Raw genomic sequence first — 144,179 nt, forward strand, 5'->3', positions numbered from 1 at the left:
AGTCTGTTTCTATTTCAATTTCTTTGCTGCAATTATGGTTATATTTGTACGAGGGATGATTGATATGTTGTGAGCCTCGTATTGAAGGAGGTACTCAAGGATGTTCTTTTCAAGTCCTACTATTTTCTGAATATAAAGGGCTGTGGGTCCAAGGACTGGTCTCATCTGGTTAGTTTATATAGACGAGGCAGCACTCGAAAGTAAACAAGACAAGCGTCTTTTGCAAAATGGACAAAGTCGGCGAAATGCAGTGATCCAATATTTGCATAAAAAGGTTAACACATAAGGGTATCCATGATGATATGGTAACAACACTAGGGAAAGTATGCCCCTTCATATGCTACAGTGAAAAGGTGGGTGGCGGAATTTAGGCGCGGCCGACAGAGCCTTGAGGAATTACGTTAAAAAATAATACAATATATCCGGCAAAATTCAAATCCTTCAATATGAGGCTCACAACAAATTAATCAGCCCTTCATATATTCATTACGATTTTATAGTGATAGTAATAGACATAAACCTGAAATAATTGGTTATATCATCGATATACATCTACACGTATATGTAGCTACGAAACACGCTAAAATTTGAGTGCGTCAAAAAAGTATGTTTGCAATATGTTATTTGCTTAAATGTTGCTTTTGCTTATATGACAGTGTGTATGTTATATGACAGTGTGATGGTATATGACAGTATGTATGTTATATGACAGTGTGTGCATGTATGTTATATGACAGTGTGTATGTTATATGACTAATATTTAAGCAATGAACAGTGGTTTTAATGTTGTTATAGTCTATATGGCAGCAAGATGTATGGTGGGCAAATGGCATGAGAACCCCGTTAGGGTTCTATGCTACATTTGTCCACCATACATCTTGCTGCCATATCGACTATAACAGCATTAAAACCACTGTTCAATACTTATATTTACATTGTTTTACCAGTTTCGTCAACATTGAAAAAAACTAAACCAACACAAAAAAATCCCGCCATTTTTAAGGTCACATGACCCACTGGGTGTTATAGCCTGAGGCACTGGGTGTCATAGGCGTATGGTGGCAACTGCTTCTAAGCATTGTGTCAATGGGGAAATGCGGAGCAAATGTAAAGGGAAATGCGGAGCAAATAAATGTAAAGGGAAATGCGGAGCAAATGTAAATATAAGTGTATGTTATATTAGAGTTTGTATGTTATATGACAGTGTGTATGTTATAGGAAAGTGTGTATGTTATATGAGAGTTTGTAAGTTATATGAAAATGTGTATTGTATATAAATTGCTCCGTATACATTACACATGTAAGTTATATAAATTGTTCCGTATACATTACGTATGTAAGTTATATAAATTGTTCCGTATACAATACATAAGTAAGTTATATAAATTGTTCCGTATACATTACATATGTAAGTTATATAAATTGTTCCGTATACATTACATATGTAAGTTATATAAATTGTTCCGTATATACATTACATATGTAAGTTATATAAATTGTTCCGTATACAATACATATGTAAGTTATATAAATTGTTCCGTATACATTACATATGTAAGTTATATAAATTGCTCCGTATACATTACATATGTAAGTTATTTAAATTGTTCCGTATACATTACATATGTAAGTTATTTAAATTGTTCCGTATACATTACATATGTAAGTTATATAAATTGTTCCGTATACAATACATATGTAAGTTATATAAATTGTTCTGTATACAATACATATGTAAGTTATATAAATTGTTCCGTATACATTACATATGTAAGTTATATATGATCTATCCACGAAACAGCCAAGGACCAAACTATATATAGGACATTATAATCAAAGCGCTGATATCAACGGAACGAAGTTATTTGGTGCAAAACAATCGATTTTACGTCTTACACTTTCGCAATCATAAACGGACTGTATCCATAGATATCCATATTATAATCGATAAGAAGTGTAAAAAGAGAAGATCGAAAACCTTTATATATTACGGGTATAGTCCTCTTAAAACAGTATTCATGAACATGTAACGAAAATCACGTTGAATGTTTGAAGTAGTGAATGATTAAAACATGTGCTATTATTTGTTTGAATTAATTAATCTTTTACGAAGGTGTGTATACAAAAAAGTATTGTGGAATGACACAATGTATAAAGTGTATTAAACTAGACAGCGAAAATGTGTTAACGCGACATGAAATTCCAGACACAGGAGTACATGTAAATATCTCCTGTTATGTTAAAAGTTTTGTTTTCTGCTTTCAAATTAAAAGAACTGTCCTTCTTATGTTCCTGTTTGGAGCCTAGATTAATTAATCGATTGTCTTTGCTTATTTACGATAACTTAGCGATCGATTAGCATTAATGCTGCTCATTGTTTACTGTGTCAGAACACAAAGTATAATATTTACATATTCTTCGGTAATTTACCTAATTAAGCTTTATGGGAACATTGATCAAATACAACAAAAAACGCAGTAAAATCCCGCTAACTTGAACTCCTAGGGACATGCCAGTAGTTCGAGGAATGCTGGGTGTTCGAGTCATGCATTTGTAGGTATCGATCGTACACTCATCGAATGATATAAAGTAACGTCGCCGATTACGAAAAAATATATCATTACGTTTTGTCAAAACTGAGCCAATCGGAAAATTGACCCCCACTTTACCGCCTCATAACTCGAAATGGCCTATGACCTGACCTGAATATCTTGTCATATCATGTCCACCCTACCTCAAGGCATCTATATACAAAATAATAAAACTTATCGGTGGTAGCCACCAGAGGTCTCAAATTGACACCCCTCCTTTCAAATGTACTGGCGATCATGCGTCTTGGTGATAGTCAGAAATTGACATAATTACAGTAAGTTGGTACTTTAGGCGCACCCGAAGTGGAGAGTTTGTTTTTCTTTTGTCACAGATAATGGATTTTGAATATTTAATGGGGTATAAGGTAAAGGCGCACAATTTAACCTTACTTTTATATGACTAGTATAAAGAAGGTGCGTTTCTTTATCTTTACAGTATAAATCGACCCAGGATTCATGCAGTACATCTACAGAAATAGCGATTACAAGAATTGGAGGATTTACGACGGATTTTTCGTTTTTCGTTTGTTTCCTTTGAACGGCCCATCGACGGCTGTGAGCATTAAGGGCCATGGTGATTCATTTACTATCTTATTATAAACAAATAATTTAAGTTGGTAGCGAAGACAAAATCAGATAAAAAGGTTCATTGTTAAAATCATTTGTATTGTGAAATTAGACCATAAAATATAAAGGGGTAAAATAATGAAGGAGATAACGAATAGATGATTTGGACTGTAATATATAACGTCAAAGGTATGATAGATCGATGACTTTCAAACAGCAAAATAGTGCCTATGAATAAACGGAACTGAGTTTTCATATACGGGGACTCGAAAGTATGCAGTGCTTGTCGATATGGTCGATGGCTAAATCATGTGTTTGTAAGTTCCAGGGAGGAGAACATCAGATATATTCAATTCAGCAACGTTGGTCAATTTTATTGAAAGGACTAAGAATTCCAAATGTTGGGAGAAGTTTTCGGTTTTGCGTAAATAAGTGCTTGTATTTTGGGTTGAGTACTTGCCAAGATCAGAATTTTTAGGGTTTGATTTTAGTTTATTTGCAAACTGTAATGCAAGTTTTCTCCTTCTGTCATAAAGATATGGTTAATTTGCTTTCACTTACAAGCTTTTTACAGGTGTTGTTCGAAAAGATCCAAGAGCTAGACGAATCACCTAGTTATGGATAGGGTCTAGCACCTGCAGATCAGAACTACGCCTGCCCTGCAGGTAGGGCGTAAGAATTGTACCTGCTGCCCCCATTGCATGGAAGGCTTTTGGTTCTGTCCCCTGGCCGAGACATACAAGAGTCTTTAAAAATGGTAGTTGCTACTCCTGTTTAGCGCTCAGCATATTTGGAGTGGAACGACTGGTTGGCCCGTTGTCAGTATAATGTGACCGGCTGGGGTGTGCTGCTGGGTGTCTTCGGCAGTATGCTTCAGTGAGGTAGCACTATAAATCGGCAAAAGTTCCGGCCTATCACAAGGAGACTTAACACAAACATACCACAGCCTCCCAAAACACACATACGCACTCACCTAACGCATGCATGTAGCACGCACGGAGGCCGTCCTTAAATGACCTTAGCTGTTAATAGGACGTTAAACAAAATAAACCAAACCAAACCAAATCAGAACTACGCACTGATCAGTAAACCATGCAACCATAATACAGTTTTATTCGAATAAGTGTTCTATAAAAGCGCAAAAGCATTTCACGGCCCGCTCACCAATCAGTATGATATTTGGTTTGGTTTGGTTTTATTTGTTTAACGTCCTATCAAATGTAAGGTCATTTATGCATGCGTGTGGTACATTGTGTAAGAGCGTATGTGTATTTTGGGAGGCTGCGGTATGATTGTGTGATGTCTCCTTGTGATAGGCCGGAACATTTGCCGATTTATAGTGCTACCTCACTGAAGCATACTGTCGAAGAAAACCAGCAGGACACCCCAAACTGTCACAATATACTGACAACGGGCGAACCAGTCGTCCAACTCCAGATATGCTGAGCGCTAAGCAGGAGTAGCAATTACCATTTTTAAAGACTCTGGTATGTCTCGGACAGGGGACAGAACCCAAAGCCTTCCTCACAGGGGCAAACTAAAGACCAAATGTGAAAGTTGTTCAGAAAGAACAGCCGTTTTCGTTTGTCCAATTTTGTAGTTTGTCTAAACTCTGTTGTAGTTGTCGTTCTAGATTTGTAGCAGTTCTAGGAACCATCCATGAAAAGCAAACCCCTCTGTTTAGACTTAACATGGTAAATGTCGAAATCCAGATTCATGTTTGGTCGTTTAAAAAAAGTTGAGCTGACACGTACTTTGAAGTGTCTATCTGATAGTTAATCATATATAAAATTGTGGGCGTTTTCACGTACGCCAAGGTCATGAAGATCTCGCATGATCTCATACTGCCGTGTTGTATTATAGGCCTTCTCAAGATCAAAGAACACGGCTGCAAGGTGTTCCTTTTTGGCGAAAGCCTCTCCAATAAACATCTAGAGTCTCATGAGATGGTCATTTGTCCATATTCTGTTTCTGAAACGTTCTTGAAGAGGGGATATCATATCGCCTCAAGAAAGCAAACTAGTCTTTTGTTTATCATTAATTCTAAAGTTTTATATATACATACATGTGTATAACAGTATGTGCTTGCAAAATTGATATTAAGTATCATATGGGCCTGGGCCTGAAGCAGAGTCCTATGCTTTTAGAAGAATCTATATGTTCTGGTAGGGTGAACGGTGTATAGTATTTTTCCTGTTTTATTGTATTGAAATTTAGCCGTTTCTTTCCTATGTTTGTTTTCTTCAAAGACTGACATTTTCGGTAGATGTTTGCAATTTCAGATTTCGACGAATGAATTGTGTTTTTGTTAATAATGTTAGAGTGTTGACTTTTTTCCTACACTTATTTTCCTAATCATATCCCATACTTTCATATTGGACATGTTTAATAATATCTTTGAAACATACACCACTTTAGTGGGACGATTGGTTTGCCCGTTGTCGGTGTAATGTGACCGGATAGGGTGTCCTGCCTCAGACGGTAACTATAGGTTACCAGATGTACAGTCTCTCCGCCTACATCATCAACCCTTTGTGATGCAGTAACAGCCAGAAGTATGGACATCAAGCGGACAAATGTGGACGGAACACCGCGGGTGCTATGGTCATACCGACCATTGCAACACTGTTGGCAAACGCTGCATAAACTGCCAGGGTAACCATGAGGCCTCATCTCGAGACTGTCCTGGTTGGAAGATTGAAAGGGAAGTACGTCGGGTGAAATATACCCAGAGCCTTTCCTTTCCATTAACCATGAGGACAGTTGAGAGTAATGACACGACAAACCCTTCATTTGCCACAATTGTAACAGCGCATCAACAACAACTACCATCCACAGGTGCCTGACTCGTTTTTTAAAATAATAACATATAGAGTACATATAAATGAGAAAGGTTCTGAACTCCCCCAGGCTTGAAATCTGATGTATTTATTTCTAAGTATCGTAGCTTCCGTTGTATTGGGTGGATATTTTCGAAGTAGGACTTAAATTGAAGAGAAATGGTCAATCTTTAAAATAAGCCATAACATGTTGTCGATTTCTCGATATTAGTTTACGAAATCGGGCGTGAAACTTCAAAATCCCCTCGATTTTGTTTAGTCGGACAAGTTGACGTATCAGGGTCACCACACTTTGACTCTATTGGACATAGCTTTAAATACGAAGTCCACGGGTTAATCAAGAGGTACGCTTCATCAGATCACCGAATACAACTATTACATACACTTACTTTATGTATACGAGCACCCTATCGACGGCCCCGGGACTTTTTATGCATACTGATAGTAGATTTTCCCCTTGAGTAGCCATGTTGTGTCAGTCGCGGTAAATTTGAACAAGCATTCTGATTGGTTAAACAATATTTCTATAACCAATCAGAATGCTTGTTCAAATTGATCGCGACTGACACAACATGGCTTCGGAAGCTACGGTACTTAGAAATAAATACATCAGATTTCAAGCCCGGGGGAGTTCAGAACCTTTCTCATTTATATGTACTCTATATGTTATTATTTTATAAAACGAGTCAGGCACCTGTGTACCATCTCAGTGAAACCTGTCTGTTTGAGGCCCGGGAGCTCCCGAGAGAGCAAACCAACCAAGACGACTGACGGACCACGGACACAGGGCGATTTGAACAGCCACCCATCTGGTAATGGAAAGAAAGTATGTAGGATCTAAATGAATTTGTAGTGCATACGAAATTTTATTAAGTGTCTTTAAAAATCAAATATTCCAGACGGGGGTTTATAAAAATTCATCTGAAATGAAAAAAAGAGTTAAGATAATTTTATCACATAACTCGGAAATCTTACACTTTGACAGGTTTCAAAATAAAATGGACTAAATCAAACGGAGGCAGCCACTTTTTTTGCGCCAAACTTTATTCACAACGTAATTCGTAACGTTATTTTCTGTAATGTAACATCCAGATAATCTTTCATTCGTGCCGCAAATGAATAACACTCCGGGGTAAGTGATATTGATATATATGCAGAAATATTACATGGCCGAATTAACTGGATTATGTGGTAAACGAGCATTTGATTTAAACATATTAAAATTTGTATCCATTATTTACCGAATAATCGGCCACGGGGTTTGGAACTTTAATATAATATACATGTATTTTCCCGTAATATGGATAATATAACACGAAACACTATTCTAAAACTCCGTGCTTGTACAACTGTTCATCACCTCGAGAAAACAAATAATTGAATAGAATAAATGGAGTTGTGTTCTGTTATGTCATTTTTAGTTTTGATATGCGAATTTAAAGACGTTTGTTTGGCAATTTTGGCTGTTTGTGCTAAACTTACTATCTAATCCATGGCGCTAATAATGAAGTTAAAAAAACTTTGTACCAGTCCAATAGTGGTTATTTGCTGGGTTTATCGTCCCGTGAACCGCAAAGGTCATTTTGAGATGGTGTATCCTTGTAGTAGCTGGTGGCTACCTCTCTGAAAAACTAACGGGATCCCGTCGCATGTCATACAAAGCAAATAGGATAAATAATCTTGTCCAAAGACACAACAACGACAGCACAGACCTGCCCATTTCTCAGTTTTATCTTACAGTATTAGAGCATTGGTCCAATTTACGAGTCGTCATTGTATTAAAATTTATTTTTCGGTTTCTTTTTACCATAAATCTGTATGTTTGTCAGTATAATGTGACCAGGTGGGGTGTCATCCTGGGTATCCTTGGCAGTATAATTCAATGAAGAAGCACAATAAAGTAGGCATCAGTTCGGCGCAATCACCAGGGGACGAGAACGAACATACACTACACACATGCATCTCGGCGCAATTACCAGGGGACGAGAACGAACATACACTACACACATGCATCTCGAACACGGGAGAGGCCATCCTTAAATGACCAAAGCTGTTGATAGAACGTTAAACAATACAAAACAGAACAAATATACTAGTATATCCAGGTTATTATTTGTATGGGCACTGGATCTGAAAAAAACTGGTGTTCCCGCTATGTTCATTTATGCAAGGACAATTTAATAAATTTCTAGAATGAATAACGAAAGGAAGACTATTTGTCGAAAGGTAACCCATACGACTGTAAACACATATAGTTAGTATAATGTCAGACGACGTAGTTGCAGAAGAAAGTAGTTTGATTATTTCCTATTCCTGTCAGACGCCAAAAACTAAAAATCATACACGGAAATGATACATATACCAGCTTTTACATACAGGTATATCATCTAAAGATGGACCATTAGCCCGAGTTTCCTCTGACCTGAAACCATGTCTGGTGTAGGGCCAGAGCGCAGTACAATATGAAAACGTAGAACTTCAGGCAAAGTTTGGTGTCACTAAGATTTTGGTGTCGATAAAATAAATCGTCCCATATCGATGGTTTATTCCGTCCGTATAGACCCTTGTTCGGTTCATGCCTATGTATCAAACGTATATACCGTGGGTTGGGAGTTCCTGGCAAGTTCTTGTGGTATAAGATGTAAACTTACCAGATACAACGCAAACAACCTGAAGTGACCGTAGTACTATACAAGTGGAGTGGTCTGGACACGTATGGTCAGCGCACGATCTCATCAACTGGACATCCTGTATATAAACAAGAGGACAACTTAACGGAATGCAATATTTTTTACATCTTTTGTGTTTTTTTTTTTTTCATTTTTTTTCTGTTACGTTTGTTACAAATGTTACACTTCTGAGATAATTTATCACAATGAAAATGATACAGATTAGGGTTAGATACAGTACAAACAAAAATGCATTAAACGACATACAACATTTTAGTTCTAAAAAGGACTGGTCTCTGATGCTAAGCAACTAGAGTTCTGATATCCTAGAGGCACATAAGAAAACAAGAAAAGGTCGAACAAATGTCAAAATTTGAATGCATTGAGTTTGCACTATTTAAATTTCGATCAAACAAAGGTCATGAAATGCCATGTTGTCATTTAGGTTTTTCACAAAACAAACAACGCATTTATGTTCGTAGTGCCAAACTATAGTTACATAGCAACACTGTTTTCAATTCGACGAATCAGAAGCCAGGAAATGGCGGCCATTTTGTATTCGTAGATGTACCATCAAATAGTTGTGTGTAAGGGAGGTGTCTCGAATTCAAATCAGTTTTGACATTGACCGCATCGGGAGACCAACTTTTCCCTATTTTATTATATGCACTAAAACACACTAAAATACTTTCCCTAAAAAGTGATCCTTTGATGCTCTGGTGTCAAAAAATTTAAAACAAAATTGTTGATGCTATATTTTTTATTTTTAACTACATGTAAACTTAAATCATAATGAACTGATTCACTTCACATGGACAAATTTCATTTCCAATCAAGCCTGATTAGCTCAAATGGTAGAGCTACAAAACCACTTAGGAGGTTGAAGGTTAGAATCACCAATGCTTCTTTTTATATTTATATACCATTTATTTTTTCCTGATCATATTTAAAAGATATTTTCTACATTAAAATGATATCTAATATAAGAGTGTATAGTATAAACATGAAATGTTGAGAAAGAAATTTTCACTTGGATAAAAAAGTAATAAAATAAACGATTTATTCAGTATCCGTCAAAGTGAAATGTAAACAAACTGCAGCGTCGACAAGAGACATACATTGATAGAACCATGTTGTGTAATAGCCTATTCAAACTTTAAATTTACTTTATATATATGGTAATGATTGATTACATAAACGTAATTTTCCTTTATCCGACCACAGCGCACCAACGCACCAAGGCGATCTATGTTGGTACTGTGGGATCCATATTAGGTCATGCGATAGTTAATCTCTAGTTTTAGCACAGACTATTGCTTTAAATTCGATCCTTATTATTTCATATAAATCGGACAATATTTCATTTTCGACCAATCAGAAGACAGGATTTGGAAATCATTTGGTATAAACAAGTGCTGACATGTTTTCATCCCTCCACCAATTATGCTGAAATGTCCCATCAAATAGAACAAAAGTTAAAAGTATATTATTAAACTTTAGCCAAATCAGAGGCTATGGCAGCCATCTTGGAATATATGAATGCATACAAATTTTGTTGATGGAGACACTGGTAGTTTAGGGAGATTAGCCGTGGACTAACAACAGCGAATGGAAAGATAACTTGAAAATCAATAAATAAACAAACAAATAAATAGATAGAATAAATGAATAATTAAATAAAAAAAGGAATAACTAATCTTCTATGAATTTTCAAAAATAGGAATTGCAGTTGCGATCAATACTGGAAATCATCCGACCTTCCGACAAGTCTCCAAGCCACATCAACCACATGAAGTTGCTCATGTTGTCACATCACACATGCATAGCAAATTTCATAAAAATCATACATTTATTTTCAACCAGTCAGTGGTATTGTGATGGCATTATTTTTGTTTGAAATTTTACGAAACTTACCGATGTCTCATGATATTTCAACGCATTAGACAATGTTTATATGTTTTATCAATTAGATGCTAGGAAATTGCGGCCATTTTTTGACATCAGGAAAATTGGCGATGATTGGAATTTCCAATGGGACGATGTGTGGATTTATATGTTTTACACGAGCTTCGCTTATATTGCGACATGTATGAACTTGACCATTCACACACTTCCATTTCATTACCATGCAACCAAAGGCTTTGAAAAATCAGACACCATCTATGTTCGGCCATCCAGAAGACCCTGATTAGCTATAATGATAATCAAATAGTGTTAAGGCTTTATCTTCCTTTAAATACCTCTTCTGTGTCTTTAAAATAAAAAAATGATCACAATTGCTTCACCAGAACAGGCGTTATAGTCTTAATTATCCAAAATCGTTGGGGAGGCTATAGCGGTCATACTGTCTCCGACGGAGATTTTAAAAAAGGTGTATTTGACACCTAGACAATCTAATGAGTATGTGTTATTTCATGATGATTCGTCCGGAAGCTTATAACGACCATTTTGTTTAAATGTGAAACCGAGGTTACGAATGTGACCGGTGTACCTTAATACGCGGACAATGTTTAAATTTTGACCAATAAGAGGGAAGGAATGGGCAGTCATTCTGCTTCGTCGCAAAAAGAACATCAAAGTTGTCGTTTTGCCAAGCCACACCTTCCATACCAACTTTCGTTGAAATCGAACGACCATTTTCGTCCAATGGAAAGCCAGCCTGTTGTGGCCATTTTGAATCGAATATATCCTCTACCTTCGAAAACTAGAACTGTAGCATGTACTTATAATCTCTTAAACCATGTTTTATTACTTGTATTCAATCAAATGGAAAGAAAGATACATACCAAAAAAGATTTGCCAATTTGGGCCACGCTGCGGCATATGGTGTTATTCAAAACAGCAGATTTTGTCTGAGCTTATAGAGATTTTCTGGGGTACAAGGTCACAGCCAGTAAAAGTAAAATTTCAGTGTTCGAGCTGATACAAGTTCAATATTCGAGAAAAAATGATAAATTTAAAAGTTAAGTATTGGGTTTTGAAAACATCAGTGGACAAAAATATCAAACAGTAGTTCACAAGGACTAAAGTTTATGTCTTATCTGTTTTGGTAGCACATATTTTAGAAAAGAAAGTAATCAGGAAGTTTCCATGAATCGCCCACTAGTTTCTTTACAACAGTAAGCATGCCCTGCATTTGGATCATAATCTATATTTGGCAAGTTGCTGACCCTTCAGAGCCTTGGAGGCCTAATGCCTGGGCCCAAAATTAAGGCATTTTAAGATTTAAATAACTTCGTTCATGAACCACAACTCTGATTTAATCAAACAAGGTAGCATTAAGGATCACTGCGTAATGATGCTCCGAGCATATACTTGGCGAGCTGGGAAAACTCAACCCCAGGGACGGCCAGAGGTGTTACCATACATTTTCAGCATGACTTCAGCTTATCTCTTAAGTCCAATTATGACGAAAATTGGTAGCAATAATCAACAATCGGTGGGATTATAATCAATACTCAGCAGATTGATAACCTCCCTGTTGGATAAGGTGATGAAGAGGCCACACAATGGTCTACAGCGCATCACTGAGTACATTTCCAACAATAAAGTTTCCAAGGCCACATCAACAACCTTAAATGTTGTTTTGGGATATGGTTATAAATCATACAATATTAACCTTTTACACTATGTGGTGACAAGCAATTTCCTATGGGACTATGCATAATATATATTGATGTGACATATTTTAATATAGGATAATTAAAAAGAAGGGTTCTTAAGACTTATATGTTACGCTCGAGCCTCTCCACAGTGAGTGACTTTATTATATTGCAACCCCCCTTGCTCTGTAATGGCGACAACTAGATCCGGTTTTAACGAATGAAAATATCAACAATCATAAATTCCTTCTCATGGCGTTATCAATTTGACGCTGATGTGATATGTCGTTTCAATCTTTAACAGCGTAATATGTGTCAGTGATAAAGTAACTGAAGTAAAAAATTGTAACTTTTGTTCTATCGATCTAGATATAATGAACTGTGTATAATGTACAGTTGAATCTTTACATTTTGACTTGAAATGTACTACGGTCAGAGTACAGGTTGACTACAAATAGTCAAAAGGTTTTTACTTGTAATGAACCCCGGTCAGACTACAGATGGACTATATATAGTCACAAGGTTTTGACTTGTAATGAACCCCGGTCAGACTACAGGTGGACTATATATAGTCACAAGGTTTTTACTTGTAATGAACCCCGGTCAGACTACAGATGGACTATATATATAGTCACACCACACCCACACCCACACAGACAAATAACGCACCGTCTCATTTGTGCCGCCATGCGGTATGCTGATAGAGCTCAAGATCTCATGAAGAGATTTTGAATAAAATTTTACATCTGTAGCTTTGACTTTTTTTTTAAGGTAACGATAAGGAACATATAACGGGAATTATCATCCTATAATTCACTCTTATTTACAAGATCTTCAATGTTAGTCTGAATTAAGGTCATATTGATCAAATGACGTCAGTGATATTTAACAAGCCTATGAATCACTACTAAGGTGCAATTTTATGAATTATTAGTATGCATTATGGCTAACCATAGGCCTTGCTGTTAACATGTAATTTGTTAAGCTGTTTGTAAATTTCACCAAAACATGCGAACAACAATAGACTTTTTAATTTTTGTCACAATTTTATTTTACAAGTTAATTACATTTCAAATCTTGACAGCTCTTTATGGAACCAAACGAGGTTTTTATTTTCATTTGGTTTACAAAACGTAACTGACACCAAAGACAACTCTTGCGAGAATCGGAGAGATTGTCGCCATTGGGACACGCGCTCCGTTTTATTCCTCGGTCACGTGATGCGTTTCGGCTAATAACAAGCACTGTTGTAAACTGAGATATAATAATACATACACACACATATAGAAAATATGATATACTACACATGATACAATAGCTTCAATTATTATCTCTGATTTGATAGGCTTAATATGAATCAAGCTGATTTCAATTTCCCAATTGATTTGATTTTACCATTTCTAGATAGCAACATCTCTGCATTCACTATCAAGCTGTTTTCATGTTTCCATTGATTCAATATTAGCATATTTGTTAAGGATGTTGCCGGATGGTAGTATTTCGATTATACGCGTCACACGAGATATTCACAACGGTTTAGAGGAATCGGAATGGAATTGTTGAAAGGGAAAATGCCTTAGAATTTTACCGGATCAGAAAAAAATGATATTATTTAGGTATCAGAAACAACATTGACCCATCATATTCTGATATTTACATTTACACTGCAGCCCCACTATATAACTTTACCAAGCTCACTTGGAAGTTATGAGTCCATAACTTCCAAGTCTTTATTACATGTATGACGTCATTATTATAGTGACGTCATAATTGTCAACGCTAGCGCGCTTCATTAAATTTGCCTTTGTCCAGTTGGCATTCATCAGCCCATAACTTCCAAATGAAATCAGTTCAATGCTTAAATATCGACTTCATCGCATGCAATACGTGCATACAATGTATCTAACCATATCTTACCTCCTCTTGCTTGTGTATTCACAGAGAATGTACCTTAATTCTCATCGACTTCGTTAACTTTGATATTTAGCCTAGATTTCAATTTTAATTGAATCATGAATGTTTTAGAAAACAAATTCAGTATATTAAGAGGTTCATGGACTTTAAAGTAGGCCTAATAGGATCTACGATATTCATGTGTAAAAATTATGCCCAGTTTTCAGGAAAGAGACTCTGAAGTTTGAATAAAAAGAAGTACCTTGAAGTAAATTATTCTCAAAGACATTATCGTAGTAGATGAGATATTGACGACAGTTTTCAGTCGAAATCAAACCTATTTACATTATGTAATTCAGGATCGATTATATCTTAAAGAAACCATTGTGCTGGACGTAACATTGATAACTAAGCATGTACACTTGAATGTGCTTTATACAGATATGACCAGTGCTTGCCGTGAAACGATGGATAGACATTTGTGATGCTAACAAATATGTTGATTTTAATATTATGGACAGTTTTAATCAGTTTAAATATCTTGTAGATAAATCTCCCCCAAATCTTCTCGCCAATCAACTTATGCTATGTGGAGGAGAAGAAGCAACTTTTCGTAGCTTTTTATTCATGTAACATAACGTGGCTACTTACTGTACCATTTTTAATAGCTTGGGATAACCTTACCTTATTAACTTTTAGCATGCAATATCTTATACTATTATTTTGTTTTATAGTGTCTAAATAAGTCATAAATGGCTGGACATAACTTACTTAGAAAGAGAAATATTTTATGATGTATTTTATATGTTGTAAGGTGTTTGACACTCTAATAAATAATTGAACTTGATTGAACATGACTTTATTGTTCAGAAACTAATAATTATACATATATACATGTGATCGTATGTAATTTATCTGTGTCTTGATAAAGGGGCAGATTGCCTCGAAAATTCGACAATTTACTTGTCTGTACTGTCATTATTACTACTTGACATATATCTATTTCTAGTAATACGCATCCAGCATTTGTTTGTTAGGATCCAGTACCTATATTGGATTATACCGTCGTTATTACTTACTAGACCCTATATACAGATATATAAAAAAAAAACAAAAAAAAACCAACAGACTTTGCCGCAAAGCCTTTCTGCCCTCTCAGGCTTCTTCAGGCGGACTGAACTTTTGTTTATTTGTACGTTGCTTAGATATGTATATATATATATATATATATATATGCTAAGTTCTTCAACTGCAAATAATACGATACGATGTTTACTCATTTCTGAATGAAATATACCGAGGTGTTCCGGATATAGAGATTTCTCTAATACTAGCAGTATACTGTTACTTAGAACAACTTTAAACCAGACCCCATTCTTATTTTCAAAATATCGGCCATATATAGCGACTATCCATGTTGGATTTCGAATAGACTGTAGAATTGTCAGCACCTGGTCAGATCGAGCGTCTCAGTTTTATTCATGACAAGTTTGGACTAAATCCTTCTTGTATAGGTTTGGAGAAGAATTTGTAAAAAAAAAATGGTGTCAAAATGACCCGAAACACTTCCAATTCAGGACGGTTTCAAATAAGATTCAACTGCTGGAACTAAATGCAATGTCTTTATCAAGATGGCGGCCATGTCGGCTATCTTGGATTTCGGCCCGAAAAATAGCAAAACTTTTTTTTTTTTTTTTTTTTTTTTTTTTTTTTTTTTTATTAGTTCCAGACAAACATTTACATCAATACTCTCTTAATTATGTACATGTAATCAATTTTTATGAATACTCCTACATTTTTGGTGTATTTTAAATCTATTATAATCTACTATTACATTCTTAATTATTGGGCAGTATAGTGTATGTAGAATTGAAAACAATCAACCAATGAATATATTGCCTGGAGCTAATTGAAAAATGGGATTGGGGGATAGTTTGGATAAAAAGTAGAAGCTGATTTTGAAAAGGAAATACAAAGATAAGAGAGAAAGGAAACATAAAAGGAAGAAGAGAAGAGGGAACGAGATTTCCGACGAAAGCAAAGGCAATTTCTGAAAGGGTGACAAAAAAATAACTGACTATTGCTAATAAAAACATTTAATGGAAAAGAAACGAGTCCAACAAAAACACAAGCAAATTGAAAAAATATAAAAATTAATTACGTTGGTAAATTGAAATCTATTTCATAATGAAAGACACTACCTTAATGTAATGGTTATATTTATTTTCTAAAAGCTGAATGGTAAGCGCTGAAATCCTCAATAAAAGTAGCTTCCTTGTCACATTTTTTTGCTAAGTATCTCTCGATGTTATATGAAGTTTTAAGGTTACTAATTAGAGTGGGTAAGTACAGAGCTTTACCTAAACACTTTTGACAATAAATATAGTGCTTCATATTTAGTATTATAATATTTTCTGCTCTGTTATTTTGGTGTGGGTTTTGTGCTATTTTACCAAAAATGAAATCTTTTTTACATACATTAAATGTCTCATTACAAGTAGCTTGCAACCAAATTTGGAAAGCCATAATTAAATTTTGGACTTTATTACATTCCCAAAGTACATGCTGTATTGTTTCTTTTTCTATGAAGCAGAAATTACACAAATCAGACTGAACAAAATGAATCTTTTTCAAATAAGTGTTTGTAGCTAAGACATGATGATTAATTCTAAATTGCATCCATTGTAGTTTTGAATTTTTATTTGTGTCAAAAGGCAATCTGTATATTTTTTTCCATTCTTCAATAGGTATATTTCCAAATATGGTGTTCCACTTTGCTTGGCCTGTAGGCAATACATTATTTTTATTCAATACATTATACATATCTCTTGTACCTTTTTTACTTTTAATAACAATATCAATATACAGTGGTATCAATGGTAATGTAAGTTTTTTTTCAAAATTCCATCCTAATCGTTTGACTGCCAATATAATACCATTATAATCAAGGAAGTTAGTATTTAAATTAAAAGCTTCATTAAATTCATTCTGTTGAAGATAGCTGCCATCTTCTTTAAGTAAATCATTTATAAAAATCACACCTTTATCAGACCATTGCTTATAATATACAGTATTATTACCTATTTTTATTAAATCATTATACCAAATTGGTAGAGATAATATTTGTTCTGGCATAACTATTTCAATTTTCCCTCTTAATATATTCCACGCATTAAAAACATCAATCCAAAATTTGTTATGAAGTACATTTTTGATATTATATTCAATATATCTATTTCCTAACGTTAAAAACTTATTTCTATTAATTTTTGTAAAAAGAAGTGTCTGCCAATTTGAACTTTTAAGACAAATATTTCTAATCCATGTTGATTTTAAGGCCATTTCAAAATGTTGGATATTAACCATTTTCAAGCCACCTTCTTCATAACATTTCACAATAATATCTCCTTTGACCTTTGCTATTGGACTTCCCCAAAGGTATTCATTGAACATATTTTGAATCTCTTTCATAGTAGATTGGTTAGGTGATGGTAATCCTATAAATAAGTGTGTAAGTATTGGTAGTAGCAGTGTTTTTATTACGGTTACTCTACCTATCGGAGTTATATATCGTCTAAAATAGCAAAACTTGGTGAGGACTATCTCAGGATTATTTATTATTTAAGGTACTAATCCATGTAGTTATGTACGCGTGCAAATGTACAAAATCAAACAAAACACTAGAAACAAATAAGGCCGAATTAATACAAACAATGAATAAGACCCAAACCTTGTAGGGACTGCTAAAATGTAAGTCCCCGAGTTGTTATTTTACGTTATTAACCCGGACTGATGAATGATTACGTCCATTTGGTCATAAACTTACAGTATAAGTCAATTCAATGTAAATATGCATAAATTGTTACTTTTTTTATATAAAATTTTCATTTCTAAATAGTTTGACTTTGCTTTGAATATGTAACAGGTATAACATGGATAGAGTTTACCTACCTTGCTAACGATTTCTCTGTCTCCGTAAATATATCCCGGGGTAGATTTGAACGCTGACAGCTCTTGGGAAGCATCCACCTCGAAGAGAAGGCATCTGAGAGTTGAGAAGTGGAAACAGAAGGATTTACAATCCTTAGTAGCCCCACAAGCTCGAGCGCATCCGTATAGGCCTATATCCTCCAACAAGGTATAAACAGACACGTTTAGGTACTTTCCATAGGATAGTGATGCTAAATCGAGACTTTTTGTTGTTATAATCAAGTTAGCAACAAGAAATATATCATAGACTTTCATAATTAACGGAATTTAAGTCTGTTGCACAGAATCCGCGGTGTTTGTGCAATAACTCTTAATCTGCAGTAGAGTGAAGTTTGTTGCATATAACAGTATAGATAATCAATATCTGGATTTTTTTCTGGAAAAATCCGTTTTGATTGGACATCAGCAGTCTTTAAAATGGTATGATGCTATACCTGATAAATACTGGTGAATATTGAGTTCCAGTCATCCCCGTACTTATATTTGTATGCGATGGGGGGTGATTTGTTCCACACGTCAATCAGGGAATATCTCTTATAGACGTTGCGTCACTTAACTTCTGTAAGCGGCGCTAAAAAAGATAATACCGACATGGATACGAAAACCTAATTCTACCGGAAAGTCTACAAAACAAGGACAAATCGTGGTATGTTATATATTAAACAGTATAACTACGACAGGAATCGATAACCTTCTGATCAACAACATATGGGGCATATAATCCCTTCGGTCGATACCACGGTAGCCATTCGTTAAAGGTCTATCGCTATTAATTAGAAAACATCTAAGGTGGTGTATAGATGGATGTAAGTAAAAAGTCCAATAAAAAGGTATGTCATCAAATTATTTCAACTTGCTCTGTTAGTTTTCAACCCTTTTTTATTAGTTTTTTTTATACAACGATCTATACACAACCTAGAATGTTTTCTAATTAATAAAAGTAGGTTGCAGGCGTATGATAAATCCATAACGATAATTTTCGTTATTTACCTGCTAAAATGTTACTCTTTTAAATGTTCTATGTCTGTATTTGCTCGTTTGTTATATATAGTTGTGTCTTAATAAAAGGATTGCCTCGGAAATTCGCCAATTTACTTGTCTGTACTGACTTTATAACTACATGACTAATAACCTTTTTTCTTTTTGATAGGATTCAGTACCTATATTGGACCATATTACTTACTAAATCCTATATATGCAATGTTTTATTCAGCAATAGACAGCAATGCCTTTGTGTATATATACATTATATATATATAAGAATACCTATAGAGGCAATGACGAGGAGCAGTGGATATAATACAAATTGATACATTCAAGTACGGCTACATAATCATGGACAGGATATGACGATAGATCAAATAAACAGGTAAAATAACGGTTTTATGCAGCGACAAGATTATGAAGATAACATTAATTCACTTTCTTTGTAAATGGACGAAAGATAGCGATACAAGTATTGGTATCAGTTTTTCAGGTAACACATTTGTACAAGAGGTCCATGGGGCCTGTCTAGCTCACTTGAATCTTAAGTTATAATACTTTTCTTTTCAACTTTGGGATCTGCCTGTCAGTACCATATATATCAGTCAACATGTTCCTATAATTTATTTTAGCGTTCTTGTTCCAAAGAAAATCAAAGCAAATAGGAACACAGACCACATATATTGATTTGTGGAGTCCACCAAGTATCATTCTTGTACTTTGGTGCCTGTACTTTGTCGCACGCTTGACCAAATGTCTTCATCTCAACACAGACGCGTGTAACGTCAATTACATATTTAACGTCACCTGTGGCATAAAAGGTTTTACAATCGGACCCGTCTATCAGTGTTTTTGTTAACGGTATCCCTCCTGTGTGGGGATATCACTAAGGACATTGTTATAGCTATAGCTATCTCAACCCGAAGCTGCATTAGATCACGGTTTTCCTTCTAACGGCAAAAAACTAACAGCACAAGGATTCGTGAGATTTTAGTTGATGGAGACCATGGGAAGGGTTTATGGCCCACATCATGATCTAATTTGGAAATATGGAGTCACGGTGGTCTAGTCGTAAGATGGAGGACTCGGCTGTAAATGTGTACGTGTCAGGGCAGTGCAAGAAATGTTTTGTGTAAGCTGTTGCGCCGAAAAGGCAGCTCCGGTTGTATGCTCCACAGTGAATTTGGAAAACATGAGCTGTTTGTTAAAGGCCATATAACTACGGATAATGATTTGTGAACCGCTTTGATACGGTTATGTTGCTTTGATATATAGCGGTATATAGAACTCCAAATTATTGATAATTACTTACATAGCTTTTTGGTTCCATTGTCACGGTCACCACAATAGTTCTCGTTTTCAGAGTGTGTCCGGATTTGACCTGGATTTGCATGGCGGGCGTCATCGAGGAGCAGAGTTAGAGGCTTACACTCCCGGAACACCTGGTTAGGACTACGCGGTTTCGTTTAGGACAAGCAGAGGAACCGATAAAGATGCAGCATCTCTTATGATAATATATATAGATCAAGGTGGCCTAATTTTGCAAAATTAAAATCAATATCTATTGGTCATTCCAGCCGTTAATTTTCATTCCCTATAACATCTTTTTTTTAGGAAAATAGGTCACACTGGGCTTATTTTGCAAAATTCAAGTTAAGCACGTAGAGTTAAGGACATAACCATACCTATTAATACAAAATTGTTAAAGAAAATAATCCTTAGTTCAGACATCGGAAACACGCTGTCCAAATTATGATTATATGAATATTTGTGCCTAAAAGTAATGAAATAAACACCGAAATGTACAGGGAAAATGCGTAATGTATACCAACAACGTGCGTCTTTGCGGTAATTATTGATACTTCGGGTTGAATTAAGAATTTTCTGGACTAACATCCAAAGAAATTTGGTTTATCTCGATAGTAAAACTGCCGTATTAATGTAAAGATTATAACTTTTACTACTTGAAAAAAATACGTATTTTAAAGTAAGTTTAATTTTGACGACCTAAACTTTATTCAAAAAGGAATGCCCCTTTAATTGATATTTTTTATCAACATAGCACTTACTTCATTAATATAGCGATGAAGTCTTTGATACATGTTTTGAATTATAACGTTTTGCAATATTCAAGTTAAGAATCAACTGCCCAACCCAGATATCAATTTTCACTGATCTAAGGCATATCATTTTAAGACAGGAATTCCACGGAATTGGATGTCGCCTGCACAGCAAGCTAGGGTTTGAATTTTTTAAAATCAAACTGATCTGCTTTGCAAATCAAAACAAGTTTCATGCAAAATTTAAATGTTTTTCATACAGAAAGCACTATATGAAGTTTTAGGTTGATTGACCCAAAGGGAACAGGACAGATTTTCTATTTATTTACAGTGACCGTGACTTTCGAACCTGAAAAGCAATCCCAAGCAAGCACTTTTTGATAAGGAAGTACATACTATACAAAGTTTGAGTTCAATTGGTTCAAGGGAACTCCAGTTATCAAATGGAAACCAAGTTTCTATTAATAGCAACAGTGACCTTGACCTTTGAACATCGAAACTTAAGCAATCTCAAGCAAGCACTTCCTATAAGAAAGCAATGCATAAAGTTTGAATTTGATTGGCCCAAGGGATCTCAAGTTATTGCATGGAAACTAATTTTCTATTAATACTAACAGTTACCTTGGCCTTTGACCTTTGAACCTGAAAAGCAATCCTTAACAAGAACTTTTGGTAAGGAAGCACTGTGTGAAGTTTGAGTTTGATTGGCCAAAGGGAACTCAAGTTATTGGATGGAAACCATTGTGCGGACGCTGCCGACATAGTAATACCTATGTCACCTTTTCAAGGCGACACAAAAAGTAGGTCACAGCAACCTAATTTTGAAAATCAAAATTCAGAATCTGTTTCTCTTCCCACGTCAATTTTCATTGATCTATGGGAACATTTTTTTGAAAAGTAGGTCTGTGACCTAATTTTGTAAAATTCAAGCTCAGCATCCATTGTTCATCCAAGAAATATAGGTTAATCATGAAGAAAACAGACAGCAATCCCTGTAAAAATCAAATTGTTAGTTGAACATTACCGGTTTAACTTAATTTCAATTGATACATATTTTGTATTCGAGCTTTTGAAATCTGTTCATATTTGCTTCCTTTGAAATGTGCTAAGCCTAATGATATCAGCAACATAAAGGTCTGGAATGTACCTCTATATTAGTTACATTAATTCAACCTATCGACAGTTAAAATAGCTCCCTTTCGACTCACACAATTGTAACACATATAATGTTGAATCTAGGGCATCTGATCAGTCTGAACAATTCACAAAGATACTGTCCATGGAATATAAAACATCAGATATACATTACACAAGTAAATAGCATTAAAATACATCATTCCTTTCATATACACATCATACTTTTCAGTTTGAAGTGGAGAAGACCATATATTTTCCCCAGAATGTATTGTTCGACAATCAGTTTTTACTATATAGACAAAGAAAAATGAAATTTATTTGTTATTCTCTAAAGCTGTCCCCAGATTTTATCAGTTCTGTCCTTATCTATTACTACATGTACATGTTCTCAACAAATTTGATTTCAGTAGATGATGTATAACTCGAGATATCCTGTCCACAAGTTGATTTTTTAAAACTAAGGTCACACTATCAGCTACGATCCATCATTCTAAAAAGGACTCATTGACAAAATCCCTTTTTAGTAGTTCTAATAAAATAGCGGTATTGAAATTCAACTTCACAAGTCAGTGTAGACAAAAGGTCCAAAGGCCCTGCATAGCTCACCCTTATTTACGGCTTTGATGATTCTCTACCTTTCAGTTTATAATTTATTATTGTTTTTAATAATGTTGACACCTGTAACTTTGAGTATGGGTCTAGATCATTACTATAGAAAAGTTTGCCCGGTGCTAATTCCCAGGAGTCAAATATTTTTTATTCTGGGACTTCTGGTTTATGAGAAGTCTTTTAATGGAAAAATATGACATTGTACGGATGACAAGAAAACAGACATACCACGGCATAAGTTTATGTGCCTTTCGTAGAAGGTAGGACTAATAAAAACAATCAACAAATTTCACGTTCAATTTTAATGGTTAAAACCAGTTTCCAGACAGGTAAAATATACATGAATTTGTAAATGAAATTTTATAACAAGTGAATATTTCAGGACTCACAAAATTAGTTTTAATGGTAACTTCATGGACCCCACAAAACAAGTCTGGATATTTTATCTCTTAATGAACACAAAGGAAAACCTATTTTCATCCATATTTCCCAGAAAGATCTGTAACCAAACCTGAATGCCCTGTCATATTTATAGACACAACATATTTTAAACTATTCAGATTGCAATATCAGTGATTCATATTCGATTCATGAAATTATTACATTTAGATTTTGTTCAGATCTAAATGTCCATGTTTATAATCTTACTGAACCAATGTACACTGGATGTCTTTGAGAAACAGATTAGGCCCAGTATAACTTCTAAAAGTATGGTGTCAGTTTTAGGTAAATATTTAGATGGAGAAACTTGTTGACTTTCCTGATGTAAAATCAACATAAAAATTGACTCACAAAAATGTTGGTCCCCGACAACAAATCCAGAAATATGCTTGTGTATCAGATGATGCAATATTTCTCCGCCATGTCAGATACTCTTTAACAATGACACCAATATTATCTTTTAACAATTATGGAGTATATATTTCAACCATAATAAATTCAACTGTGCTTACTATGTACATAAAGTATGAAGCATATAATTAATTTTTCATCAAGCTAACTAACTTTATGGTATTACTGTCTCCCACAGAAAAAGAATCCATGAACACATATCCTATTTTACAATCCATTATCTATTTCCCAAACACCTCCGCCACAGTAAATGTCATGTAGCCTCTAATCCTCATCCTTCTTCTTCTTCTTTTTCTTTTTCTTAGGTTTTTCTTCACCACCGGTATCTCCTGATTCGTCCATCTCCATGGCTATCTCTTGCTCCTCACCCTTGGACTTTTTCTTCTTTTTCTTTTTAGGAGGTGATGTTTCTTCATCCTCTAGATCAGCTGTGGTATCTGCCTCCATTGTCGTATCGGCTGCACTCTCATCAGCCTCAGATTTCCTCTTCTTATCCTTTTTCTTCTTTTTCTTTTCTTTCTTTGCTAGCTTTTTCTGTACCTCTGAAGCCTGTAAAAATAAATGTTCAAATTTAGCTTGATACGTTTTGTAGATTTGTATTACAAATACATACATCTTTATATTATGAAAGTAAACTTATGGTATTTAATGGTTTTTATCTGTCTTTATGTTTTCTTCATTTTACCATTAAATCAAGAATGCAGTCTGAAGTAAATAAATAAATGTAAAGGTAAATATAAACTTTGTTTATTTTACAACAATTACTAAAAAAATTATATCAACTTATATTAATCACTCTAATAGGTCCATATTGAAGCAAGGGAGGGGCCTTATTGTGAGAGGAAACTGGAGTACCAACCCATGTGGTCTCGTAGGTGAAAGGCAAGTGTGTTACCATCCGACCACCCAAGAATAAGTTTCCTCACAGATTTTGAAAGAAACATGCTCAAGACAATTTATTGTTATTGTACCTGTAGATATTATAATTTCAGTTACAAGTATTTACTTCAGCATTAAAGAACTAGAGCAGTGGAAGTTACATATCCAAACCAAAGATTGCTATACATTTCAGGTCATATCAATTTTCTGATTCACATGCGAGTGCTGAATACAAAAAAAAATATGTCTACAGAGCATGATGAAAATCCCAAATCAATGTGCCAACTGACCTCTTCCACAGCAAGCTTCATGACATCCACGGTTTTTGGATGGTGCATCTCCAGTCTCATAGAACTTCAGTCTGTCTTCGACCTGCTGTCTGAGATGGTCACCAAATACAGATGTAGGGTATTCTGTAAAATAAAACAGATCACCAAATACAGATATAGAATGGATTACTGATGCCTACTCCAGATTTTGTAAGCAAAACTTCACATTTCTTCTTCATAATTACAGCTTAAGTCACCATTTATCCAGTGCAATTTACAGCATTTGATAGGACTTCAACTGTTATAGTTTGTCTGTGGAGTTCATCACTTATAGAACAGACAGGGTAATTCTGAGGCATGGCCTCCATACAGTATTTGAAGGCTACTATTATACTGAACAACACATGGAAAGCCTGCACAATGTTAATTGGGGTAGCATGTCTTACCCAAGGATACAAACAACCATGATATAATAATATGATTCATGATTTCAGCATCCTGACTTACACAGAAATATACCTGAAGACTTGTCTTGATCCCTACTGAAATGAACAAATCATACTGAGGTTTCTTTACTTGTGTTACTGTTAAAAAAGTTTGTTCATTATAGAAATGAATACCAACAAATATGTTTCTTAAAGCAGAAAAGATGTCGATGAATGTACCCTGAACAAATCGATGTACAACAAATTCAGAACTGCCTATCAACATCAATCTTCAGAGACTCTAGTCCAAATAGGCAATGTCATCATAGTTGAGTTGATTTTTAATAGCTGTGAGCACTTTTACAAAGATTTACACATTCCAATTTTTTCTTTTGATCTCACCTGAGAAGCAGTCAATTCTGGAGGCAATGGAACATTTGTTAGCCAGATAACGTGAAATACGACCCTTGTTTTGTGTTCCAGCACGGCCAATAAATGTGGAGTGGAATATCAAACCATATTTGGGCGTGTTTCCTTTGCTCTTCAAAGCTCTGTAACACAAAGTGAAGTATCATTAGCACATCTTAAATGTAGCAAATACAGACTCCAATATTTAAATGAGTTTTCTTTTTTCTTCTTCATAATTACAGCTATATCCACCATTTATCTGGTGCAATTTACAGCATTCCCATTTGATAGGACTTGAACTGCTCTAGTTTGTCAGCTGGGTTCAGAGCATGTATATAGTGAACAGTAAGGGTGATTCTGAGGTGTGGTCTGCTAACAGTAGTTGAAGGCTACATTATTGAAAAACAAATGGAAGGTCTGTGGCATGCTATAGATCTAAGAGTGCTTGGGGTATTAAAGTGTTTTGCCGACGACTGTTTTTCTTAGTCTGCTGTCTTTTGTAAATCTATTATAGTAATCAGTGTATGTAATTTACATGGTCCCGTGGGGGACAGGGGCCAACTTAGTAAACATAGCATTATACCAATGAGAAGATTTGCTGGACAACTCCTGAATTATTATAAACTTCTTTTACAAATACATGACAATAACAAATATCATTTTACCTAAACAAAGCCTTCTCTGCCCCCAGGATTTGTACCGTAGATGCTGGATACTTTGCCAGGTTGGTCAATGATCCAGCATGGGCTATCAGGCGGGCTCCAACCTGTAACATATTTCCAATATTAAAGAAAACTTACTTTTATACACTGTTTTGAGCTTCACTTTTTTGGCCAAAATCTAGAGGCTAAGCCTTTGCCTAATTGAACCCAAAGCAGGAATGGGAACAAAAATATGATTTTTGAACGTTTTCAATTACATCCTTGCAGTCAAACATGGTACAACTATTGGGACATATATCATTCAGCAGAGATTTACAACATGTTCACAAAAACTGGTACAGAAGTATAGTATTTTACTTGTATAGTACTGTTTACAAGGCTCAGAAATGGCGATCATCACAAAATTGTTTACAAGGCTCAGAAATGGCTATCATCACAAAATTGTTTACAAGACTCAGAAATGGCTATCATCACAAAATTCAGAGACTCTAGTCCATGAAGCCAATTTCATCATTTCTTGTAAACATCCTGTTACCAATTATCATCTCCATTTTAATAATTTTAAATAAAAAAAAAGTTAAATAAATAAATATTACTATACTAAGCATCTGGGAAAGCTAATTAAATTTGCATTTATTGATCATTTAAACTTTATCAATTAATAACTTTTATGTATATACAACGTATTGTTAATGCAAGACAATTAAATTGGTTCAAAATTTTTAAATTTTTCCAAACCCTGTACAGGACAGACCACTCAGAATGGCTTTCATCACAAAATTCATCATTTCTTGTAAACATCCTGTTTCCAATTAAAATCTCCATTTAAAAAAATTCAAGTAAAAAAAAAGGTTATAAAATAAATAAATATTATACTAAGCATCTGAGAAAGCTAATTAAATTTGCATTTATTTATCATTCAAACTTTTATATCAATTAATAACTATTATGTATTTTATATTGTTAATACAAGATGATTTTATTGGTTCAAAATTTTTAAATAATACTGGGATCCTTCCAAACCCTGTACAAGACAGACCACTCAGAAATGGCTATCAACATAAAGTTCAGAGACTCTAGTCCATAAAGCCAATTTCATCATTTCTTCTAATCATCCTGTTACCGTTGGAATTAAAATCTCCATTTTAAAACAACATGAAGCCAGAAAAAACTTATAAAATAAATATTGTTATACTAAGCATCTGAGAAAAGCTAATTAAATTTCCATTTGTCTATTAATTAAACTTATAACAATTTATAAGAATTACATTGTTAATACCAGATGATTTTTTGGGGACAAAATTTTAAAATGATACTGGGATCCTGTTACTGACAGACCACTCAGAAATGGCTATCAACATAAAGTTCAGAGACTCTAGTCCATAAAGCCAATTTCATCATTGCTGCATTTGTCAGATACATTTCTTAACATCTTAATCACTACACATATCATAATCAAAGGGCCAAAGGCCCTGAGAAATGTCAGAGTCTGAGAGCATAAAATAAGAAATTTAAAATTGGATTTCATAGTTAGACAGCTACATTTGTATCAGATGAAATGTCTTAATCTGGTTTATATTCCTATTCTATATATATATATATATATATATATTTAAGAAAATATATCATATTTACCTGCTGAAAACTTTCCAATATCTGAGTATAGTTCTTTCCCTGACCTATTTCTTTAATGTTTGTGGAAGATTATTGATATACTTCAAATCGGTCTATTAACAGTTACATGATGTACACAGCCTAAGTTTTTTTTTAAATAAATTATATTATAAGATGTCAATTAGGCCTAACAAACATCTATTTTATGACCTCTAGAAACATCGAAAATGATTTTTTTTACCTCCAATAACAAACTGCGGTCGCGCTGTCCGACGAGACATTAGGTCTACAGTTTTGACAAACAAGACGCCAGTACGTATCGTTTGATTCTTTTCAAATAAACAAATAATAATCTTATTTAATTAAAATCCTCATGAAAACGGCAATGTAGTTTGTTACAACTTGCCTTCAATTCCTGTTGATATTTCTTGCGTATTCTAGCAACATACAAATAAATGTGAAACTGCGAATAGTCGCTTGTTTTAGTTACATTAGATATAACCGCCATTTTGGCCGATAAGTGATGATCATGTGATCAGTCACATGACAGCTGAAGTGTTTGGCTGCAAACCTATTTATAGAATTGTAAACATTTGACTACATAAACACGGTTGGTTTTAGGCTTATATGAAATGTTCCTACATGTGAACGCAGGATGAACATATGTATCTAAGAAATGTGGATAGTTTTTCTGTGGACGCATGCAAATTCCACGACGATCAAACTGATTTTTTTTCTTTCGTTTTCAAGGCAGGATTGAGACAAAACTACGTAATCCTACGCCAACAAAATTGCATATACTGATAAGGAAAATGTTTATATTTATTTTCTAAAATAGTCTAGAACACCTAACACTCATATTTCATTTTAAATATTTGCAGTAAACACGGGAAAACAATCGGTTAAATCGTGTCAATAATTGCTGTTAAAATAAGAACTATATCAGGCTGCGGATGTATATTGTTTGTATTACAGAAAAGAGAAGTTGTTAGCCGGAAACAAAAGTGTGACTAACAAAATTTACCCACCACGACTATCATGGCAGGTGCCAAAGGCATCCTGACATTAATTAAATGTACAGGTCATCAAATTTAGTATTATGGCGATAATCAAAATACTTGTTTTACTTTTGAAAGCAAGAACAAGACTCAGAAATGGCTATCAACATACAATTCAGAGACTCTAGTCCAAAGGCCAATTTCATCATTTCTTGTATAAGTCACTTAATATAATTATATTCTATAAATTTTTAACAAGCATGGATCCAACACAATTAACTCTTGCAACATACAGTATGCTTATCCCTCACTGCTGCTTTAGTAGAAAATTAATATCTTTCAGAACTTTGAAATATATAGACTTGTAAGACAGGTATGCTTAAATCTAAATTCAGTCCTCTACTAGGTAACATGTAACATATATCAAGGCATGTCTTTGCATAACAATAGACAATGTGTCCATATATTTTCCAAATAAAAGGTATTATAAAATGGCTACCTACAAAATCTTTTCTTAAAGTTATCCCTTATAGATATAATTCCATTATAATCATCAGCAAGAGTTTTAATAAGAACAAAAGGCGATTAGAATACGGTCACTTGAGACTTTGTCTCAGGTGACCTAAAAACAATATTCAATTCATATTGATTATACCAATATGTTTATATTTAATTCACTACATTTTCTATTATCATATTTTATTTACAGGGTTACTTGATATGAAATAATTCCAAATAAAATGCCATCTTCACTGTTTACAAGACTCAGAAATGGCTATCATCACAAAATTCAGAGACTCTAGTCCAAAAAGCCAATTTCATCATTTCTTGTTTTAACAAATCACCAGTAATCTGCATGGCAACACCAATCGTCTAATAATTACTAAATTACTTACAGGACATAATTTTGTTTGCAGTATATATTTTCTAAATTAATTTTGACTATGACAAGTATAACAGATTAAAAGCACGGGGAAAATAAAATGCAAGCACCTAGTAACTGTAAAACTGAACATTTTAAAATGAAATTTGTTCAATTTCTATGACATCCATACATCACATGAGTACTTCCTTCCATTGATATTACAATATATATTAGCCACAGAAAGCTTATGCAGATAGAACACTTGAAAAAATTCTCTGCTGCTTTTCAAGAAAAACAATTTTTTTTTTGTTATGCAAGGAAAAGAAATGTATATATACATGATCTTGTAAAATTTTGTTCTATAGATCTGCCAGAAATTTAATTCAAAACTTTGGATTCATAACATTTTTTTAAGAAACAAGATACATTTCAATATTAGCAAATCATAAATGTCAAAAATATCATTTTTGTCAAACATATTAAACTTCTTTGCACAAACAAGACTCAGAAATGGCTATCAACACTAAGTTCAGAGACTCTAGTCCATAAAGCCAAATTTCATCATTTCTTGCGACAAACAAATTTCATTGTGTTATATAAATTTGTTTACCAATTATATATTTTATAATATTTTTCTTCTCTAACATTTGTTTGAAATTAGAAAAGTGTTTAGCTTCTTAATTTTGTTGGAACTATAGTTGGGGCAATTTAATACCGTACAACATAACAGATTTTACACTATGACATTGCATTACCAATGACTATGTGAGCCAAAAAACCCTTAATATTATTAAAGCACAGGGTATTCGGTTCTATTACCTGTTCACCAATCAGTGTGGCAAGGTTTGGAGCGACCTGGGTCATCTTACTGTGAAGGTACTGAGCAAGGCTCATACGGTAGTCAGTAAGGGAGATAACTTTGGTGGCAAACGTCTCAATATTTAACAAGTCGATGGGTGAAATATCCATTCCTAGTGTAAAGAAAAAACACAAACTGTAAATTACTAAATACTGTATCAAGAAAATATCAACACCATATTTTAGACAAAACATTTATATCTAAAGGATGTAAATGAAAGAAATGAGAAATGCACTTGGAATTTGTCTGTCTGAATGATATTTTGCTAAGATTTTTTCAAATTCACATTTGCAGATCTAGATCTGCTCTCACCTCAACGCCTTACATCTCAGCAAAAGGAATTATATTTACAGTAAAAATTACTTGTGTCGAACACGCTTGAGTCGAATACATCGGATGGGTCGAATGTTTTGTTTGATCCCCGATTTTTCCCCTTCTTTATCTTAGTAAATTAAACACAGATGATTCGAACACTGTTGAATCGAACACTGCGGTTGTGTCGAATATATTTTTTGGTCCCTCCCTTCTAAACTATACGAAAATTTCCATTTTTGAGTCGAACATCGAGGCGTCATGCTGTCTCAGGTAAAATTTGCTGATATCGGCCTAATTGAACGAGTGTAACCAATCAGCCGTAATGGTGTTACCAGAGCCTATTGTTAGTTCCTGACTGTCAGTCGAACATCATCCTTTTGTTTAGACAGGTGAAGTAAACCGTAAAGGTGTAAATAACTTTGATGAAAATGTACACGTTCAAGTCTACAAGCCATAACATCATGTGCTCTGTTTACTGTACTGATACGCATGGCAGCCGAAAAATAGAAGGAAAAAGTAAACGATAAATTACGTATCATGCCGAAATATACACTTTTAAGATACTTGTCTGACATTGTTTTATTTATCCATAAATTCCAAATGCACCTATGCAATGATAACAATAAGATGCGGGATTATTTTATTCTGTGCAAAACCTTGTGGCAATTTCATGCAGTCGATAAAACACTAACCATTCTTCAGTGGCCGCGGCCTTTTATACAAAATCAGTGCTGTCAATCAGATTTTCCTAAACTGTTTATTGTTTCTTAATGTTTAATTATACAATAATATAGACGGATTTGAAGAGAAATAATGTGAGCACAATATATACATGTATATTCTTATATACGTATCGTTTTCATAGAGTATTATGCTGCAATGTGTACGGCTATCGGTGTGCAAATCACCTGTCTATGGAAAGATAATTCTATACTGTACAAGTATTTTGCTTTAATCTGTAACCTTGAATAATAATATTGTTTATTAAATTAACGAATAATTGTTATCATGTTAAGTTAATTTGCTTTTAATCATTTATTGCTTCTTTTAGACCACGTTATCAAGCATGTATTCGACTTACAACCGATGATTCTCAGGTCAGTAAAATGTCATTATGTCTCCGTATACACACGAACACGGATAAGTCAAACCATCGGATAAGTCAAATATTTTGCTTGGTCCCGTCGACTTCGACTTATCCGAGTTTTACTGTAATTTCACTTCACAGTCTGAAGATTTCATAAAATCTTGTATATCAATAAAAAGTTCCATTGGCCCTATTTGTGCACAAGTCACTCAATCATTGCTGATCATCAGTGACAAATCAATCACTACTTTTCACAAGTTTTGATACTGAATGATTGAAATTGGTTCAAATTTCCTTATCGATAGTTTGTTTATCCAACCAATGATCGATTAAAATCAATTAATTTTCAATTATCTTTCTTTGGTGTCTTGATGGTTTTTACCTTCCTTCATAGTGTTTACTGTGCCGTTCCAGTCATTAAGAAGTTTGTATTTTATTTGATATAAACGACAACCACAATCAAGCAATCTATTGGACAAGTTTTTCTCACGTTATACCAATCAGCTAATATTCTTATGTTTATCAAGATTTTGGGCATTTCTGACAAAACTCGATTACAGATTTCTTACTGAAACTGGTCAATCATCTCCAACAAGTGATACTCGACAAACTAGATTAATTAGAACACCACAATATATCAGAAACCTCAGAAAGGTGTTAAACGTCAGTTTGTTCTCTTTATAATGTACAGATATGTTTGATACCAACCCATTGATGACCTTGAAGCATCGAGGATGGCTGAAGCCTTGGCACTGTCCATGACTATCTCCTCTAGACCTTCCAGCTTGTCATCATCAAACTCCTTCCTGTTCCCTATGTATCGTGCCACCTTGGCAAACATGTAGTTATCGTTGACAATCTTAACCAATTCTGGAAAGTGGTAGGAGTACCATTCTCTGGAAATGAAAACGTGACTTTCATTTAATTGACAAATAACACAAAGTTCATTACAGGGTTCATACAGATTTTAATAAACCAAATTCAAGGCCTTTTCAAGGCTTTTTCAATGTCTTAATTAAATATCCAAGGCCCATTTTACCCGTCATCTAAGTCATCTTGAGAGGGAACATGAGAAAAAAGCAACTTATAACTATCCACTTCAACAGCACTTGATCAAAATATGACTTTATATGGTGATTATTCTTACAAACATTTATTAAAACAGTAACGTTTTTAGGAAAGGTGTCATAGACAAAGTTGAATCCAAATGATTATTGGCCAGGGTTTCACTTATCCTATTGAAACCTTAATATTCAAGGATTTTTCAAGGCTGTAAACCTATTTTCAAGGCTTTTCAAGGTCCACAATGAAATTCAAGGCTTTTCAAGTCCCAAAGTGAAATTCTAGGCTTTTCAAGTCCCAAAGTGAAATTCAAGGCTTTCTCAAGGCCGGTGCTAACCCTGCATTAGGTGCTTGGCATAAAGCTTGATGTCAGAACTCAGAAATGGCTATCAACATTACATGTTCAGAGACTCTAGTCCATAATGCCAATTTCATCATTGTTCCCGGCTGTTTTTATGTTTCTAGCATTTACTAATTAGTTATGTGCTAGCATACCAGCCAAGAATTCACATAACTTCTAGTCAGACTAATTGTTTAGATTTAATCGCTGTTAGTTTTCTATGGTAAAATCATTTTAGTAAATCTTTTAATGTCCAAAAATAGCAGCAAGTCAAATTTTAAACTTGGTGCGTGTGCAGTGTCATCATCATGCAATTACATAACACATTAAAATACATTGTTTCAATGTAGCCTATACCTGATTCTCATGGAGAATGTGTTGATGTTCTTGTCAAGCTGGTCCAGTAAGCTGATACTCTGAATAATCATGTTGTCCTGTCGGTTGACATTAAACTTGACCTTAGCCCTGGAGTAGCTGTGACCCAGACCCAGCTGGGCCTTACTCTCGGACTTCTCATTCAAACCCTTCACCATTCGACTGAAGTGTACTCGGATCCCTATAAATATTGTTAAAGTTAGCAATGTTTAGTTTTAAAAACAATTTTAATGTTCACCTTCAGAAATCATCTGTGTTGTTATGATGATAACTGTACAAATGTGATTAAGTTAAACACATATTTTTTTATTAATGGAACAGTTTTTAACATCCCTGAATAAAATTGGCAAGAAACTAATGTCTGTTCAACAGATCTTCCTACAACAGAAACAGCCTTTCCAAAAGTGGGGTCCAAATTCAATGAAGTGATTGATTTGTTGATTGTTAAAAAATAATGCAACAAAACCTGTAATAGAAATACCGTATTTGACCTAATAAGGGCGCAGGGCGCGGGTAATTGACAGTGGGGGCGCCCTTATTAAGATTAGTTATTCTGAAGTTTTATGAAACAGACTGTACCTTATAGCAGAATACCCAAGGCTGTGGAAACGGTAAAATATTCAGTCATAAAAATATTCCAGATGAAGATATCTATTCATTATCATATATTAAGCTTAAACATCACTTGAATATTCCTGTAAACATGTAAACAATGCAAGCTGATCTTTAGACCAGAGAACGTGTGTTCCACCATTTATGTTCAAATGGAACTCTTTTGTGTTCTATTTATAGACACAGGTGATTTCCCAGATCATATCAGACATCGTTTTGTTTGACCTATTAATTTATTTTCAATGTCATTTACTAGCTTTCTGTTCTGAACAAAAGTTATTTATAAACAAGAATGAAGTCTTTTACTTTATCTTCAAATAAAGAGGGTAACTTATTATTTGTATGTTTAGTTTCGGGTGCTCTTTGCACTGACATGTCACCTGTGTGTGTGTGTACGAATTGAGAAAATGTGGCGAAAACTTGTGTTCAAGTTACTTAATTTGCTTTTAAAGAAAATAGAACACATAAAGTAGCAAAATTTTCACATGAATTATTACTTTTGAACACCATTTTGACACTCAGTCAAAGATTTATTTTCTTGAAAAAAGGTAGGGGCGCCCTTATTAGGACAGGCGCCCTTATTGGGTCAAATACGGTATGAGTTATTTAAAATTTCTTTCTTTGTACCTCTCAACACTTCTGGTACTACACCAATGTGATTAGTCTTGATTCCTAGCTCTTCTGTTATGGATGCCCCAATCTTTGAATCTGCCACTCCCACAACAACTTTCTCTTTTTTCCCAGGCTTGGGGACATGTGTCTCGAGAAATAATTTAAGATCCTCATGTAGGAGGCCTACAAATGAATAAAGCCAGCCATTTAAAAAATGCAATGTAGTAATAGAAAATTCCTAATTTTATCCTACATGTGTAAGTTAATACATATGAATAAAACTACATTTTATGTAACTGATGGTTTTCAAAACTGGAGTCATAAAAATGACATTGTGCTGACAGTGTGTCATTACTATCCATTTAAAATGACTATTTTGAAGAAAAAATAATTGGCTAATTTTCAGTAAATTTTTAGTTGGAGCACACAAGAATATAAACTTCACTCTATACTTTACCTTCAGAAATGCTGTTAATGTTGTCAAGGGCATTTGTTCCACTTTTAAATGGAGAAAATGCTACTAGCTGGACAATGGACTGGAATTTACTTGGATCTGTGACACTTTGTTCAACTTGTGGAATTTGCATGCCCACCTCCTCAAACTCTTTAATCCTGAATAAGGCATACCCTGAGGCATGCTCATACAGAGTAAAGAGCACTTGTATTCCCTGCGGAAAAAGACAGAATGTATGAATAATAAAAAAAAAACTTAACGATTGCTCTAACTATTAATTAAGAAAATTGTCTTTTTCAGAATCCCGTCCCAGACTTTTTAGTGCTTGCATATAAAAACACTTTATAAAAAAGCACCAGTCCACAGCAACTGCTAACTAATAGCTATTCATCCCCTCTGGATGACACACAGACAATATTAATGAATTTCTGACAGCTGGTCATCTTCAGAGCTACGATTCCCTCCATTGATTAATAATAGTAGTGCTGCAAAACAATGAACCTTGAAAATGCTACAAAATAGCAGATGTCGTTTAACTTTGCTATGGGTATACGTATGATATTTGCCTATTATTTGGTATAATTAAACATTTCTAACACAATTTAGCAATTTATTAGCCTATCATCACTGAAAATCTTCAATTTCCACATTTCAATATTGTACTACTCGACAAGATATATGATTATTCAATAAAAGATTTTTTTACCTTGCTCACCTAGGTATACAACACCAAATCTGTATATCAGTTGAAATTTCGTGGGAAATCTTACTAGCATGAATTTATTTTGATTGCCTTACATTGGATTTAACCATTTCATGTAATTAATTAATGTTCAGGTTTGTGTATTATTGAATATTGGTAACAGGTACCAAAATTATCTGATTTACGTGGGTTTTTTTTAAAACTAAAATCATTGACTTAATATACCACTCGAAGCGAATCACATGGGGCTCGCTACACACTCGGTTCACCCCAGTGCATGCCAAACTACGTCGGACATATCCGGCAAAACTGTCGTCAGTCCGATTCAGTCTGATTCGCTGGATTGATTGTCTGGTCCAGAATTCATACGGGCCGTTTATTATATTTTCTATCATAACTTCCAGACGATGTTTCCGCCATTGAAATGTGTTCCCGGTGCAGTGCCGTGCAAGGCTTTAAAGCATAAAAGTTCTGATAGTTCCAGTTCCCAGGAGGAAATAAACATCTCAATTTCTGTGTTTCCTTTACAAAACTTTGGATACCATTTAAAACTTGGAAATTTCATTACATTGTTCATTGTTGAATAGAACATTATTCAATTAAATCCTTATAGAGGTGGAATTTGAATTATAATTGTATCTCTGGATATTTTTTGGTCAGGTAGAATTTTGTCCGGTCTGGTAAACATTTCTATTTCACCAGACGGAATGTCCTGTACAAGATTTGAACGTTTGGCACGCACTGTGTCACCCTGCCAGAGAGCTGTGTTTGAATATTAATTATACCTCCCCCCCCCCCCCCCCCCGCTTTACACACGCTCATTTGCAAAATTGTAAATATCAATAATAATGCATTAACATGAAAAACAACAGAAGCTTAATTGTTAATTTAAATATTCCATTAAAACAAATATTCCTGAAACTAGATATTATGATTTACAGTTAACTCCTTGCTGTATGTTCGAATTCTGATGTTAATATTATTGTGCTTGCGGCACGCATCTGCTCGACTCGGATCCAGCGATTGTGAATCCAAGTATAGAGCAAAATCGGCCTCACATTTACTATCTTTAGCTTGCTCTTATGGTGAAACAACATTAGACATTAGTATAATGCATGTCAACAAGCTGAAAATATTAGATTTTAACCAATCCAAAATAGTACGCTAAAAACCCACGTGCACCTACCATTTTCACTTTTCGGCCATTAGCTGAAGTTTATAAACACCTAATTTGATTGGTGAAGCGCTTTCTGATAGACCAATGAACAACCACGTTACAAAAGGGAGAAGGCGATCAGGAAGGGGGAGATAATTACCGGTAGATGAACAACGAACAGAGTATATTTTATCCTCTACATAATAGGCCTACCGTTCATTTGAACATCTTTAATTTCAAATAATTTGATTATACATGTAGTAAGTAATTCCAATCAAGACATTACGTTTAAATTATGATATGACGGATGAATTTTTGAATTTTATATAACGCTTTACCAGAGACTTGTCTCTGGCTTTACTAGAAGACTGTCATTGGTGAATGTTTGGTTTCTTTCACTTTCCATATTACTTACGGAAAGTACATGTATTTATGGTGTTGATGCAGATGTTACAATCCCTATTGTCTTTCAAACTACGGCCATATTTCTTATGAAATTAGATATATACCTAGACAATAGGCCGTGATCCTTAAAAAAATCATTAATTCCGGATAAGAGACATCCATGCATCCAGTGATGTGTGGGAGATTACAGTAATATGTTATATGTACATCACAGGGGCTTGTTATGTATGCTGATCACGGCTCTATTTTTGATTTTTATCATTTATTATCATAAACATTCATTACAAACCCCTGTCAGTGTGTATACATTTGGTATGTATGTATATAATTATATATACATGTATGAAGATACATTGAGTATTGTAACTGTTATCAACATTGGATATTATGGCAAGCTGTTTGTTTTATTTACCTTATTGATTTAGATACCTTTGTAAATGAACATAAAGATTTCTATTGGAATACCAGAGGTTAATCAAAAACCATTTTTACTACAGAAATAAGGGCGTACAGTATTCATCGTCCTTCAATATAAGAATTTTAAGGTTCATATAGTTATTTTTAGCTCACCTGGACCGAAGGTCCGGTGAGCTTATGCCATGGCGCAGCGTCCGTCGTCCGTCCGTCCGTCCGTCCGTCCGTCCGTCAACATTTGCTTCAAATCGCTACTAGTCATAAAGTTCTTATTGGATTTTGACCAAATTTGGCCAGAAACATCCTTGGCAGAATGGGAACAGATTTTGCATAAATGGTGACTCTGACCCCTGAGGGGCCAAAGGGGCGGGGCCCAATAGGGGAAATAGAGGTAATTCCTTTAAATCGCTACTAGTCATAAAGTTATGAATGGATTTGAACCCAATTTGGTCAGAAACATCCTTGGGGGAAGGGGAACAGATTTTGCATAAATGGTGATTCTGACCCCCGAGGGGCCAAAGGGGCGGGGCCAAATATGGGAAATAGAGGTAATTCCTCTAAATCTCGACTAGTCATAAAGTTATGAATGGATTTGAACCCAATTTATTCAGAAACATCCTTGGGGGAAGAGGAAGAGATTTTGCATAAATGGTGGCTCTGACCCCCAAGGGGCCAAAGGGGCGGGGCCCAATAGGGGAAATAGAGGTAATTCCTTTGAATCGCTACTAGCCATCAAGTTATGAATGGATTTGAACCCAATTTGGTCAGAAACAGGGGAACAGATTTTGCATAAATGGTGACTCTGACCCCCGAATGGCCAAAGGGGCGGGCCCAATAGGTGAAATAGAGGTAATTCCTTTAAATCGCTACTAGTCATAAAGTGATGAATGCATGTTCTATAAACAATTCTTGAGGTCTTTAAAGCAGTTGGGATTCCCACACTATAACCATATATAGCATTGTTAGAATTTTACAAATAAAACAATTTGAATATGAACATTATTTCAACATTTGGTCTAATCCAACCAGGTGAGCGATACAGGCCCCATGGGCCTCTTGTTTACGTTTATTATCAGATATTTACATTTTTATTATTTGCCGAACGGAACCTTGATAATAAACGTAAAAATAACGATATGAACCTTCGAAGTATATATATAATATATTATAGGACTAGGAGTATTCCCCACCAATGGTGTTTTCCCATTTGAAGAAAAACAAATTCCCCATCAAGAAAAATCCCATAAAATGGGAAAATTCTCCAAAACGGGAAATCCCCCAAATTTTGATGAAATATGTAAGACTTATAGCAAAGAATAGCTGTAAAATGTTAAATTAAAGTTTAATGAATAATTCAAGACAGGGCGGCCCTTCATTTCCCCTATATTTCATAATGGGTAGTATTCCCCACATCCTAGATTAACCCTTGTTTTACATGTACCTACATATTGATTTACCATTTAATTCAGACACAGGTCAGCCTTTTAAATAAAGATATCTATTCAAATATATTCACACGTTAACATTTAGTTTACAGTGGTGACTATTTTCATTTCATGTATAAAATACAAAAATTGCTAAAAACAAGGTAGATAATTGGTGGCATGGACATAGGTAAACTAGTACTGTGGTTGACTGGTTACATAGGTAAGCTAGGACTGTGGTTGACTGGTTACATAGGTAAACTAGGACTGTGGTTGACTGGTTACATAGGTAAACTAGGACTGTGGTTTGACTGGTTACATAGGTAAACTAGGACTGTGGTTGACTGGTGACATAGGTAAGCTAGGACTGTGGTTGACTGGTTACATAGGTAAACTAGGACTGTGGTTGACTGGTTACATAGGTAAGCTAGGACTGTGGTTGACTGGTTACATAGGTAAGCTAGGACTGTGGTTGACTGGTTACATAGGTAAACTAAGACTGTGGTTTGACTGGTTACATAGGTAAACTAGGACTGTGGTTTGACTGGTTGTGGTGTTATTGATTATTAAAGCTCCCGCCTGCATGTGCCTCAGTGAATTGGAAAGAAATAAAAATAATATCCTATCCAGTATCTACAAACACTTGTGGTCTCAAATTAAGTGACCTTGCTCTGTAAGCAGGTTGAAGGAAAATTTGAATCCGTCTTTAGCCAGTCAGAGCTAATATGAGTTGACCTTCACTCTTCACTTTACCTCCTTCAAAAATATTCACCTTTGAAGTAGTGAATTTGTAAATGAGTACATGCAGGTAATGAAAAATATCCTGTTCATGCTGGGTTTGAACTAGCAATATGTTGCTCTGTAAGCTGCCGCCCTTTAAGCATTATTTTAGTCAGGGCATCTAGTAGACCCTTGAGAGTTATATATATATGTATTTTGACTCCCCAAATCGAAGTCCATTTGACATACATGTATCTGTTTTGACCCTTCAGTTTTCTGAGAGGTAGTGATTTGACTTCTGAAATTGTTAAAAGTAGATGGTCAACTGGATGCCCTTGTAGTCATTTGGAACTAAAAAAATAATAATATGTACCGTTTAGATCTGTAGTACGTACATGTATTAGAACTGGTAAGGAACTAAAAATGTACATTACATGAAAAAAAACTAAGAAAACTTCTTAAGTCAATAAGTCCATGAAGGTCTCGATAAAAATGATTTTCTGTGATGTGATCATTTTGTAACACTGGTTTATGATATTTTTTTCCATTCAGATCTTACAAGTAGCTGGTCCATGATGTATAATTGACAAATTACATCGCCTGAAAGAATGGAAGTGGACAATCCTCCAGATGATTCCTCCTTACATGATTTGCCGAACACAGTCCCTACTGATGCTACAGAGGATCTAGACACTCAGTCTGAATCGTGTAGCAACAGTAAAGATATCACAGCTGATTCCAATGACTTTCTCATTCCCAAAGCAAAGGTACATTGTACAAATAAAATCAAACTTAACTATATAAGGAAAATTGATATGTATGGTTGGAAATCTTTAATTGATATTAAAGTATAAATCTAATGTTTGTGAAATTCTCCAATGATTAAAAAATATATATGAAGCTCACAACAAAGAAATCTCATCTTACTGTGTTTGTCTTATGAACATTTCAAAATATATGTTTACCAGACCACTTACATCTAACATATTAAACATGGTTTGGCATATATTGTATAATAATATACAATGTAAAGAAAGCATCTGAATAAAATAGAATTGTATACGAGAATGTGTTTATATTACAATTATTTATTTAATTTAAAATGTCTGTTATTGCCACGTGCTGTTAGTAAACCTTTCATGCCATCCCTTGATTGGTCTTTAAAAGAAGTATTGTAATATATGTGTGTCTTGTGTCGACAGACTGAGGAACAATCCACAAGTGACACCAGTTTACCATTACAAGATGATAATCCTGTGTCCACAGTTTCAAACTCACAGGAGCCATTACCAGTGGCAAAAGTCGCTTCTTTGCGGGACCAGGTACTCTGTTCTACCATAAAGACATACTGTCAAACGATTTTATAATTTGTTCAGATTGTTTTGCAGTCTGTTTGTTGGGTCTATTTTACATCCATGGTACTACATAAATAAAGAAAATTAAATTTACTGGAAATGACAGCTACAATATTGGCAAAATAAGATTTTCAATCCCTTTTGCATCTAAGAAATATAATGCATATACATTGTATCATATTATTGTACTGTGTTTCATGAATTTTTTCTGTTGTGTATGTAAACTTTCACTGATTTCTTGGTTGATAAGGAGCCAAGAAAATAAATACACCAACATATTTAGTGTGAAGCACATGTACTTGTCTATCAAGTTTTTACCACAGTCATATTACCTTGAAACCGTTAAGGAAGTACCCACAAATATTTCTTCTTACTCAGCATATACTTTGGTGGACAATAAAATACAATGAAAAGCAATAGAGAATACACACATTCAATCAAAACTGTAGTTCTGGGCCTTCTGGCTCAAAAATGATAAAATGATGGCAAAATATGAACAAAAAATATTGATCTGCATGGAGACATTTAAAAATGCAAGTCAAGGAGAACAGGACCAAGCAAGTACCGGTAAATGTCTTCTGCTTCATTGACAACTCCCACAAAACTTTGTTAAGTACAGGTAAAGTGAAAGTACATGCAAAGGGGTTGCCAGTCTACATGTTTGAACTTCTGCTAGGATTGTATATTCATTGTAAATGGTAGATAAACCCTGATACCAAGTCTGCTTCCTAGATATTGTACACCTCTGTGATTCAAAGTATTTTGATTTCCAGCTCTCACTATTACCTGAAAGTCCTAGCCGACGTAAAGAACCAATAAATGTCCGAATCCGTGATATAAATCCTTACATTACCTGTGGTCTGTGTGGCGGGTACCTGTACGAAGCATCAACTATAACAGAATGCATGCATTCGTGTAAGTTTTTGTCGAGTAACCACTATATACCTGAGTAGCTATAGAATCAGTGTGAGTGAAAACAGAAATTTTTGAAGAAAATTTGTAAAGTAAAACAATTACAGAGCTGTTTTAATCAAATTTTCATGGTACTTTTGACTTTTTAATAATTGTTATAAAATCAGATATTAAAATATTTTGTCTACTGTCAACATAGTTTGGGAATTTAAGTGAAAAAATATGTTATTTATAAATTAGTTAACCAAATGTAGTCATACATCTACATGTATCTGTCAACTTCTTGTATGGAAGCATATTGATGTACAAAATGTAGGTTTAACAACTATTTTCTTGATCCTTTTTTCATTGTTTCAAGCATCAAATACATTGTATTTGAATGTGTGTCTTTAGTGTGTGTGCAAAAATAGGGAAGAGATGTGAACATATACTTTATACTTTAATAATGTTTTTGATGTTACAAACAATGAAAAAGGAATCAGATTTTAAACCAATATCAAATATGCAAATATGCATTAAAAGAATTATGTCCCTTGTACCCAAGATTTGGAACAATATTCTTTTGTGAAGGGACTCAATTTTGTACAAATCACATTCTGATTAAACTAGCTAGTGGTAGAGGGCAATCCTCCCCAATAGGGGAAATGGAGTTTAAATCATTGAAATGTATTTGAGCATTTTCAATATACAGGGATTGCTCTAAATTGTAAAATGTATGATTCTGAAAGACAGCAGACTAGATGAGAAAATTCCAGGGGCTTGTTCATTTATGTGGAAAAAAACAGTTTGTCAATTTTCAACAGTTACTGTAACATTTCAGGTATACATCTTGACGGACCAGCAGATATTAATACAAGCCTTGAAAGTCGTTGTCTAGGCTAGTCTAAAAGGAACATAACAATCACTAGATCCATCATTATTTCATAAATGAACAACATGGTGCAGTTGTTTGTACTGTGATAGACAAAGCCCTGGTGATACTAGTATTGCTTTGAACAAAACATTTATGTCATGATTGCTGAAATAACCAGGTGAGCAAAGCAGGCTCTATGGGCCTCTTGTTTATGTTTCAAAGTAAGGACATACTGCTTGCAAGTAAGTCTAGGATTCTTGTCACGGGGAACTTGTTTCAGTGCACTGAATAAATGACATTTGTTTTCACAGTTTGTAAGACTTGTATCGTACGCCATACAGAGAGACACTTGAACTGCCCAACATGTGATGCTGCAATACACCCCACAGATCCTTTTGTCCATATAAGGCAAGTTACATGTACATGTATTACATTTGTGGATTAATAGAGTCTTTCTACTCACTTTGGGTGAGACAAGGGGATCTCTACCTCAGGAAGGAGATTGTTAGGTTGCCAAACAGGAGGCTTGCTGATTGTGAGTGTTTGTCAGCTTGAGTATCTTACTCTGAGGGTTGAAATTCCCATTTCACTCCCAAGATGTTGAATGTTTTTTTTTCCTTTACCTTAGCTGTCAACCCTCTTATGTAGATCTATCTAGTGTTACTAAGTAGTAATTGATAATTGGAAGGCTACAAATATGATGTCCTATATCATTCAGTAGTCATTTTGAACCACAGTTGTGAAAACTTTGCAAAATAGTCTTAACATTCACATAGACAGTGGTCTCAAAATTAATATGCAATTATCTCTGTCACCAATGAGTAGTAAGCCCCGAGATCATGTCAGATACCAGCTCAGTCGTTAAGTTATTTGACATATCAGTTTGTTTTAAAGTGGCTTTTAAACGGATATTCCGCACAATTTCATAAGGTTTTGTTTTTTTTAATAAAAATTATACAAAAGAATCTACACGTTCTTAACCAAAATCATACTCTACTTTTACCATGTAAACAACATGTGATCTTTATTAAATTTGTGGAAATTCTTTATAAATCTGGCTAGATCGATTAACAAATGTTCACGTGGTCCTGATTACGTCATATCATGTGTGCCAAACAGTATAAAATGCTGGTATACATTTAAAAATTGCTGTAAAATAAGCCAACAAGACAATGGAACTGTGTGATCACAGCAGCAATTATAAGTGTACATTTATACAGTACTTTTCATAAAATACATGATGCATGCAGTGAACATTCATTTCCCGGATTTCCTGATGCACTATATATTTAGGCAGTCTAATTTTATATTTACTGCAGATACTAATCCCACTAATTTCCCTTGTCCAAAGTTATATGTAAATTACTGGAATATTTGATATATTAAGATATGTTTTATAAATGTAAATATATGTACATGTATATATATATCAGTCATGTTTGTTTGATTTTCAGAAATGACAGCACAATTCAAGATATTGTGTATAGACTATTGCCCGATATTGCTGAAGGTAAACAATTATGATTGAACTTTATTTCAATAACATTGACCTAATTCTTGATTAACCCAAACATGTAGGTATATGTCTTGTGTAAAATTGAAATAACTTAAGCATTTAAATTCGACTGATTATTTCTGACACATTGTGGGACATTGTGAATGATATGAGTGTGTTGGTAAAGCCTGTGTTGTCAATGACTGTGGAACATGTCATCATCCTCATGAATATGGTCAGATAATACAGGATGTCATTAAAGTCAGTGGTCAGTAAAGTCAGGTTTCACTGTATATACAAAATAATGTGAAACTAATCATGACTTTAAGTGTAAGTAATCCATAGTCTTTGTAATAGAAGATATAATTAACCAGATTTGTTTATAATCAGCAAAGAACTCCATATACATGTAGGTTTCTGAAATCATGATAATTATTTCTTACTTCGCTGATATTATTGTAATCTTTAAGTGATTATCTGACTTTGTTAAGTGAGATCTTAGATTGCATTGAAGGCATTTCATACACTGATTCAAGATGAAATGGCATTTCTACTTATTCAGAAGAGGGTTTTTTTTTTAAATTTTATGATAAGTGTATCAATTTTGAAAATTGTGTTTATCATAACCTGTTTATTTGTTTTAGAGGAACAGCGAAGAGAAAAATTGTTCTACGAGGAGCATGAAAGAGTAACAGGAGGTAATCTGATTGTATAATACATAATTTATATAGTTTTTGTGAAATTCTGAGGGTAGTTTTTGTACATGGTTTATAATTATAAGTGACTATTGCAAACAGTACCATATAATGTACTTATTTATAATAGTAGATATTTTGAAGGAATACATTCAAGGTGGGATGTGATTAAAGAAGATGAGTTTGAATCAGAGTCAAATGACATACAATTTGTGTTCCCAATGATAGTTCTTATGTGTATCAACTAATGATAAATATGAAATCATTTGTAATTTTAAGATCTGTGATCAGGTTTTTGAAATATTTGAGAAGTTCTGTGAAGCTTAAAAGTTTCAACTGTTTTGAATGTGAATATATATATATATGTTCAATGATTTAAGCAATGAGATTGATTTAAGCAATGAGATCAGTTTAAATTGTTTTTATTTCTAGTGCAAATTACACCCAAACTAACCTTGCCCCCACCCCCTCCACGGACGCCGCCCCCAAATTCCATTCCACCAATGCCAGTAAAACCACCAGCAAGGAAGTCAGAATCTCAGAAACAGCGAAACCTAGGGAACTTCAAGTCACATTGTGTGTCGCTGTTCCTCGAATACATTGGGTAATTATCTTTTTTTCTATTCTGGTATACAATCCTGTTTTCATTACATCTTTCGATATAGGCCTTTAAAGGAATGGTTGTCTAACATTAGAATCTACATGTATTTTTTAGTCCCCTATCTGTGAAACTCCAGGGACTATATGTTTCCTCTCCCTCTGTATGTGTATGTACATTTGTGTACGTATATACATACACGACAGATTGTTAAAATTGTCCTATAATCTTATAGGATTATAATAAAACTCCACACAACTAAAAAGTACCACAATATCTAGGGCAACTTTGAGTTTCAGGGTTGTTTGGTCAAGGTCAAGGTCATCATTACTATTTTTAGAAAAATCCTTGGTAGTACTTTTGCGGGAACTGGATGTGGACATGTAATTATGCTTTAGTGATACTCGGTATGCTTATTAAATATAAGATCTACTAAATGTATATAATTACCCTGTAGGTAGGTACAGCAGCTGTAGATTTATTTGTAGTTTGAATGGGCTTTTGTGACCTCTTTATCCTTTGTACCTCGTAACATAACAAAAAGTTATACAACTACTACTATAGAGGAATCAGTTTTTGATATCTCTTTTTATAGGCAGGTATTTTGTCTCAACTACACCCTTACTTCAGAATTTTGGTATACGAAGAAATGTGTAAGGTGTTTTATCATTGTCATCTTTCTATGTTGACAGGGATTTAGATGAGTTTGGTGACCAGGTAAGATAAATTCTTATTTTCATAATTTTTCAGAATTTAAAATTTAACTGCTTCATATCCTAAAAAAATTAGACGCATTTATTTTTCACATGGAAATAAAGTCTAAAACATTTCAGCAGAAGCTATACATTAAATGAGATAGAAATACATGTACACAATGTATATATTTCCAATGTATAGTAAGAGTATTGAATTACAAAGGCTTCAGTTTTTACCTCAATTTTTCACTTTGAAAATGAAATAAAGAAAATTAAAGTGACTGTCCATTTCATGATTTTCATGCAAATGCTTCTCTAACATTGTTAGAGATTCAATACAGCTAGAAATTTTGCCAGGTTACGTGTACTAACCTTGTTGTAGACCCAATGCAGCAATGCAATTGGGCAGATTAAGATCTGTTATATGTGTATAGGTGTAGCAAAAAAATGTTCTGATTGCCAGAAACATTTTGTAAAATGACAAAATTGAATTAATATCAAAATAAACAACAATGCTGTCATAAATATGTTGCCACCATTTTGAATGTTTTTTGTCTTACCGAACATATCTATATTAACTAAAGGTAAAACCGTTCTGTATTTGATTTCTTCTTGTTTTCAGCTTACTTTAGCAAAAAATTTTCTTCGTGTGACGGGCAAAGCAACCATAGGAAATCTGATTAGCTTTATAAGGAAGAAACTTTATCTGACAACCCACTGCAATGTAAGTCCATCAACTTAAATAGTCTTTTGAGTTTAGAGTTTGTTACTCAATGTTATAGCACATACATTGTCTTATATCGTCTTATATGATATTACACAAAGTTGGGTAACAAAGTTGGGTAACAAAGTTGGGTAACAAAGATGGGGACAGGGGAGGGAGTTACTGGAATTAACATATCCTTCTGTTTGTAGACACAATTTTGTACAGATTATTTTTCCCAGGATCATGAATGGTTTCCCAAGAAAATATTTACACATTATTCATGACATGGTCTTTGTGTCCCTGAACGTCTTCAAGTTCCATAAATTTTTACTTTAATGTAATAATGACAATTGTCATCCTTAGTTTGATGCCACCAACTGAAACTGTCTTTGTGGTAATGGCTAATCGTCTTGGAAACAGTATTGTTAGGTCATCTGACCCTAAGGGTCAGGATGACCTATAGTCATTGTGCTTTGTCCGTCGTCGTGCGCCGTGCGTAAACTTTTCACATTTCAAACTTAAGTTCCACTGGTGGGATTTAGCTGAAACTTGCCAGGAATGATCATGAGATGGTCCTGACCAAATGTTGTTATTTTTCGGGTCAGTCCGATATCCAAGATGGCCGCCATGGCAGCCATCTTGAAAACATATTTTAAACTTCTTCTCCAGTTTGACTGGTGCCATTGAGCTCAAGTTCCCCCACTGGGATTCAGCACTAACTAATACCTGAAAAGACCCTGAGATGCATGGTCCTCACCAAGTGTTGTTATTTTTCGGATCGGTTTGAAATCCAAGATGACCACCATGGCAGCCATCTTGAAAAATACATTTTAAACTTCTTCTCCAGTTCCACTGGTGACATTGAACTGGAAATTGGCGAGGATGTTAAGGAAGGGGAGCCAACAACAGGTTTTCCTGAACAACACCTATTTCAAACTTCTTCTCAAGTTCCACCTCTGGGATTCAGCTCTAACTTACCTGAAATGATCCTGAGATGGTCCTAACCAAGTGTTGTTATTTTTCTGGTCGGTCCAAAATTCAAATGGCCTCCATGGCCAACAATGCCACTATACTTGATACTGAGTATGTACACTACAATAGTACGAGGATCTTTAGGGTCGGAGGACCGTTAAGGCCCTTGGGCCTAGCCTGTGTATACATAAAGTACCAACACAGATGTAAGCCACACTTCTGTCAAACTTCAGAGGCAATTGGGTCAAAGGTCACAGATGCATTAGAGTACTAGCCACTAAGTGAAACAGACTTTGCTGAAAATTGGTCAAGTGGTGAAGTTTATTGATGCCTATAATTTGGGACATCAGGTGTTTCCAGGTCCGTTACTATGGAAACTTAATGGAGGCTTTCTGATAGGGCAAAATTGAGATATTGATTGTTGAATCAAACTGAAAATTGGTATAAAGGTTAGGAGGGATAGCAGCAGTAGATGTCATTTTGTTGCCTCCTCCAAACATGTTCAACGAATTATGTGAAACGACATAGGAATATCAGGCATCATGTATAAATATGCATGCATTTTTTTCCCCAAAATGTTTGGTTGCCATGGTAACCAGATCACTATACACACACAGATTTTCTGCAATGGCCATAATTAATATAAGCTCATCACTCTTTAGATCTATTTTATTTAAACTTGGTCAAGTGATGTAACTTATTAATGTCCGTTATTTAAGAAAAGAGGTGTTTCCACTGTTAGAGTATGCAAGTGTAATGGATTCTTCTGATTGGTCAAAATTGAGAATCATCTGACTAAGATTAAGATGTGAGGATTTAGAGGGATAGCAAATACCATGGTGCTATTTTCCAAAACAATGTTAGATGTCATTTGTTGGCCATGGTTGTAGATGATGGCTAGCAGGGGTGTTAGTTAGCCATTTATTTTTAGCTTACATGTCTAGCTTATAATTGCTGCCTGTAAATGATGATAAATTTCATTGCATTGTAAATGAACTTGCAACATACTTTTTCTTGTTTTCAATCAATCATAATTTCTCTCCGTCAGAGATGTAGCATTTTCTAAATTTATTTGAATATTTTTCTTTGATAGGTTGACATTTTCTTAACCCATGATTCAGACACAACATTGATGACAACAGATAACAAACTACAAAATATCAGAGAGGAATTTTACCAGGGACAGGTATGTTTTAAAGTAGTCCACTGTCTGCCAAATGATTATTTTCTATTCAATTTAAATGGAAAATTGGTTTTATTTCATGTGATGGGTTGATATATAAAATGCTCTCAGTTTACCAGTTTTCTTTTATGAAGATTTGAAATATTAATTCATTAAAAAAATATTTGATATATTCTTGTAATGATATACTAATTAACAGTGTTGTGTTTCTTACAACACAATCTGATTTATACATTTCATTATGATGATATGATGTCTCCTCATTATTGAACCTATAATATCTGACTGCCCCAAGTATCATCGAAATGAAGATGGTTGCTCCTAGTGCAATTCACTTCACTCCCAAAACAAATAGAGGATGAAGTTTATTTTGTTTGTGGATTTTCCTTTATTGGAAACTGCCAATATTAGAAAGAGATGGAATAGAAAATCAGACTGATCAGAGACTAATTAACGTCTTCAACATTGTTTCTATTGTCCAATCAATTATCATACACTGCCAAGCAGGCATATAAGAGATTCACTTTGATTGACTGAGAAAAATCCTGTTGTATGGTAAGTATTCGTGTCAACTGAACACATACAAGCCATGTCAGATCTTCATAACCTAGTGTATAATGATCTATGTTTTAATCAGATTGTTCAGCACATTTCTACTGTGTAAGGCCTTCTCAAATTGCTTTCATATTAAAGTTATATTGTCCTTTATATTCACACGAAAGAAAATTGTATGTGATAGACAATTTTTGGGAATAAGATTTATAATTATGCACTTGGCTAAATAAAATTAACTACTTGGTTCTCAGGTCAATTTATTCTACAAAGAGATGAGGGAAGCAGTTAATTTTTTTTATCATTTTATTGGTGAAAATATAGATGAATTTTTCAAACTAATCATTATCCATTTTCATATAAACTGCTTCAAAATTTGGGACAATGATTTATCATAGTTCTTGTCTCTCAACAATGGGCATGACTGTACAAGATTTATGGCTAAGTTGTATAATGCTTATTGCAGGAGAAAGGTTTGTTGTTGATCCATTTTCCGTAGTAATATTATACCAGGGAAAGTATGAGATGAAGTCCTTTGTTAGGTCCCCTGAGACGAAGTCTCAAGTGACCTATTCTAATTGGCTTTTGTCCGGCGTCGTCTGTAAGTCCGTTCGTCCATAAACAATTTACATTTTCAACTTCTTCTCCAAAACCGCTGAACCAAATTCAATGAAATTTGGCAGGGAGTTTCTATGGCTAATGGTCAATTAAAATTGTGAATTATATGGTCCCCACCCCACAGGTGCCTGAGGGGCAGGGCAAAAAAGGGTCCAATTGACTAAAACTTCAAAAATCTTCTTCTCTACTCTCAGATATGGTGGAATCAAACGTTCTTCATAGATGGAAGGGTCTTAAGGTGCTTTACATAAAATTGTGAATTTCATGACCCTTGGGTCTCACGTTTGCCCCTGGGGAGGGGGGTAAACTTTACTATAGTTTATATAGGGAAATCACATTTTTGACAACTATTTGTTGGATTTCTATTGGAATTCATTCTTACTTGGTTAACATTATCAGCATAGGATGACTGTTTGTTGGTATGTACATGTTGGCCCTGACTGACCCCCAGGGGCTGATGGGCGGGGCTAAAATGGGTCAAATTGACTGAAAGTTCAAAAATCTTCTTCTCTACTCTCAGATATTGTGGAATCAAACGTTCTTCATAGATGGAAGGGTCAGTGCTTTACAAAAAATTGTGAATTTCATGATGCTGGGGTCTCATGTTTGCCCCTGGGGAGGGGGTAAACTTTACTATAGTTTATATAAGGAAATCACAATTTTGACTCTGATTTGTTGGATTCGTATTAGAACTCATTCTTACTTGGTTAACATTATCAGCATAGGATGACTGTTTTATGGTATGCACATGTTGGCCCTGACTGACCCCTTAAATTGATGGGATGGGCCAAAAAGGGTCAATTAAATTAACTGTAATATTTCAAATCTCAGGTGACCGTTAAGGCCCATGGGCCTCTTGTTTTTTCAAAGAAGATGAGGGAGGGTTTTCTTTTTTTGGCCATAGATAAAGGTTAATAAGTCTTTAACACAATTCTGTCTTCTTTGCAATCAATATATTGCATTTTTGTTGGATCTTGAATCCACTTTACTGTTGTGATATCTAATAGAAGACTAACAGACAAACAAAATCTGTTATAGATTCCAGGCATGCAGAGTGCAATATAATAATGAATGAATGATGTAGAAAAATCTGTTTAAAATTTGTTTTAACCAATGGTGGTTAGGACATGCAAGGTTTTACTGAAAAATGATTTAGAATAAAACTTTATTGATGTAATTTTTGTATTATTTATAGGACTGCATTGTAGAGCTACAGTACAGAGTGAGCACCAACCTGGATGATTAGGACAGTAAGAAGGCGGAAATATCTTAAAAGACTTGAAGGTTCTTTTCTCTCTATATTGTTTTGTTGTAAAAGGGAGATCTTGTCCATTATATTGTACACTTACACTGCCTTCCCCAAAAAAGTCCCTTTCACATTGTCTGACATATGTCGGCAGGATCATTTTCAAACCCGGACTCTGGAGTTGCTGCTCTTCTTTCATACCTTGATTTGTCTGACATATTGTTTATAAAAAAAGAAGCTGTTGCATATTTTATACTTGAAGTTGATTGATTTGTCATCCATCCTCCCTGAAGTTACAGGGAAGTTAAAGGGAGGGAACTATTTTCAAAATTCTTCAGAAATGTTAGGTTTTGGGAAAGCAGTGTGCATTGCATTGTAAGCATTTTTTTTCCATACACAAGCATGACCTTGTCTTCGTAGACACATTTAAAAAATTATAGAATAAACCAGCTGTCATTATTTAATCTATAGAAGATGAGTGTTAACAGAATCAGCTATCTTGAAAAGATAAATTAATTAGTCATGTAACATATAAGTTCTTCAATACAGTATATAATGTTATACAATAAATTTTATTTAGAGTCCTTTAAATATAAAAAAAATTAAAGACTGACAAAAAACAAACATTAATATAAGATGATTGAGTAAGTTTCTACCAACCTGCTATTTGTCTAAGTAACAATAATTGGCACGGAAAAATATTAGAACAGATACAGTATAGGTTTCAGAATGTAAAGTACACAAACTATCACAGAGTAATGACGGTTCATATGGTAGGTGACTGGATACCATCCCATCCCAACAAGATCACATGCCACTTTATATTACGACAATAACTAGACAGGCCCCTAGAATTGCTTAGCCAAATTTTTACACTTATAGCTATATCTTATCCACCCCCACCATTGGTAACCGAGTTCAAAACTTATCGTAGAGAATTAAAGCTTGATTTTATTTATAATTTTTTTTCATATTATAGAGACTAGGGCAATGCTAGACAATGACCAGAAATTAAGATGTTGAAAAAATAAACTGGTAAACATACTAGAATGATTCAATCTGATTAAATTCTGTAGTTACATGGCTACGTTTACTATGTACTACACCTGACATAGTATGTAGTAAACAAGGCGATGTAACAGCTGATTTTAATCAGATTGAGATTGATTAAAATATTTTGTATGTTTGTAAAATTGATATGTAGAACCACTCAATACAAAGCATTATGTTAGCACATATTTTCAGAGCTGTTCAAGATGCTGTACATTATAATAGTAAGTAGTGTAAAAAGAAAATAAGTTATGTTTCTAAATGCATTTTATTATGCCTTAAAACTTATAATTACTAGAGATAGCCTGGTATTCAATATTGTTGTTCAGATTCTTACTTTGTCAGCCACTGACATGGACACAGGGAAATATGTAAAAGGTAGAGAAAATGTTTTCCTAAAATGTTGAATGGGTGCCTTGATGTATTGGTAATTGTTGTTGACAGTTTGATGTTATTGAGTAAGTTTTACCTGACATTGTGTTCACATATATTTACATTTGTCTGGCATTGTCACTATATAGTCTGTTTGAGAGCTCTGGCATTGATGTACGTTTAAATGCCATCCATCACGCGCTACACTTATCAGCGTATTAATACAACAAAAACCGGAACTACAATATCCAGGATGATTGAAGTTTAAAGACTAATTATTTTGTCTACATTATTTGTTATAAAAAATATGCCATTTGTGCATTACGTTGATAATAAAATGATTAACAAAATTGAGTTTTTTTTTTATAATTTTCCATGTACTATTTTGTTTGCCAAAACGCACGCGACCATGTTCCGGCTGTTCCAACGACTGACAAAAAAATCTGCTGACTGTCGGTAAGGCGGGAATTATGAATTTTAAATATGAATTATAGCATTTGAAAAATAAAAAAGTAAAAGGAATGTAAATATTAGCATTGAACTGTTTTTGTATGGTATTTATGATCTATTTGAATGCCAGAGATTTGCAAGCAAACAAATCGGTGCATTATGTTGTTTGCTTGCAAAGCTCTGGCTAATCCAATGACCATGTTTAGTACTGTCCTCGGCATGTTATCACACACGCACACGTCATTCTGCCTGGAATTATCACAGCACATGTCACCACATTTTTAGTCCCCAACCGGTGAAACTGGAGGGACTACATTTATACATGTATATATGTTTCTTCCTCATCCGTCCGACCGTCCACTCAGTTTTCTGTACTTTTCTCAGTCATGCTTCGAGGTATGTTGGTGAAAGTTGATATTTTACTGCAGTACGAGTTTCTGGGTTTCTGCGTCAAGGTCACTGTTACAATCCGGGGTCCGGTAGGGGGCATTCTTGTTTAAATAGTCAAATGCTATCCTGTGTTGATTCATCACATCATGAGCACCTCACCGCCTTTTGTACATCACCACACAAAACCATTGCAGCATAACTGACACCAAATTTTGTACATCGTCACACGCCGCCCTGTCTTTATCATCCCAACATCCGTTGCCACATTTTGTACAGTTTCCGACCAACAGCTAACATATCTGGCACTACAATCAGTAGTAACACTGTAATTATCATCAAAACTCCAACGATACCAATGCTCTGGGAACTTTTCCGGCCGTCATGTGCGCTGGTCTTTGTTCGCTTATATGCTGGAACAGAAAGTGGATTAGTTTATCCGTGTGTTATAGAAAATAGTACTAGGTCCTGCTGAAGTTAATTAATGTAGTATAAAACAGTCCCAAAACGCACATAATTACAACTATCGAGAGATAAGCATTATGGCAACTCATTTAGGTGACTATATTCCCATTTTCAGCAAGAACTATGAGCACATGAGTCAGTTTCTGATTAGTATTTATGAAAAAAATAGTTGATATAGTAGGAGTAGAAGCTAATGTTTTTTTTATAAATATATATATATTGTTCTATTATCAAACAGCAAACATGTAGTGTTTTGTAGGTTGTAAACCATGATTACAACAATAAGTCGAACATAAGCAACAACACAAAATACCGACATTAGAAAATATAATTTTATAAAAGGACTTTGAATAAACTTGTCAACTTTCATTGAACGTCAAAAAGGTTTATAAAAAGTCGGGACATTGCATGTTGTATTAATGTTGATATACATGCAATGTCCGGACCACGTGCTGATGCTATTCGCGGCTATATAATAATACATGTATATGTTAAATACGATAATTATCTTATAATTTTAGAGATATCCAATATATCTTATTACAAGATATCTCATCAACTTTAAATAACACATCTTCTTAACATCTAAGGTATTTTAAAAAAAAACCCAACATATCTATTAGACATATACAACTTCTTATTAAACAAATCAGATGTTTTATATAATAAAGGATAAGCCAACTTCGCGTATAACGAATTTCTGTGGTTCATGAAAATTACTAATTTATTTCTGGAGTTCGTTTTTCGCGAATCAAGAGTTTATATCAAAATAACAAGATAGTACTGGAAAAGCGTGTATTTCAAAATTTCTTCACGAATAAGTCGGGATCTGGTGTTGTTTTTTAAGTGACTCCATTTGTCAATACAAATTCTAGTTAAAGGAGCGTTCGCGAAGGAACCCGTTTTCCTGAAACAACTTCATTTTTTTCAATGTTTGATAACACCTTTCACTTTGTTGTCGAAGCCATAAGTTAATGATTAAAACAATAAAAAGTCTGCCAACGTTTACGTTAACACGGGTCGTAAATAATAGATCGTTGTTGCTCAGGCTACTTCTTTATTCTCGAAATTGACTGTGTTTCTTTTATGATTTGGTTAAATACTGAATCAACATTACTCCATATAAATATATGACGTCTCGGTTTGCTATATTTGGGCATTACTTTTATATACCCCTCTTTTACTTTCCATGGAATACTTTTTCTTTCACTGTTTTGGGTCGGGGAAAGCTGTTCCCCGATGTTCTCTAGATATGTTACAAAGTCATTGGGGAATACAAGAGTAAGGGACTTTGAAAATTATCCAACAATGATCTGTTGCTATGCTGCAATTTATTTAACATAATGCGTTACTGCGTCATATCCAGCCGACTTCGTTTTGAATGACTACGTAGGGCAGCTTTGAAAATCTTCAGAAAAGTTGAAAATTGTGACCATAACCTTTGCAATAGAATAAAATACATGTATTATATTTGAACCCGGGACATTGGGATTGGATCAAGTTAAATGGATTGAGCAAGTTATCACTTGACCTTTGAATAGTTGTATATTGTTAGATTTAACATTTTTTTCCGAGATACAGTTTAGGAAAGTTGACACCGGGCAGATTACTGACACCATGATCGACATGTTAGTTCACATGATCGAATGTTACTTGCCCTATCCTAAACCCCAGTGTCTTCGGAGATGTAGCGGTTATGTACTGTACCTTAAACGCTGACCCCGCTAGTTATTGGACTATGCAGCTGAAGTGCCTATATCCATGAACCATCACAGTACCGTGTAGGTCAGAATATAAATTTTAAGTTTGCAATTTGAAACACGAACATATATAACGTTTTCAGGCGTTAGTCTTAATTAACGAAATAGCTCTTTCAAATTAAGAACAGTGTTAAAGACTGTTAGCAAAATATGATTCTTTATTATTTTCTACGGTTGCATTTAATATTGAACGTTTCATAGAAGTGATGTCAACAGCAGATTAACTTACTAGAAGTTGTCTTCTTGACCACCGTAAGCTCCTGTTTAATTTCCTCGACCTTTTTAGCGAGTGTGTCCATATTAAGTAAAGGCGGTGCGGTTGTATAATCGGTGTTATGCGTATCTGAGACCTGGGAAGTTGTTTCCTCTTTGTCCTGACAGCAGTATGTCGATTCAGGTAAGATGCATTGCGCCAATGACGAATTTGACCCAACTGTAAATGAAAGATTTGTTACATATTCGCTCATTAGATGGTTATTGTGTGAAATAGCTTTTTACGAGAAACAACAAATATTACTACAATGTGGATTTGTCCAACTGCTGGCCAAACGTGTTCAATACAACATTATTTTTCTTCAATATAGTCGTGATAAATACCCTTGGCTAGCTATGTTGATTTGGTCGATCTCAATATAACTTCATAAATCTGCTGTGTGTACGTACTGCTGTGACTATATCAAAGATATGATTATTTCTCGACCAGTAAGGCAAATGGCCTGAAAATTCATAAGACATGCAGTGACGGTTCATTCTGGTTTTCAATTTCAATGTTCCACCTTTCATGTTAATTTCACTTTCTTCTCTATTTCTTAATAGCAGATTTCGGGAAGAGAAATCATGCTTCGTTGAGATCTTTAGCAAATCATGCTAAACTTCATTCCACCATGGCGCTTTGAGGTAACATTTCTCCGAAAAAAATCATATGTAGAGACATTGTGACTGATTTTATTTGGAACATGGAAACCACCAGCCGCAAAAAATCAACAAAATTCGATATACAGTCTCAAATGTAGAGAATAATATCAGACTGAGTTGAAAGAATGGAAATATGCCTGTTCATCTTGTTGACGGATTTATTGTCAAACTTACATTGGACTGATATTGTCATGAAATCTGCTTTCAGGTTTCCTCTCTCTGAAACATGATAAATGTCTTTATTCAAGATAATGACTTGTAATGCAACTTTACAGTACATTTACAATGATAATAACAAATAATTGAAATAATCGAGTTTTGTTTTAAACATCATAAACCCATCCGTCAATTATTTAATTCTAATCGTTACATTAAAACTAAATATATCTAAAAGGCGAATTAAGGTTTCCAATACCTAAGAACACAGCTTCCTCGAGAAATTCGAGTTCGAAGATGTGGTGTATCTACAATAGTGACTTCGTGACCTGTTGAAGTGTGCAGATTATTAACGTACCGTAGGGAGTTACATTTATATTGTAAACGTTATATTATTGATGAAGTACTATAGGGAGTGATATATATATATGTATATATGCATGCTTTTCACCAGCTACTACACGCAGATACTCTGCATTATAACGACCATGGCTGGGTTGTTATAGGGTTTTAAATCAAACAGATATACTAGTGTATATGTTCTGTTCTATAGTGATTGGATTGTTATTGTACCATTCATGTATTCTGTAGATCTTGAACCTGGGATGAAGAGAACTGCCGGTACTTCAGGAACATAATCTTGTTCCCAAATACACATGCCCAGACTTCCTACGTCATATACAAAAAACCAGCCTTTATCATGGTCACAAAGCGTCATAGACGGAGTTAACGAAAAATCTCCGAATATGATGATTCTGACCAGTTTGTCCCATGTGTCTGAAATGTAATATGATTCAAATGTACAGTTTCCCTGTTCAAAATTAACGTCCACAGTTTACGACGTGATGAAATATTAATAGTAATTTTAGCTTCTAAACACTAGTTTTGCCCGACGTTTCTGCATTAATTTGCATGAAATATTGATAGTAATACTTCGCCTGGTACTCCGATAAATGGAATCGCAAAACAGACATTAATAATTGATTAGGAAGTTTTTATTTATGCGAGCCTTGGCGATAATCATACATTATCTTATGAAATCAAAAAAAAGATATTTTAATCACATAACTCAGAAAACTGAGACAGTTTTTAAAATCAGCATGTGGAGGACTTATTCAAACAGAGGCAGTGGTTATGTTTCGCTATTCACATTTCCTGACGTCAGGGATTGTCCGCATTATGACGATTTATGACATAGTATATTACACTAGTGACATATTCAAAGATAGTACACGGTCGAATTCACTGGATAAAATGCCAATTATGTGATAAAATGTGATATTCAATAAAAAATAAACCCATTCAATATCCTATATTTACCCTTCCATTGAAAAGTAGTTGGTAGGTGTTGCAGGGTCCAATAGATCAATGTAAGAAGAGTTGACGAGTTTGGATCTTTGAAACCAATCTGATTTATTACATCCACTTGCGTTGAATTCAAAGAAAGCCCTCTGTTCTTGTCCAATGTAAACGCCAACTTTCACCTGAAATAAACAAGTCTTCTGCTTAATATAATACAATATATGTATAACTGAAATTAACATGATTTATGCGTTTGTTTCATTGGCAGTTTTCCCCGGGATAACTCGATTTTTCAAGGTAAGATACTAATAGTACATTATACATTAGTCATATGATTTGTATTCAGGGGTCTAGACACAAACAACAAAAACTCGAGGGAAACATATTCTCTTACACGAATGTCACCACCAGCTGTCAATTGTTCTTTAATCCTCAGACGTTTCACACCGAGAGCGATTGTATTTCCATTACATAACTGTATAACAATTAGTGTCACACTAATTGACAACTGCTTTGGAATAATATTTTGACGCTGTAATGAGAAACTTACTGGAATGCATCTTTTAGTCAATAGAAACATGTAGTGCACAAATTTGGGATGGGACTTTTTCTCTGAATTTAGTGAATTCGGGAAGATATTTTGAGACTTTTGTTAATGCCTATTTTGATTTCCCTAGATTGTTGCGAATTTTTGTCCTTTGAATAATGGAAGTTCCTTGTGCCTCTGTGTTAGGATAAACATATTTCCGGTATGACTATTCGTACAGCCAAACTATGAGCTTTCCATCTAATATGTTCAACTGTGTCTTCTTGATTTAACTGATATTACCAAATTAACAGATTCTCGCGATCATTTCCTCCCATGAAATACGATATAAACACATGGTTATCAGCTATGCTGGAGTATGCCCCGTGAAAACACTGCTAAGGCCAATATGAAACTTGTTACAATTGGTTGATTATTTTGGCCTTTAGTCATAACCCCGACAAAAACTCAACCTTTGATAAATCTTGAACGATACAACTATATTGTGTCAGAGGCCATGCCACACAACACACTACTTTTTGATTCTGGACACTTCACAGCTGTTTTTGAGTATAAGCAGAATCTTACGATGTTAGTATCGGTAGTTTGATACTCCCAATGCATTTAATTAAGGGTTATTCATAAATATTTGATTTCTTCATGCAAGTAGCTTTTCCTGTCCAAATAGAATATCGAAATACCAAAAACAAATCGAATGACCGTGTTCCATACTGGTTGTTCTTACCTTCCTGATGTCCATATCACTCCAGTAGTTGAGAATGTCAGACTTGTAATGGTCCCTGAAGGAATTGTTGAGGACCTGCGCTTCTTTCACAAAACTATTGAATGATGTATTTCCAAGGAATAAATCATAAATACTCGTTGACCCTGTTAGAATACAATAACATTTCAGCAATCAATACATCCCCATTTAACAAGAACTATTGCAGCGATTCAATAAGTTTCACTTAACATATGAACTAAACATTAACTTTAATCAGATTATAAAGTCAGTGCTATCAAGGTAAAACATTTCCAATATGGAGTGCAGATGCAAAATATAGTCAAATGTCTCATTGAAAACCGAATCACATTACCTTTATACACAGGATCTTGTTATGTAGAGATCCCCTTTATTGCAGAATTGAACTAATGTAACTTTCCTGAATACATCCGACCCTCAACATAGTTCGGTACCAAAGAACAGTAAAGGTCATAACTCTAATGGGAAAGGTGACCCATTTAAATGCGTGAAATAACTAGATGGTAACTATAGAGATAAATATGTTCCTGTCTTAATATTTAAAACAATCACTTTCAGATATGACGCTATAATATTCATTCACACGATGACTTCCAAAATTCCAAAACACATTCCATAAAAAGTGCATGGTATATAAATATAAATATAAAAACCCTTGCTTGAGGAAGATGCGCCAAGTCCATGTGATACCGGATCATCATTAACTTTTGTTCTTATCTCACTTTATCTAATTAGACAATACTACAGTCAAAAACAAGTATATTATTTAAGAATATATCGTAATATAGCAAAATATAATGATATATCATAATATAATGATAAAGCATCGATGATAATATACCATAACATTATGATATATCAGCATAATAATACATTATAGCATAATATAATATATCATACCATAATGATATAACATAACATGATGTAGTAGGATTATGTTACATAGCATAATTATGTTACATAGCGCAAGTATGCAGCATAGCATAACAAGATGTAGCTTGTAAGCGCTTACATGAACATTGAACCATTTTTATGAAAAGTCTGAATAAATTATGTGTCTGTAAAGATCCTACAAACTAAAATTGTAGTACATGGTTCACTTTAACTACCAAACTTTCAATATGCTTACCGCCAGTCACGCCTTTGAAGACAAGCACCCATTCATCACTGTCTGAAGACAATATCACTGTAATGGAATACATCATTAGAAATATCATTATAGAACTTGATATATGAAGAAATACCATACACCATAACAAAGTTCAAGCTATCAAGAATGCACTACATCCTTAACATGTATGGGCATATTATACACCACTGCGTAACAATGTACTGTTAAAAATAATAGGCTTTTTTAAAAACAACATCGCGAATTCACATTATGCTAAACCTGGTCATAGGTGAAAATACTAATATGTAACATCAACGATCCTGAGCTATCATATCGTATCCCTAAACATGTCCCGATCAAGGCCAAATTGTAATGCCCCTACCAAGAAGAGCCTGGATTTATCGGCCTTTTAAACTCCCCCGGATTCACTTGCAAATATATATTGCATGCTCTGTCTTTAATGACAAGTTTATATACACGGTCGATTATATATACCCTCTGATTTGGGAGTCGGGATCATTATAGACTTCTGTACACCAAACTTATATGCCTACCTTGATTTTTGTTTAAATAATTTCCAGAGTGACAGTTTATCAATAAACTACATAACAAGCGTTGTGTGGAAATAATTGAACAGAACACAACGTGCTCATTTGATCTTGTTTTCAATTCAGATATACCTACATATATTTTGAGAGTTTTTTTCTATTTCAAACATAAGTAAAAATAGAACAACTAGACAAGGATAACCAGTGAAAAATATTTCTTTACAATTCGCATGAATACATACTGCACGGATCAGGTTAATTATCAATTAATTATTTATATCGACTAGTTTTACCTGTTATATTTCCGTAGTCAGGGAAAACTTAACGATCAATATATTTCGGATATGATACATTTCCTGATGAAAATCGATCAAAGGTAAACATTGTTTAAAGAAATGTTTATGGACTGTCGTGGTTGTTTTGAATGTATAAATAAAGAATATGGCATTATGCCATATCAACTATGACTCTATTCAGGACGCATGTCCGTTATAACATTTGTAAGTTTTTTTAGATAGTAAATATGGACGAAGAATCTATGATAAATGTTGAAGAGTATATTGTCATTAATTTCTAGGATTTATCTGATCGAAAAGGCCAATAAAGTTTTTGTTGTTTAAAGATACATGTGGCACATCGTCAATACACCTATTGGTGAAAATAAAGGACTTCCCTGATAAGCTCTGCAATATGATGAGCTTCGTATGAAAAAAGTGAGCCAACAGGGAGCCACAGTTTGTTGTTATGGGTATACCAATAGTAGTTTCTTCATACTTAATATTGGGGACAGTCTTATTTTAAGGATTTTTTGTTGTTAAAAAACACAAATATAGAGCTTACATCTTTGTTTATTTTGAAATCAGAATGTGCCAGAATGTGAAACTGCATGGAGGGTTTTCTCTTTAGCTTCCTGATTTCAGTTCAAGTAAGGTTTTAACTTTAAAGCTAATGTTCGGGTTTTCATCCAGCAATCATATACAGGTATTGCCTTTCAGATATTGGGAAAGATCATTTGACGCAATATGTCGAAGAATTGCATGGGATTATAGTACAAAATCAACAAGGATGAGCCAAATTCGAGATTATCATTTACTCCATAAAAAGCAAAAATTCATGTCAAGCTTGTAGGCTTCCATGGACGACTGACACTTTCAAACATCGCTTAAAGCGTATATAATAGGCTTTTGTTTTATAGATACAATGTTTCACGGGAGGAAAATACACACAACATTTTCATATTAATACTTAGCTTTTTTGTTTCAAATAGCTTTTTGTCTGGTATTTACAACAATATTTTCAGCACCGTTTATAAACCTTAAGCTCAGCCACGATTAACACGCATTGCGCCTTCCGCTTTTTCGAAACCGCTTATTGCGAAATATGAATTGATTATATTTTCACAATTAATTTAGCTCGATGGAATTCAAAGTGATGAATGATGAGAAAAATATACTTTAACATTTTCTTCATCGTTGTCTTTATCGAGCTAATCTGTCTTTCATTAGATCTTTTTCATATTTGTTCACACTTCAAGTACACGCAAAATTAAATCGATGTAGGAAGGATTTGGTGATTCGATAATTTTCTTTTGCAAATTCCAAGTTTATTAATAAGTTGTGTTTAACTCGTATACTCAGTCTTCTTTCTGAACTGTTCGGCGACAAGATACACATTAAATGATGTTTGTTTTTGTGACGAAATGTCGCCATGATTTAATTCAGTCAATAAATGAAGCCTCGTCACGTTTGAATCAAAAACACTACACTCGGTATATGTATCCAATAAAAACCAAACCTGTGCCAGCTATTACATGTGTCAGAATCACACGAAAATGAAGATATCAAAATTATGAAGACTTTTAAAGAAATCTGAAATTAAATATTTGCATTTGTTACGTTTCTGATTATATATTTTGTAAAATAACCTACTTGGTATAAGAGGAAACAGGAACAGCACTGCCATTAGTCCTGCCATCGCTGCTGATAGACCGCTTTAGTTCTGTTGAACGATACAGCTGCGTTTGGACTATCTATGCGTATCGTGTTGTGTATATACTGTTATTATGATATAGATTGAACGAAGCCGGGTTAAAACATTCATTGTGATGAATGAGAATTTGAAAATTGTGAAAATTCTTCCCAGCAAAATATATTTTGGCGAATATATGAACCCTATAATGAATATATTGAGGATTTTTAGCACTCGGTGTTCTGGATACATAATGAGATGGTGAAGTGTCCGTCATCCGTCTTCCGCATGCAGTGGAAGACGGATGGCATCCTCTTGTGTCCGGTCCGAACAAACTCCGTTGTATTTTCAAGTACAGTTTATGCATTGAGTAAAGGTATAATAGGATGTAGTTTCTTATATCCACAGGGCTTGCCTTTAAGGTAACGGGGTCTATTATGTCCAAAACGTAAATCATTTATTATTTTGCTTAACCAGATGTTTGAATTATGGTGTCATTTCACAGTTTTGATATTATATCTAAACATCCATTAAGGTAATGGTCATTCTGAATTTCGCATCTTAACTACTCCTACCATTATTGGAGAATATCGGGCCATTTCACACGTTTATTATTATATTTATACATCAATTATGTGAATGGTCATTTTAGATTTCTAAATCTTCCTATCACCACGGAAGAATAATAGAAGAATGAAAGAGTTGTATGATGCAATTTGTTCATCGGATATTAGTGTTCAATTCTCTATGTTTAATTTAGAATACTATTTTTTTTTAAATAATGTGTTTATCGCACACATTTTTTCGTAGAGTCGGATCCACTTCCGGTTCAGTTTCTTTTGTATCAGCCTGTGTGTGTCAAGCGTTTCACGTTCGCAAAAGTGACCTTCATTAAAGCCATTTTAACCATTAAGAATACATCCGTCATTTATAGATCGGTCAATATACGAGTTTGAATACAGGACATTTGCCATTGTTAAGTTTGAATGGCCATATGTTAAAACCGCTGATTTGATGATTTGTACTATACGTGAGCGCAATCGATTTCCATCCATATAAGACAGATAAAAAGCAATGTTCAATATATATATATTATATATATATGCCAGATTTACAGCCGCTAGTGAATCAAAGGTAAAACTCTTCTCTGTTTCCTTTACCAGCTATATTAGAGTTTTTTCGTCGTTGAACCTTTTGAATATTGTTTGCCACCTGAGAACCGGATCTTGCCGGGCAATACTTTGTTTTCGACAGAAAGCAATGAAAGTTCATTATAAACATCATTGCGTGGTTATACTGATTTCATTCGATTGAATCACCTGCGGTAATATGTCTGTCCCTACGGGACAATACGACCTTTAAGGTATACAGGTCAATAACAGTCAAACCTTAATCGTTACCGTTTTCGTTCGATGTTTACTATCATCATGTTACACGACCGACAACAACTATTGTGGTATATATATTGATAAGCAAGAATTTGATTTATGTTGTGATCTTCCCAATTCGTAAAAAAAAACATTATATAGGTCGATGTGAAATACAATAAGTGATTAAGCATTTTAATCTTGATAGGGTAAGATACTATATCAAGGTTATTGTTTTTTTCAAACCAGAGTGTGTTTACCTTCGTTTGTTAGGAACTGTTCAATAGTGTAAAGCAACTAACCAATGCTATTTGAATGAAATTATATTCAGATTATTTCCATGCAAACACACAGAAAAACACTTGATTAGACACATTAAAAACTTAGAAACGTCCTTAAATGACCCTGGCTGTTAATAGGACGTTAAACAAAAACAAACCAAACCAAACCAGTAACTGGTTTTATATCGTCTGTTTATCGTCAGTGGTATTTCTACTATAATATCGCACCTGTTTCCTCACCGAAAAGGAAGGGGGTGCCTTTTCTGTGTCACGAACGTATCTTATTCCAAGGAAATGTCTTCACTTTGTCCAAAAGCCATAACTGAATTTGATGAAAACGTCCAAGTTCCGGTAAGTTTTCTTTCAATCCGGTAATTAATGCTTAAGTTGCAGACGCTAGCTGCACCGCCGATAACTTGAACACAGGTTGTCAAAAATTCATAAGAAGACATTCAGGCTTTATATGTAACCGACATCAATTAATGAAAAGCAAAATAGTGACAACATCATAAAATATTGCTCTTGAACAAAAAAGGAATATCGAACTGACAACAAATACCACACTAAATATATCAGAATTGATCTCGATGACTTTTCATTCCATTAGACTCCTTCCAAAGACGACTAGTTTGATATGTCATAAAGAGAAATACAACAAGCATACAAAAAAGAAAAATATCAAACGAAATGGTTGCATTAACATGAAATTGTATCTGCCGTTAAAGTTGTTAATCTTAACGGAAGATGACAAAAATGTAGATTTAATTTCATAAAGCTTTCCGTCAAGTATTTATTTCTGGTTTAGTATGCTGTAGACTTAGTTTAAGCATTAGACTACCGCTAGTTTCTTAGTCTACCCGCGGGCTATGGAATTTTTACATATGAATGGGTACACATGTCAACTACATGTTGTTTCCTAATGTGGACAAAAATATATCTTTTATTCATATTTACAAATATGTAGATGATTGACACCATATTGACGACAGTGTAAATAACACAGGACACCAAAAACTATTCGTAACACATAGATGCATTGTAGAGAAAAAAAAATCAATGGATTACCTGCGGGTGATATCCCGGTGTAGGCTATCTTGACATAGTTTTCCCTTTAACCATCTTGTGACCGGGTGACAGTATTTCAACATTTTATCACTAGATGACTGTATTGCTTTCCATTTTGTTGTCAGGTGGCATTATTTTTGATTTTTTTCATCTTAGCCAATTCCTACATCACAGATGATCCAAACTAGATATGTAACTGAAATTGAAATCCTTTTACACAAATGATACTCAGAATAATGACCAATATGAAATTATTCCAGAAATGCGCATTCAATACTTTAAATTGTTGACTGTTATTGAACAAAATATATTTTGTTTTAAGTCGTTTCGTAAAAATAGATGTTGTAATGAGATTACATGAGAATAGGTTCTGTTCTAATTTGTGTGTATATAACAAATTTTATAGGAAATTCATTGTGCCGTTAGAACAAAAACTGTATGCCTTGATGTGAAATCACTTTGCGTTTCTGTGCAGACGATACAAATATTAATATAAACATCTGAAGATAAAGTGGCTTGGTGACAAACATACCATCCTGCACGGCGTGGAGCGATATTCAAACTAATACATGAAATAAGATGCAGAATTGATATAATCTGATGTTTAAATGATTGATACATAAGGCATTTATACACATAGTATAAATATGTATTTATTATCACTTACCTATCAGCTTTTCGTTTTGATGAACTTAACACATTGAAATCTCATTCTTTTAACGGTTATAGAACAACTTGAAATTCAAATCTTTATAATAAAGTGAACAATGCTTTTGCATCCCTTGCGCTTGGTTCAGACGGAAGTGTGTAATCCCAACGGGATTACACGGTTGGGAAGGTATCATATCCTTTGTTCAAAGCGGAAATTGCTTCAGTAGCTTCATCAATATTAACCAGGCTGTGTCACAAAGTTTACTGAGTAAATACCAGCATTATTAGTTTATATTTATATATCTATAATAATACAATGAGAATATAAAACGTCCTCATAATTGTTATCAATCACGAAGTTTGTTATTATATATACCTGGTTTTAAAATAGAAATAGAATTTCGATACGATCCGCTTGTATGTACATTTCGAAATATTAGCCGCCAGCCAAATCTAATTATTGATTTTGACATTGATGGAGTTCTTCCAGTTTTTATCTCACCTGGATCGAAAAGTATTATACCGCGGTATATGGAGATAGAAGGAAACAAAAGGCATCAATGTATACTTCGCTTCGCCTACTTGCAATATGCATTTGAAGTCCCAATATCAAATTTCAAATAGAACCTCAATGATATGGGCAGATGCCTGTGTGATGATTGCGGGTGATACATTTGGAACGCTAGATTTTGTTAAAAGTTGATAGAAGAACATTGTTTCTGAGACCCAAATCAGAAAGTGCGAAAAGTTGTTGTAAAATGAATTAAGGATATAATTTCCTGTGGTTTCAATCACCTTCAAGTCTCGTTTTGATCGCATGTAAGGGTATTTTTGTAATATTTACCAAAATATGGTCGATCTTGTTATTTGAAAAATATGTCACAAATGTAGACTTCTGTTTTCATTATTTTTTTCCACAAGAATTTTAATAAATTATTAGTTCGGCAGCCATATTGAGATTAATGCATTTCTTGCCCTTCATGAAAAGCCCAATTTTCACCTTTTTAGATTGGTCACTCAAATTATCATTGTGTGGCCATTTTCAGTTGTAACAAGCTCTGGTGTAAGTTAAGCATTTTGGATTTCCGGAATGGTGAAAATAACACAGAACAACGGGACAAAAATGGAAGCACAATAACCTCCCATTTTTATGGCTGTTTTAGAAAGAAACACTTGTTTTCTTTAGATCTGCTAAATATTCCAAAATGTTTAATTGCAGAACTTCTATGCCATTAAGTTCAATTTCCTAAAGTGTATACGAGAAAAAACGTATGATACAGGAGGTGTATATTATTATGACTGCTTTGTAATAATTACTATTATATCCAGATGAGCGATGCAGGCCGCATGTGCCTCTTTAATTTAAATTATCTATGAATAGAATTTAACGATAGATATGTTTAGGTTGAGTTCTTCTATTTTGTTTTAACCGATCCCTATTTTTGAATGAAGGTCAGGCCTTGATTACAATATATGACATCGTTGGTGCTAAACAGAAAACTTTAGATGTACTAAAATGTGTCATATATGATACAATAATAATCTCGCAACCATCATGAATCAAGCTGATATTACATATTACACCTCGTTTTTTAACATGGAGTATGGCATTATATCTCCATCCACAATACTATGAGGCAATAGTTCCCCTCTTAAGAAATCAGGCATAGCTAGTTATTATGTTAATTGTAAGACATATATAATGTGAAAATAATCACTCGGTAAGCTCGATAAAAACTAATTATTCCCCTGTCAGTAAATACTCACAACATTTAATAGTAACCTAGTATATTTTCAAAAGAATGTTACATTTTGTACTTGGTTTGTAAATTCATCGAAAGATTTTGGTCTATTACCAGAAAGAAGACAACAGACGGCGATACAAAATAATGAGTCCATAACTATAATTTGTTTCTAATGATGTTTTTAATAATGGCAATACATAACAATAATGGAACAACACAGAATACATCGCGCAATATCACAGTTATGGTTGACAGTCTTGTGAAATCTGGAATCAAAAACAAAAAGATGTTTAGTATTTAATTTTTAAACTGTCAATATACATTTTGGAATCTTTAATTTACCATAAAGAAAGGAGTAATAGTATGTTAGGCTGTACGTTGGTTCATTTCTGACAGTAAACATGGAATATGTCATAAAATAGGATATAAAATGGTACCTTTCGAGAATAGATTTTCCAACTGAATGCCAGATTCACATTCGAGTAAATGGTAGCGCAGAGACCACTTGTGTCAATTTTCATGACGATCGGTTCACTATTCCCATTAAAAAATGTAACGCTCACCATAATTTGTATGAGAACTTTGCCGATCTCCACCTCTTTGGTTTACGTCTAACCAGTCAGAGTTCCGGTGATGTTGAAGGCGAACAGCAACAGGAGACCAGAGATCACTGTAATTAAAGCATAAAGCATTTACTAGGAAGTCATGTTTACTTCTAAAGGAAGTAATTGTGAATAGTCACGTGTTATCTACGAATGATAATGATAATGGTAATGTTCGCTAAAATGATATTGATGATTAGCCACGGGCTAGTTAGAGATGGTATTACATATAAATTAATAATTACATTCCAATTACAAATTACAATTGTAGATGACGTTATTTCAGATAGTCTTGTGTTAGTTAAAGCTGATGATGTTTCGGATAGTCGCCCTAACCTAGATATGATGATGTTTCGGATAATCATGTATTGATCTGGCGAGAACTCCTTGTCTGCAGGGGAAAAAACTTGGAATTTTTAACCGAGTTTCTCATAATCGTAACGTTAAACACAGACCGAATAACAAAAGTACACTTACGGAGAGCAAAGTTGGAGCTCTTCTTCTGCTGGAGGTTTCCGTAGTTGTAGTAGTAGTTACTCAGACCGTATCCGCTTCCGTATCCTCCTGTCATTCCGTATCCGGGGTAACTGGATCCGGTCGGGTACTGCATGGCCACAACGTAGGCCACCAGGCATGGGATAAGGATGAGGGCGAGACACTTGTTCATCTTGTAGCTGTAAATGAAGGCTTCCGTTGTTAAATCATCAGATCATCCAAACATTTTATCTTATTTTAACGTCTCGTTACACTAATCATTTTATTTACTTTTATACTTTTTTTTTACTGAAACATGTATCTAGCTCAGTTTTTTTGCATGATTTACCGTTATTCAGCAACGTACAATTACATATATACATGTATAACCACTAATTATCATGATTTAGCGCTTTACAATAAGTTTAAAGTTACTCAAATGTTATTTTCGCTGAAATATATATGATGATATTGATTAATGCGGAAGCAACTTAATCAGTTATCATTGTAATTTAACCCTAAAATCGCATTAATTAATGTATATATTAGAAAAGTTATTTCTGTATCACTGTTGTTTGAATGTGATCATATTAATTTTGGTGATGTATTTCAACGGACAAGAAGTGAATTGATGTTTTCCCATAACGTCACTTAAATCAGTATGACAGGATTTGATTTGCCGCATGATGTATTTTTTTCTGACGTTTTATCTTTAATAATAATCATAGAATAATTTTATATCTAAAAAATCTTGATTAAGATTTCGGCGAACATCAAAACCGGTTCACATGCGTGAATTATTATATATAAAAATATTTTTGGCTGAAATATTCTCATGATTACCCTTAATTCTTATGGAAGGATATTCCGTATATCCTACAGCATTATATACTATTGCGTAATGTCAGAAAAAAACTCCGATAAAAATCATAATAAAGAAATGTATTCGACGAACGTGTTATTGGAAACAATCCCTGTAAGTATGGATTCATAAGAATGTGTAATTAAAAGAAAGAAATGCAAAAAACCGGTACTAAAATTTGAACAGGAAATTTTACCCATGGTACAAATATTAAGATTCTACTCTTGTATATAACCATTTATAGAAATGTTTCATTCACAATGTATACGACTAAACTGTTTCAAAGCGTGGTTGTTATTAGGCACCAAAACACTACTATCCACATTAACATATCTTTTAACACAGACACTTCCTTACCTTTCAGTGTGGAGATCAGACCAGCTCTGATTAGTATTGACTACCATGCCCTTATATACCTGCATACGCTTACCGGAAGAAAGTGTCCGTATGTAATATTAGGGGCAGTTCGTTGGTAAGAGCCATGGTTCCCTAAGGGGTCGGTATTTCACTACCTTTCTGTATGCAATATATCGCTGTTATGACTTCCGTGTCTGATAAAAAAAGTATCTCACATAATATTGCCGTCTGCCTTAGTTTCTATATATAGGATCTTAATTGAGTTTTCATTTCATCAGATATTTTATCAAATACGTCTTTTTTTATTTTTGTGTGTCATTTTTATGTGTCTTAACGAGCAAAATTTTAAACTTTGAGACCAGTTTCATGAAATCATAAGTGAAAGGTAAAGGAATAGGAGATAACTAAAATATGTAAAATTCACTGATAATTATCATAACTCTAATCGCAAAAGCATCATCCTTTTAACCCCCTCATCTAAACCATGTACGATAAGACATGTATAACTACGCGCACGAGAACATTGTTCTCCTATAGCACTGTGTTTACCTTAGAAAGTATCATACTCATGTCAAGAAATAACACAAAATCTCAAATAAATAACAATGGCTTGACCATGCCGAGACTGAATCAACGGAATTGAGAAGGAATGGCCAACTTTTATTTATTTTATGCCTAAATTCTTAGATACCAACAATCCCTGTTCTATCGAATCTTTAACATATCTTATTGTGGCATTTTCGGAACTCCATTTGCTGTGCTATTTGAACATTATGTTCGCCGCACTTAGTGATCCACAAGATCTTAAACTATGTAGCCCATATCGTTTGATATAAGGAAAAAAACAATATCGTGTTAGATAAATGTTTCCTATCAGACCGAAAAACTGGAAATTTTTGATATTGTCTTCAAAATGAAATCGTCTGATTTGTATTAGCGATATTAACAAAACGCTCGATATTCATCATTTATTCCATTTAAACATATCTTATTAGTATTCTGTTATACAATGGGATTGGGTATCCAACTTATATGAATCCCTTTCCCATTAGAATTATACATTTTCCTATGGTTCGCTGTTCTACAAAACTATTACAGACGAAGAAGAAATGATAGGTATCTTCAATAGGATGTCCACTTTGACAGTGAAGTTAATCAATTAGATGAGATTGGAAAATGTAATTATATCGGGTGCTAGATTTATTTCTTAATCTTGCATGCAATATATCGCAATTTCTATTTCCAACAGAGTAATAATTAGGTACTTGTGTTCTGTTCTCCTAGAACGACGACTAGCAAGTGGTTCTATACCACTTTCAGAACATAATGAAAGTCTGCTAGCAAAATATGGTTATCACGTAAGTTATTCTTGCAATTTGTGAATAAAGTTTTTCCAATTTGTTCTCATCATCGAGAGAACATCCGTCCTAAACATCGCAACAGTATTTAAATAATGGCAGAATATATGACTTATAAATTTTAATCATAGTTTGTTTAAAATATGTTTTAGCTTATTACGGAGGATATTTATCTGTTTTGGTACATTTTTGCATATGTTATCAATATGACTGGACTATTTGCAGTCTGTATCTAGATTAACTCCTAGGTGTTTATGGTTATCAGCAATTTCTACATCTGCATTATCAAATCTTTAATTTCACTAACCATGTTTCTGCCCTATTTTGATTTTTACTGAGTTGTTATTTATTTTAGTTTCAATTTCCAAAGGCGATCGACCAGAACACTAAATAAAGAAATATCATTAGCAAACATTTGGAATGACTTAAAATATTACCAAATATGTCATTTACACAAAGAATATAAAAAAATGAAGACCCTCTACTGACCCTTGCGGAACGTCAGCATTAGTCTGACGGAAATTTTCCTATTTTTTTTTTACAATAACTTGTTGTTTCCAATTACTGACATCATTTTTTAACCATTTAAAAAGTTTCCTGTTTATCCCATAATTTACTAATTTAACAGCCAGTACCTTGTATCACACGGAATCGAACGCGTTGGTTTCATTTTTCAAAATTACATGATTTCAAAAGTATGATTAATTTAATCATTTGATGGACGGCGGAGTGGCCAGGTTGGAAATCAGACTATTTATACATAAGTGATTTTTCAAGTAAATAATTATATCTGTTATTTTTCTTGATTTTTTGCCACTTCTGATTGGCTGAAAAGAGGTCACGCGACCACATGTAAAAAGCTATATTGACCGCTGTCTCCGGGAAAAGTTTATAAAAAAACTATATTGCACGGTTATTTTTAGAAAGCATCTAGATCACACGAGCGCTTATCGTTTTGTACGTACATTATTGATAAAAGCGTTTGAGCGACCTGAATAGAGTGTAAGCAATCAAAGATAGCAGACGACAACCGTGCGCTGTCTGAAGACGATGTCATCAATATTCTTGAAATGCCGACGCTCTTAACACAAAGCGAGCTACCAATAGAGCTGTGAAGCTTTTTCGACAATACTTTGCAGCCAGGAACATGCAGAACAACTTCGAGGCATATTCTCACAGATACGTAATGTCAGTCTTTTTATCTTGAGATGCGTGACAGGAAAGGGGAACTTTACGAGAAATCAACAATGTTGGCCTATAGAAGCGGCAATTCATATTCATATTGAATATTGTTGTCTAATTCATATTGGTCTATTCAGGTATCTTTATGGAATTGATATCTAGAAACCAAATGGCAATTACTTTGAACTAACTTTTTAGTCTATATCGACCGATATAAAGTTTTTTCACAAAATCAAGAAAAATAATAAAGCAATTATAGCATTTAAAATTCGGTCGATACATAGTTATATCGACCAAAGAAAACATATTGACCTCGGACTACGTCCTCGGTTAATATTTTTTTTCTTAGGTTGATATAACAATGTATCGACCTCATTAAAATGCTATATTTGTATACACTATATATATAAATCACAACTAAGCACTCAAAAACTTTACCAATTGTACTGAGTAATGATATAGGTCTATAATTTGAAGAATCATGTTTATTCCCCTTTTGAAATTATGGTATATCTATTGCTAATTTAAAAAAAAAATAACACCAGTATCCAAAACGTATCTAAATATAAATGAGGATAGGCTATAGAGACTACAGTGTTTTTAACATATTGTAGCTAATTCCATCATGACCTGCGGCTTTGTATACGGATACAGATTTAAGTATGTGGGTTTGTCGTTGAGTTGAAATTGTATGTCTGATATAGTAGCGTCCGTTCTACGTTCGAACTCTGGCTCGTCGTTGTCTGTATCGTCAGTAGTAGAAATGGAGACAAAGTAATGATAATGTATATAGAGTGTCTTCAGTAATATCAAATACATTTCTCGAGTGGGGCTAATATTTTTTTTATTTGCGCACTCGTGAAAACTATCAAAATATTAGCCTCGCGAGCGAAATATAGTTGGTATTACTGAAGATGCTGTTAGATATTCTGTTTATTACATTTCTAGAGCAAAACATACCGGGTCAGTTTTTAAATTTCCTCATTGTCGTTTGTGAGCAGTATTTTGATTGGTCAAATAAGAAAAAATAGATATTTTTCACTAGTGAAAATAGTACTTTCATAAATAATAATAATATTAATTATCGATATTTCACTTGTAAAAATGTAATAAATTGGCTTTATCTACCTCAGTCATGACAAAATGTTCATCATTATTGGTGTCGAAGTATTGCTGGTAACATAATTTTATTAGCCCAACATCATCAGATGAAGGGCTTTTTAAATCGCCCTGCGTCCGTGGTCCGTCTGTCCGTCCCATCGTAAACAATTCTTGTAATCGCTATTTCTCAAAAAGTTCTAAATGGATCTTTCTAAAATTTCATATCTAAGTTTCCCCTGGTTTCTAGTTATGCATGTTGCATTTTGGGACCAATTGGAAAACAACGTGGCCGACAGTCAGCCATCTTTGATTTTGTCAATGGAAGTTTGTTATCGCTATTTCTCTAAAAGTACTGAATGGATCTTTCTCAAATTTTATTGAAAGTTCCCCATGGTCCATAGTTATGTATATTACATTTTGGGACGGATTGGAAAACAATATGGTTGACAGACGGCCATCTTGGATTTTCGCAATTGAAGTTTGTTATCGCTATTTCTCAAAACCGTTTTTAGGTGATCTTTCTCATATTTCATATACATGTATAAGTCCTAAAGATCTTTCTCATATTTAATATGTAAGTCCCCCTTTGTCGCTAGTTGTGTATATTGTAATTTAGGACAGATAAAAAAAAACAATATGGCTGACAGGCGGCCATCTTGGATTTTGAAAATTGCTGGTTGCTCCTGCAATATTGTGTTATATAGATTTATTAAATATTTTGAAAGAAGAGTGAAAGAAGGGAAAAGAAGAGAAAAAATCAGTCTTTCATTTGACTTAAATGTATCATTCAATGGTGGGCGCCAACATCCCTCTTTGATCTCTTGTTAGAATTTGTTGGACCTTGGTAATCTGCTGACAATTTTTCAAAACGTTTCTGGGATTGGAATAAAAATAACGGTATTAAATACAGTTTATGTTCGTATAGAGACGATCTTTGGTATGGTTTTAAGATTATTGACAGGATTAAGTTGTTTCCAATAATTTGGCACGTTTCTTATATCTAGCCATTTGATTTTAATATTTTTAAAAGTCTGTCTCTTTTCCCGATTTCTCATCGAAGGTCATAATTACACAAGGACTTGTCGTTAGCTTGTAACAGTTTTAGTAAGTATGCACTCCCAAGCTAGCTATGTTCAAACATTTTTCTGTAAACTTAACAAATATGTCGTCATTGTAGTGCGTCGTAAAAAGCAAATCTTCCCAGTCTGTATCGTCTACCTTATACGTCCTGGTAGTTTTAGTACCTACAGTCAGTTCTTTATGGTCAATGTCAATTAGTGCAGGTGTCGGAGAGTACGTGTGTTTGTCAGGTGAAAGGCATGGGTAATATCATAAACATCGTACATGTTTCTACAGTTACAAATAAACATTTATATATCCCCTGATGCAATATGTGGAGTTTCATAGCAGTGTCTATAGAATTTCGTAGATGATTCCAAAAGGAATATATATATATATCCGTCTTACTGTGGCGAATTTCGATCAGCATATATGCGTCTCAAAAATCTGAATATCGCCGCCCCCTTTTAACAACAATTGCTCAGACTCTCTGAAGAAACCTGCAAAACCTAGTAGACATGCGCACGCAGTATATTAGTTGTATAAGTTGACGTCACGGTTGAATTTAATTGAGATTTTCTGGAGAACTGGGATCTTTCGTCACCTTTGGTACTTTTTGATAAACGTCTCCTTCCAGTGTATTTTAACGAGATTTGAATCTGTGGAGGAGGGTGTCGATTTACCGCGCCACCATACCACAACCAAATATTCTATATAATTCATGTATTATCGCCCCGAAAAAATTCAGTCGTAAAGACAGTACTCTTAAAAGAAAGTCCATATTTCCGAATAAACATCAATTTCCTCTTCCGGGGCCATACGACTCCTTGTTAATAGGAAAATCAACCACATCCACAACAAGTGGAACGTACCTATCACCAGTAGGACATAGAAAGGGCCAAACACCTGCGAACTTCCACAAAGAGACGACCATGGCCCAATACGCACAAAACTGTTGCCTATATCACAACACTAGCTGTATAATACAAACTGGGGATACAAATCAACCATAAATCCAGAACCAGCCGGCATTTAACGCATCTACACTAGGATCCCTTATACTCCAGTAAAGAGAATTAAAAAAATAACAAATAAATGATCCAATAAACCTTCCAACCATTGAAAGATGTCATGAGAATCTGACCAATCAACATGCAGTGAAAATTTGCATTCAGACAGGCAAAGTAAGCTTCATACTGCCCCTAGGAACAATACGTACTAAAATAGATTAAATAATAAAAAAAAATATAACATTTCTACTGCATTCTTATTAGCTGCTAACAACTTCACTTTTCTGTCTCTAAACACATGTAACATCTGCAAAATCACACATTTTGTACTGCGGTAAGTTCCCGCCACGTGGAACTTTGACACTTTTTGCTATCTGACCACATCTCATGAGCGGTCTTATTAGACGTATCCACCACGTAAACTCCATACCCGGAGTTACTGACGTCGCTATATACAACAGTATGACAGGAACACTCTTCTCTGAACCTCTTCCATATTTCAACTCTTGGTCATAATGTATTCAACATACGAAATAGATGCTATCTGTCCTACAGTTTGTGCTACCTTACTTACAGTGTTTCCAAAAAAGTTGTCTCGACTTTTCGACTTAAAAAACAAAACATTTATGAGAGAAATATGACAAATATTAGATTAAAGTGAAGTATCTTATAATTTTATTAGTGTGTTATTTTGAATAAAACTTTAAAAAATCCAGAAGCATTGCCAAAATAATGCAAAATTCAATTCATGTGACATAATTTTACAAATCATGCAACATGTCACGCCATATTATGTGTTAAAGATGTCCTCACTTTTTGCCAATCAAAAGCTTCAACCTCCCTCTAGAATTGATGATAATATGTTTTGCTGGTGCCAATTGAAATACAGTAGACCGCTATCTTAGGTGCATGCACCTGTCCAGACCTACACACTCTCCCAAAATGTTCAGTATATATCTGGCCGGTTGGTATAATTTGGTCTGTGTAATACTCCAATCCTTTCTCGGTATTAATGAATTTGCCCTATAGCAGCAGCTTTATAACAGGTAGCCAGGTCGACTTCCCGTGCTTATGTACACACTCACTAACTATCAATTCACGATTGACCTTACTTGCTATACGTGGGCAAGCATGCTCGTTAAGTACTATCGTGAAATGTATTGTAACCGGGAAATGTTTTAGTTATTAGGTCATCTGACCCGAAGGGTCAAGATGACCTATAGTCATCATGCTTCGTCCGTCGTCGTGCGCCGTCTGCCGTCCGCCGTCCGCCGTGCGTAAATTTTTCACATTTCAAACTTCTTCTCAAGTTCCACTGGGATTGAGCTGAAACTTGCCTGAAATGATGCTGGGATGGTCCTGACCAAGTGTTGTTATTTTTCGGGTCGGTCTGAAATCCAAGATGGCCGCCACAGCCGCCATCTTTAAAACACATTTGAAACTTCTTCTCTAGTTTCACTGGTCAGATTGAGCTGAAACTTGCCTGAAATGATGCTGGGATGGTCCTGAGGAAGTGTTGTTATTTTTCTGGTCGGTCAGAAATCCAAGATGGTCGCCACGGTAACCATCTTGAAAAACACATTTTAAACTTCTTCTCCAGTTCCACTCATGCCATTGAGCTGGAAATTGGTGAGGATGTTAAGGAAGGAGAGCCAATAAAGTGTTGTTATTTTTCGGCTTCGTAAAAACCTTGACATGGCAGCCACGGCAGCCATTTTGTAACATGATTGCGCAATCATGGTTCTTCTGAACAACACCTATTTCAAACTTCTTCTCAATTACCATCAGTGGGATTCAGCTCTAACTTACCAGAAATGATTCTGAGATGGTCCTGACCAAGTGTTGTTATTTTTCAGGTCGGTCAGAAATCCAAGATGGCCGCCATGGCCAACGGTGCCACTTTACTCGCTACAGAGAATGCGTACTACAATAGTATAAGGGTCTTTAATTTTGAGTCAGATGACCGTTAAGGCCCATGGGCCTCTTGGTTTGTTTTTTTATTAATATGCAAATACCAAATTTTGTGTAAAAAAAAAAAAATGAGGTACCCGAAATGTTTATTGGTAATATCGGGGTAAAACAAGGAGAGAATTTATCACTATTTTTATTTGCCATTGATCTGAATATTCAAGAAGACTTTATTGGAAAATAAGGCGTTGTTTACAAAAATTGGAAAAAGGTTAAAATATTGGAGTTTATATTAAACTGTTTATAATTCTTAATGCAGATGATACAGTTATCATGTCTGAATCGACTGAAGAACTCATATTGTAATAGATGGAAGCTTGATTTAAATACAAACATAACTAAAATTGTTATATTTTCAAAAAGGAAATGTCGAACATATCCAGTTACATTATTTAATGATGTGATAGAGGATCTAGAATCATTTTCCTATTTAGGAGCTTTGATGAATTGATTTCCGTTTGTCTATTGGTTTAGTTTAAGTTTTCATGTCTTTTGGTTTGGTTTTCTTTTTCATGGTTTGGTTTTCTTGTCTATTGGTTTTGTTTTGAACATTGATTGTTCCATAACATATGTTGATTTGAAAAGGATGTCTATTGATATGATTTTTAGATCGGTTTTGTTTTAATGGATTTTTGCCCTTTCCGCCGCCCATGATATCCCTCTGTCGGTAGACCTCCAATTAAAGGTTTTGGACTCCATCGTATTACCAATACATTTGTATTCAGTAGAAATATGGGGTAATGAAAATGTAAGTGCCACCTACAAACAACATTTACTGTTCTGCAAGCATATACTAGGTTTCATGAAAAGTACGCCAAATTACATGATATATCTTGAAATCGAGAGATTTCCATTATATACAGAAGTTAAAACCAACCTAAGTATGCTTTGGATTGAACTGATAACTAGTAGTAATGTGTCTAGTGCTATGTATAACTTCATATTTAATTAACAGGCAAATGGAATCATGGAGTTCAAATGGTTAAAGAATGTTCAGAAGACATTTATAGAAACTAGTATGAACTTTATTTTGGGGTTTCAAACATATGTACATTTAAAAAAGATTTTGCTTTGAAACAAAGATTACAAGACTAATTTATTCAAAAATGGTTAAACGATATTGAGAACTCTTCAAGAATTATTCTATCGACAAAAGAAACGAAGTTGACGAATACAATTATTTATTTAAATGTGAATATGCAACTGTTAAGCAGATAAGACAATTCTGTTTTTCCAAATTACTACTGTAGTAAGCCTGTCCTTATCAAAATGCAAGGACTATTTATCATATTTGGGGCCGCGGTGGCCGAGTGGTTAAGGTGTCCCAACACGTTATCACTAGGCCTCCACCTCTGGGTTGCGAGTTCGAAATCCACGTGTGGTAGTTGCCAGGTACTGAACGTAGGCCGGTTGTTTTTCTCCGGGTACTCCGGCTTTCCTCCACTTCCAATTTATGTATTGGAGATAGTTCTTGCACTATCGAAAGGTAATCTGTCGAGGCCACTGTTAATGTATATAGTCGGGCCGAAACCCCCAGGAAAGCGGTCTTCTGATTGGTCTGAATCCCCGACGATTTTTTCGGAAACGACGAAAAAAGTGTGCCAATCGTCCTACGGTCTGTTAATGAGCTTCAGGACGTGTGTTACAGCCGATGGCCAAATGGGAGATCTCTTATCATCTTACGTCATTTATGGTTCAAGGTGATATTACATTTAACATTTAGTATACTTCGTGATTGAATATGGAGTACGGCATTCCATCTTTCAACAGTACTTTGAGACAGAAGAATCCTTTTAATAAGGCCATAATAGATAAATAATTATTATGTTATTGGTATGACAAAGGAAATCAATATAATCACTTGGTAAGCTCGATTAAAAAACTAAATAGTTTGGATGCATTTACTCCTTGCACTTGCATATCATTTGAGTAAATCCATACAAGTTCTTATAGCAAGCCAGTATATTTGATCTGTTTATTGACTTTGTGGGGAAAAAAGCGTTACACGTTATCACGGGATTTTAATGTCATCCAAATATTTCGGTTAATCACCAGAAAGAAATTAAAGCAAACTTATGGCGATACAAAATAATGAGCCGATAACTAGAATGTGTTTCAAACAGTTCCTTTTAATAATGATAATGCATAACAACAATGTAACAACATATATTTGATCACGCAATATCACAGTTATGGTTGGCAGTCTTGTGAAATCTGAAATCAAAAATGAAAATAAGATTTATAATATTTACACTATCGATAGGCTTCAAATACATTTTGGAAACTTGAATTAAGCATAACAAAAGGAGTTATATCATAGCAGTATACTGTATATTTGTTTTCGTTATTTTATTTTTTTACTGCAAACATGTGATATGAAACACTCATAAAATACTATCTTCCGAGAAAAAGAATTTCTAATTGAACGCTAGATTAACATTCCAGTGAACGGTGGCACAGGAGCACTAATGTCAATTTTCAATGACAATCGCGTCATTATTTCCTGACCGTGTCGTATCCCCTTAAGTAAAAACCTATATAATACTATATATAAAAATACGTTGAATAATTTGGAAACCTGACGTAATAATAATCATGCTTACCGTGATTTTTATGAGTGCTTCGCCGATCTCCACCTCCTTGGTTTACATCTAACCAGTCAGAGTTCCGGTGATGTTGAAGGCGAACAGCAACAGGAGACCAGAGATCACTGTAACAAAAGCATAAAACACTTTACTGGGCAGTCATCTTTTATTTCTATAGGAAGTCACATGTCAGCTAGAAATGATAGATATTCGGATGGTCACGTGTAAGAGGATATCATTTAGGAAAGTTAGGTGCTAGTTAAAAATGATGTTATTTCGGATAGTCATGTGTTCGACAATATGATGCTTTTTCGGAAAGTTACGTGTTAATTTTGACGAGAACTAGTTTTCTGTAGTAAAAACACACTTAAATGCCCTATAATTTTTACCTAAGTTCCTCATATTCAGAAACTTAACTTCATATCGCCTTCCTAACGTTAATTACAGACAAAATAACAAAAAAAAATACACATACGGAGAGCAAAGTTGGAGCTCTTCTTCTGTTGGAGGTTTCCGTAGTTGTAGTAGTAGTTACTCAGACCGTATCCGCTTCCGTATCCTCCTGTCATTCCGTATCCGGGGTAACCGGATCCGGTCGGGTACTGCATGGCCACAACGTAGGCCACCAGGCATGGGATAAGGATGAGGGCGAGACACTTGTTCATCTTGTAGCTGTAAATGAAGGCTTCCGTTGTTAAATCATCAGATCATCCAAGCATTTTATCTGATTTGAACGTCTCGTTAGTTGTACGTATCAATTAATTGATTAATTAATAACTTTATTTATTTATTTTCAAAACGGCCGATTCCCATCAGCCAAACCGTAAATATGTATCGGTATCAAGCTCAGTATTTAGGTATGATTCTATCTTTGATTATCCGTAATTCAGCAAAGTCCAGATACGTATGTATAAGCTCTATCATAGTCGCTTTATAATTGTAGGTTAAAAGACACTCGGATGTTATGATCGCTGAAATTACTATGTTAATGAATGTGGAAGCAACATAATCAATAATCAATTATTTACTCTGATATCTCTTTAATTAATGTGTAAAATATATTACATATCTCTGCAGTATTGCTAGTTGAATGTGATATTACGATTCGTTTTTTTCTTGGCGTTTTCTTAAACTTCATCTTGATGATAAGAAAAATCTTATATGTAATTAATCTCAACGAAGACTTATTTCGGCGAATATCAAAACCAGTTCATATGCATGAATTATTACATATGAACATATTTCTGATATATCTCCATGATTAAGCTTGATTCTAAGTGAATTTTGATTGAAAGATATTCTGTATATCCTATTATATACTGAAGTATCTATAATTGAATTATTTTACATTCAATGTAAGAATGGAACGATGACAAATAATAATAAAGAAATTTAAAAGTTATTTAAAAGTGTTATTAGAAACAATTCCTGTAAATATGAATGGATACAAAACGGTAATAAAAAAAAGCCATTACTAAAATTTGAACAGGAAATTTCTACCATACTAGAAATATTAAAATACATCTCTAATGTATACTCATGTATAGAAAGGCTTCAAAAAATCACAGTTCTAAACTGTATAGAAAGCGTTCTAGTGGTTAAGCGCTAGAATACTTCTATCCACATTAACATACATTTTAACACAGACACTTCCTTACCTTTCAGTGTGGAGATCAGACCAGCTCTGATAAGTATTGACTACCATGCCCTTATATACCTGCATACGCTTACCGGAAGAAAGTGTCCGTATGTAATATTAGGGGCAGTTCGTGGGTAAGAGCCATGGTTCCCTAAGGGGTTGACATTTCACTACCTTTCTGTATGCAATGGAAGTTTGTTATCGCTTTTTCTCTAAAAGTACTGAAGGGATCTTTCTCAAATTTCATTTGAAAGTTCCCCTTGGTTCATAGTTATGCATATTGCATTTTGGGACGGATTGGAAAACAACATGGTTGACAAACGGCCATCTTGGATTTTCGCAATTGAAGTTTGTTATCGCTATTTCTCAAAACCGTTTTTAAGAGATCTTTCTCATATTTCATATATAAGTCCTAAAGATCTTTCTCATATTTAACATGTAAGTCCCCCTTTGTCGCTAGTTGTGTATATTGTAATTTGGGACTGATCAAAAAACAATATGGCTGAAAGGCGGCCATCTTGGATTTTGAAAATTGCATGTTGCTCCTGCAATATTGTGTTATATAGATTTATTAAATATTTTGAAAGAAGAGTGAAATAAGGGAAAAGAAGAGAAAAAATCAGTCTTTCATTTTACTTAACTGTATCATTCAATGGTGGGCGCCAACATCCCTCTTTGATCTCTTGTTGGAATTTGTTGGACCTTGTTAATCTGCTGACAATTTTCCAAAAGTTTCTGGGATTGGAATAAAAATAACGGTATTAAATACAGTTTATGTTGGTATAGCGACGGTCTTTGGTATGGTTTTAAGATTATTGACAGGATTAAGTTGTTTCCGATAATTTGGCACGTTTCTTATATTTAGCCATTTGATTTGAATATTTTTAAAAGTCTGTCTCTTTTCCCGATTTCTCATCGAAGGTCATAATTACACAAGGACTTGTCGTTAGTTTGTAACAGTTTTAGTAAGTATGCACTCACAAGCTAGCTATGTTCAAACATTTTTCTGTAAACTTAACAAATATGTCGTCATTGGAGTGCGTCGTAAAAAGCAAATCTTCCCAGTCTGTATCGTCTACCTTATACGTCCTGGTAGTTTTAGTACCTACAGTCAGTTCTTTATGGTCAATGTCAATTAGTGCACGTGTCGGAGAGTACGTGTGTTTGTCAGGTGAAAGGCATAGGTTATATCATAAACATCGTACATGTTTCTACAGTTACAAATAAACATTTATATATCCCCTGACGCAATATGTGGAGTTTCATAGCAGTGTCTATAGAATTTCGTAGATGATTCCAAAAGGAATATATATATATGTCCGTCTTACTGTGGTGAATTTCGATCAGCATATATGCGTCTCAAAAATCTGAATATCGCCGCCCCTTTTTAACAACAATTGCTCAGACTCTCTGAGGAAACCTGCAAAACCTAGTAGACATGCGCACGCAGTATGTTGGTTGTATAAGTTGACGTCACGGTTGAATTTAATTGAGATTTAATGGAGAACTGGGTTCTTTCGTCACCTTTGGTACCTTTTGATAAACGTCTCCTTCCAGTGTATTTTAACCAGATTTGAATCTGTGGAGGAGGGTGTCGATTTACCGCGCCACCATACCGCAACCAAATATTCTATATAATTCATGTATTATCGCCCCGAAAAATTCAGTCGTAAAGACAGTACTCTTAAAAGAAAGTCCATATTTCCGAATAAACATCAATTTCCTCTTCCGGGGTCATACGACTCCTTGTTAATAGGAAAATCAACCACACCCACAACCAGTGGAACGTACCTATCACCAGTAGGACATACAAAGGGCCAAACACCTGCGAACTTCCACAAAGAGACGACCATGGTCCCCATACGCACAAAACTGTTGCCTATATCACAACACTAGCTGTATAATACAAACTGGGGATACAAATCAACCATAAATCCAGAACCAGCCGGCATTTAACGCATCTACACTAGGATCCCTTATACTCCAGTAAAGAGAATTAAAAAATAACAAATAAATGATCCAATAAACCTTCCAACCATTGAAAGATGTCATGAGAATCTGACCAATCAACATGCAGTGAAAAATTTGCATTCAGACAGGCAAAGTAAGCTTCATACTGCCTCTAGGAACAATACGTACTAAAATAGATTAAATAATAACAAAAATATAACATTTCTACTACATTCTTATTAACTGCTAACAACTTCACTTTTCTGTCTCTAAACACATGTAACATCTGCAAAATCACACTTTTTGTACTGCGGTAAGTTCCCGCCATGTAGAACCTTTACTGTTTTCGCTATCTGACCACATCTCATGAGCGGTCTTATAAGACGTATCCACCACGTAAACTCCATACCCGGAGCTACTGACGTCGCTATATACAACAGTATGACAGGAACACTCTTCTCTGAACCTCTTCCATATTTCAACTCTTGGTCATAATGTATTTTACGTTACCAACAACATACGACATAGATGCTATCTGTCCTACAGTTTGTGCTACCTTACGTACAGAGTGTTCCAAAAAACATTTCGACTTAAAAAAGCAATAAAATATTTATAAGAGAAATATGACAAATATTATATGAAAGTGAAGTATCTTATAATTATATCAGCTGTTATTTTGAATAAAACTTAGAAAATTCCAGAATCATTACCAAAATAATGCAAAATTCAATTCATTTGACATAATTTTTACAAATCATGCAACATGTCACGCCATATTATGATGTGTTAATTTTTGGCCAATCACAAGCTTCAACCTCTCTCTAGAATTGATGATAATTTGTTTTGCTGGTGCCAATTGAAATACAGTAGACCGCTATCTTAGGTGCATGCACCTGTCCAGACCTACACACTCTCCCAAAATGTCCAGTATATATCTGGCCAGTTGGTATAATTTGGGCTGTGTAATACTCAAATCCTTTCTCGGTATTAAGGAATTTGCCCTACAACAGCAGTTTTATAACAGGTAGCCAGGTCAACTTCTCGTGCTTATGTACACACTCACTAACTATCAATTCACGATTGACCTTACTTGCTATACGTGGGCAAGCATGCTCGTTAAGTACTATCGTGAAATGTATTGTAACCGGGAAATGTTTTAGTTATTTTTTTTTTTATCAATATGCAAATACCAAATTTTGTGTAAAAAAAGAAAATGAGGTACCCGAAATGTTTAGTTGTAATATCGGGGTAAAACAAGGAGAGAATTTATCACCATTTTTATTTGCCATTGATCTGAATATTCAAGAAGACTTTGTTGGAAAATAAGGCGTTGTTTACAAATAATGGAAATAGGTGAAAATATCGGAGTTGATATTAAACTGTTGATAATTCTTATGCAGATGTCTGAATCGACTGAAGAACTCATATTGTAATAGATGGAAGCTTGATATAAATACAAACATACATGTAACTATAATTGTTATATTTTCAAAAAGGAAGTGTCGAACATATCCAGTTACATTATTTAATGATGTGATAGAGAATGTAGAATCATTTTCCTATTTAGGAGCTTCGATGAATTGATTTCCGTTTGTCTATTGATTTAGTTGAAGTTTTCATGTCTTGGTTTGGTTTTCTTTTTCATGGTTTGGTTTTCTTGTCTATTGGTTTGGTTTTGAACATTGATTGTTCCATAACATATGTTGATTTGAAAAGGATGTCTATTGATATGATTTTTAGATCGGATTTTTGCCCTTTCCGCCGCCCATGATATCCCTCTGTCGGTTGACCTTCAACAAAAGGTTTTGGACTCCATCGTATTACCAATACATTTGTCTTCAGTAGAAATATGGGGTTATGAAAATGTAAGTGTAATCAACAAACAACATTTACTGTTCTGCAAGCATGTACTGGGTATCATGAAAAGTACGCCAAATTACTTGATATACCTTGAAATCGAGAGATTTCCATTATATACAGAAGTTAAAACCAACATAGGTATGAGTTGGCTTAAATTGATAAATGGTAGTAATCTGTCTAGTGCTATGTATAACTTAATATTTAATTAACATGCAAATGGAATCATGGAGTTTCAAATGGTTAAAGAATATTCAAAAGACATTTATAGAAACTAGTATGAACTTTATCTAGGGGTTTCAAACATGTGTACATTTAAAAAAGATTTTGCTTTGAAACAAAGATTACAAGACTAATTTATTCAAAAATGGTTAAACGATATTGAGAACTCTTCAAGAAGATCTAACTACATAATGTATTCTATCGACAAAAGAAACGAAGTTGACGAATATCATTATTTATTTAAATGTGAATATGCAACTGTTAAGCAGATAAGACAATTCTTTTTTTCTCCAAATTACTACTGTACTAAGCCTGTCCTTATCAAAATGCAAGGACTATTTATCATATTTGGGGCCGCGGTGGCCGAGTGGATAAGATGTCCCAACACTTTATCACTAGCCCTCCACCTCTGGGTTGCGAGTTCGAAATCCACGTGGGGCAGTTGCCAGGTACTAAACGTAGGCCGGTGGTTTTTCTCCGGGTACTCCGGCTTTCCTCCACTTCCAATTTATGTATTGGAGATAGTTCTTGCACTATCGAAAGGTAATCTGTCGAGGCCACCGTTAATGTATATAGTCGGGCCGAAACCCCCAGGAAAGCGGTCTTCTGATTGGTCTGAATCCCCACCGATTTTTTCGGAAACGACGAAAAAAGTGTGCCAATCGTCCTACGGTCTGTTAATGAGCTTCAGGACGTGTGTTACAGACGATGGCCAAATGGGAGATCTCTTATCATCTTACGTCATTTATGGTTCAAGGTGATATTACATTTAACATTTAGTATACCTCGTGATGGAATATGGAGTACGGCATTCCATCTTTCAACAGTACTTTGAGACAGAACGAATCCTTTTAATAAGGCCATAATAGATGAATAATTATTATGTTATTGTTATGACAAAGGAAATCAATATAATCACTTGGTAAGCTCGATAAAAAAACTAATTAGTTTGGATGCATTTACTCCTTGCACTTGCATATCATTTTTGAATTTAACTAATCCGAGGCCACATTTCAAATTACGCTGTCAGTAAATCCATACAAGTTTTTATAGCAAGCCAGTATATTTTATTTGTTTATTGACTTTGTGGGAAAAAAAGCGTTACACTTGATGCCGGGTTTTTAATGTCATCCAAATATTTCAGTTAATCACCAGAAAGAAATTAAAGCAAACTTATGGCGATACAAAATAATGAGCCGATAACTAGAATATGTTTCAAACAGTTCCTTTTAATAATGATAATGCATAACAACAATGTAACAACATATATTTGATCACGCAATATCACAGTTATGGTTGGCAGTCTTGTGAAATCTGAAATCGAAAATGAAAATAAGATTTATAATATTTACACTATCGATAGGCTTCAAATACATTTTGGAAACTTGAATTAATCATTACAAAAGGAGTTATATTATATCAGTATACTGTATATTTGTTTTTGTTATTTTATTTTTTTAACTGCAAAGATGGGATATGAAACACTCATAAAATACTATCTTCCGACAAAAAGAATTTCTAATTGAACGCTAGATTCCAGTGAACTGTGGCACAGGAGCACTAATGTCAATTTTCAATGACAATCGCGTCATTATTTCCTGACCGTGTCGTATCCCCTTAAGTAAAAACCTATATAATACTATATATAAAAATACGTTGAATAATTTGGAAACTTAACGTAATAATAATCATGCTTACCATGATTTTTATGAGTGCTTCGCCGATCTCCACCTCCTTGGTTTACGTCTAACCAGTCAGAGTTCCGGTGATGTTGAAGGCGAACAGCAACAGGAGACCAGAGATCACTGTAACAAAAGCATAAAACACTTAACTGGGCAGTCATCTTTTATTTCTATAGGAAGTCACATGTCAGCTAGAAGTGATAAATATTCGGATGGTCACGTGTAAGAGGATACTATTTAGGATAGTTAGGTGCTAGTTAAAAATGATGCTATTTCGGATAGTCATGTGTTCGACAATATGATGCTTTTTCGCAAAGTTACGTGTTAATTTTGGCGAGAACTAGTTTTCCGTAGTAAAAACACACTTAAATGCCCTGTAATTTTTACATGAGTTCCTCATAATCAGAAACTTAACTTCATATCAATATAATTACAGACAAAATAACAAAAAATTACACATACGGAGAGCAAAGTTGGAGCTCTTCTTCTGCTGGTTGTTTCCGTAGTTGTAGTAGTAGTTACTCAAACCGTATCCGCTTCCGTATCCTCCTGTCATTCCGTATCCGGGGTAACCGGATCCGGCCGGGTACTGCATGGCCACAACGTAGGCCACCAGGCATGGGATAAGGATGAGGGCGAGACACTTGTTCATTTTGTAGCTGTAAATGAAGACTTTCGTTTTTGAATTAACAATATCACTTCAGCGTTTTATCTGATTTGAACGTCTCGTTAGTTGTACGTATCAATTAATTGATTATTTAAAAACTTTATTTTCAAAACGGCCGATTCCCATCAGCAAAACCGTAAATATGTATCGGTATCAAGCTCAGTATTTAGGTATGATTCTATCTTTGATTAAGCTCTATCATAAGCGCTTTATCATAATTGTAGGTTTAAGAGACACTCAGATGTTATGATCGCTGAAATAACTATGTTGATGAATGTGGAAGCAACATAATCAATAATCAATTATTTACCCTCATATCTCTTTAATTAATGTTTAAAATATATTACATATCTCTGCAGTTTTGCTAGTTGAATGTGACGATATTACGATTCGTTTTTTTCTTGGCGTTTTCTTAAACTTCATCTTGATGATAAGAAAAATCTTATATGTAATTAATCTCAACGAAGACTTATTTCGGCGAATATCAAAACCAGTTCATATGCATACCAGTTCATATTCGACCATACTAGAAATATTAGAATACATCTCTAATGTACACTCATGTATAGAAAGGCTTCAAAAAATCACACTTCTAAACTGTATAGAAAGCGTTCTAGTGGTTAGGCGCTAGAACACTTCTATCCACATTAACATACATTTCAACACAGACACTTCCTTACCTTTCAGTGTGGAGATCAGACCAGCTCTGATAAGTATTGACTACCATGCCCTTATATACCTGCATACGCTTACCGGAAGAAGTGTCCGTATGTAATATTAGGGGCAGTTCGTGGGTAAGAGCCATGGTTCCCTAAGGGGTTGACATTTTACTACCTTTCTGTATGCAATACATCGGTGTTATGACTTCCGTGTCTGATAAAAAAGTATCTTACATGATATTGCCATCTGTCTAAGTTTGTATATTAAGGATCTTTAATGAATTTTCATTTCATGTGAGATTTTATCAAATAAGTCTTAAAAGTTTTTATTTTTGTGAGCCCTTTGCGAGAAAAAAAATTAAAACATCCAGGCCTGTTACAAGAAATCTGTCATTTATGAATATGAGATACTTTTTCACATAACTCTGAAAACTTTTTGATATGTTTTAAATTCAAAATTCAAAGGTATTAAAATACAATATGGGCCATTTCCCTGGATAACCGGCAGATTATGCGAGAGAAAAAAAATAGTTAAACTCGACATTTCGAATGCTGAAATAGGTTTATTGATTAAAAAAAGTTTACTTTCGACTTGACTTCGATTGTTTATCAATGTTCTTAATCAGCAAAAGTTTCACCGATAATAAATCTAACTCTTATCACAAAGAATTATTACTGCAATTCCATCAGCCTTATCATGTAGGATAATGTGTGTATTACTACGCTCAACAGAATGTTTGTTATCATTGAGAGAAAGTGGTAAAGTGGTTATCAAATGGTTTATAACAACAAATACCAATAACGTTTGACGTTTTTATACTTGATATTCCGGTATAGATGAGAGATTCTTCCCTTTAAAATGTACGTAAGCAATATTAGGTGAAAATCTCTTGTGAATTGAACTATTGCACTGTAAAGTGTAAATGAATCATACGATCGAAATACAATAAGTTTGGAATGGCAAGAAAGGATAGGGTATGCCTGAGCAGGAACAGTACATGCTTTGTATGAACTATAAGCATTTAACTGCAATTTTCACATTTTCCCGTAAAATAAAGTAAAGTCCCCACTTTTTGCGGATCGGGGTGATGGGGAAGGGGATGCTTTTTCCATCACACAACTAAAGGTTTCCTAGTTTGACAAAAACTTTTTTTAAATACACTAAATGATGCATCTTCGCAACGAATCGCGAGTCAATAGTCATATCTGTTCTTTCCTTCTTTCGTGATGCAACGAAAACTCATTGTATATTCATAAAGCCAAAGTTCACCCAGGTATTGAGAATAGGCGGATAAGTGAGGATAAGTGACTCGAAATGTAAAGAATAGTTTAAAACCTTATATCAAAGCAGGTGGCATAGAATGTGTCAGGATGGAAATTTAATACAAAGTTTACAACTAGAGCCCTCCAGATTCTTACATTAATAATAGATTTGCGATTTCCCATGATTTACCATTTGATATTGCTGTTGGCAATATAACCATGGAAAAATATATTGCGGTGTTCAAATTATTCTTTTATTGCATACAACTTTAGTTTTGGCTTTTTAACATAGGTATTTGTCATAATATTGTTTTAAATAATTATTCATTTCTTGACAAATGAAGATTTTTTTTTAACAAATCTTTTTCCATAAACTTATACCGTACAAGATAACAACGTACATTCGCGATTTTACTCTCTGTTTTCATAAGAATTTATAGGACATGGTACTATATTGAAAGAAGAGGTGTCCTCAAATTGATTCAATATAAATACTGTATGTGAATAAATACTAATGCAAAATTAATCATAGCATGACACATTTAAAGATTTCCATTATCAGACAAACAAAATAAAACCATTCTGTTTAGAAACATTGTAGTTATATTGCCTAATCACCAAACTACCTATAATTTACATCCTTGAATTTGCTTGGAACAGAACAGAACCAGGAAAAGGCTGCGATGATGAAAACATTCCGATGATGATTATTATAACCCAATCAGGTGAATTCTCACGCTATCTTGCATTATGTTTTTCTTATAATTGCTACCCATATTCTTCTTTAGTAAGTGACAAAGATATGAATCGTCACGACATCTTTCAGGGTTCAGAAAGCAAGAACTTCTGGATCATCCCATACAAAAAATCTCTTGCATTTTTTTCTGTATTTTGTCTAGATTTATTCCTGTGTAACTTGTATGAGCGTGTTATAAAAAAATGATAATAAAAGACTTTATCTAGGGTCGATGACACTTTGAGTCGCAACACTCTTAAATGACCTTAGCTGTTAATAGGACGTTAAACGAAATAAACCAAACCAAACTAAACTTCCAAGTAGTCGACATTATCAATGTACAATATTTACAACATGTAAAATTAAAACATCACATAAAAACATTGATATCACTGTAAAGTAAATAAAATAAGTGTATAGATAAAGAATGTCACGATAAAGGTTGGGCTATAATCTGTATAAAACACATGTGACATACCTTACAATATCATGCCATTTATCTCAAATAAATATCAAATTTAGGCATTGAATGGTACGTAAAAAAATAATAATTATGTACTACTAAAACTTTCAAACAGTGATTATCTCATGTAATAACATTTAACATGAACTTCTTGCATTCAAGCTTAATAAATTTGTAGGTTTTGGCACTGGTAACCCAAAGTGATGGGTCATTGAATAGAAATGAATTGCTAAACTTGAATGACATACACATGTATATCCGTTTAGTAGATGCCTTGGTCTGTCTATCATGGATACTAGAATTTTAGACATTAGATTCCAGGTAATTTGGACAAAGTTTGTTGATAACTTTATACATTAAAAACACATTCATTTTAATTGACTCTCATACTAAAAAGGTAACCATATTAGTTTTGTATAAATTTCTTCACTTGGTACAGAGTAAACTGCATCTAAGATTATACGTAACACTCTTTTTTGTAACCTTTCCTATTGTTTGATATAAATAAGAGGACATTGTCCCCAAATATTGGAAAAATAATCTAGGTAAGGTAAAATAAAACAGAATATGTTATTCTAGATGAGATAGGAAACTTACTTTTATTCTGCATAATTGATAAATTTTGAAAGTTACATTTTTATAACATCTTAGACATGTTTGGACCATGTAAGACTTTCTGTTTGTTCCCTATAAACATTAGTTTTGATTTCTCGGCATTAATAACCATTTTGTTGCCATTACACAATCTTTCTACATTAACAGAATCAGAGTGCAGACATGATTCAATATCATCAATACATTTAGCACTGCTTAGAATGGAGAGGCATGTCATTTTATACAGTAAAATCATCAGAGGCTCAATAATTGGACCCTGTGGTACACCAATTGTAATTAACACAAGGACTGCTTAAATGACTTTTGTTATTGCTGTTAAGGTGCGTCAGTGCATTTGTGCCTAGTAAGATTTTAGAAATGAACCCCTCCACAAATACTTTGATGTTATATATTTGTTAAGGGAGTGTTACAGAAATACAATATAAAATGTATTTGAAGTAGATTAAATGACATAGTTTATAATTAGTATACAATCAGAAATTAGAGAATTCACAAAAAAATAATTTGGATATTTTCTTAAGTTTTACATTACATACAAAAAGGCGTGTAAGTTAACCAGACATATAAGAGTGCGGCTAACCTGTATGGACTTATTCCAGGTTACCCGTGTACATGCATTGTCTACGGACCAAATGTTTGTCGGCTAGTCAACTTTTCACAAATTTTCATACAAAAGTTTTTTGCTAATTACTCATCCACACCAGTCATTTATTGATATCAACTAGTTGGCATAAATATAATCACCATATACTTTTTTAAGATTCCGTTATCATATTTGATGATATTGAATATTCATACTGGCATAAAATGGGCAGTACAAGTGTCATGATCCACCTTAACGCAGTCTGACAGGAGTGCATACTTCTAAACCCACACCGATTTTCCAATGAGTTAATTATGCTGGATCAGGAAGTTATAATATCAATACAATATCAGCTGTCTTTTTAAAATACTTTCCAGACATACCATCCACACCTGTGAGTTTGCTACAATGACTACCTAACAGAACTTTTTGACAAAAGATAGTTATTTCAGGAATGTCATCTAAGGTATGTCTTAGTAAATTATTGGATACAAGAGAATTAATAGTGTCCAAACACCCAGGTGATGTTCTTGTGTCATTCTCTGTAAGATACTCTTTCAAGTTATTCAAGTTATTGAAAGTGATTGAAATTTTCCCTGGTTCATCAACTTGTCTGTCATTATAAAAAATATGATCAGGCCGAGTATCACCTTGATTTGGTACTAATTGTTTAGAATATTTCCAGTATTTGTTTGGTTCTTTTTTTACATGTATCTTAGACATGTAATAGAAATTTCCCTTTGCTTTTCTTATTTATGAAGTAACATCTTATTACATGTATGCGTGTATTATGAGTGAACAGATTTACATGTAAGTTTATGTTGCACTTGCATAAAAATTCTAATAGTATTACAAGTATATATTAAATGTGCTGCATCTCCGACAAAGTGTAGTTTTTTTTTCCATTTGGTGTATTGTTAATAAGATATATTGCGAAACATTTTTGTGAATGTCAGTAACTTCGTTGGCGCTGTAGCATATCTAAATAAATGTAAGCCTCATATTTTATCTTCATTGGTTTAACTTGTTTCTATAGCTGAATTCAGTTGTCCGATGTCTTTGCACATGTTCCTATTTGGAAAGACTTACATTGATTAAAACTTGCCCAGCAAAACTAGCCAGAACAGTTCATTATCGCAAATGATCAAGTTCATCCTAAAACAACAAAGATTACTGAATAATAACTAAAACATCAGGGCAAAACATGTTGATTAGATTTCAGACTCCTGAACAAATTCTAGGCCAAATGCTGCGGAAGAGTAAGCGTCTTCCGACTCATCGACATCAGCCGCCACACAAATCTAGGTCACGACGACAGCCGCCACACAAATCTAGGTCACGTCTGGGAGAAGGTAATGACAACGGAACCACTGGCATAGCACCAATTCTCAAACACATCGCATAAGGAATTATTATTTCCAAGTGTGATCATGGTAATGATAATTAAACTATCCCCTGGTATTCATCAACATGCATCTCTCGAAATATTGTGATGTTAATTTCTCTGTCAGTAATCGATATCGATCACGGAAATCATGATAATGAAAACAAGCCTTTGATAGTTTAATCAGCTGGAGTAGGTAAGGGATGCGAGTATGAACTATTGTTCATAACACTAATAAATTATAAATATCTATTCATAGAAGCGAAGCGAAATGAAACGGATAGTCTTTGATATACGTATAAAACTCAGATATTATGTATGATATAAATGTCTGATCTTGCCCCGTCAGTCCGTCATACATGTAATCTAGCCTGTAAGTGTTCCACATCAATCACAAACGCTAAATTTCACCGCTAGAAGAAGCTTATGCTACATGTTGTATCATTTTGTAGGTGCTAGAGTAACATAGGCACTCTTTCACATTCTATTTTGAATATTATGTCTCCTTTATCTCGTTTAGGATTTATAGGGACTATAACTATACATTAATATTTGTACTGTATAGCCGGTTATTTTTGCGGTTAAGATATCGTCAAATTTAAGAACATATGTAACTTATAATCTGTTCTGAACAATAATAATTTTCGCAACAACCTTGGATGATTCTGGTTGCCGGAGACGGCAAATAATATTAAATATGACGGCAGTCGTGATATCAGCTTACTTCTTGAATAACCTTTACCGTGCCTTATTGAACGGATATCATTTTCGCCACCAAGTCAATGGCCCGCGAAATGGCTCGTAACAAGGCTTCTATTAGATATGAATTCCTCGATGGCACTGTATATACATGCAAATTGTATTTTACATAGTTTATTACATAGTTTTAACACAGTACAACTACAAGAGGATCCATCGGATCAACAACACATGGTGTATTTGTTGTATTGTGTTATTAAATAAATATATAACATAGTAACACAACTGATGAAGGATGACGATTTTATGACTCGTGGCCTGACCGGGCTTCGAACTCACGATCTACGGCCCTAATTGTATACACATGTATATTGATATTGTATATGTACCATGTTAATTTAGTTTTGGAATTCGTGCCAAATTGCATTGTGCATTGAATGAAACTGAAACAATGGCATACTTTAGATGATATTTTAATTATGACAATAAATACATATAATAACAGCAATACAGATACATCGCGCAATATCACATCTATGTTTGGCAGTCGTGTGTAATCTGAAATTGATTAAACAAATCCAATTAGTGTTTTATCTATTCATGCAAAACGAACATTGACAATTATGCAGTACAATGATTAAATGATCAGTTAAGAGCTTAATCTTTTAAATTAAGTCATTTATGACAAACCAACATAATTTTAACCAATGTAACTTGGGTTCAAATTACAAACTCACTGGAGTTATATAAGACTGATATCGGACACTCCTAAAATGGTCATTCACAAGGAAATAGTTACCATAAAAAAAACTATATTTATGTCTTTTAGAAATACAATTAAATATACAAGGTACATTTGTAAAATATACGTAAAACCTAATTCTTTTGAAATAGAATTTCAAATGCACGATTTTAATTAAAATTCATTATCTAACTCTTATATAGTAGACGATTGAGAATGCATATGATATAAATTGAGGACAAAATCCGATTTCAAAATTTAAGTAATTGAGGAGTGAAATGCTCACCATAATTTGTATGAGTGCTTCGCCGATCTCCACCTCCTTGGTTTACGTTTAACCAGTCAGAGTTCCGGTGATGTTGAAGGCGAACAGCAACAGGAGACCAGAGATCACTGTAGCAAAAGAAACAATTAAACGATGAAAATGTATCTACTTACTGATACAGATATACACATTATTTGCTAAAAACCATATATGAATGAATAAAAAGACCATTTCCTTTTGTAATATCCTCCCTTGATATCAATAGAAATGTAACAAAAACCATTTTGAATCTTTATATCCAATGCTGGATTCTTTTATTTTGTCTTAAACAGTCGAGCTTCTGCTATTTTATTTCCCAACGACAGGGGGTGGGGGTGTATATGTAAAATGATCTGACTGTGCATACTTATTATTACATATTTTCTCCTTTTGTACAAGTGTGTGCACTACCGATTGTGAGTACGTGATAGGCTTACTATTACTATAAATAAAATTATGTCATTCTCGCTCACTGGCTTCAATTCTAGCTTGATCTTACTGTCATGAAACTTGATCTTGTTACATTTATAATTAACACCAGATAATAGGGTATCCGTATCGTTTATGATTCCTTCTAAAAGCCCCTTGCTAACATTTGTGTGTGTGTTAAATTCCCTTACGAGTAGACGAGCAATTTTCATATTCAATGTGTTACGCGGATTACCGAGGAACGATTTCTCAACATGTGTAACTCTTATGCGATAGCAAAGAAAAACATAAATACGTTTTAATCACATCGCAATTTGTTACCCTTGATATGTTATTATCCTTCATTTCAAACAGGGTTTTTTCAGGAAGGCTTGCATTACCAACGTGGAGAAGGAGTTTTGTTCTCCAGTAATTTTTGTTAACATCTTCCTTCATAAACAAACTTAAAAGTATACTTTATACAAGATACACTTTTACATTTTATTGAAATCATTTGATACGTCTAACAACTTCAATTCGAAAGTTTTCCTAAGGTAACTACACTACGTGTGTACCACATTTTAGGCCAGATTTGGAAACAGTTCATTACAATCTAAATGTAAAGAATATGTTGTACTTACGGAGAGCGAAGTTGGAGCTCTTCTTCTGCTGGTTGTTTCCGTAGTTGTAGTAGTAGTTACTCAGACCGTATCCGCTTCCGTATCCTCCTGTCATTCCGTATCCGGGGTAACCGGATCCGGTCGGGTACTGCATGGCCACAACGTAGGCCACCAGACATGGGATAAGGATCAGGGCGAGACACTTGTTCATTTTGTAGCTATTAACATCAAATAAATGATACGTTAGTACTGCTTACATTCATAAAAGCTAGAAAATATATCGGACGAAGTCAAAAATTACAATAATAGCGAGAGAAAGAAAGAAAGTCAGTATGTTTTCATTGAATATCAGTAGAACGTGTCGATCGGTGCTTACCTTGTTGTGTGGAGATCAGACTAGCTCTGACCAGTTTCTATTTCTTGGTCCCTTATATATTCCCTTTCCGGAAGATGTTCGTTTGTAATATTAGGGTGGTTCGTGAATGGATCCAACGGTACCCTTCAGGGGTCGACGCATTTACCCGTAATTACGCTACTTTAAATTACTTCCTAGTCTGGAAATATACTTTGCTGGAGCCCTACGGCGGAATGTAATGTATTGATAGATTTTATTTAGTAGTTATTGAAATAAATCCGTTATGCATGTAACATATTTTATTCGTAGGTAATCGCTAGTAAAATGAATTATAATACCAAATCCTAATCTATAAACGTAAAAACATGCTTTGTGTAATTACTAGTGTTTTAAATAATTTTAGGTGAGTTTATTAATTTCATGGTCGTCTTCCTGCAGCAATCATTGTTTGAATGTAGAAGGGTACTGTTCAGTTTTTTATTCACATGTAAGCAGCATACTATGATATGCAGCCGAAATATGGGGACTGCATAAAGCACGATATATAGAAAGTGTCCACTTCGCTTTTTGCAAGAAAATACTGAAGGTTTAAAAATCTACAGGTAATGCCTTGATTTATTGTTAATTGCGTCGATTAACTTTTTGTTTTGATGTTTTGTTAAAAAACAAACCGTAGCGTGTTTTAGTATTGCTTAAAGTTAAAGCAAACAGATTATTGTGAAAACTTGAATTAACAACGTTTGGACTTGAATACATGTTTGACACTATCCTTCCGGTCAACTTTGCTTTAAAATAAAACAGAGATTTATTGACACTACCAAACAAAACATCCTAGCAAAGGTTACCTGTTCACCAAAGGGTTTATTATATTAACATTCAGTTGATGACAATTGTGTTCAATTCTATCTACGTAAACCTATTGAAAATATTTATAAGCATATGTTGACGAAGTTATATTGTCTTCTCAAAGCTTAAATATAGAAGATGATAGCCATAATAGTATTGTACACGGAAACAGACTTTGTAACAAATGAGCTCTAGAGACGTAGACGAGGATTTTTATTTTATGTGTTCCGTTCATAGTACATAATGTATTTGAAGTTAAAATCTATCGAAAAATACTATTATAGAAGAACATCTGTTTTCATATCCATTCATGTGCTAGGCGTACATAATGCTAGGATGTCATGCAATTTAGATAAATCATCACTGAGGCGTGATTGACGGCTTTATTTTTTGTATAGTACAGTTACTGTATTAATGTTGTACGTCCCTAATTAATTACGGTAATATGACAGTTTGTATACTGTTCAATGCTATGTAGCGCTATCTGCTAAAACATACTTCCGTATGTCACTCTCCTGTCCATCTAACTTTCGTATTATGCGTTCAGAATGTTACATTTTGTAATTGCGAACATATTTATGTCACATCTATAAGCATAAGGGGTTTCAGTTAATAAAGAATCTGATTCTAAATTCGCATTTTATGATTTGTTTGTTATCTGAATTCAATAATAACTCAATTAAATAGCCGAATAAACATTTTAACATTAGAAATGATATTCCATTTTTTTTAAGATATGTTGCACACGGAAGTATAATTAAAACAGTTGTTAATTGTGAAATCGTACTTTATCTTACGTGATTCTCTCTTTATATCAAGGGCTATGCATTATGAAGCATGCATTTATTTAAAAAAAAAATCTTTTAAAAAGCATAGTTCTCCTTTTAATATACATTGGATAGAATTAGTTAATCTGACAATTACAATGGCCCCAAGATCAAGAACTCGTAATCTAAAATCAGGGTGATTAGTTCTTTAAACACGTTCACTCGACAGAAAAAAATAGCAAAATCAGTACAGTTTACAATAGAAGGTCGATATACTATCATCATTCTTGTGGAAAACTACATTTAGTTTTGGTCAATGTCTTTTGTTTATTTAGTCATGTAGACGGCAAATATTTAGACATTTTAGTTTGGTTTATTTTGTTAGCGTCCTATTAACAACCAGGGTCATTTAAGGACGTGCTTGGTTTTGGATATTTAAGATCTTTTGGACAATGCATCAATCAATAGACCACGTAGAATTGATTTAGGCGGCTATTGTGTTGGCTTTATGATTTCATTTTATCTTGTTTACATTTCCGATGGTATCCCTGTTTAATGAGCAATTTTACACTGTACAAATGTAATTTATTACTTTAGTTTTCTGATGTTAAATGCCAATGTGAAAGTGATTTATATGTATCATGGTTACCATTATGATTTATCCAGGTTTGTTTTCAAAGCATTTAGCATGCTATTATCACAAAATCATATTCAAAATCATATTCACATTCTAGAAAACAAATTCCTTTTTTCCCTTTTTCTCATTGTATTTCGCGACCAATCGCCAGTTGAAAATTATGTATAATTGTGTTTCTTCGTTTGCATTAACATTTCTTATCACAATAAATTTGTCTGAACCGAAATAGTATGATTATTGTGGATCACGTACCTATCAATGAGTAAACGACTCACTTTAAACTAGTCGGTAGAGACTATTGATTACATTTTCTCCAGTGACATAAGAAATTATCAACCCGACAAAAACTTGTATAATCACTTCTGATATATTTTCATACATATATATATATATATATATCTGATATTTCGGTCCTTCTGATATCCTTAATGCATTATTTGTCTCATTTATCAGTATTTATCATCGAAATAATTTGTACATCGTTCTATCTATCACCATGTACACATGTACCTGTCAATCAACCGGCCACGTCTACTTCCACGTGTACATTTGTAGATACATGTATAAACTGTATGTGATATCATTAGTGAGGTCCGCAAGGCATCACAAAACATTCTCTAGTTAGTAGTTAGTTATAGGATTAATGCCTGCATGTCTCCGCCTATTGCTTGGTTTCGTCTGGACAATTCACCATTCATAACATCTTATATTTTGGCAGCAAACCATTTTCTCCTATTTTAAGAGAGTATCGTTACCGAGCTCAGGCCGAATTCCATACACCTGTAACGACATATTTTACTATACTACTGAACTCGCCCAGTCTCCTCTGAACACTAAACCAATATTATTTTAATATATTCTACTCTGCGTTCACACACACTGTTACAATAGACATGATGATTTAAGATTAGTTTGTAATGTATTCTTTACACATTTGTACTTTTACGAATTGCACTATAGAGACCATGTAAATAATAGATTTACTTTCTGTTAATAATGACAGAACGCATTTATCTTATCAAATCATTAAAAAACATTGATCTTTTTTATTCATCTATAACCGGAAAAAAATGTCAACCTTACTCTATGGACATGATTTGAAGCCTACATGACAAGAACAAAGCTCCCTTTTATATACTCATTATTAATACAGTTTGTGAACGGGACGATTCCCCTAACACATAGCATGCTGCTTTATCACTATATGATGCATAAAACTGGTGATGAGTTTTATCATTGTGAATGCTATGTTTTGATAGGGATACCAAAAGTCAAGAGTCAATACACTGGCACAATGCTAACCTATTACCTTCAGTCGATCGGATGGGACTAAAAAATAAATTAATAGACAATAGCATAGCTATTCCAATATCATACACAATGCATTATAATGTGTTTAGGTACCCAAAATGGCATAAGGAAATTCAAATTGACAGGTAAACATGCGTCTAGATATGATAATTACTATACTGACACCATTAATCATTTGAATCATCCCTAAAGTCAAAGCGTTTAGCATTTCTTGCTGTTCTATGTATTATCAAATCAATATTATTATTTGTCTGTTACATGAAAGTTTGAAAGCATGCTGATAGTGCCAACAACACCAGTTCACTTTCAGGAACTCAGTGCCATTGTCTAAATCGTAATTGTCTTTCCTTTGTAATTACATTGTATAACTATTGGAAATAGTTTTTGTCGGTTTACTAATGGTGACTTTCTTCAACATTTCTTTCAAATCAAAAACTTTGGAGAGAAAAGTTAAAAAGCAAATTAATCTATTTCATGTATTTTCTCTTAAAAGCAGTAGTTAGATTGTTTTTTATATAGTACGCTTTGTTCACGATATAATGCCCATTATTACGCGAACATTTTGAGTACGAATTCAGTGGGAGATAATCAAATTCTTTAATTGTCTTGAGCTGATAAAATTTTGAAAGCTTATAATTATGTGCATTACATGTGCCCAGAAATTACCATTGAGACGTTGGCGGTCCATGCTCTTCGTGGATGAATCTCGATCACCGTTATTTCGAACAAATTGCCGTCAACGTGTATAGCGACGTCGAGGGGAGCGTTTTGCAGACGCTGGTGTCTTGGAGCGGAACAGATTTGGGAGTGGGTCGGTTTTGTTTTGGGGAGGAATTTCTCATGGGTTAAAGTTGCCTTTAGTTATCATTAAATGTAATTAAACGACTGTACGCTATCGAGATGAGATCCCCAAGCCTTATGTTGTGCCATTCACTAGGAGGCACCATTTGACCTTTCAGCAGGATAACACTAGACCACACATTGCGAGAGTTTGGAGGGACTTTTTTGTTTTAACCCCCATCATAATCCCTATTGAATGGTCTTCATATAGCTCAATCTGTGCCCAATTGAACACTTGTGGAATGAAGTCTTCATCAGTTAAAAATCTCAACAAATTTTAAGACGGATGGCCCAGTATTCGAACTCAACTATTACATTTCAGATTTAGGTTATTTGCATACAAATATTATTTTATCAAACTGCAAAGTTGAATTTGCGTTTCTGTATCCTTTCAATATATGTATATAGCTTAAGTAGGACAGGTAATCACACTTTTCATTTTGATGGTGGTGGTTCCGTAGTTGATATCAACCAGAACACCTCGCCTTCGTCTGCCAACGTTGTAGAAAATGACAAGGGGTTCCGATTGAGTTAATATGAGATCGAGGAATAAAATTTCCGGATCGTCATTTAAGTTTGTAGGGTATATCTGACCGACATTGTCAATAGAGTAAGTTCGGGTATTATCGGACATACGGCTTATATCGGACACCTCTACTTCAATGCAGATAGCCTCTGTTGTTGTAGCATTAAACTTACTTTGTTTTAATATCATACACAACACATTGTTGATATACCTATTGTTGAAACCGAAGGACGTTTCAATTTCCCCACTATTTGTTATAAACTCTCCAACATAATCAGTCTCATAAAACACACGTCGAGCACGTGAGACAGGTTTGTTCTCATTGGTACAGTGATACTCTGGCATGGCATTGACATTATCTAAGTGTCCGTGCATTAGAGATGAAATCAATGTGTTCAGTCGCGGATGATTCGAATAGGAAAGAAATAGCTTTACAATGATTAAAAGCAAGATAAAATGTGAAATCTGAAGTATGAATATATTACGTATGTATACAGAAATGCGTGTCTCAGAATTACAAACCCTCACAGGGACTGTAATTAATGTTTAAACTTCTGAAAGTAGCTCTCATTTTCCATGACAAGTTGAAACAGTAGGTCCATGATCTTGTAGACGCTCATATGGCCTACCATTCATTGTACACATAATGCCTAACAATGCCAACAAAGAAATATCTATTTAGGGAGTGCTGGATGTTGTGAATCATTTGAATTAACTGATACAAAACTATCTACACTGCTATTTCGTAATGATTAGGGTTTCAAAGTCAGTATACAACATGGTTATTAGCCATCTGTGTGTTTAATGTGTCTTCATGCTTACTTTGTTTTATTCAATGTTTGTTTGTTTGTTTCACTTGTTTTTGTTGTAGTTGGTTGTTTGTTTTATTTGTTGTTAATTGTTGTATTCTTTTTTATTTGTTGTTTGTTCATTTATTGGTTTTTTTTTATTTGTTATTTTTTTTTAATTTCATTTGGTGTTGCTGTTGTTTGTTTTATTTGATGTTATTTGTTTGTTTCATTTGTTGTTTGTTTGTGAGTTAGAAACCTACGTGGAGCAGTTGCCAGGTACTGACCGTAGGCCGGTGGTTTTTTCTCTGGGTACTCCGGCTTTCCTCCACCTCCAAAACCTGGCACGTCCTTAAATGACCCTGGCTGTTAATAGGACGTTAAACAAAACAAAACAAACCAAATGATTGTTTGTTGTTGTTTGTTGTCGTTTTCGCTGCCACTGTAATTTCGAGGATTAGTGCTGCTCCTTTATAATGAGCTACAGAGAGAGCTATTTCAGTGGGGAAGTTAAGAAGTTAGGTTTTGTTAGTACTAATATAAACATGTACTAATATAAACATGTAGTACTGTACTTTACTGTAGTTTTTACTCTTGTACTGATGATGCGGAAATACTGTGTCTACATTACTGACATATATTTTATTTATAAAAGAAAGAACGACATTGTGAGGACAACAATAATTACGTACGCTGAAACACATCCATTGTCCTGAATAATACATGTAACAGGTATCACCACATTGTGTTTGATCAACACTAAAAAGTGTCGGTGTATACCATTACCATTAATGTTTTAGAAGTGAAATGGCTTCCATCACTTATCAAGTATCAATCTAGTGAGCGATGTACAGGAAGTGCTTCCATTCATGACTGATGTGGAAATATTGATAGCAAAACCATCGCGAACATTGTCAGAGCTATGGGACTCAGTAGATTTAGACCCTTATCGCAGCAAATCGTGATAGCAATAGTGATACTCATCAATGTATCATTAATTTCACGACTTTAAACGTCAAACTACATTAACAATTGAATATAGCTTTCAGAAGCATTACACAAAAGGAATTAATGATTATATCGGGAGTATAAATTGGAAGTACATATCGATACCACACAAAATGGTATATGCATGTGTGAAGGTATACCGGCTCTACCTACAGAGCCACAAACACGTGCTCGTCAGTTGAGTGACAGGCACAGTACATATTTATCACAAGCCACATCGACTCCTTTTTTTTTTTACACTTAATCTATTTTACTGGTTTTTACCGCAATGTTTGCAACATAAACTGGTTCTTCCATGTAAAAAAACAACTATGGCTGAGCCAGTATCTATAAAATAGACATTTGTAAATCGAATAACTCAAAATGGTGATATAGCAAAAATGATTGACAAAAAAAAAATGTTTTTTTTTTTTTTTTTTAAATTCTACTCGAGATGTTTTTTTCATATTTCTATAAAAATAGAACTACATTAACGTCAATTTCAGTTGCACTGTATTGAATCTGATCAAATAAAATGGTTTATTTATATGATAGCTACGTTCACAGGGGCTTGTCGCGTTTCTATATGGTCAAAAATGAAAAATCAATCCCAAATTCCGACCCCCTACATCACTTGATAAGTGATCCAAAGATCGGAGCCTGGGGTTCAGTTTTCATTCTGCATGGGTTATAGCAATGTGAATAGCCCCTATGGTTAGATACTTTAAGGCTTTCTTCATTAATTTAATCGCTCCATTTATAGTTGAAATACTGAAATACTTTCTTCGATCATAAGTTAAACGAAAAATGCTTGTAATCTTACTTTAACAAGTAATAGTTAACACGTGTATCTTGGCAATTTTGTAGTCTCGCTGTATCAGCAACGTCACATAAACTTTTGATATTTTTTATTAAGTTCAATATTAAAGACAAACTTGAATGATGTTTGCACTATGCGCCAAAAATAAAGAAACTGAGTTGCGTTATATTTCCATAATTCTTATTATTTGATCTAAAATGATATCTCGAAATTCCTCTGAGAAATTCCTACGCAAATCTTCCATCCAATCAAAAGCATCGTTACATACATCGACGTCATTTTTGGTATCGCGAGATGATAAAATACATGTTAGCCAATTGAAACGTTTGTTTCAAGAAGGCTTCAATTCAAGATAATAACGAAACAGCCATGATTAGAATTTAAACGTTTAATCAATACAATCTTCACAAATGTAACAACTACATAATACATCGCGCAATATATCACAGTAAATTTTGGTCGCCGTGTCGAATCTGGAATTAAAGAAAACATAAAGTATTAGAAATGGGTGTAGATATTATAATACATAGATATTGAATAAAAGATATCGTATTAAATTTGAAATTTCATTATTCGTTCAAAAAAAATATTTACGATAACTAAAATTAATAAAAAAACCACACGTTATATGGATGTATGTAACATTCTTATAGGGAAAACCGATATCTTAATTTAGTCCTGGATAATACAAAGTATTTCATTGTTAAAATTAAGTCTAAAGGCATGCTTACCATAATTTGAATGTGTGCCTCGCCGATCTCCACCTCCTTGGTTTACGTCTAACCAGTCAGAGTTCCGGTGATGTTGAAGGCGAACAGCAACAGGAGACCAGAGATCACTGAAGAAATAAATTTCACACGTCATTGAGACGATCGTATATTTATGAAGACAGATAATTTCATAAATTTAAATTTTGCCTTTATAAGTTTCTTTATGACGTCACAAACCTAGATCATCAGATGGATTCAACAGATCGCAGAATCATAACGAGATTAATTCTGTAGACAATGAGGAACCGAATGTTTCATATAGTAAATGATCAAGGAGCGATATGTTTAAACTATATTCAATACAATCATACCATATTTATTAAAATCTCGGGAACGACATTGCTTCCTGAGAAATGTTAATTTGGTCTGACAAAGTTTAATTCTCACACATTATCAAAGAAAGAAAGAAAGACAGACACATGTAAATATCTTGGACTATTTAACTGTTTTACAAATTAAAAGATACTGAATAAAACATCAAACTTACGGAGAGCGAAGTTGGAGCTCTTCTTCTGTTGGAGGTTTCCGTAGTTGTAGTAGTAGTTACTCAGACCGTATCCGCCTCCGTATCCTCCTGTCATTCCGTATCCGGGGTAACCGGATCCGGTCGGGTACTGCATGGCCACAACGTAGGCCACCAGGCATGGGATAAGGATGAGGGCGAGACACTTGTTCATCTTGTAGCTGTTAACAAAAATCGAGATGAAATAAAAAAAAAAAAAAACCAACAACATAAAAATAGGCTAAGAAACGGATTTGACTTTAAGCGGGGGAAGACATTTATTATTTTGAATTTTAAATTTTAGTATAATTGATGTAATTATTTATATTTATTATTGTCAAACCCTGTTTTCATACCAAAGCGTTTACCATAGTTGTTTTTATCTGTATTTAAATAATATATATATATATAGCATATAGCATATAGCATATAAGAAAAAGAAATCTGTCCTTGAGAAGGTGAATAGATAAAAAAAAATAACAAAAAAACAAGACATTGCCGCAAGGCCTTTCTGCCCTCTCAGGCTTCTTCAATTTGTGGCCGTTATAGAATCGTCTAAATACAGGAACAAACCGTGTGCACAAGTATTCAAATACTGATATATTCTTAGTACAATGTATCAAAACATATTGGAATAAAAGATCTAGTTAAATTTAAAAAAAAGGATCTGTATACATTGAAAGAAAAATCTGAATGCACACGATACGTAGAATGTCAAACTTGTCCAGTTAGATCGCACAGAAATGGCAGAAGACAGAAAAGTGCTTACCTTGAGTTGTGAATTCAGATCAGAACTGGTTGTGCTGGAGAGTAGCTGGGATTTATACTCCCGTAACGGAAGAACATGTGGTCATAGTACGTAACACCACGGCGGTCAGTACTTCCTGGACACCGGTCACTGCAATGTACCGTAACACGGTAGGGACATGTATTGCTGCAGGGTCAGATTTTAAAGGGTAGGTCAAATTGACTATTTTAAAACACCCCGCGGACTCATGTGTAGGTAAAATTCATGTGTAAGAGGACGTAAGCTCGCGTACCGCCATCCTAATCAAGGGTCAGGTGTGCAGGGTTCATGAAATTTTGGATCAATATTTTAAAATTTTGTTTTGCTCCCTGCGAAGGTACCATCCACATCACTTCAACGGCAGTTTGGAAGATTATAGAAATCAGGTCTAAGAGCACTCTGATGCGCTCTTCGGGAAAATTTAGTTTCATATGGATAATTCAATCATTTTATATATATATATAATTGGGAAATCCACCCCTTTATCAAGACACGGGTAAATTTTCACATTCATAGAACATGGATCAGTTTCACAAGTTTAATAGATAAACAACCAAAATATCGTTATGTTTATTGTCATTATCCTGGAAAAAACTCATTTGCCATAACTAAATCAGAACTTGACCAGCATATCATCATTATACAACTTGATAACAAATAACAGTTCACCATACAGCTCTATATAGGTTAACGGGTAAAAGAATGTCAATGAAACTATGGCGGAATGACTACCGGATACAATACACCAGTATTTATGCTTATACTATGATTTTTTTCAAGCATGTTTCTTTTTTCCATATAAATTATCGCACTTTTTTCTGCAAAATTTGCTCTTCCATATTTCTTAATTATCGTAACATTTTCATTTGTTGATGAATTCCACCTAATCTAGAGGATGGAAAATAAAATCTCGTTTTAATGAATTCAAAATTTCTTATATCAGTTTGTTAATATTCCAGCCCGTCACTTCTTATCCCCTAGTGTAATAACCACGGGGTACTTGAAAAATGAACATGAATTCAAACGTTCTACTAAGAAGAAAATGAACTGTTGTTTATAAATGTTAACTCACACCGTACATAGCTGTTGACTCTGACATGATGTAAATTAATGAATCAATTATTTTATCAGAAGTCGATTTTTGTTTGCGTCAGGCTTGTATTCAGACTTGGATCATAATGCTTTCTCTATATCAGACCAGGATAGGCTAGCTGCAAATTCATAATGATGTCTTTATTTGCATTAGGCAATAATGCCTTTGAGCAGATACAAAACAATTACAATCTATGGTGGAAATTTGATGTACAATTGAATAATGATACTTAAGTAAGTACACTAAGGAACAGTAATAATTTTGTTAGTCTGTGCATATAACTAACCAACAAAACCAATTTAGTAAGCAAGGGTATTCGAACATTACAATGAAATCAGTTAAATAATCTTTCATTTCTTATTTCATTAGCTTTGTAAATATACATAGCCAAATTTTGAACAATGTTTGTATCTTCTGACGACATGAGATCAATAAACCTAAATACATTTGGTCTAACATAGTATTTTCTTCTCAAAACTTTGATCTTATCTCTGCGTATAATGGACATTCCAAAACAAAGTGATATATTCATTTTCAATTATAGTAGTACACACAATACAATATCGATTTTCTGAAGGAATTGGGTTTGGACGATTCCACCTACCCGCTTCTATGTTTAATGTATGTGATGATACATATCATATCAGGATTCAGTTGATGACCCCGTCAAATAACCACCTAAATCCTGATAATATTTTGATATTAATTACAACTTCATGAAAAGATGAAACATATTATAAATTAAAATGAAATCCAAAAATATTAAGGAACATATGTAAAAAATAGGGCCAAGTCCTGAGTAAACTGCTTCCTAATTTTCCTATTTATTCATTCTCTTGGCATTCATTTGGTACTTTATTCATTCGTAGCATTTTTTTTATTTATAATCCCAACGCCATCCTTATTTAATATCTGAGTGAGAGGACACTTATCTGAGTTTGAGTTATCCCCCTTACAACGTAAAACTCTGATCTCGGTAAAAGAATGGAGACTGGAGAGCCACAGAAAACAACATATATATGTGTTTAATGTAATGCAGATGAACCGTTTATACCATACAGGCCCCCTTTCAAAATGATGGAATGGTAACATCAGAGTACCTAGGTACAGCATATATAACAAGAGATTTACATATAGAGCATGCTCTATTATAGCCTAAGTGATAGGCCTAACAGTTACAGTACAATGTAACTTAAGTCTCTAATGCAACGTTAGGTTCTGTATTTTTGAATATTAATTCGCCCCTGTGTATGCATTAGCCTTTTTTACTATCAGTAATAATAATATGATAAATTTTAACATCCAATTCAAGCGATATGATTTATACTTTCACGATTAAATGTCTTGCTTCAAACATATTGCGAACAAGCATCTTTAAAGATGCTAAGATGTTGCTACTTCCGGTACGATTTGCATCCATTGAACAAATAGTTCCGGGGTGAAAAGCGATGCAACACCGTTGATGGCTACTGTCATCTTCTGAAAGCTGTCAGAAGCTTATTACTATAATGGCTTGCTGCAGCCAAGAAGACACATTTGTTAGCGCACTTGTGAAATATCTGCTGTTCTTCTTCAACTTTGGATGCTGGGTAAGTTCACATCGTAAATTAGATCACGAAATGATTTGCGAAGTTTAACAGTGAGTCACAATCAGCTTTAAGTTGAACACAAACATTTTAGCTGTGATACTGCTGATACATTGGTATACACACACGTACAAATGGCCAAAGAATTAAACTGTCCAACACGAAGACAATTAATTAACAAATACTATTAAAGTAAAACGTCTTCTGTCTATTAGTATTTACAGTAGACTAGATGATAAAATTCTTACATGGTGCACTGGACATTATAGAAGCACAGGGGTTTGTAATGATGATGGTAAAATAAATCTAACATACCATTATCATAACAAACAAATATGGTAGGCCTAAAAGTAACCTGTAGCTATATATACAATAAATATTATATTCAGAGATTGTTTCGTTCTCTGATATAATTTACTTTAAATTAACTCGTATTTAAGCATATTTTTTCAAATGTTACCATACCAATATACTTGGTTTTATAAGATTCCATAATGTTTGTAAACACTGGATTTCAAATATTGTTTTTATATATTCTCTTATCAAATAACTGATGTCATATTTATTAATATGTATGTGATATGTAATTTATATAAATTTGCATATTGTAACTGTAACACAAAAAAATATTTTGGAAGAGTTCTTCACAACATCTGCTGATTTTTTATCAGCAGAAAATGTTTTTAATTTGCATGTGCTTATATTGTAATAATTCAGAGATCATGCATATGGAAAATGCAACGACCAGACCATAACTGAATGGACCTATGAACTCTTGAAATCTAGATGGACACTTTATCTGATATACTGGAGTCATCTCAACCCCTTTTGCCCATTTTTATTGAACTAGCCCCCTGGCCCAGGGCTTATACCTATTAAACCTGGTAAATACGACAGTATGCTACTATATGTGTAGAGGCATACACTGACTGACTGTGGTACTTAACTTTATAGCTTGTTGAAAACTGGTCACCAATCAGTACGGATATGTGTCATATACATGTACATTGTATCTCAACTTCCTGGCCGAACAGCCCATTGCAATGCAAGCCTGTATATATACATATATATATATGAATTAGAAAATGGTGATTTTCTCATCACCATCTGATTCATAATTCATGTTTGGTTTTGTTATATAAACTCTTCCTGTTGACCTGCATTCCAAATAAAAGTCCACCTATAGTGTTTTAAATTAACTTTACTTGAGACAACAATTCTGAACTGAAATGTATACCATGCTGATATAGATAAGAATTATATATTTTAAACCTCAATCTGACTCAATGACTGTGAAAATGCGAGTACATTATAATATTAATTATTTGGTAGACAATTTTTAGACATATGCATATAGACAATTTCTTACCCAAAATGAAACAAAAACCAAACAAACGCAACTGGATTTTGAGTGAGTTACTATTTCAAATGAGATTTTATGAAAAAAGTCTCAGATTTTATTTTTGCAAGCTTTAAATTTCATAATCTTATCAAATGTAAACAATTTCAAGATCATTTTTGCCTCAGAACTCAGAAAACATGCATTTTGACAAGTTTTAAAGCCAAATGTGAAGGGCAAAATGAAACGTAGGCACCATGTACAATTCATGATGTCAGACCATTGGTCCATATTATGACATCACAATTGATTTCTGACTGGTGCAGCCAATAAAAATGCTCCAGGGTATATAACACTAGTGACGAAAAATATTACATGGGCAAAGTAGATGATGCTGTATACATTGCTGAGTACATGCATCATTTTTTTATCAGATTTATCATTGTAACCTGTGTACCATCTATGACGTCAACTGTAAACAACATGTGTAGTTGCTAGGCAGATGTACTATATAAGTCCTGTATTTTGAATTGTTCCACTGTTCTGAGGACGGCATACCTAAGTACGCAGAAACATGTAAACCATTAAACCAGTTGAAGATCTTCCTGCGGATGTTGTCTGGTCATCTTTACTTATTATTTATTACAGATTTATCTGAGTTGATCAGACTGGTACTTCTAGTCAGATGTGACATGTTATCAAATTACTGTAGTTCCGACATCCTGACCTAAGATGATTAAATCTGTCTATAATATATGTATATGTGTCTGTGTCACTATGGAAGACATGTATGATGTACATGCATACAACTGTACACTTTAATTAAGCCCTAAATGCCAAGTGCATTGTAGTACATGTATTTAAGTGGATATTATTATAGTCTGGAGTATTGGTTTAATCTCATGGCATTTTCTGTGACTGCATATGTCTGTTGTAAACTTTTCTGTCCATAGAGATTGCCTCTTTGAGTTTTCAACAAATTTGAAACTTTGTAGCTGCCAAGTTCTCCAAACATCAGGAACGACTTTCCCAGTATATGCAGTGACAAGGGTAAAAGTGAAAATGTAACAGTTAAATTATCTCCCTTTATATTAGAAAAAAATATTATGAAGGTATTTGAATCATCTTAATTTTCATTTTCTTAGTAAAACAAATGCTTCAAAATTACTTGTTAATGTCTATTAATGTGCTGTGAACTGGATTGAGAGTCTGAATGATAAATTTAGATAATAGATTCTAAATTACTGATTTGATTTTATATAGATGTAAAAGCATTTATATATTTTACCGTCTAGTTAAATCAACACATCATTGGATAATTGATACCAATTATGAGTTTTTTATCTTTTGAATAAAAAGAATAGATCCTACATTGTAGATATTGCTAGGAAATTTCTGAATTAGTTACATCTGAGCAAGCTGAAGTCGACAATCTCCATACATCTGTATTCAAAGTTATATGAATTAGTATATAATTATATATAAATATCCTCGCGACAAAGTCAGGGAGCTAGCGTTCTGATCTTATATGTGTACACTTGTACACTGTTCGTATGTACGTTTGTCTTTTATGCATACACAGAGCAACTTAAAATTTACCTGGTAAGCAGATTTTGATCATTTAAATATTCCAGGATCTTTTGACAGGTACATTGTATATATAATTGTCAAGTAGTAATAACGACAGCAGTGAGCACAGACAAGTCAATTGTTGAATTTTTCGAGGCAATCTGCCCCTTTATCAAGACACAGGTAAATTACAAACGATCACATGTACATATATAGACATGGACATGGAACAGTTACACAAATACAATGGGTATAAACAACAATAAATATCGTTATGTTGTGTATATATATACTTGGCGTGAGAGCGGATATGTATCCCATTTGATGCCTTGTTAATCTTTTATATCATAGATCACAGACTGTATATTAATTGTTTTCCTATATGTCCATGCATAGATTGATTAAAACCACAAATAAAATACCGTTCATGTTCATTTCTTTACTATAAAGAAATTGTAATATTTTCAACAGATTTTAATTATGAGCCATCAATTCTGTCCTCTCGAAATCAGAGACTTTTAAGTACATTCCCTTGACAAGTGATGAATTTCAAGAAGCATTTCAAATAGATACCTGGTACATTTTATGTAATATCAGGAATTTTGTGATGTTACAGGCACAAGTATTATATAGGTTAACAAAATAATATGTATATTGTGTGCAAGGACCACTGGTTTTAGACATTTTGCCTGGAGGTAATTGATGTTACCTGTACATTTTAAAACTCTGTTTGTCAAGCGACATACCATTAAGCCTACAGGTAAGAATAAAGCCGGTAGATAAATTTGCATGTTGACCTGTACATGTTTATATACTTTGTTGACATTGAATAAAGTTATATAAAGTTTACTGCTACTGTTTCTAAAAAAACTCTTCAAGAATAGGTTTTTATACTCCCTTTTGCATGTATATGTGAATTGTAATGGAAAGTTATTGATAGGTTACTTTTTTTTTAAGGTCATTAACTTTAAGGAGGCATCGTCCTTTTACAAATAAAAACCAGAATCTATTCAAACATTCATGTGTATTGTACGTGTAATGATGTCGAGAGTCTGAATGATTTCATCACAGGGACTTGGCACAAATTCCCAGCCCACAATCCATATACATACATGTACATGTATATAATAGTATCTGAAATGCATATATATGAAAGAAATGTATATGTATATATATAGACTGTGGGTTGGGAATTTGTATGTGCTTAGCCCTTTTGGGCTTCATGAAAATATTTTCATCTTCTTTCATGAAGATGAATTAGGGAGAATTTTTGATAAAAAGAAAGAGCCTTCTTGTTATTGCACATATATGAAAAAAAAATACATTACTAATTAACTGGTAATTATAACCTAACATAGTTCTGTTTTATTTAAAACAAAACATAGAAAAGTTAATGCATACCTGGTAACTCAAACATTTTGTGAAGGGGCCACAATATATAGCCCATTCGGTTAGAGCGCTGACCACGTAACCTCAGGTGAAGATCTGAAGTGAGTTCTTTGACGCTCCCTTCCCATGTTGGTTTGTGTTTCTCCGGAAGCTGGGAATTATGTCAGTTTTGTTGGATGTTGTTGTCCGTGGGCAAGAAACTTGACCCTTATTGCTCTGGATGGTATACTGGCATGCAACCATCTAGTGATGGGTGGCCCCCTGTATGTTGTTCAGTGAGGTAGTCACCAACTACTACAAGGAGACCCCGCTTCAAAATGATCCTGACTGTTCATGGGGCAATAACCCAGCCAACTAACAACCAAATGTTTTGTTAAGAAATTGTCTTGATAAATATATCTGATTTATTATTTTCAGTTGTTTGGTGGTGTGCTGATTGGAATTGGTGTTTGGGCCTTCATCGAGAAAAATCGTTTTTATCACAAAGAGGTGCAGACAGTGTATGACATCATATTTGACCTTTCTGTCATCTTCTTTATCATCGGGTTCATCATTTTCATCCTGGGATATGCTGGTTGTATTGGAGCTCTTAGAGAAAATATTTGTCTTCTCAAATTTGTAAGTTGTTTTTTCAAAATAAAAACAGTATACAAATGTATAACCATGAATTTGTACTATGTAGACAATGTTTTCTTGGTAGTGAATACCTGTTTAAATTACAGGATAAATGCATATTAGGACTAATTCCCTATTTTCCTTTAGCTCTAATTAATTAAGAAAAGTATTTTTCGTGGGACTGGAGCCTATGCGTTAAGATTTCGTTGGCCTAATTTATTAGGTAGACTGTAATGAAATGAGACATTATATTTTTTGTACTTAATATATATTTCTTTTATGAGCTTTACATATCTTGGTCATTGCTAATGAAGAAGAATTTTGGAACATTTTAATTCCAAATAACAGTACTTATATACTCTGTGATTGATTTTACATTTTCAATTCCTAATCTTTATGATGTATCCTATAATTTTGTATTTTCAATTCTTTATGATGTATCCTATAATTTTGTATTTTCAATTCTTTATGATGTATCCTATAATTTTGTATTTTCAATTCTTTATCATGTATCCTATGATTTTATATTTTCAATTCTTTATGATGTATCTTATAATTTTATATTTTCACTTCTTTATGATGTATCCTATGCTTTTACAGTATTACATAACGATGATCATCATATTCCTACTGCTGGTTGTGGGAGCTGTATTAGCATTTGTGTTCAGAGACAAAGTTAAACAAATTCTGGTTGATGTCCTCCAACAAAATCTTATAACGCGTTACCAAGATGACCCAGATGGACAGAGCACCATCGACTGGATACAGGAAAAGGTATAATGGAATAATAGCTTGGTCTGTAGAAGAGTAACTTATTGTCAGATCTAGAAATTATCTCAATTCCTGGTCTGAATTGTTCAGAAATTCTTTGTGTGTTATTTTCAGAATTACACTGTATTCTGTATACGTAACTATCCTTTTATGCAATGTTTTATTTCAAAAACAAATATTTGAAATCAGCTTTTAAAAAAAAAAAACCCAAAAAACGAGAATACAAAAAATGTATATGTATATATAATCAAACAGAAAGTGATAAAAAAAATAAAAAATGAAAAAAATTCTAAAAAATATTTTGCAAGATGAAGTTTCTTATTTGAGATTAATACTTCTCAATTTGAAAGATACTGCTATTATCTATAAAACATGTATTGTTCAACTGGCGGAGCGATTGTTTGCCCTGCAGGTAGGGTGTAAGAATTGTACCTGCTGCCCCGCTTGCATGATTGTAAGAGGCGACTAAATTTGGGAACTTATCTTTTCTCTTCTTTCTTAGCAACTTGCTTCTTCCTAATGTCTCCCTTGACACTGCCTCACTTTTGGCCTTTAGTTGAGCGTTCGCCCCTGTGAGGAAGGTTTTGGGTTCTGTCCCCTGGCCGAGACATACCAGAGTCTTAAAAAATGGCAGTATGCTTCAGTGAGGTAGCACTATAAATCGGCAAAAGTTCCGGCCTATCACAAGGAGACATAACACGAACATACCGCAGCCTCCCAAAACACGCATACGCACTCACCACACGCATGCATATCGCACACACAGGAGGCCGTCCTTAAATGACCTTAGCTGTTAATAGGACATTAAACAAATAAAACCAAACCAGACCAAACTGAAAGGATAATTAAATGTTCCTGTTGTAGAGTAATGCAGAAATGTATGTTAAAGCTTAAAAAGTTTTGATAATAAAGGATTGCTAAATAATTTAATTTTGTATGAAACACGCATTTTCATTGGCTGAAATAATTTTGTTATACCTCCATAACAAAATTTTTGACGTTGCGAAATGTAACGTCATTTTTAAACGAACATTAATGTTCGGTTATTGTGATCAAGAACTGGACTGAGAAATATAACCATATATGGTAGCCACATTCACCAATACGCCATCTACTGTCTGTTTCAATGAAATATGGCTGCCCCCATTGCCTTACGCTTCAAATAATTTACTTGCAAAAACATCTTCGTTTTATATAGTAGTTTTACCGAAAAGGTTGAAATGTATTCAGTAGGTGTTTTCAAGATGCATACGATTTGAGAAATGCATAACTCTAGCGAAATGAAAAGACTAAATGAACCTGAACTTTGCGAATAACTCCGGTCCAGGTCAATATATTTATGTAAACAACTATTGCGCAGGCGCATTCGTCTCCGGATGTTTAGAAAGTTTTGCTCTTCTGTGTTCTTTCCAAAACGGCTGACATTATAGCATAGGTCTGCAAATTTGTCCGCGATTTACTTAAATGTGTAATATATATATTCTAGAATGTTACATCATTATCAACTAGGTGTGTATTTCTATAATTTAGAGAAAGAAATATATCAATGACGGCATACGAGACGATACATTGTATCATACTACACTGTAGTTACTGTACGTGTTTGCGAGAAAGAACTGTACATATGTACAGGCTTACAATTAGGTGGCATTTGTGGTCAGGGTGACTGGTCATAGCGTTAAAATTGTCATCGATTTCCATATACCATTTTCCTTTGACGAAAATGACCCAATAAATCAAATGCAAATGATAATATCTTGCTATGTGCACGGGATTGCTTGTTGTAGGCGATACTTGGAACGTATTTACTGTTGTAAGGGAGGTAACTGCAAGATTTACGGAAATCAAAAATAAACCAATTTGATTGGTCGATTCTTCCTTCACTTTGTACAATCGAAGTGACAGATAACTACGGCAATATTCAGATGATATCAACAATAACATTTTTGGATACGTGTGGTTGGCAGTTGTTGTCATGTTTAAAATGAACAATTATATACATTGTAGCTTATTTTTATTTCGGCAAAGACGAGAATATTTACTGAAACGGACCACACGTGAAGCAGACTTGGAAATACCGAAACGAAGAAAAATCGGGCTTAATTATAATATAAATTGGCATTATTTTCAGAGGATTGACCAAAATATATGTTCTGCAATGCCTGATTGTATCATATATAAAATATTAGAGGTTTATTTGACCGAATTTTAAATTAATTATTCATTTGCGAATCGCGGCCCGATTGTCGTTGGAGTTGAATTACCGAAATGGCCGATAGTCGACCCAAAATCGATATTTTTACGAGAATTTTTGTTTTCTTTTACCTGAAAGTATTTTGAAATAATTTGCAAAATACCGAATTCACGACCAAATTTTCGATTGCGACGAACTTCTGTGACGGTGTTAAGTTCATGTTAAGTTATATATGATTAAAATCAGCTGTTACATGGCTACGTTTACTATGCACTACGTCTACTAGGTATTTTTTTTTAAAGACGGAAATCCGGATTATCTAAAAACAAATGCAAAAATACTTGTGATATTCACTTAATTTGATATTCAGTCGTTAATTGTTATCTGTAGTTTGATAACTTCTGATATTTTGTGATTGATACTCTATATAATATTGCTGTGGAACTTGTGTTATTTTTCAAACAAATTCATTTTAATAATTTGTTAATTTGGAATTTTCATCAAGTCATAATCAAGACTTGAAATTCTCACTACACCATACTTCAAACACAGAGTAATCGATGAATTGATAAACTGAAAATTTAAGTCAAGCAAATGAGTTAATATTTACCTTAAATATTTTTTCAATATACAACAAATGTTCAGATGACTATTTGTGCCATGCTGTTACAAGATTTCAGTTACAATTCTAAAATTGAATTAGTATGTAAATTAATATATGTTATCCTGTCAATATCCACAAAGCGAGTGTAGTCTACTGTACTCAAAGTCATGCCAGTAGATAGCGGTACATATACTTTCTGCTTACATCTAGTGCTTACTTGTGTGAACTATTAATCAATAACAAAATGGTTCATATATTTCTATATATGACTTCACAAATTATGTGGTGTCTGAAGATCTGAATGAAGTGAATAAACGATGTATTAAATTATTTTTATGAAATATTCAAGTCACAGATCATTCTCTTTTTTAAAATATTGATTTCAGGTCCATTTTGGTAATTCAAATATGACGGCAATCAGGCCTCGAATGGCGAATGATTACAAACATTTTAAATACGTCTCGGTAAAATAAACCCCTAATATTTTACATATGATTGATTTTGACATTGGAGAACATATAATTGTGTCCATTCTCTAATATAAGCACTGGTAGAAAGTACAGAAAAGAGCTTGATAAATATATAATCAAAATTACTAATTACCCCGGTAAATATAACATTTTACTTAAACCTCCCATGACTGATGGTGAACTTAAACTTGCAAATCTCCTGTGTCATTCCAATTTTGATATGTGTAAATATATACACGAACGGTATATATATAGATAAAGATATGGAATTATTCACAAATTTGCATACAGTTATGGAATCTTATAACACCCCAAAAACTGTTCTCTCCACATAAAGGATGTGATTTGTGCAGTTACATTGCTGAACTGTGTGGTTCACTATGATTGGATGGTCAACATTGGAAAGGGACAATAAATAGGGAATGTGTCATCCCATCGAATGGACTGTAACCTTTATCAGTTTGAAGTTGAAAATGAAGCTTGAAGTTTTCTTTTCCTGTTTGCTGAATTATTTGATGAAGATAGTCTTTATATGGTTGTTATTCTTTATCACATTGTGTACAATGCTGTAATTATACCAGAAGTATATCTTCTCATATAAAGATTTATTAACATCAAATGATTCCTGAACAAAAGGAGTCGAAGTTTTTTGTTTTGAAGTACCATACATGCTTGAGTACAGTTTCAATAGGATACATTCCTAATCCGGGCCTTGATTAGCAGCTCTGGTTTTGGTTTTCAGTAGTTCTTTATGTGTGTTTCATCATATTAAGTTGAAATATGCTAAACTAACGATGGAACTAGCCTAAATTTAGTGCATATTAGAAGTTGGCATCAATAAGGTCACAGAGTCCTGGCTGTATTATAACTGATGATGGCTTCCCGAAAGAAAGAAGACATATTTTATTTTCATCCATCCAAGATAGATCAATAAACTTCCAATTTTAATCAGGACCTTACAGAAATATGCATGTGTCCAATCATATCAGAATAGCTGCAAACATTTCAAATAATTGGCAATTAATTCCTAAACCAATATCAGTAAATTTATCGACTTTAAAGGTAGAAGATTACTGATTTTGCATTAAACAATAATGTTCGTTTACAGTACTTCCAGTACTTTGATTGATTGGCTGATGACGTGGCGTAATAATTTATCACAGAAAAGAGTACGCCAAAGAAAGTGAAATATCTTGGTGTGTATAAGACGAAATTAAATTATAAGAATTAACATTAATTATTTTTTCTGTTATACAGTCATAACATAAAAAACTGGAGTGTACTCTCTTCATAAACCGCTTTGCGGTTTATTTAGAGTACACTCCAGTTTTTTCTGTTATGACTGTATAACAGAAAAAATAATTGATGTTAATCCTTAAATAATAAGGAAAACAAGAAACTTAATTTCCTTAAACTCTTTCCTACATGTATGTGAAATTTTAAGCTATAGAATGCAGAGTGAATACCTTGTATATATGCCCACCAGTTTCTTTAAATTATTTACAATGTCTTTCTACTTAACAGTATAAGGAGTAATATCATCTTCATCACTTACATAGTTTTATTTCCTGTAGATGTTGAGCAAAAACAGGGAGAAAATTCTGATAACTCTGACTGATTAATTAGGCTGACTGAAGTGTTTCACCAATATTTCCGTACATTATCTTTAGGCCCGTCGATATTGTGGTTGTAACATGTTTTATACTGATTTTGTACTCCACTTACAGTTATACTGCTGTGGTGTGAATGGTTACCAGGACTGGAATAGTAACCAATACTTCAACTGTACTGAGGACAATCCCAGCCCTCTACGCTGCAGTGTGCCCTACTCCTGTTGTAGAGACCCTGATGTGCTCACGGTAGGGATTGGTACACTGTCAAAATCAAAAGTTGACTCTGTTATAACTCTGCACCCTTGAAAAAATGGAAGTTAAAGTTATAATTGAAGTCTCCCAGTTGACCATTCCTTGTTTTTCTGACAAAAACATTTGACCATGCAATCACTAGGCTGGTACTTGATCTTTGAAGGTTACAAAAAGCTCGGCTTCTAAAGTCAGCATTGTGTCTGGCATCAGAATTCTTTTTCTTAATCCACCATTATTAGATGGTGGGCTTTTCAAATGGCATTTTGTCCATGGTCTGTCCTTCAGTCCATCGTCTCTTGTCTGTCTGGCTGTAAGAAGTCCTTGATATCACTATTTCTTGGTAAATACTAGAAGGATCATCTCAAATTTTATGTGTTGTAAGTTGGTTTTGAGGTGCGCATGATCAATTTTGAGACAAATGTGTTGGAAAACAAAATGGCCGATAGGCAGCCATTTTGAATTTTGTTGTTGCTATTTCTTAGAAAGTTCTGCATGGATCTATCTTAAATTTCTTACATTGGTTTTGCTTGTATTTCTCAAATACATCACATGTTACACATTTTCGTGAAATAATCTAGACTAGTTGACTTGATCTATTGTCCATAAGGTGGCATATACGATTACTGACCCTTCAATTTTAGCATAACATATTCAGAGGGTGCCAACACGATTTGTATGTAAGATAGATCCATTTGTATTTAATGAGATGGAATTGAGAATAGTATTACGAAATTGACACAGCATAATAAATATTCTTTCCAGTGTTTTACACTGCATTCTTTAAAGGTACATATATCTTATTAAAATTTCAGAGAAATTTATGGGGCATTTTGGTGATGCTGTGGCATTTGCCATGGTGACCATGCAGAATTTTTATTTCTTATCAGATGTATATTTATTTGAATCTGTGTTTTATTGTTTACAGCCTGGTGTGCCTAATATACTGTGTGGAAAAGATGTGTTAGAAGAGGTAAGGGGACATCACTCTTGTAATAATATTTTTTTCTGAAGTTTTAGTGCAGGGCAAATGGATTACTTTGTATTTCATTAGATTTTAAAGAATTTCTCAAGTCATACATCTTTTGAAATAAAACTGATTTTTAATTCATTTGAATAAACAATATGTACATGTAATCAACATCAAATTAAATAACTTTATTCTGGTTTGTCAAAAATACAAAATATAGCAGTGATTTTCTTACCCTAATTATACAGGAGCCTGTACCTTTTCCATTGGAAAAATATGGCCATATTTTTTTAATGTCGGAAAAAATGTACTTTCTTCCAAGCCTAAAAATAATCATCAAATCTATGCTTTAATATCATTTTGAATATACATGTATATAATTTAACTATGATTAATCAGTTATAACATTGGCTTGTGAAAACCTTATTTGAAATATATTATGATCAACCTTTCCTTATATTTATTAACAAACAAGGAAACTAACAATTTCTGATTGGGAAAATATGAACTAAAAATTGGGAATATACAGCAAAATTTCTCTAGGGGAAGGGGCCTGTATGCGGCCCCAAATCCACCCAAAAAAATCACTGTATAGTGTTCTATGAAAAGACTCAACTATGATGCATTTATGTAACTGGTAATGCTTACATTTGTCCAACCCTTATTTGGCATTGTGAAGTATTTTTTACACTTCTTTATAGAATTTCCATATAAAGGAAAATTAGACTCTGTTAATATGTAGTTTGGTGTAAGGGTAGTGGCGAATGAAATTATAGCATGATATGAAGTTTTAAGGTTAAAAATCATCAAGAGATCCACAGAAATATATAGGTTCCAAATTAACATTAATGTAAATAATGCTAAGTATGAACAAGGTATATTTGTTTTCATATGAATACATTTGATGTTATCTTGGCAGTCTGGAGACATCTCTATCATCTACACCATTGGATGTGTGGATGCGGGAATACGTCTGGCCGAGAAAGAACTCCCAGTCATGGGGGGTATCGTCATTGGACTGGCAGTTCCTCAGGTATGCTTCAGCACAGCTTGATATAGATAGCAGGTTTAGTCCATCCCAACCTCAGGATCGTAGTACAGTAGATAGTGTACTTGCCTTTCATAAATACTGACGAGGTTCAATACCACGATCAGATAGGAATATATATGAGTTACCAGTGGGACTCACCAGTGCTTTTCTCTACTAAGTGCACTGGTTTTCTCTCAAGTTATAACCATTACACACTAATTAGATGTTCAGTTGCTAAATCTTGTTTCCAAATTTCATAATTTAATCTTCTATGATCCATTCCATTGCTTTCTACATTTGGTTAGACAAACGTTTTGCACATTTGTTTGATTGCCATTAAATACTGTTTTACCATAAAAATCATTTTCTGTACAATGCAATGTTATAATGTAAACCTCTTTTTATCTCAAATTCTTGAATACATGTAGTGACTATCTTCTACAGGTAGAAAATTAATTTGATTAAATACACCATATTTCAGTTATTTGGGATTTGCCTTTCACGGCTACTTGAGGGTCAGGTGATGGACCAGAGAGCCAGATGGGCACAGGCACACCATGGACATCATCAGTAGTTCATACAATGTGAACACATTTGAAAGCTCATACACTATGAACACCATCAACATTACACAATGGATACACCATGGATATCATCAATAGTTCTTTCTAATGAAACTCATCAGTAATACACAAACACCGTCAATGTATCCAGGATACTCAAGATACTCCAGGGGTTACTTTCACTTTCCCTCTCTGCACCCCTTTAATATGTCATGGCAAAACCGAAGGCTCGGTCATCACTGTCATGAGGATAAAACGAAAAAGGGCTAGTTTGATCCTTTAATATACATCAAATTTATCTCAAGGTCGCCATATTGTTACAAAAAATATGGTTGCTATGGTAACTGGTCACTTTAAACAGGTTTCAAAGAGCTATAACTCCTCAGTCGTACGGCTGATTCTATTCCTCTTTGGTCAAATGTTGTAAGTAAACAAAGCATATAATTTGACATATTACTTGTTTCCAAAACTATCACAATGGCAACACAATCCTGTCCTGATGATGTTGTCCACTTTTGATCAAATTTTGTATATAGCGGTATAAGGATATGCTGAACAACACTATTAAGGTTTTGTTGGCATGACAACCATGCTAAGTTAAGTGGTGGCCTCTGATTTGTTGTAATTTAGAAATTGTCCAATTTTGACCCACTTTGGAGGAGCCATCAGATAGCAGATCTACTTAAAAATTAATGACATTTAACATGGCTGTTGCTGCTCTGAAATCTTAGAAGGCCAAGCATTATTTGTGTGATTGGTCAGATTTAAACAATCAATTTTAACATATTCCAGGAGTGCAAAGAGCGAAAGTGAACTTAAACTGTGGAGTATCAATTGTACGGAAAAGACTCCACTGATTCAATAGTTCAAAAAAATGTAAGACTTATAGTCATAACATATCAGGCCATCAGTTGTTAATTTGAGACTCACCTTTAAATATGATGCCATCTGACTCGCCAAGATATCACCAGTAGTCTTCAACAGACAAAACATACCATAACATAATTCAAACAGTTTCTGTTGTTAACCACATGTGGTCATCAATATGTCTCGTGGAAAACCCGTCTACAGCCTGCAGTGATCACATTCTGGAAGTATGATATTTTTTTTCAAAAGCCTTATACATGTAATCAAATTTATTGTGTAGTTACCACATTTGTATGTATTAAGACAAAAATTGTGCTATGTTTAAGCATCAATTTTTAATTTTAGGTCTCTAAAACTGATTTTCAAATCTATGAATGTAATGAAATATTTGTTGATTGCAGTATTTTGCATGATTTGACTTTATCATGATACAGCTTATGATATCTTGTTAACTCAATGAGAACAGGTGAGTTGGTAACACTTGCACTATATGTAACATGTCTATAATGAAGGCTGATAATACTGAACCTGATGTACAATGAAATAGAAGTGATCCAGATGTACTTTCTCCACGAAAAATGGATGTTTTTATTTTGGTTTGTTCCACCATCCTTGTGTCATCAAGCCAAAATGGTCTTTTTGAATTGATATCTACAATTTCAAAAATTGACTTGATTATGGTACTTTCATGTAGGGCCCTAAATAAGCCAAAATGTAACCACATCAAACTATCACGATTAAGAGTATATTAAAAATCTTTTGATAGGTTTAATTTTCATATATATAGAGGAAAATAATATAAGCATTTACGTAGAATAGTTATATGCATGAAAACTGGGCATATTGAAACTATAATCTATGGAAATGAAATTATCAAGGTACAGTAATCATATTTGCCAAGCAAAAGTTTAGATTAATAAATAAAAAAAAAAAATACCTAGACATTTAAAAAATAATCAAACAAAAAATGGAAAAATTGTTCTTATGATCATTACTATTGACTTGATAAACTGAAATTCCTTTGTATTGTGTAACCAATGTTTATCAGATGTGGCAACTACATTGTATGTTCAGTATGTGTACGTAAATATTAAGTATTTGGATAGTTGACTGGAGTTTTAAGTATGTCGGTATTTTATTTTCATGAAAGAGGTAAATAATTATTTCATATATTGGCATACTCATTGGTCCAAAAATCTTTTCAGTTGTTATGCAGTGTCTTCCAAATTAGAATCTCTGTTGACAGTTTAAATAACTTTTTTTTTCTCGTATATTTCACTTTTTTTCATTTATTTTAAGACATTTGTTGCTTGTTTTATAGAATTATGCATTGAAGTAGATCACAAATTAGTGTTCCAAAATTGATAAACCTCTGCTGTTACATTTTGTATTCACCATAATTATATACAATTGCATTCCATTATGCTTATACTGTTGTATATTTTTTGCTTTACACAAGGATATTTATTTAATTTTTTTTTTGTTATCTGTTATACTCCCATGAAAATACTTTGTATAGTTAGTTAAACAAAAGTAATGATATATAGTCAAGAATGTAAGAAATTAAGTATCAAAAGCATTCCAGTTTTTCCATCATTGTGAAAGTTTTTGTTGTCATATTTATACAGATTTTTATACATGTTTATAACATCATTTCATTTCTAAGTCACATTAAATGTGACCTATTATGGTCAGGTTTTGTATTTAACTGATGCAGATTGTACGGCTATATCAGCTTTTTATTATATATATAGCTCACCTGGCCGGAAGGGCCGGTGAGCTTCTGCCATGGCACAGAAAACCCTACTAGTCCTGAATGGATTTTGATGAAAATTGGTCTGGAACATTATTTGGAGAACTAATGTTATATAAATAGAAGGTGTGGCTCCCTTACGGCTGGAAGGACGAGGCCCAATAGGGGAAATTGAGGTAAATCCTGTAAATAACTACTTATCCTGAATGCCTGAATGGATTGTAATGAAATTTGGTTTGGAGCATTATTGGGCAAAGGAGATGTAATGTTATATAAATGGAAGGAGTGACTGACTTGGTGCCGAATAGGCCTGAACGCCTGAATGGGTTTTGATGAAGTTTGTTCTAGAGCATTATTGGGCAAAGGGAAACTTATGTTGTGTAAACGGAAGGTGTGGCTCTCTTTGGGCGGAGGGGCGGAGGGGCGGGGGCAAATAGAGAAAGTTGAGGTAAATCCTTTAAATACCTACATGTCCTGAGCATTATTGGATAAATAAAATCTAATATTGTATGAATGGATTATGAACCATTGTAGGAAAATATTAGAAATATAATTTAAATTAGAGTATTTTACCCCATTTACTGAAATATCAAGGTGAGCGATGCAGGCCCTCTGGGCCTCTTGTATATTTTAATTTCATTGTTTACAACTGCATCGGCATCAGCCAATCAGGAGTACGGTTTTAGTCGTTTCCTGTGGATGATTTTATGTTGAGGATTTTCCCCATTTACATGTAGGAGCACTCGTGAAAGTGAACTAGTTGCATATAAGGATACACATTAATCAATGATGCTGATGAAATTTCATATTGGAATTGAAATCAAGCATTCACAGATTTTCATTTGTTTAGTGATGTTGGAAATAACGTTGTTTTCGGAATGTCAATATTGCAAACAATACAGTAAGTTAATATTAACGTACACATTTTAGCGGTATTTTTATTTTAGCGATTTTGATGCCCGCTGTATCCCACTGCATTTTATAGAAGACTTCCGACTGAAAGTGGGCCCCTGAAGAATCGAGGATTTTCTTCCCTGTCTTCTTTTTGGGGGACATTAACCCTAACCCTATTGACAAAAATAGATCTGCTTCCTCCATGCTTGGAACCTTTCTTTTCTTTCCCCACTGCTCTATCTTTATGTGCGTTGTTTTCCTTTCTCTAGGTGTCTCCTTGACACCCGTCCTCGTTTGTCTAGTTTTATTATTGCTGTTAACAATTCCATGATTTTTTAATCTTCACGAGCTTCCTATTTATTATGTCTGAGACTAAGATATTGTTCTCTGGCTATTTGAGGACTCGAATCCCCAAAAATAAAAGTAAACAGCGATTTCGCACTTAAAGTTTTCCGCTAACTAACGATGACGCTAATGTAGTTTCCTACATCGTTTTCTATGGCAAGTATTATTGCTGGTGCGCCAATTAGGTTTTGCAATAAAATTGGGGTACCTCCAAATAAGCACGTTTACAGTAGTCTGATTAATGTTGAGGCAATTACATTCCCACTAATTAATGTTTATATCAGCTCGTATGGGATACAGTTGAATTTACATTAATATCCAATTCATAGACGAGTTCTCTTTACGAGGTGACTCGCTAAACTGAAGGGAAAAAAAATTTCTAAATCATGTATGAAATAGAAAATATGTTAATATATGTGCAAAATAGGGCTTAATTTTGTTGAATGTTCAAATCAATCTAATTAAAAACTAGATGGCCATTCTCTCTACGTTACATGAACATGATTATGTAATGTAGTGGGAAGGAGCATCTATATTTTAATTAGATTGATGTTCAGATTTGTTACGTATAGAACACTAATATATTTAGAGGTTTTATTGTCTAGTTATGAAATTATTGTTATCGATACTATGTAAGTTATTAACAATGAAACTATTTTAGCATTAGTCAAAGATAAAAATCGTTGAATATTTGTGATGTTTTTAACAGTTGTAATGATGTCGAGTTTCATCTTCAGGTTTTTCCTATTTATTAAGCGCAATGTCTGACACTTAAATATCGTTTATTGTGCTAGTTGAACAGTAAAAATATGTTGATTGTTCAGAGACAACAACCTAACTTAATCTTAATTGAATACCTTTTTATGTAGTCTTTAAGAGCGATTAAAACTGATCATGAGTATTATACCTATAATATGGACCCGTTGTTCTAAAGGTGATGGGCTTGATAACTAGGTAAGTGAAAATTTCATTTCTTCTTGACCTTAAAACCTGAGTGTTTGTATTCCTTATAAAAGGCGGGTAAGAAGACTAGATTTAGACATTTTCTAAAAAGTTTATTCTACCAGAATTGATTTCATCAGGATTTTAAAATGTTGTTAAGCTGTGATTAGCCTAATCACCTTTTGAATAACTGGACCCTGATCTCTTTAGTGCCAGTTACACAGAGGAGTTTTAGTTCAATCTTTAATTTTTAGTGACTTTTATCATATATTCGTTTTATGCTCTAGTCTAGTGATAGTTAAGAAGTGCAATTCAGTTGAATTTTCCAGTTTTATCTTTTGACATTTATCAGATATTTGTTTTAGGTCTAGTCTCTTAAGGGCCAGGTACACCTTGACATTTAAGTGAATTTTTGCATTTAGTTATTGACATTTACAATATACAAGATGTATTCATTTATGGTCTAGTTTGTTTAGAACCATTTATTTATTTTGCGTTATTATCACATAATCGTTTCAGGTCTAGTCTTTTTAGTGCCAATTACACCAACGACTTTTAGTTATTTTTATCAAGGGTTTAAAGTCCATAGTTCTAGTAAGCAGCTAAAAGTTAGTTCTGCTATAAAGATTGTTACAGACTTTACCACTAACATAATACAGGCTCTTTTAAATAATGTACTAAATGTAATTATTGAACTGATATAATATTTTGTGGCTCTTGCAGCCAGTGCCTACGGCATGGCTGCTATACATTGATGTATGTGTAAACATATGCGACTGTTAAACGGTTAACATATCATACGTTTAATATGCATTTGTATTTGATTATTAGAAAATTTGTCTCTAACTTTTACTGTATTTTAAACTGTGCTACATACGGCGTATTAAGATATTCAGTGGCCACTGTTGAAACGGGAGATGAAAGATTATGGTCGTGGATTAAGACATGAGTTTGTTGTGATTTCTCATTTAATATTTTCGCTGAGGGAATATGTTAAGCAACGTATTGCAAATTCCAATTAAGTGTTTATCTCTGACAGATTTATGTTGCGGTTTATCGCTTCATATTATCGTTAAGAGGATATTTTCAAGCAACATAAAAATGTATTACAAATTCAAGACATCGTTTGAGATTGGTTACGGGTGCTGTGAATTTCTGGACAGTTTACAATTGTATATCGGAATAGGTCATGTTTTCCATAAAAGTCAACAATTTAAGAAATCAATAGTATTTGTGCATACCTCCAATTTTGTTATTCAATATTATTCAATATTAACTATTGCTTTAAATAGCGTTTGCGAACACATATTATGTAGCTATGAATACAATTTTCAGGGACTGCAATTCCATCGTCTTTACTTACCCACCGATTTCATTCTCATGCAATACTCAATGCAATACTCGACTATATTTGACAGAACCAACGATTGTTTAGTTATACACTATACCAACTCTCGTCTCCCTTTTTATATCAATGCATGTTTTGTGTACCCATATATCTCTTCATACCCACCAGACTATATAATTTGATGCGATTATCAATTTTGTCGTTCAAATTTGTTTGATATAATCTTAATATTTGATATAAAAATCACGTAGTTTTTTAATGGTTTCCATTTTCACGATTTTCGATGTTTTAAAGATCACACAAAAAGCTACAGTGAAAATACATTTTTAAAGTATCGTCCTTTCCATAACGATTAAATTTTTTTTTTGGTTAAAACCGTGAAATTTTGAAACGACGAAAACAACTTTTACAGTAAACTACTGTTAAAAGTATTTGTTTTCCTCTCTTCTGTTTTAAATACATTTTGTGTAAGTACATTATATACACAGGTGAACATTTTAGACTGAATTGATGATCAGCATTTTAATTGAACTACATGTATAATTAATCGGTTGTAATAATGATTTGCTAAACTGTGTGTTAAAAGGACTTAAACATTATGTTATAATGACGTCACCTTTATGCTTAAAGGATGCGTAAAATTTATTTTGAAATTGGTCTGAATATCAAGGTCTTGCTGAAAATGATATTGCTTTGTAACTATTACATAACATTGCATCAGATGGTACTACTTAATGCCACGAGAAAACTCATCGAAATTGAGATGAGATGTTCTGAAAGTTTAGCTTATATGAATCCAAAAATAGATTACGCCATATTAAGTGATACAGGAAGTCAAGTCACCATCATTCTCGGTACCTAGCTATAAAACTGTTAATTCCGTAAGCAATATCACGGTTTAATGAGTTCAGCTGGTCGTCTGACGCATAATAATGAATATCTAGACTTTATATAGATTGCAGAATTTCTCAGGAAAATTAGCCATAGGTAAATATTTTATATATGTTATGCTTGTGGTGGTCTTTCCTTACAGTATTGTACAAAAGCAAACAATATATTAAAAATTTGCTGTAACGTCGGCTGTAAGTGATTACTGAATTTTTAGGTCACCTGAGACGAAGTCTCCAGTGACCTATTGTAATCGCCTTTTGTCCGGCGTTGTGCGTCCGTAAACAATTTTCATTTTCAGCCTTTTCTCCAAAACCACTGAACCAAATGAAATGAAATTTGGCAGGGAGCTTCTATGGCTAAAGGTCAACTAAAATTGTGAAATATATGCTCCCCACCCCCAGGGGCCTGAGGGGCGGGGTCAAAAAGGGTCAAATTGACGAAACTTCAAAAATCTTCTTCTCTACTCTCAGGTAAGATGGAATCAAACACTCTTTATAGATAGAAGTGTCTTAAGGTGTTTTACCAAAATTGTGAATTGCATGCCCCTGGGGAGGGGGTAAACTTTACTTTAGCTAATATAGGGAAATCACATTTTAGACTATGATTTGTTGGATTTGTATTGGAATTCATTGAATTCAGTTAACATAATCAGCATTAGATGACAGTTTGATGGTATGTACATGTTGGCCCTGATTGACCCCCAGGGGCTGATTGGCGGGGCCAAAAAAGAAGATGGAAGAGTCTTAAGGTGCTGTAACCAAAATTTTGAATTTCATGATCCTGGGGTCACACGGGGGTACATTTTACTATAGTTTATATAGGGAAATTACATTTTTTACTATTATTTGTTTGATTTCTGTTGGAATTTATTCCAACTTTGTTAATATTATCAGCATGAGATGACAGCTTAATGGTATGCACATGTTGGCCCTGACTGACCCCTTAGATTGATTGGTTGGGCTAAAAAGGGTCAATTAAATTTTCTGAAATATGTCAATTCTCAGGTGACCGTTAAGGCCCATGGGCCTCTTGTTTGAAATACACGGATGCTGACTCATTTGTCGCGTAATGCATTATTTGAAGGGATATGTTGTAGTCGACATTGTTACAACATGCCAATTATATACATACAACCATACCGTGTTTATTCATGTCTTGATACCCAGCGTATATATATATATATATATATGTTAATATGCCGATAGTGCTATCTTTCGTTGATAAAATGCTGTACATTATTTGCTTTCTGGTTGTTACATGTGTACAGGGAATATCAGGGTGAACGATATATTGCATGTTCGAGGAATTACACTACATCGATACAAATGCGTGAAGATAAAATATTTGAAAAATATCGATAATACTTTGATAGGCAGGAACTGCAGTATTTTATTGTAAGTGTTTTGAAGAATTGTTACTGGTATCAATACGCCGTAACAAAAGTACAATTTTACGCTGATATTCCCTTGCTTGGTGAATTACAGACTTACACAATATCATCATCTGTTCAGGACAGTCTATTTAAGGACTATATTGTACAGATAACCCTTTCATAATAAAATAATTCAACAGTTTATCAAGTTGTTACAATGTTTTATTCTGTTGAGGTCATTTTGTTACATTTTAATTGATATAACACAAGATGAGATCAAATTCCATCACGATAATATACCATAAGACATTTGAAAACTATGATAAAATGAAAAAGGTGGTGACTTAGAAGATTATTTACAGGCTGAAGTTTCCTATCATATTGACATTTCGCGAGAGAAAACGTGATAAGGCTGTAAAATCACTGTTTCCAGTGCAAATTTGCCAGTGTCCGCCTGCAATGGAAATTAAGAAAGAGGAGACTATATTGTGCTGCTACTTCTCGTCGTCGTCAACCTTTCTCTTCATTTTCTACATCTCGATCCATTGCTCAAACAGTATGCCTTAATCATCCTTGGCAATGAGTTCAATCACATAGTGAATAACTGAAAGCCTCATTCATTAATGGAATATCATACCGATTTTAGGGTCCATTGAAATTGAGGATGCTGACCCACTTCACTAAGTTTGCGCTTATCAAGGGTTTCTCCAGTACCAGACTCGAAATATAGTCACAATGGAACATGAACTTCGCAATTTAACATATCAATAAGGCTAATTCTATTTTTGTGTACTGTCGACTAATAACCTATCATTTTTTAAGAGCTTGATGTAAGACCTTGTTTTTTCTCCATATGACTGAAATATTAGTTTGCAGGTTATATAAGATAAGTTGTGAGCCTCGTATTGTAGGAGTTACTCAAGGATGTTCTTTTTAAGTTCTACTATTCTCAGACTATATAGGGCCATGTACCCAAGGACTGATCTCATTTGGTTAGTTTATATCCACGAGGTATCACTCTAAAGTAAACAAGACAAGCGGCTTTTGCAAAATGGACAACATCGGTTAGGGTTAGGGTGAAAGACTCTGTCATTGCCGTGGCTGCCACTTACGATTGTGGCTTAAAATTTGATTGAGCATCCGCCTTCTTCACCAGCTGGTCTCGCTCCATCAGACTTTCATCTAAATCTATTTCCAAAACTGAAAATGGCTATTTCAGGCACCCTTACCCTAACCCTAACCTGCAGTGGATCACTTTCTGAACAGCCAATTGTGGCCTCTAAACACCGCTGCCAAAAGTGTATACATACATTGAAGGGGATTATCAATTACCCCTAATATAATACGCGTAATCTTTTACTTGTTTTAATGTATGTAGGGTTTTACATTCATCCTAATACTGACATATTAAAACTGAAATGACAGAAAATGTCTGGAATTGAGTTATTGTAGCATCGCTTACCTCCCTTCGTCCGCCTTGTGATGTTTGGCATGCCATGGCTTCATTACTCAACGTGCTTATGTTGTAAACTGAAACAAGATATCTTCGTTAATTGATGCGATGGTTTTTTTAATTCCAAATAAGTAATTTGTTTGGGTTGAATGACAAGGAGAAATATGATTGGTTGATTTCATTGGTAATTTTTATTGATAAATTTACGTCTCCATAGAAGTGTGATAAATCGGCCGGTAACATTCTCATTTAATAAAATGCACTGAATGTTACCCAAACTCAACTCGAGGGATATATTTAACCTGGATATTTTCGTGTAAGGTAAGTCTTAAAGATCCTTTATTGAGTAACCATGCAAACGTTTACTATTTTACTTGCTGATTCAGATATCTAGACAATGCGTTGTAATCTATGTTTGTGATAAACGGAACTTGAAGATTTCATACAACAGGAATAGCAACTACCATTCTCCGCCAGAAAACAGAAACAAAGGCATTGCTCAAAGGCGCGAACTCTCAATTAAAGCGAGACAGTGTCAAGGCAGACACGCAGTATCTTATCAGAAAGAAGCTTCAATGTATGTTGGTGAAAATTGGTATGTAACTTCAGTATGAGTACATTTGTAGTTAGCTACATATCACGTTCGAGTTTCCGGTATAGGACATGTATTGCTTTAGCAATACCCAGCATGCCTGTTGTTGATGTAAATTTGACACCAGGTACAAATATAACGCCCTTCTGACAAGGCAGGAGTTTGGTAAAATTTGCTCTGCAACATCCTTTGGTGAACGGATCTCAATTTTGTATACTCAGTCTTGCGTTGTCCGACCTATTCTCTATCTTGGGCAGAGGGGTGAAGGGATTTTGATAGGATTTGATGTGTATAAATCTTAGATAAGGGGTATTACATTTTGTAAAATCCTCCATTTCTTGATGATTTTTTTGAAGGTTGGCAGAAAAAAGGCCACAAGGGCAGAAGCGAATGGAGTAATAACTATTGGGTTTTGCTATTTTATGAATTTTAGTACCAATGGCCTTTATAAATTGTTCTCATCGATATGCAGATTTTTATTTTGTGAACGGACTTTCTCCAACATTTCCTGATGAATTTCGATTTAAAATGAAGAAAAATGGACCATGGGATTCTGTAATAGCCCTTTGTATATAATATTATTTCTCGCGTGTTTCATAGGGCCGGAGGTCTGAGGTAAACCGAAATTACCCAACTAGTCGGCAGCATTCTTTGCGGATGGGGACTGAATATTGTTTAAGGAAATCCAGGCCTGGCGGTACAAGTGTTGTACACAATTAATGAAAACAAGATTTGTTATTAAAACTGAGTTTAATTTAATTTGCTCCATATCATGTTTTGGAAACAAGAAATCACAAGTCTTTATTTAAATGTATGGTATAAGTATCTCAATATGGCAATACATATTTGTAATATAATTAATATACAGCAAGGTGAGCTATGCAGGCCCAATAGGCTTCTTGATTTGTTTCACAAATCCACATTCTCCATATCTCATATATATATCATATTTTAGTCAGTGATAGAGCCTGTCATTAATGAATGTCTTCAGAGTTCCGAAGGTGTTGGAATATAATACATTCACTTGTCACCTCCTGATTTGTAGTGTGATATATATTTTTCATGTCATTATCTTTTCAGTTTCAACAAATTGATTTATGAAAATATGACAATTGCTTATTACGTTGTTTAAATTATAGAATCCCCAAGAAATAATGAAAAAAAAACCCCAATATATAGTTATTTATAATATGAACGGCTACATGCGGCACGATCGCATTGTACTGACTATTTACCAAAAACATCAACTTGTTAGACGAAAGCTTGTTAGTCAATAGCCATCTTGTCGCACTGCAGTTCTATTTGAAGGGTTTTAGAATAGTTTCTTCATTAATATTAATTGTTTGGGTTGTTTTGCTTGTTGGTTTGTTTTTTCGCTTAGGATTAATTCATAACAATAAAAATCATTTGCAGTAATTTATCATTAAGAAAATAGAATATTTATAAAGTAGAAGAGAAGTATTGAAATTCCGTTTTCATTTTGGGGAAAAACAGGCATGATTCTTTGGGCTATTGTTACAACAGCTGGCGAAATATAGATTTTCGGTTTCTCTACAAAAGCATGTACTTTAGTTGAAACAAAATTCATGAATTATTCTTCAGGAATCTAATATGTTATTAACTTTTTAGATATTTTTGCGAAGCGCATTAGCAATTATTTCATTTCAACGTCTCAGCAATAATAAAATGTCAGTTCTTTGTACCGCCGACTTTCATTAACGCTGCCTTTTCCGTCTTATTACTAGTTTTTGTAAAGAGTACGAATGTCTTTAACGATTGTCATTCAATTTTCCGGGCTTGTTTCGGGCGTCTTAATTGATGCTCTATATTATTATTTTTTGTTTCGTTGTACATACACAAAAAGCAATGAATACAAACAATAACGAAACCATAATAATCACTCAAAATCGACAAAACCACGACACAATTTGAGTATAGATTTGCATCGAGACCCCTGAAAACGACTCGGGAGAAAAAGCAAGGTACACCGGGAGGGTAAACGTCATCTACTTTATCAACGACATCCGACATACAAGTCTAGGCTAAATCAGATAGATTAGATAGAATTTATTTGCTGGTGCAAGATGGAAATTTTCTATACCACACTCAACACCTAAAATTTATGGTAACAATGTTTCCTACATCACTGAATTGTAGCTTTTGAATTGTACAATATTTCTTGATTTCCCCAGTGATAATCCAGCCTATTTTTAAAAGTGTTCACATTTTCCGCCGATATCACTTCCTCTGGGGGACTAGCTGTTCCATATCATTACTGTCCTCACTAGGGGAAAATGCGCTTGTTGATGTCCTTGAATGTTGCGGATATAACATTTTTGAATGCCCTCTACTACTATACCGAGAAGCCATATTATCCCAACGTTTAACGAGCGTACTTGCTGCTTCGGCGTAGATGATCATGTTCCCTCTTATCCTTCGGTAGGATAGAGTTGGAAGCTCTAGCCGGTCACTGTTACAATTTGTAAGTCACATTCATAAAATTAGAATTAAGTTAAGAGCGACGGCAAACCTAGGCATATCAACAAGCATCGAGCATTTCTCAATACATATTGCATAAAGAAATGTAACATTTTCAAATGAGATGATGAAACATATACCTCTCGAAACCTTGGGTTGTGAATTTTCCCGACAGTTGTCGACCTCTTTAACAGAATTTGAAATAATGTGGAAAGGTGCTAGAATATCAACTGGGACATGTTTACACCGAATTCGCATCGTTAGGGAAAACAGGGATGCTACTACCTAGAAATGGAAAAACAATATTTGGAAAATTAAAATCATCACATCAACTGTCCCTGCTGATAAAGTTGCAAGTAAACATCGAGGTAACTTACTAATGTTGAAGAGTCTATGGTGTTATACAGGGCATATGGGATCGATATTGTCAATCAAGCTTTTCTTATGTATAGGATAACACATAACTAATATAACTCTGAAATTATATGACTTTGCAAGATATCTGTTACCTGTCCTGATATAATCAGCTTCGTATGAAAACAAAAAACAGGGCGCCCAGCAAAGGGCGTTTCCATGGGTAAATAAATTGCTTTGAGACAGAGCCCTTTCCCAAATGGGCGAACTCACTCGATCGTGTAAAATCTATTGACACATTTCCCCCAAGATCTGCAAAGCTGACGAGATTATTCAAATATATCTGTAATATACGTAGAGGAAATGTCCATTTCATAAAAAAAACGTTACTTCATCTTCATTATTATCCAATGAAATGTTTTGTTGATTGCACATTCCACATGGGAGAGTTTGCAGTTGGTATCTTTTTTCTCAATTGACCCTCAGGAATCACTCCACCGAGAAAGAAATCACTATAGATAAAGAAGTTGCATGGGACGAACAGAAATCCTTTGAGATTGCTGGATAGTAAACTATCCTGCTGGTGGATTTGAAGTCCTCGTGATTTGTCGTTACCCTGCTGGTGAACTTTAGTCCTCGAGGTTTGTCGTCACCCTACTGGTCGATTTTAAGTGCTCAGGGTTTGTCGTTACCCTGATGGTGGACTTTAAGTCCTCAGGATTGTCGTTACCATGCAGGTGGACTTTCATCTTTGGGGTTTGTCGTTACCCTGATGGTGGACTTTAAGTCCTCGAGCTTTGTCGTCACCCTGCTGGTCGATTTTAAATCCTCGAGGTTTGTCGTCAACCTAATGGTTGACTTTAAGTCCTCGAAGTTTGTCGTCACCCTGCTGGTCGATTTTAAGTCCTCGAGGTTTGTCGTCACCCTAATGGTTGACTTTAAGTCCTCAAAGTTTGTCGTTACCCTACTTGTGGACTTTAAGTCCTCGAGGTTTGTCGTTACTCTACTGGTGGACTTTAAGTCCTCGAGGTTTGTCGTCACCCTAATGGTGGATTTTAAGTCCTCAGGATTTGTCGTTATCCTGCTGGTGAACTTTAGTCCTCGAGGTTTGTCGTCACCCTACTGGTGAATTTTAGGTCCTCGGGTTTTGTCGTCACCCTACTGGTGGAGTTTAACTCCTGGTGGTTTGTCGTTACCTTGCAGGTGGACTGTAAGGCCCATTTTGATTTTCTTCTCACTATCTTTACACATGTTGATACTAACAATAATCGCTAGAAGGAAATAGATGTAATACATTTTATATATTATTATTCGACAAATAAGAATTTCTAAAGAAGCCAATTCTGTTTTGTCTTCATTGATGGTGTAGCTGACTCACAATGTATGATTTTGCCAAAAACAAAAATGTAATTTTGAAAACTTTCAGGAAACTGCAATCATAATTTGAATATGACGGAAACATCAACACGGTTTATGACAGGAAACATCCAAAGACATTAGATTTTACTAGATTTGGAGCACAACATCCACTTGGGTCGGTAGATTTATAAAGGACAATATCGTGAAAATGTCAATATTTCGTATCTAATTTTTAAACTAAAGATTTAATATTTACATGCATATACGGTATTAAATGATGAACAATATAGAATTGTGCATTTTTATTCTAGTTAGTCCATCAACATTTCCAATAAAGTAAATGGTCGAAAGATTTATTGATCTTAATAACACTACACTGTAAAACGTTATTATTGTTTCGACCCGATCGTAATGCTCCATACAGAGGGCTGAAGCGTCTACAGACGCTGATACGACCACCCCTGGTAGCGTCTAAGTGTCATTTAGTATTATAAAGAACCATTATCGAGGACTACGCCATATTGGCAAAGTAATTCTTCTGAGAATTGTTCACAATTTAACGTTTAATTCCTCACTTAATGTGATAACAAACGTGTCCTGTCCTCCCGAGACATCTCGCGTGACATCACGAGACCTTAACGGAGGCCAACACGTCCTTTTTATGTTCTCGGCTCACTTCCGGTTGTTAAGCAGTATAATTTACCTTTCACTTTTCCCTTAATGTCCTCAAGTGATGTCGCTGAAAGTGAAAATCGATTTTGAAATAGAATGATCACGATGGAATCAATCCCTATTTATTTGCTATTAACCCTTTGGTCAGCCATTTTTATTTCACCAGGCACGCGCCGTTTCTTCGGATAATTTGCTGCCGATGCTTTTGATACACCTACGCAAAATCTGCGCGACTCCAGGTAAAATAATTAGCTTGTTAACTATGGAGTATAATTCTAACTCTCATAGTTTGCACTAAGCTATTTTGTAACAAAAATTAAATATTTATCGCGTTTTTTTCTAGACACTGTTCGCAATATTATCAACGACCTGACGAGACTTCTAGTGTAACATTATAGTCATATTTATAAGGTAAACATTCGTCAAGTTCAGAGGAAAAAGACATAGAAGAGATAGGTATTTTGGGTATCATAGCTCTCTTTCAAATGACAACGATACTGAGTATTCAGTTATATATATTCTTCTTCCGTTAAATGACACCAGTATCATAAAAATACAGTATACGAGATATTTCAACAATACAAAGATTCAACACAATGTCATAATGACATCGATTTTTCGACAAACCGTCATAATGACGTAAATATTTGACATAACGTTTCAATGACACAAATTAAAAAAAAAGTATTATTGATGCCTGGGAAAAGCAAAACGTTTCTGCGAGGGAAATATTTGAAGGACAGTGTAACTTTATTTGTGTATACCAGATATACAATTATGACACAGATGGAAGTTGTCGCTCTACAGTATACTTTGAAATATTTTTTGAAGATAAAATTTCGCCATATTCGCGTTCATTAAATACACATACATGTACAATGAGAAAACTGATACCCAGCAGATATTGAAAAATACAAGCAAATGTAAAAAAAAAAAAGTGTTTATTTGTGTAATGTTTACAAGGTGTGGTTGAAAAACCCGCGAAGCATGTCGGACTGGGACAACCGCGGACTATTAGCCCAGTGAAATAACTATATTATATTACTGTACATTAGCACCAGATTATGTTACTGACACGTATGCGAACTACTTCATCAGAGCATTACAAGGGAGGTTTTAATGCTACCATCAATTTTCATTGTTTCTATAAATCGAATTCCCTCGGCTTCATATGACCCTGGTTGTTGCATGAAACACACATTACTTCCTCCTCAAATGACCCTGGTTGAAGCGAAAACGTTCAACAAACAGGTTCCCTAGTCCTATATGACCAGAGTTGTTGCGCTCGTACAAATAAGCAAACTGCCATCCCATGGCCATATTTCATCTTTCAAGCATAAATATAGTTTGTAATGTATCTATTCAATAAGAACTTATTTCTTCTTATAAGCAAGCGTCTATCATACTCTGCACAATATTCATCCCAAAGATCATCCCATGACCAACTGATACATCGTTAATAAAATGTCTCATGTGATATTATCCTAGGATCAGTTGAATGACATTTATGTTTTATGTGCGTTCTATACGATAGTTAAAACCTCGGGGCTGACAATGTCTGGCTAGTATTGGGGGCCACACAACATGGCAGCAGACGACATTATTTGCAAACAGATTTGATTACACTGATGCCTCGAAAACAGTCTGTAATGGTCCAAAAGGAACGCTTAACGTAACAATTTTTATTGAATTGGATGATAATAGTAGTTATCAACAGGCTACATTCCAAACTCAAACACTATTGTCTTTTCTGTTTTGGGAGTTGAGAGACCCAAGCAGACGGTAACGGTTGCAAACTCGCGCGCAGGTTTCAGTGATGCAGTGAAATCGCTGCAATCATTAATTCACGACATCCTAATAAAATGACAGTGAAATCCACGGTCTCCCACGAGTACAGGAGCTCTCCATGGTAACAGTTATAGCTGTCTGTCCAATGTTATCCCATATCATTTTGATATGAAAGTGATTGGACTCTTGAAAGCATCGAACCGTGAGTCTTGTGTCTTAATGCGTCAAGATTTGAACAGCCTTATCAATTTGGATGAAAACAATGTTTTGCCTACGGCGGTGATGACCTCTCGATTTATGTATTCGTTTATTTTTCATAATCGAATACTAAAAGAAATATTAGGTTGTGATGATGGCATTAGTGTGTCACTTCATGTTGGAAAGTGAAATACGAGCAAACATCGTTATGTCGAATATGGCTTACCTGGATATTTATGTAATCAAAGCTAAAATACTAAATATTTTGTCTGTTAATGCTGTATTGATGTTGAATGGAAATTCTGGATATCTGAAGCAAATTGTAGCTAACGGATGTTTAGTCCAATGTCATTGAAGCAAGCGCTTTTAATACACATCGGGAATGCAACGTATGTACCTCGAGAAGACAAAATGCACAACTCGCTCGTTAGGGATCACGAATGATCGCGGAAAACCCTCCCTTGAAAAAATGAAGTGGTCCTCTTCGCTTTATCTCGTCGACAAAGGGCTATTTAAGGATATAAAATGGCACATATTTGATTTTTGATGGCGACAAAGAGAAAAATTGAAAACATCAAAATTGCCTAAATCAGCGACCATAGTCATTAAGATGCATTTTGAGCATTCCTAACATTTAACATCGACAAATAACCTTGATCAGCTGATTTTAGGTAACAAAATTCCTTTTCTTTACAATTTGTTTCTTTATGAAAAAAGTGCTTGACATGTATTTTTACGCAATTAAAATTCCAGATACTGAATAGTATGACCCCATTGTCTTTCAGCACAGAAGTAACGTTTGTTTAAGGTGTAAGAATATGAGATGGACGACCCAAGGATAATGGCATTAAAATTATCACACATTCAAATCGTCCTTCAATGTATCAACATATCTTAGGCAATGAAGTTAACATGACAGTACCCACCGTTAATCAACATATTGATCGGCAGGAATGTGTTTCAACCTGAAAAACACACATTTTTCGCGAGTCAGATACTGTCGAGTCAATACTGATTTAGTACCATCCTATATAACATACCGTAATTTCCTGTGAATTGCCCGTGGACTCTACGATTTAAAACATTAAAAAATGCCTTCTTCGAAAAAACAATGAATATCCTTGGCTGTATAATGTCTGTCAATCACTTATAGACAAAATAACAGCAGCTCATCAATTATCATTTATCAGACAAAATATTATTTAAAATCGTTGTTGTAGTAAATTTGAAAACCATATTTTCCCTCTTGTGTGAACATTATTGACTCTCTCAACTGGTTTTCCAGCACATTGTACCATCGCATAACAGCTATTGTTCATATTCATAAAGGAAATGAATGGAAACTATTTCTTCAAGCCCTAAACAAAAATTCATCTCATATTTCATCCAATGCTGAACTTATAACATATAATAGGTAGGTATTTTTGTACAACATCAGCATATTAACTAACACTTTTACCTCATAAAATATGGAAAATTTACTAGCTTTAATCGGCGTTAAGGATTGTCTTCCAGTGAGAACTGATTATACGAAACGTTTTACAACCTTGTTAATCTGAATGGAACTTACTGTGTGAGGAAACGGAGTAGCCGGAGAAAACCCACGTGGTAAAGTAGGTGATCGCTAAAAAATCATATCCGATCGGGTACCGAACCCTGGCCGGCGACAGGCAAATGTGTTACAACTGCTTCTCCGGCCATCCTATTGATTGTCTTCAGTATACAAAAGTAAGAATAAAAGCAATTATTTGGAACTTTCAAATGAAATTTTCTTCCCTTGGCGGCTTTTCCTTCTATCCGGGTTTTTTCAATACATATGCTAATTCAAACTTATATATAGAACATTAGGTTTAAGAATATATGGGTATACTCGCGAATGGAAACATTACTGTAAACGTGGCAATTTACGCGAGGGGAAATTTACACTAATTACGCGGATTCCTTTTGATCCCGAAAATTCCCCCCACGCATATTATTTTGATATCAATATGCGTTATTTCGAACTGCAACGAACTACAAACAAAGGTGGATCGATCGCGAGAATAACCCCAACGCGTTTAGTTTACATATCAAAATGGCGAAATTAACCACGTTTAAAGTAATCAATATCATATTTACAATTAGCACAAATAAAACATTTACAACTATACCCATCAACAGTCCGAGAGATTGTTCCATGCATTCATCCAGCATCACTATTCCCTGATACATTTGTGTATGACGACTTCTGACGCGAAAACGTACCACACTACAGAGGTTGGTAAGACTATGATAATGTTCTAAACTCGACATCATCATCTCTTTTAGGAAAAGCTTTGTAAAGAAATAAGTTCGCGGTTTTTAATTGCAGTCACTCAAAATCCGTATAGAATTGTCCAGGGTATATACATATTATATCCCGTACACCGTTTGATCTTATACGGGTCAAACGTGTATTTGTCATCATTCTGGCAGTTCAACATTACTGGCTGGTGGGTCTGAAGTTGAATCGCAGGATCGTTGTATGTCTGGCCGGTTCTGTTGTCGCCATTCTGGTTCTCATTTTGAGAACATTACTGGAAGTACATGGCTGGGGACGCCTTCACTTCCGGAACGTCTGGACGGATATTTCTACATA

General features: G+C 34.2%; 6 protein-coding genes and 3 long non-coding RNA genes across 9 annotated transcripts; 3 read left to right on the forward strand and 6 right to left on the reverse strand.

Annotated features, from left to right (window-relative positions):
• Positions 1-19,416: 19,416 nt before the first annotated feature.
• On the forward strand, positions 19,417-20,707 carry LOC117338758. The gene is made up of 2 exons (XR_004535031.1): positions 19,417-19,521; positions 20,500-20,707. It is a non-coding gene; the product is annotated as an uncharacterized LOC117338758 (long non-coding RNA).
• Positions 20,708-23,226: 2,519 nt separating this feature from the next.
• LOC117338759 (nucleolar protein 56-like) lies at positions 23,227-37,569 on the reverse strand. Its single transcript, XM_033900074.1, is given in 11 exon segments — positions 23,227-24,343; positions 24,964-24,993; positions 24,995-25,086; positions 25,770-25,918; positions 26,441-26,541; positions 30,734-30,885; positions 32,884-33,071; positions 33,935-34,133; positions 35,192-35,359; positions 35,634-35,844; positions 37,520-37,569. Coding segments are annotated over 11 exon segments (1,578 nt in total). The 5' UTR covers positions 37,523-37,569; the 3' UTR covers positions 23,227-24,058.
• A 71-nt stretch (positions 37,570-37,640) lies between these two features.
• LOC117339587 (polycomb group RING finger protein 3-like) lies at positions 37,641-54,098 on the forward strand. The gene is made up of 12 exons (XM_033901271.1): positions 37,641-37,749; positions 41,005-41,219; positions 41,655-41,774; positions 42,581-42,722; positions 43,884-43,980; positions 45,027-45,082; positions 45,712-45,765; positions 46,195-46,366; positions 47,053-47,077; positions 47,678-47,779; positions 49,827-49,919; positions 52,282-54,098. The coding sequence occupies exons 2-12, from the start codon at positions 41,061-41,063 to the stop codon at positions 52,330-52,332; spliced, it is 1,071 nt and encodes a 356-aa protein (XP_033757162.1). The 5' UTR covers positions 37,641-37,749; positions 41,005-41,060; the 3' UTR covers positions 52,333-54,098.
• Positions 54,099-54,296: 198 nt separating this feature from the next.
• Positions 54,297-58,650, reverse strand: LOC117339966. The gene is made up of 4 exons (XM_033901689.1): positions 58,461-58,650; positions 57,906-57,950; positions 57,046-57,249; positions 54,297-55,004 (listed from the first exon to the last, which is right to left on the reverse strand). The coding sequence occupies exons 1-4, from the start codon at positions 58,603-58,605 to the stop codon at positions 54,838-54,840; spliced, it is 561 nt and encodes a 186-aa protein (XP_033757580.1). The 5' UTR covers positions 58,606-58,650; the 3' UTR covers positions 54,297-54,837.
• A 22,646-nt stretch (positions 58,651-81,296) lies between these two features.
• Positions 81,297-83,539, reverse strand: LOC117339580. Its single transcript, XM_033901266.1, has 4 exons — positions 83,431-83,539; positions 82,248-82,444; positions 81,791-81,897; positions 81,297-81,401 (listed from the first exon to the last, which is right to left on the reverse strand). The coding sequence occupies exons 1-3, from the start codon at positions 83,493-83,495 to the stop codon at positions 81,839-81,841; spliced, it is 321 nt and encodes a 106-aa protein (XP_033757157.1). The 5' UTR covers positions 83,496-83,539; the 3' UTR covers positions 81,297-81,401; positions 81,791-81,838.
• Positions 83,540-88,651: 5,112 nt separating this feature from the next.
• On the reverse strand, positions 88,652-90,624 carry LOC117339579. Its single transcript, XM_033901265.1, has 4 exons — positions 90,470-90,624; positions 89,585-89,781; positions 89,139-89,245; positions 88,652-88,754 (listed from the first exon to the last, which is right to left on the reverse strand). The coding sequence occupies exons 1-3, from the start codon at positions 90,592-90,594 to the stop codon at positions 89,187-89,189; spliced, it is 381 nt and encodes a 126-aa protein (XP_033757156.1). The 5' UTR covers positions 90,595-90,624; the 3' UTR covers positions 88,652-88,754; positions 89,139-89,186.
• A 6,024-nt stretch (positions 90,625-96,648) lies between these two features.
• Positions 96,649-98,776, reverse strand: LOC117339581. The gene is made up of 4 exons (XR_004535267.1): positions 98,642-98,776; positions 98,287-98,483; positions 97,220-97,326; positions 96,649-96,749 (listed from the first exon to the last, which is right to left on the reverse strand). It is a non-coding gene; the product is annotated as an uncharacterized LOC117339581 (long non-coding RNA).
• Positions 98,777-106,515: 7,739 nt separating this feature from the next.
• LOC117339582 lies at positions 106,516-108,300 on the reverse strand. The gene is made up of 4 exons (XR_004535268.1): positions 108,184-108,300; positions 107,400-107,596; positions 106,874-106,980; positions 106,516-106,615 (listed from the first exon to the last, which is right to left on the reverse strand). It is a non-coding gene; the product is annotated as an uncharacterized LOC117339582 (long non-coding RNA).
• Positions 108,301-110,705: 2,405 nt separating this feature from the next.
• LOC117339293 (tetraspanin-33-like) lies at positions 110,706-131,627 on the forward strand. The gene is made up of 7 exons (XM_033900805.1): positions 110,706-110,883; positions 115,595-115,795; positions 116,393-116,566; positions 121,559-121,690; positions 122,622-122,666; positions 123,583-123,696; positions 124,175-131,627. The coding sequence occupies exons 1-7, from the start codon at positions 110,803-110,805 to the stop codon at positions 124,265-124,267; spliced, it is 840 nt and encodes a 279-aa protein (XP_033756696.1). The 5' UTR covers positions 110,706-110,802; the 3' UTR covers positions 124,268-131,627.
• The last annotated feature ends 12,552 nt before the right edge of the window (positions 131,628-144,179 follow it).

The sequence above is a fragment of the Pecten maximus genome, chromosome 12 (genome assembly GCF_902652985.1).
Source record: "Pecten maximus chromosome 12, xPecMax1.1, whole genome shotgun sequence".
NCBI lineage: Eukaryota > Metazoa > Mollusca > Bivalvia > Pectinida > Pectinidae > Pecten > Pecten maximus.

Bases quoted from the DNA above. Each gene is read 5' to 3' on its own strand.
- LOC117339580 (XM_033901266.1), bottom strand. From the start codon at position 83,495: ATGCAGGTATATAAGGGCATGGTAGTCAATACTTATCAGAGCTGGTCT. The intron at 82,445-83,430 runs GTAAGGAAGTGT...CTTCATTTACAG, and splicing joins TCTGATCTCCACACTGAAAG to CTACAAGATGAACAAGTGTC. The intron at 81,898-82,247 runs GTATGTGTATTT...CTTTTGTTACAG, and splicing joins GAGCTCCAACTTTGCTCTCC to TGATCTCTGGTCTCCTGTTG.
- LOC117339587 (XM_033901271.1), top strand. From the start codon at position 41,061: ATGGAAGTGGACAATCCTCCAGATGATTCCTCCTTACATGATTTGCCG. The intron at 42,723-43,883 runs GTAAGTTTTTGT...TTGTTTTCACAG, and splicing joins AACAGAATGCATGCATTCGT to TTTGTAAGACTTGTATCGTA. The intron at 46,367-47,052 runs GTAATTATCTTT...CTATGTTGACAG, and splicing joins CTGTTCCTCGAATACATTGG to GGATTTAGATGAGTTTGGTG.
- LOC117339293 (XM_033900805.1), top strand. From the start codon at position 110,803: ATGGCTTGCTGCAGCCAAGAAGACACATTTGTTAGCGCACTTGTGAAA. The intron at 116,567-121,558 runs GTATAATGGAAT...CTCCACTTACAG, and splicing joins TCGACTGGATACAGGAAAAG to TTATACTGCTGTGGTGTGAA. The intron at 123,697-124,174 runs GTATGCTTCAGC...ACCATATTTCAG, and splicing joins TTGGACTGGCAGTTCCTCAG to TTATTTGGGATTTGCCTTTC.
- LOC117339579 (XM_033901265.1), bottom strand. From the start codon at position 90,594: ATGGCTCTTACCCACGAACTGCCCCTAATATTACATACGGACACTTCT. The intron at 89,782-90,469 runs GTAAGGAAGTGT...CTTCATTTACAG, and splicing joins TCTGATCTCCACACTGAAAG to CTACAAAATGAACAAGTGTC. The intron at 89,246-89,584 runs GTATGTGTAATT...CTTTTGTTACAG, and splicing joins GAGCTCCAACTTTGCTCTCC to TGATCTCTGGTCTCCTGTTG.
- LOC117339966 (XM_033901689.1), bottom strand. From the start codon at position 58,605: ATGACGCTTTGTGACCATGATAAAGGCTGGTTTTTTGTATATGACGTA. The intron at 57,250-57,905 runs GTAAGTTTGACA...TTTCATTTACAG, and splicing joins CATGACAATATCAGTCCAAT to TTGGGTCAAATTCGTCATTG. The intron at 55,005-57,045 runs GTAAGTTAATCT...TTTCTGTTCCAG, and splicing joins GGTCAAGAAGACAACTTCTA to CATATAAGCGAACAAAGACC.